General features: G+C 37.6%; 1 pseudogene; it reads right to left on the reverse strand.

Annotated features, from left to right (window-relative positions):
* Positions 1-3,595: 3,595 nt before the first annotated feature.
* LOC127665038 (glucosamine-6-phosphate isomerase 1-like) lies at positions 3,596-4,133 on the reverse strand (annotated as a pseudogene).
* Positions 4,134-144,179: the final 140,046 nt, after the last annotated feature.

Genomic DNA, 144,179 nt, shown 5'->3' on the forward strand with positions numbered 1-144,179 from the left:
AGGTTTACAGAATCATCCATATATTTCCATTTCTTTACCGATTTTACTAATACTAAGTAGATGAAAGGCAAATAGATCCTTTAGGAACAAAAAGAGGTCCCTGTTTCACCTCACAGAAATAACTCCCTGATAACCAGGGATGCTATCTGGGCCTTATAATGAGAAAGAAAGAAGTCTTTACTGCATTACCCCAACTAAAATGTTGGTGCCAATTTATTATAACTTCTAGCATAATCTATAAACTAGTCAGGAGTTGAATTGACAAACAGGAAGCATTCCTCCTCTCAAAAGGAAATGCCCAGTAAAAAGGGTTCACCTGGCTTGACCATCATTGAGGGAAGCCAAAGCAGGAACCCAAGGCAGGAGCTGAAAAAGAAAATGAGGGTGCAAGACATTGTTTCTTGGCTTGATTTCCTGGATTGCTGAGCAGCATTTCTTCCAGGCCCCAGGCACACTTACCTAAGCTTGATAATGGTCACAGTAGCCTACATCCTCCTAACATTAATTAGTGATCAAGAAAATGCCCCACAAACACACCTCAGGCCAATCTGATAGAGGCAGCTTCTTGCCTAAAATACACTCTTCATTGAAATGCTTAGATTTACATCAAGTTACCAGAAACTAACCAGAACTCTGACCTAAAGGAATGCTAATGTGTATGACAGAAACATATGGGCCTATGGAGAGTACATTGGCCCTATCAATGCTTAAGCCCGGCAAAAGAAGAGACCAGGTGAAGGCTGTTTGCAAGTGTCATCTACTCCTGAGCAGGAGCGCCAAGTGATAATCACTTAGGAGGGAGGACACAGAGCATGATAGGTTTTTTCAGAAGTAATCACCATGCATGCTACACAAACTAAAACACATGTACCAGTCTCTGCTCTCTTGAAAATCCACAGCAAGCCCAGTGTCAGTGAGATTAAAGACAAGAGTGAAGAAGTTGTGCAGGTGGGTCACAGTAATTGTATGTCATAGGCAGCCTGTATGTTTAAGGTATAGATATAAATATACAGTGTGATTTGAATTTTGATTTATAGAGGCCAATATTTGCCTGTTTGCCACAGTAGAAGACATGGGGTAGGATGTGAGGAATTAGTGGAGTGTGACTTCAGTATACCATTAAAACTTGAAGTTTTCTAGCATTTAATCTCTATGTTTCTAAGCACTACAGTTCGAGGGTAAGAAAAATCTTGGTATGAAGTGAGTTTTAAGAGATGTTTTCCTTTGTTAAAAGAAGTAAGACAAAAAGAAAGAATAATAGGAGGATGTTGCATGGATCATCTTCCAAGTGTGAGGAGAAGCTGGCAGTGACATCCTTCTTCAGGAGTTCCAAGCAGCACCTTGGTGGATTCAAAACTAAGGGTCAGGGCTCACAAAATAATAGACTTATTACAATTTCTGTGTGTATCATTCTCCGTCTGATATCACAAAGGCTAGGCAAAGGCAGACAGTCAATTGTTTTAGAAACATTAACCGTTAATTGTCTACAGCTTCAGAAAAAGGAAACTTGGGGCGTGTAGCTATCTCTCTCAACTGTACCACTGGAGTAAGCCACGCCAGGCCCCATCCTAGATCTAATCACAGGGAAATATTTCCACTCTGTGGTCATTGCAGCTGCCTGCCCCTCTGGAGGGGAGGAGAGATGGAAACCATAAACCTAAACAGCAGCCACAGAGACACATCAAGGGTCACCTTCCTTTGGTAGTAAACTGCCCAACCATGTGCAAACAGCTCTACGCAAATACAGTACCTGTATTTATAATGACCAAGCCAAGCAAATGACACTGATGGGCCACAAAGGACCCAGCCTTGAACTGGACAAGATGGATGTATTCTTGTCTCCTAGGTGGAAGGAATCGTGGAGACATGGCTCTAAATCAAGCGAAAGGCAGGTTGTAAGATGGATTTGGTCTTTAGCCACAATGCAGACAACTGATCAGTGTGAAGGCCAGGTTTCTTTATTCACCATCCTGTTGTTGGATTTGGGCTCAGGAACTACTTTTCAGGGCATGTTCTAGACACTTTAGGATATTTAGTAGATTTTTCTATCTCGTGGTTACTAGGAAACCCTTAGAATAAACAAACTTATCCAAACAATACTAAGTGTAGTCCCTGTTATGGGTTTCAGGAGGATAAGAACAAAACACAACACAACAAAACAAACAAACAAACAAACAAACAAACAAAAAACACCTTGTTTGATAATAGTTACTATAAAAGATGTCGCTGTGCCAAAGGTGATTACTTCTAACGGGGAATTTCTTTCTTTCTTTTTTTTAAATACTAAATTTAATAGAAAATACCACATTGTTAACAAGTCCATTGATCCATCAGCTTAACCCAGAATGACAGCACAGTCACATATAAAAGCTACAAACAAATGCTGGTACCAAACTCAGGACTTCTGGAGGGGCCTGGGCCAGGATCTGAAAGACTTCTCCTGGAAATGGGCAGCTCTAGCTTCACACAGGCACAAGGGTGGAAAAGGAGGCAGTGACCACTCCACAGAGGCGGAGAATAAAGAGAGGCCAAGCAGAGGAGCCTGGGAGGAGCCTGGGAGGAGCCTGGGAGGAGCCTGGGAGGAGCCTGGGAGGAGCCTGGGAGGAGCCTGGGAGGAGCCTGGGAGGAGCCTGGGAGGAGCCTGGGAGGAGCCTGGGGGACAGGTGGTGAAGGGTTTAGTTCTGATGCTCTAAGAACAGAGGGTACCTTGTAGACCTGAGGGGCGGGGATGGCAGGGCGGTTTAAGAGAGGAGAGCAGTAGTGTGTATAATCTTGGCACTCAGCTGAGGAGACAGGGGAGCACAGCGCATGTGCAGATGCCAGCTCCCCACCTTGGGGAAAAACACTGAAATCACAGCCATGTTCATGTCCCGAGTGGATCTCCTTATAAGGGAGTGTGTAAGAATCTGTTGAGGAAAACAGAGCTCAGACAGGAGGGCTTTTCACCTTTCTTTTGTTGGAATTTTGAGAGAGAACAGGACATGGCTGGCCTTCGAAAGCTTTGAGTTTATCTGAAAGCCATCTTAGCTCCACATTCCCAATCCTACCCAGAAAGCCCATTTACAGAAAGGCTAGCTATTAACAACAGGAAAGTCAATCAACACAGTAGGAACAAGAAACAGGCTTCTCTCCCAGGTACTCGGTTCTGGCAGGAAAGGCTGTTTCCTTGTGCATAATTCAAGTTCTAGAAGTGTATTCTTTAAAATAAAAATTCCCAGTGGGAAGGCTGGCAGAAGAGGGGCTTTCAAGACTCCAGAAAGTCTATGTCCAAAGTGCACAAGACTTAATCCCTGCCCACTCAGGAAAAAGCACATATACAGACGGGACTTTTTGATGGGAGAATGCCACCCATGTGCACAGGAGCAGAGCACCTCCTTGGCATGTGCAAGGTCACAGGTTCAGCCCCCAGTACTGAAAAAGGAGAAAATTATAATAAGCAATGTTCTCCATAGCAAAACTCCTTAACCTGTATGTGCCGAGCCAAGGATCTGCAGCAGCCATATTGGGCTGAAAAGTGATTCTACTCTCCTACAGACACTTTCCGGAAAGACCTGCCTGTCTCTCTGAGGTACTGAATACCACGTCCCAGCACAGGCTAGTCACCGTACGGCTTCTTAGCAGATTGACTTTTCTGAATTTTCTTCTCCTTGCTACTGTACAGGGGGTCTACCAACTTCTTATGAATAAGCATTAAACCTTGGAAATCCTTGACTAGCTTCACTTTTAGTTCCAAGGTAGCATCCTTGTCACACACAAATATGGTGCGGGGATGCTGCTGGAAAGCAGACACCAGAAGAGGTTCATGCCCTCTTTGATGGCTTTGTACAGAAGGAAGACCTTGTGAGCACCTGTGATGAGGATCATCACCTTTCTAGCATCCATGACAGTGCCAACACCCACTGTCAGGGCCATGGTGGGCACCTTGGCAAGATCACCATCCAAGAATCTAGTGTTGGCCAGAATGGTGTCCATGGCCAGCATTTTCACACGGGTCCTGAACACCAGACTGGAGCCTGGCTCGTTGAAGGCAATGTGTCCATCAGGGCCAATGCCTCTAACAAGAAGTTCAGCCTGGATCTTCTCCTGAAAGGCGTCAAACTTGGCTGCAGGTCAACTGCATTCCCATCCAAAATGTGAGTTGGTCACTCACTCACTGGCCTGGGAATAGTGTTCCAGCATAATGAACATCATCTACTGACTCGCAGTCTTCCCACGGCTGCCTAACAGGGCGTTTCTTATGCTTTCTTTTCACTTTTTAGTTGCCTATCAGGCATATCCAAAGAAATAATCCAATGGATCTTTAATGCTATGGAATCTTCCACTTTTTTGCAAAGTGTGTGACGATGAGAAGCCATATATCTAACAAGGAACACTCAGGGGTGTTTTAGCGTCTGTCCACTCAAGTAGCCTTCTAGTTTCCTATGTTCAAATGAAGAACTGGCCCAAATGTACATTGAATCTAGGGAGCAAAATTGCATCAGAATAGTTCAAATAAAAAATACAGACTGCATGATTCACTTGGAAGAGCATTTCAGAAAGTGAGCCCTATTTCATAAATTCACATTTTTTATTTTTTTTTTTGTTCAGAATTCTGATGGCTCCACTGAAGATAAATGACTTCTTCTCAGAGGGGAAATACGAAGCAGTTTAATCTTGGCCTTCAATTGCCTGAAACTATTCCACCTCTGTGAACTCATTTCGTATTTTAAGCTACTAAAAGAGGACTAAAAAATTTAGCAAATTCTCATGTGACCACATGGTGCTAATAGAACAACTTATATTTTAGAGCTTTTCCACTATTCTGAAAAGACATTCAGGATCATCAACCAGAAAATTGATGGTCCCAATTTTGATTTTACTGAAAATCATGCATTCATATTTATTTGACTATTTAAAAAATATTATTGTTTAAAATCTTTTCTTTCCCTAGAATTATCCTATGCAGTGGGAATAATTCTCTGGACACAAAGAATGATGGAGTTCAATAGAGTTTTGCAGAACTGTCCCAAGTTAGCTATGACTGAAATATACTGCATGCCTAGGATGAAAAATATCCATGGTGCTATATGAAGGAAGCCTGCCCAAGGATCAGAACAAGTCATGACTCCCAATGCAAGCATCACTCAGCCAGAGGAGGAGATGTTAACAAAAAAAAGTTGGGGGAGTATGTCCTAGGCAGAGTTCCTGTAGGTATAATTATGGGGTCATTGCTCTTTTCTGGTTTCATAAAGCCTGGCTTATGTAGCTCATAATTTATATTCCTGAGCTTCTTCTGTTCCCAGTGGATTCTGTTCCCAGCCTGTTAATTTCAGACCCATCCTAGGAGAATTTCAGAAGGGCGAAGTCTTCCTGCAGCTAACTCTCCAGACCCAGGCATTGCAAAGAAGGAAGAATTTGGATATTTTGTTTAACATTCTTGTGGATGTAATGATGAAGATAATATGAAGATAGTGAGAAAGTTTGTAAAACAGTTTATACTCGAGATGATTTAAGATTCAGCCACTCTTCTTTTGAATACTACCTCAAGGAAACTAAAGCAGACTGTTTTAGAATGTGTGTTCGTCTTTGCTGTTATTGATTCTAATAATTTAAAAAGAAACCGATATGTGTACTATTTTACACACCATACTCAGATAACTCATTTATTTTCCAGATTTTAATTTAAGATTTTGCTGGAGTTTTGTTGGTTATGGTAGTTGTTTGTGTTTTGTTTTGTTTTGGCTTAGTTGGTTGGTTGATTGATTGGTTGTCTTTTTGTTTTGTGACAGGGTCTCACTCTGGAGTAAAGGCTGGATTCATTACTATAACTGACAGTGATTTTGCCAGGGTCTCACTCTGGAGTAAAGGCTGGATTCATTACTATAACTGACAGTGATTTTGCCAGGTCACGGTAATGTTACTTCCTCATTTTCTCAAATGCTGAAATTACAGACCAGAGTCACAAAGGAATGGCTTATTTTGATGTTTTCTGTTTATTTATTTTTGTAACAATTATGCTAACATATATGAAATAGTCTATCATTTTGTTTTTTAATAGATTTGGGAGTTAAACAACAATTATGCTACAGCATAGAGATGTTTGCATGTTTTAAAATATGTTGATATTTTGGTAAGAGACACATATATGCCACAGGATATATATGAATATCAGAACATAACCTTCTTTACCTTAAGAATGGATTGCAAGGATCAAACTTAAATCATTGAACACATTAAAACATATCCCTTGCCCACAAAGAAGATATCGCAGACCTATTATTAATACAATGAATATGAAAGTAATAGATAATAGATGCCTTGATGCAAGAAAACACAACCATTGAAATGATCTACCATATAATCCACCTAAGGAGACTGTAGGTATATAGGAAGATAGGGATTTTCCACTCTCAAAGGAGTATTTGGGCTATTGGTCTAGATGATCAGAGATTTAGAGGACAATTGAAATGTGTTGCATGACTAGAACAGAATAAAGAAGGTGACTTAGCCTTATGTGACTTCAAAGTAGAAGAAATCCATGTTCCTACATAAAGCTGAAAAGCAGACTGAGAAAGCCAAGTCATGATATAATACAGTGACTAGAGAAATCAATCAGCGTTGGGTGAGACCTGACCAGTAGTGGTAAGTTCTCTTAAGTGGGTAAGTAAGATGGTGGTCAATGCCAAATTAATTGCTGACAGGGAAATTATAGGTGAGTTTAGAGTGGGATTGACTTGTAGAGTTAAGGGAATAGAAAATCATAGAAAAGTGAAATAAAGAATGGGAAGACAGTGAGAAAATGGAAGCATAATTGTATGTAACGTAAGCCAAGTAAGTCTTGGTGAGTCTATGATTTTTATCTGTTGGGGCAGATGAGTGGACAAGTAAGGTTGTAGTTTGTTCTCTGTTGCTGTGATAAAATACTATCACTAAAAAACAACTTAGGGCAGAGAAGGACTTGATTTTTTGGTCCATCATTAAGAGAAGTCAAGGCAGAAACTTGAAACAGAAACCATGGAAGAGTGCTTCTTGCTAGATGATTTTCAGATCCACATTTCTTTACCTTTCTTAAAGAGCTCACCACCGCCTTCTCAGTGAATGGTGCTACCCAGAGTAGACTGTGATCCCCTGTATTAGTTTACAATTCATTCCTCACAGACATGCCCACTGTTATTTGATCTGGGCAATCCCCCAACTGAGATTACATACCCAGGTGACTATAGACTGTGTCAAATTGACAATTAAAGTAACTAGATCGGACGTGGGAGTTATATCTTAGTTTCACAAACAATGTAGTTGAGATATATTTTCCAACATATTATAGATAAAATGTTATCCTGGACATGTTCAACAATTACACCCCGAGGACAGAATGAGAGCAGAAACCATCTGAAGAAGAAAGAAGACATGATATGACAGAGAAGCTGGAGAGAAAGAAATGGACAACTACAAACACAGCTATTTGAACAGAGATGAAGCTGGAAGGAGAAAATTGATGACAGATTTTCTAATTGCCTTTGATGTAAGAATGAATTGGAACATGAGGTTAAAAGGAAAGGGACTTTCACTTGTCTCTTCCTCAGAAGACTAACAGAGTTGCTGCACACTTTTTCTCATAGGTAATGCCATTATAGTAAGCGTTACTTGAGTCAGGCTAATTTTGGGGTAATCTTTCCTGAGATATCCTTGATTCTTCAGTATTGTGATAAGAATATAAAAAAATCTTTGCTTAGTAGGGTTAAAAAAACAAAACAAAACAAGACAAGAACAAGAAACCAAACCAACCAAATAAGCAACAATGATAACAACAACAAAAGAGAATATGGAGCTTGCAAAACCATCAGGTCTACTGAGTTGAGTTGTCAGGCTGAGCATTAAACAGAGTTTGACTTAGGGTGAAACACTGGCAAAAGGGCACTAACAGTGATCAGGAAAACCATTGAGTCAAAAATTCACCAGATTCAAAACAAGTAAATAAACAAAAGGGAATTAGAAATCAAACAAGAAGAAAAAATTGCATAGCATGCAAGGAGCCATGAACCAGTTGGAGGAACTATAGGCCCTGTTCATTGCCTTTTTCTTTGCTAGAGATCCCAGAAAAGATATGAGAGGCTGATTTAATGAATATCACAGTGTTCCCTTAAAAACTTTAACCTTTCCATTACCTGATCTAAATTTAATATTAAAAGGGTGTTGATTGTATTCCCATTATTGTCAAAACCAAACCAAACCAAAGTGAAATGAAACCAGCTTCAAAAGAGAAAAGGTTTATTGTAGTTCAGTTTCCTAAGTGTTGTTCCATGATTTCATAGATCTCTTGCCTTGGCATGAGGATCAGTAGTATGTTATCCTGTGAGTACATGGCAAGGAAACAGCTGAACACCAGAAATTGATCACTTACTACATGAGACTAGAACTACCATGATACATCTCCTAAAGACTGTTTCTGAACACTCTTCATTGAAGACTAAGCCTTCAACACACAAGCACTTGGAAAACATTTACAAATCAAACCATAACATCTCATTGTCTGTATCCTTTCACCATGCCCCATCTCATAATTTCCATCATTTCCCTATAGTGCCAACAATTGGGAACACTTAACTTTGGGAAAAACTATTCATATCCAAACTGAAAGGAAAAGAGTTTAGATAATTCTTAAATTAATTAACAGATTCTATTCCTTGAATATCTGAATATGATGTACTTAACTATACTTACATAATGGCAGATAGACATAAACACATTTAATTCATGTAAATAGCCAAAGAAAATGGAAGCTGACAGACATAGGGAGACACACTCTCAACTAGATGATAAAGATGATGAATACCAAAAATCATAAATGTTTTGGAGACACACTCTTTACTTTAAGGTATCAATTTCTTTATCATCATCATCATCATCATCATCATCATCATCATTATTATTATTCACTTTATATCCTGATTACTGCCCCAACTCCCAGTCATCTCCTACCACAATCCATTCCTCCATCCCCCATTCCTATCTCCTCTGAGATAAGGTGGAGAGCTCCTCTGTGTATCCCACCATTCTGGCCCATCAAGTCTCTGTAGGGTTAGGTGCATCCTCTCTCACTGAGGTCTGACAAAGAGGCCTAGCTTGAAGAACATATCCCACAGACAGGTAACAGTTTGGGGGATAGGCCCCATTCCAGTTGTTCAGGATCAACATGAAGACAAAGCAGCACTTGTGCTGCAGATGTGCAGGAGGCCTAGGTCCAACCCTTGTATGTTCCTTGTTGGTTTAGTCTCTGAGAGCCTTAAGGGCCCAGGTTAGTTCACTCTGATGGTCTTCCTGTGCAGTTCCTATCTCCTTCAGGGCCTGAAATCCTTCCTTCAACTCTTCCATAAAGCATCCCAAGCTCCATCCAGTCTTTGGCTGTGGGTCTCTACATTCCTCTGAGTCTGCTGCTGGGTAGATCCTCTCAGAGTCTTGCTAGACTCCTGTATGCAAGCATAACAGAGTACTATTAAATAGCATTAGGGATTGGTGCTTGATCATGGGATGTGTCTCAAGTTGGGCCAATTATTGGTTGTCCAATCCCTCAGTCTCTGGTCCATCTCCTGGTAGACAGGATAGATTTGGGGTCAAAAGTATTGTGGATAGGTTGGTGTCCCTATTGCTCCACTGGGGTTCCTGCCTGGCTACAGGGGGTGGCTGCTTCATGTTCAATATGAGTCACAGCTAAAGTCAACCCCACTGATTCTTGGGCATCTGCCCTATTCAAACTCTCTGTCTCCTCCTGGAGATGCCCCTGACCTCCTTACCACCACCAGCTGCAGATTTCCATTTATCCCCATGTCCATCTAGCCATCTTTCCTGTCTCTCCCCACACCTGATCCTGAACCTCCTCAATTCTGTTCCCCATCCCCTATCCCACCCTCTTTGTTCCCTACATCTGCCTCTTATGACTGTTTTACTCCCCCTTCTAAGACAGATCCAAATATCCTCACTTGGGCTTTCCTTCTTGTTTAGCTTACTTGAGTCTATGGAATGTAGTGTGGATATTCTGTGTTTTATGGCTAGTATCCACTTAAATGTGAGTCTATGTCATGCATGTCTTTTAGGTCCTCTCAGAGTCTTGCTAGACTCCTGTATGCAAGCATAACAGAGTACTATTAAATAGCATTAGGGATTGGTGCTTGATCATGGGATGTGTCTCAAGTTGGGCCAATTATTGGTTGTCCAATCCCTCAGTCTCTGGTCCATCTCCTGGTAGACAGGATAGATTTGGGGTCAAAAGTATTGTGGATAGGTTGGTGTCCCTATTGCTCCACTGCGGTTCCTGCCTGGCTACAGGAGTGAAGTTAGTTCACTCAGGATAATATTTTCTAGTACCATCAACTGGCCTGCAAAATGCATGATGTCTTTGTTTTTAATAGCTGAATATTATTCCATTCTCTTAGATGTACCACATTTTCTTTACCCATTCTTCAGTTAATGGACATCTAGGTTGGTTCCAGTTCCTGACTATTATGAATAAAGCTGCTATGAAAATAATTGAGCAACTGTCCCTATTGTATAGTAAGGAATCCTTTGAGCATATGCCCAGGAGGAGTATAGCTAGGTCTTGAGTTATAATTATTCCCAATCTTCTTAGAAAATGCCAAAATGATTTCCAAAGTGATTGAACAAGTTTGCACTTCCAACAGCAATGGAGGAGTGTTCCCTTTGCTCCACATCCTAGCCACCATGTGCTATATCACTAGAGTTTTTTTGATCTTAGCCATTCTGACAGGTATAAAATGGAATCTCAGAGTTGTTTTGATTTGCATTTTCCTGATGACTAAGAACTCTGAACATTTCTTTAAGTACTTCTCTGCCATTTGAGATTCCTCTGTTGAGAATTCTGTTTAGCTCTATTGTTGATGTCTAACTTCCTGAGTTGTTTATAAATTGTGGATATTAGTGTTGTGTCAAATGTGGGATGGTGAAGATCCTTTCCCAATCTGTAGGTTTCCAGTTTGCCCTATTGACAGTGTCCTTTGCTTTAGAGAAGGTTTTCAGTTTCATGAGGTCCCCACTTATTGATTGTTGATCTTAGAGCCTGAGCCATTGCTATTCTATTCAGGAAGTTATCTCCTGTACAGAGGAGTTTAAGGTTTTTCTCTGCTTTTTATTCTATTAGATTTATTATATCCAGTTTTGTGCTGAGATGTTCTACTTGATATTTCTTTGTCAAAAATCAAGTGTCCATAGGTCTGTGGTTTATTTTTGGGTATTCAATTCAATTTCATTGATCAACCTGTCTGTTCCTATACCAATACCATATAACATTTATGACTACTGCATTGTGGTACAAGTTCTTCATTGTTCAGAGTTGTTTTAGTGGTTCTGAGTTTTTAGTTATCCCATATGAAATTGAGAATTGCTCTGTCAAAGTCTGGAAGGAATTGTACTGCAATTTTGTGGAAATTGCCTTGAAACTGTTATTTACTTTTGATAAGATAGCCATTTTCACAATGTTAATCCTACTGATCCATGAACATGGGAGATCTTTCCATCTTCTGATATCTTCCTCAAATTTTTTCTTCAGCATTTTGAAGTTCTTGTCATATAAAGATTTCATACCAATATATGTTATATTATTCATAGAGATTATGAAGGATGTTGTTTCCTTAATTCCTTTCTTGGTCTATTTGTTATTTGTATAAGAGAAGGCTACTGATTTATTTATCCAACGTGAGATAATTATTTATCCAACATCTTTGCTGAAGTGGTTTATCAGCTGTGGGAATTCCTCTGTAGAATTTTAGGGGTCACTTATGTATACTATCATATTATGTAGAAACAGCAGCTTATGTATGCTATCATATTATGCAGAAACAGAAATGTTTAATTTAGTCCTTTCCAATTTGTCAGTTGGTGAGAATGGGGTGTTGAACCCCATTATTAATGTGTGGGTTTCTATGTGCAATTTAAGCTTAAGCAATGTTTCTCTTACAAATGTAGGTGCCCTTGTATTTCAGGAATAGATGTTCAGAATTGATATAGCATCTTGGTAGATTTTTCTTTTGATAAATATGAAGTGCCCTTTTCTGTTTCTTTTGATTAATTTCAGTTGAAAGCCTATTTTATTAAATTCTGGAATTGCTACTTCAGCTTTCTTCCTGGGTCTGTTTACTTGAAAAACTTTTATTCTGATGTAATGTGCATCTTTATTGCTAAGTTATGTTAGGTGTATACAGGCAAATAATAGAAACTATTTTTGCATTCATTCTATTAGCCTGTGTCTTATTGGGGAGTTGATTCCATTAATATTGAGAGATATTAATGACCAGAGATTGTTACTTCTGGTTATTTTGATTATTTTTAGTTTGGTGATGTTACTATGTGTGGGTGTGTGTGTTTCTGGCAGTGTGTGTGTGTGTGTGTGTGTGTGTGTGTGTGCTTCCTTTGTTTGTGCCAGTATGTAGTTGTTTATTTCCTGTGTTTTGGATGGAGTTTTCCTCCTTGTGTTTGAGTTTTCCTCCTAATGTTTTCTGTAGGGCTGCATTTCTGGTTAGATATTGCTTAAATTTGGATTTGTCTTGTTTACTCCATCTAAGGTGATTGAGAGTTTTTCTGGGTATAGTAGTCTAGGCTGGCATTTGCTGTTTCTTAGAGGTTACACAGTATCTGTCCAGTCCCTTCTTTTTGGAGCTTTGAGAGTCTCTGTTGAGAATTTGTGTGTAATTATAATAGGTCTGCCTTTTTTATGTTACATGGCCTCTTGCCACTTTTAATATTTTTTCTTCTTCTGTATATTTTGTGCTTTGATTATTATGTGGCAGGAGTATTTTCTTTTTTGTGCTAATCTAATTGGTGTTCAGTAAACTTTGTGTTATGTTTATAGGCATCTCGTTTCTCTGGTTGGAAAAGTTTTCTTCTAAAATTTTGTTGGAAATATTTTCTGGTTCTTAGAGCAGGGACTCTTTACCTTCTCATCCTGTTATTCTTAGGTTAGGTCTTTTCATGGTATCACAGGTTTCTGGATGTTTTGTGTTAGGATTTACCATTTGTAGTTTTATCACTTTCTTTGACTGATGAATCAATTTCTTTTATTATATCTTCTGTACCTGAGAATCTCTCTTCCATCTCTTGAAGAAATCTATTGGTGATGCTCGCATCTGTTGTTCCTGTTCTATTCTCTAGGTTTTCCATCTCCAGGATTCCCTGAGATTGTGTTTTCTCAATTGGATCTATTTCTATTTTCAGGTCTTGAACACTATTATTTGTTTTCTTTGCCTATCTAATTGTATTTTTCTGTATTTCTTTAAGGTATTTGTTTCCTGTTTAAAGACCTCTACCTGTTTGCTTGTATTTTGCTGTATTTCTTTAAGAGGTTTATTCATTTCCTCTTTAAAGACCGCTATCATCTTTATATGATTGGCTTTAAGTCCATTTTCTTATGCTTTGATTATGTTAGGATATCCAGAAATTTCTGCAGTAGGGTAGCTATGCTCTAAAATTGTCATATTGCCCTGGATTTTATTGATTTTACTCTTTTAAGGGTCTTTAGGCAGCTGCAGGGAAGGTAGGTGCAGGGATGGGAGGTGGGGTGTGTGGTTCAGGATCTGCAAGTCTGGTGAAGGCAGGCAGAAAGATGGCAGCAGAGTGGAGGTCTGCTAGGGAAAAACAGACTTGTAATGTATCAGTTTCTTAAAAATTTATTAGAAAAGTGCTCCTGATCTCTCATCTCCCTTCCTCCTGAGTGTGTGTTTGTGTGTGCATGTGTGTGTGTGTGTGTGTGTGTGTGTGTGTGTAGATCAGAGACTAACAAATCATGCTAGTTCTCACAGGTAAGACACTAGTACTTTTGCCAGGCTAGCTGGTCCATACACTCTTGGGGATCCCCCTCTTTCTAGTAGAAGTGTTGGGACTAACGGCATTTGCTACTACATCCAGTTTTATGTGGTTCTGTAGATTCCACCTGTCTTTACACATGTGTGCCAAAGACTTTGCCCATTCAGATATCTCACCATTGCTTGCTGCTGAGGTCTGTTTTCTTTCTTTCTCTCTTTCTTTCTCTCTTTCTTTCTTTCGTTCTTTCTTTCTTGGTTTAGGTTTTTTTTTGTTGTTGTTGTTTTTGTTTTGTTTTTTTGAGAAAGGGTTCCTCTGTGTAGCCCTGGCTGTCCTGGAACTCACTTTGTAGACCAGGCTGGCCTTGAACTCAGAAATCCACCTGCCTCTGCCTCCCAAGTACTAGGATTAAAGGCATGTGCCACCACCACTCGGCTGAGGTCTGTTTTCATTTCACCCTCTTAGCTGCTGGTCTTGCCCTAAGTGAACACATTTAAATCCTTGTGCACTCCTCCAGAGAAGAGATTCTGTATTGTGTCACCACTGTTTACAAAGTTCTCTTTAAAATGAGTCAGCAAGGTCAGTCTGTGCCATGGTCTTCTTAGAAGCATGCCTGGAGATTTTCACCTGTCACCAAATGCCAGCAATTAGAAGCGAGGCCAATGCCACTGTATGTACGTGTATATTATGAATAAACAGCCGTGCAGTATCACAGTATTGAAGTATTGGCAACTTATGAGCTTTCATGGGTCAGAACTTTTGCTCATTCAATCTCAAAGTAAGATCGGCACAATTGAAGAAGACAGTATTTGAGACTATTGTCTGTCTCTTTTTATTAACCCTTTTATTCATTTGCATTTCAAATGATATCTGCCTTTCCAGTTACCCATCCACAACCCTCCAATTCCATCCCCCCTTTTCTTCCTCCCCTTTGCCTCTATGAGGGTGTTTCTCCATCTGCTCACCTACTTCTGACTAATTGCTCTAACAACCCCCTATGCTGGGGCAACAAGCCTCCACAGGACCAAGGGTGTCAGATAAGGCCATCCTCTGCCACATATGTATCTGAAGCCATGGATCCCTCCATGTGTACTCTTTGGTTGGTGGTTTAGTCCCTGGGAGATCTGGGTGGTCCAATTAGTTGATATTGTTTGTCATATGGGGTTGCAATCCCCTTCAGCTCCTTCAGTTCCTCCCCTAGCTCTTCCTTTGTGGTACTCTGGCTCAGTCTAATGGTTGGCTCTGAGTATCTGCATCTGTATTGGCCAGGTGTCGATTTCTTTTTATGGCTTCTTTTCTTGCTCTGGCCTTGACTTCCTCATCCTCAATTTCTATCATGTTTGTCTTTCACAATCCTGAGCCTTGAAGGGCTTGACAAGAAAATGCAAGATACATCCAGTCTATTTATGGAATTTCTTTTACTCTCTTAGGTTATTCTGTATATGGTGAGAACTCACAAAATGAGAACAGAAGATAGTCAAGGATACTCACAGGATGAGAATGACAGTATCATTCAATATAGAGGACTCTTAAGACACTGACCTATGAAACTAATAACAGATTCATGCCACATGTTATACATAAGCTACCTTAAAAATATGCTGTTGACTATGGAGATGTAATAGAAACCATACTGAAAATCCTGTATGAAAAGGCTGCTAAGATTTAATAAAAGTATAGATTTTTGGAGACTATTTCTAGATGCCTTAAAATATCCATTAGGAAGCACTGCTGAAGCAATTAGAAACCCCAGGAGAAACTCCTCAGACATTTAATCAACACTCGACATAGCTGGGCTCTAAAAATAAACAAGAAGAATAACAAGAATCTCCTCTGCATCGAGGTAGCAAAATCTGAAGAACACAAGGAGTGGGAAAATTGAGAAAGACAACAGATAACATGGGGAGAATTCAGATGGGTTCTTGAGGTGTTAGGAGCATGGGGTATGAGCTACATTTCTCACCATTCAAGAATCTTGCAATGATGATGAAATACCACAGAAATATAAAGAGAAATTTTAATGTGACTCTTACTTGACATTTACTTGCTGATGTTGATGTGAGGTATACCCCCAGATGGTGCAGCAGCTCTAGGTTTCTTTTTATTCTTAATCCAGCTGAGTATGAGGAGTGTTAGAATGAGCCCCAAACTCAAAATCCAGGTGTTGAAATCTGGGCAACATATTAAGACCCTGTCTCCACAGAATGAAGCAAAGAGGATGGAGAGCATGGAGAAGGTAGAGAGGATGGAGGGGAAGGGAAGGATGAAAAGGATGGAGATGGTTGAGAGGATGGAAAGGAAGGAGAGGGTGAAGACGATGGACAGTAGTTGAGAGGATGGGAAAAGGGGAGAGGGTGGAGAGAGTGGAGAGGTGGCTCATAAGTTATAAGTTCTTACTCTTCTTGCCCAGGTCCTAATATTAGTTCAGAGCATCCACATTAGGTGGCTCACAACCTCCTGTAACTCCAGCTCCACAGCATAAAATGTATTATCCTGTTCTCTGCAAATATCATTGAAATATATACATACATAGAAATAAATATTTTAAAAGACAAAAGTGTATTTTTTTTCGGATTTGCTACTAGCATCTATTTAGGGTGCAACTATGAGTGACAAAGGATATTTGGAGATGAGCAAATGCTCAGATTTTGTACATAAAGGAGGCTAACGATTAGGTTGTTTGTTCCTTATAATCATGCTGAAGAATTTGAGAATGTGAGTGATGAACTCAGGATGCTAAATTCTTAGGAAATGCTCTATAAAAGGAGCTTACAAATTTTGCTTGGAAAGGCATTCTTATCTCATAGCCAGAGGGTAAATACTTCTGAAAATAAAACTTCAGTTTTGGTAAGACCAATTATAGCCCACATTGAATTCCAGAGTTTAATGAGTCTTTTTAATTAAAATTAGCACAAGGACTAAGAACCAGTTGGGTCCAGGAATTTGGGATTAGAATATATGAGCAAATTTTAGTGAAGATATGGATATAGAGTCCTGCCTTCTGACAGCCTTTCCTACCACCCAATGTAGGCAGTCTGTTCTGTCACAGGACTTCAGTACCACATTCTAACATGAAGCTCCCACCAATAGGAGTTCAATCAAGATTCCTGTTAACCCTAAAAGTCTACTACAGTTATTTTATTTCCATTGAAATCTGTAGTTAGACTCAATTCTCATATTATGGTAGACTGTAATTCACACCCAAGCTGTTGCATGCCTGACCAGTTTTCATCAGCAAAAATAGGGCATTGTATTGAGACTGAAATAAACAAAAGTCAGTACATGTCAAACTGAACATAGGGATAGGGTTTCCTGACTCAGTGTTTTAGCTTTGGGGATGGGAATGGTTTTAATTGGTTGTTTGGTTGATTGCACTGAGCCATGAACCCAGAGGCGACTTACCCAAATTGAAGTTGACATATATTCTATTTCCTGTTGTATAGAGAAAGACACTCAAAAGCAAAAGTAGATTGATAATAAAAAAACACCTCATATAACTGAGCATGTCCTTATTCAAGACTTCATACTTGATCATGAACCCTAAAGTTAGAGTCTGTCATAACTCAGTGTCATTTTACCCATCAAAGTACGTTTTATTCTTTTTAAATTTACACGTTTATTTTTATATAATATTTTAATTTACTCTTTGAGAATTGTATACACATGGAATCACTGCTGTCCCACTCCTCCTGTCAGCCTCCTGGATCCATCCACACATCCTTGCAACTTCATTTACTTGTTACGGTCTTTTAAATATAAATAAGCCACTGAATTGAATTTTGCTTTCCACATGCACATGTATGTGGAGACATGCACAGAAGCATGATCAACCTACCACAAATCACAGCTCTAAAGAAAGCTGCCTTTTCCTCCCCTGGCAGCCCATTGGATAGTTATACTTTTTAATTTAATTTTTTTTTTTTTACTTTTCTAAAATTTTTTTTACATTTACTTCAAAATTCAGAATACAAACAAGATTGACACTGTCAAACTTTCTTATCTAAGACAACTGAAGCTCATTTAGGTTTGTGAATTTTTTTCTGTTGTTAAAAATAACAAATATATGTGTTTAGCCAACCCTGCAGATGGATGAGCTATCCGAATGATAGGAGATCGATGGTAAATGTATTCAGCTGTGAGCAATGCATTTAATAGCAGCTGAGGATAAATATTAATGAAAAATAGTTCACTTCGCAAGCTCGACATATGAAGCCATTAGGGATATATCTATGATAAAAATACACCACAGCCTCACTGCAAGGAAAGTGAGATGTGTGGGAAATGACTTCTACAAAGGGGCAAAGTTCACTGGAAAAAAAAGATAGTTCAATTTCCTCTCTCCAAGCTGTCTTTTTAAAATAACATGACATAGCACACATTTTGACACAACTCCACATGACTCAGGGGCCTTTCTTTAAATAAGACCAGAACAGATTCATGGAGCCTGAGTCACCTCTAACCCTCCGAACTTGGTGAAGATTACTGAATAGGACAAGCCTTCCTTCCTAAGCCAGTATGGGAGAGTTCTGATTCAGGCAGTCAACCTAAGATTCTGTTTTGCACTAAACAAGCTATGGTTTTCTTCTTTCCTTCTTATCTCACCCAAAAAGAAAAAAATTCATGTAATTAAAATGTGTTTTTCTACAATAAACAATAACTCATTTCTTCACACTAAGCGATGTTTATGGAGATGACTTAGAAAAATAGAAGAAAATAAATGACTCATTAACATAGAAAATCTATCCATGATAGGCTCCCCTTTAGGGATACTGAGAATGAGGAAAACCGTTTCCTCTGAGATAATTAATCCAGGAGAGAATATTTGCTCTTCCAAGACCAGGGAGATCCTTTGGGTGAAAGCTAAAGTTAAAGACTGTTCTTAGGATGGAAAGTCAAGAAATGAGATGATACCTCTGTTACACACAGCACTCATCACACATTGGGATGTTGTTGATTTCACAATCCTATCCACATTATTAAAAGTCTGTGTTTTCTGTTTTAAAAAAATAGCTATGATAACAGTGCGATGTGGTAATGAAACTGTTGAATTTTCAGGAGGCCAGATAAGGTATTTCCTTTTCTTCCTAAGCTGTAGTCTTAATTTCCCTTATTTAAAAGGATACAGATAGTGTTTCCTTAACTGTGAACAAAATATCTTATGCATACAGATATGTATCCTTTGGATTTGTGTACATCACAAGAGTAAATAGCAGAAAAATAGGGAGTTGTCATGCCTGATCGAACTCCGAGTGCCTTGGACCTTCACTCACTGGATATTTCCCTAATGATGGGAATCAGTTGACAAAGACTTGTGGTCACTTCCTGTGAATGATGTCTTTCCCTCAGTTGTATACCCGGTACCATTTATAGTATTATATGTCAATCATCTCATATCTCCCTCAGGTATTCAAATCATCAGTCTGAACAGCAATGGCTGTATGGCTGTGATTGTGCTCCTGCTGTCCCATTTCCCCAGTCATCACCAATGTACAGATAAGAGAGAGAAACAGAGAGAGAGAGAGGCCGAGAGACAGAGTAGGGATTCAAGCTTTTAACTTCAGACATGATTCCTTTTTTTTCCCTCACAAACACCCAACTCTTACTGTCATAGAGCAAAAAAATTCTTTCAAGAAATAGTCATGTTCCAGGTGAGGCAACACTCTTCAAGGGTCCAGAACAATACATCCTGGTGGGAAATGACTATGTTTTGTGTTCTTTAGAAAGGCTTATTGACAAAAACAGATGGTGCAGGTGTCTTCCTGCAGTCATAATTGTAGTGACCTTCCTGTAGCTAAAACAAACACCCAGACACCATACCTCATGCCTGGCTCCCATTAAACGGCATACTTTTTCCCTGGAAACAAATGATTTTTATAATTTTAATAGGAAAGAAGGAATCAAGAGCATATAAAAGAAGGAAACATACACTCAGAGAGAAAGAGAAAGAGAAAGAGACAGTGACAGAGAAAGAGACAGAGAGAAAAGCAGAGAGACAGAGTCAGGCAGAGGTAGAGGCTCAACAGCCATCAGATAAATAAACAGCACAAAGGCTTCCGTGGTTGTCAGGCTCAAATGCAGAAGAACAGACTTCAGCAACACATGTCTGGCTGCTGAGACAGAGGGACTGGAATAAATCCAGCGAGGCCACATCTGGGAGTGCCAGTGTGTGGATGCAGTTTAGCTGGCCTCCCACACAACAGGAATTCCACCAGAAGTATGTGCTCTGGGTGGAAGAGAACAAAAATGTGTTCAGAATATCACTAAGGAAACCCAGATGCATTATCTCTGCCAGAGTTCAGCAGACAGTGCAAGCAGTGAGTGCCTTCTAGACTTAAGCAGACAGTGTGCTTTAGTGCTGGGAATAGGAAAGAAGGGAGTAGAAATACCGCAGTGTACTCAGAAGAATGGATGCTTTAAAGCACCAGGACATATTTCCAGAGCTTTCAAAAACAATAATGTTTGTGGCATTTTGCAGGCAAAGAATGATCAAATTAAAGGCATTTTAATCCTCCTGCTCCGGGTTTTGGCTGTCATAAGTTCACCTCTGAAATATCAAGGCAGTTGTTCCTTCTGCTTTTGCTTCTCTCTAACAGATTGTTTTTATAACCAACATACGATTTTCAGAATATGTTTTGGTCCAAGAAATATATTTGATCTTACAATTATAAAAGTGCGTTTTTGGCTTCTGGACTCACCCTGTAAGAAGACACATTTGTGTGCTATCATGTGTGTGTATTTGCAGAGCTTTGATCTTTTAAAATGGGTCTTAGTAGCTTAGTTCTGCTTAAATGCTCCAAAATTTTGACATTATAAATGGACAAGCATTTATACTTGTGTTTTATCATTTTAACACTTCAGTAATATCTTTTAGCAGATTATCCACTATGAAGAGGTGACAGAGGTGACAATTGGCCATGAGAATTTTTCCATTTTATTCTCAAGGTGTGTGGCCTTAGCACTTTGTCTGTTAGAATCAGCCTGACTTGCATCTTTCTATATGCATACAATAGTCTCTCCTATTGTGGTCACACACACAGTGTCACAAACTTAATTGCAACACTACCATCATTAGTAGATGGTAATGGTATCAATACTTTTTAGAAATATCCACCTGGAAGAGCAAGTTGCTTGTTTAGCAACCTAACAGCAAAATGATTGTGGTAGTTTGAATATACTTGACCCTAGGAATAGCACTATTTAGAGGTGTGGCCTTGTTGGAGGAAGTATGTCAGTGTGGGCGTGGGCTTTAAGACCCTCCTCCTGACCACATAGGAGTCATGTGTCTCCAACTGGCCTGTAGATGAAGATGTAGAACTCTCAGCTCCTCCTGCACTATGACTACCTGGATGCAGCTACCATCATGCCTTGATGATAATGAACTGAACCTCTGAACCTGTAAGTCAGTCCCAATTAAATATTGTCCATATAAGACTTGCCTTAGTTATGGTGTCTGTTCATAGTAGTAAAACTCTAACTAAGACAATGACTTACATAGATGCAATGGTGCTTTATGAATGGGGTGTGTATGTGTGCATGCATGAGGGTATGTGTGTGTGTGAGTGTGTGTGTGTGGGAGTGTGTGTGTGTGTGTGTGTGCATGTGCATTTGAGTAGTGTTCTCCAATATTTTAATCAGGGTTTTACTGCTTTGAACAGACACCTTGACCAAGGCACCTCTTATACGGACAATATTTAATTGTGGCTGGCTTACAGGTTCAGAGGTTCATTCCATGATCATCAAGGCAGGAGCACAGAAGTGTCCAGGCTGAGCTGAGAGTTCTACATCTTCATCTGAATGCTGTTAGCATAACGCTGACTTCCAGGCAGCTAGGATAATGGTCTTATAGCCCACACCCTCAGTGACACACCTACTCCAACAAGGCCACACCTACTCGAACAAGGCCACACCTACTCCAACAAGGCCACACCTACTCCAACAAGGCCACACCTACTCCAACAAAGCCACACCTACTCCAACAAGGCCACATCTAATTGTGTCACTCCCAGGGCTAAGCATACACAAATCATCACAACTCATATGCATCCTTTGCTTACCTTCACCTCTCCTTAGACATTGTCTTTTTTGAAGTAGATTCTCTCACTGAAACTGGAGTTTATCCTCTGAGCTAAGCTGTCTTGGCTGTGAGCTCTCTAAGCAGTGGAGGTACAGACGTGCATCCCTGCATTGGTGATGGGAATAGACTTAAGATATGTGCATCAAGTACAGCCCATCCCATTCTCCAAGCTGAGTGAGAGTTTTACTATAGCTGAATAAGTAGGTTAAAATGATAATGGACCATCCTCTTGTTTCTTGAAGCTTGTGGAAAAATTTATGATTCTTAAGGTTAAAAGAATCTCTCAGTAGTTTTTACAGAGGACTCACACTTGGTTCCCAGCACCCATATGGTAGCTTTTAAATGTTTGTAACTCATGCTCCAAAGGATCCGGCACTCTCTTCTGACCTCCTTGGGTTTATACATGTGCATGGTACACATACAGACACACAGGCACAAAAACACATGCACATAAGGTAAATGAAACAAATATTTAAAAAGAAAAATATTAGGGTTTGCTATATGTACGAATTCATTTCTTTAAATATTATACCTCCATTTGACTGGTCTGTCTGTTTGTCTGTCTGTCCATCTGTCCATCCATCCATCTATCTATGTCTGACTGCTTGAAACAGATATATAATAAGAAGATAGTCTCTAGCCCCAATAATTCAAAAACAATTATAGAGCACAGGATTTTAAGGCTTATGTAATGGAATTATTTTCCAGATGTTAGAGAATACTATGGAAATTATTCCATAGGATGAGATTCTATTACTTATTGAATTATTGTAAAAGTAATAATTGTAGAAAAGTTTGTAAGCTTTTGTACTAACAAGAGTAATATTTGTGGGATTTATAAACAAATAATTCAAACAATTTTATAAGAAGTCAAAGATTGAATTAGTAGTTATGGTGTATGTAAGTGTGTGTGTGTGTGTGTGTGTGTGCATGCATGTATGTGTTTATGTGGTATGTATGATTTGACTGAGTGGATACATGGACCAGTGTATTAATATGAAGTGACCAGAGCATAAAGTCAGACACTTTACCAAATAGCTCTTCATTTTACTGACATGAGACATAATCTCTTTGTAGACATAAAGTTGAGTATTTTGACTAGGCTGTCTGAGAAGAGAGTTTTTGGTATATATGTCTCTCCACTCCTCAGTGTTACAAGCACAGCCATGGCTTTTATAAGGATGCTGAGGACTTGGACACAGATGATCATGCCAAGGAACTTCTCTGACCTACTGACTTACCTCCTTAGTAAAAATGTTAATACTTTTTAAGTACAGTAACATAAACTGCATAGACAATAACAATCACAAAGTATGGATTCCAAGATATTCATTTAAGAACAAATATACACAGGTTTTTTTCTTTTAAGAAAAAGAACCCTTTCTAAATTCTTATGCAAAAAAGATGTATTATCATTAGATCATTTATTCTTTAACTAATTATTAGTTATCCTCACTATAGTGTCTACAATACTAATTGAAAAACAAATCTACATGTCTTTCCATGGTAGGAGTTACTGAAAATAATACAAAATATTAATTGAAGTCTGAATCATACCAAGCTATGTGATACATTTAGGCGAAACATGGTAAAATTTTGTTTTTAGTCTTAGTCTATGTTGGAATGTAAAAACAGCTGTCACAATTTATAGAGTGGTGTCTGCAAAATATTCTTAGACAAATAATAAATCTGGGCTGTGTTGGATAAAATCTGATCATAAAGTCTATCAGTTTTTAATAGGTCTTCACGGTACTCAATAATCATTGTCTAAACGCATTTCAAAGGAATTTCAAATAATGAGCTTCAAATTAAAGACCATGCAGACTGAAACATTTCATTATCTGTACATGTGTCTTTATACATCACATAATTACACAAAGGGAAAGATTATCTATTTGTCCCAAACTAATTTATCTAGAAAATTATAAACTGTTCATATATTGAGCTCTTCTATAAAAATTAATTTTATATTCTTATAATATTTATATCATAGCATATAAAATGCTGTGGATTAAAGGCTCTTTATTAAAATACATGACTGTTAAGGACTCTGCTAATATTTTTTTCACAATTAATACATGGGGACCCTAGGCATGTTATAGATAATGAAACATTTTAATCATAAATTAATTCTATTAATCTACTAACTGAAAAAAATGTCTCAAGAAAAATTACTATTTGAGATAATTCAGAGAATCAAATAAGTTATACTTGTTCAATTGAATTCTCCTATCAAAATTCAGCCAATTTTTGAATCTGTAGTTGAATTTTTGTATTTGGGATAATGCAATATTTTCATGAGTACCCAATCTTATTATCAGTAACATAATTTACAAAAGTTAATTTGGCAATCATGATGTAAAACTGCCTGTGAGAACAACTCTAAACAATATGAAAGTATGCGACTTAATTTACATTGGCAATAATGGCAGTTTTCTGTCAATTTGCAGAGCAATGAGTCCATACTCTTGGGATTCATTTTCTAGCCCATTTGCATAAAGCTGAAAGGAAAATGCATATCTGATATTTGGTAATGAAACAAGAATGTAGACTATCAGTGGGGACTTAATCTTCAAAATGCTTTTAAAATACTTGAAGTATATTTATGGAAGGATTATAAAATTAACTTTCACAGAATTGCTTCAAATTCAGGAACATCCTACACTTTCCCCTTCAAACTCTATGATACTCCTTTACCTATAATGCAATTATACTGAAACATACCTAAGATCTCAAAATTTTGATATATATACTGAGGAATGTGTGTAAAGTGATATTTTTGTTGTTGGTGATATCCAGCTTTTTAATCCACTGTGGTCTGACATGATAAGCTGTTATTTGAATTTTCTTGTATCTGCTGAGTCTAGCTTTGTGTCTGAATATGTGGGCAGTTTTGGATATGGTTCCCTAAACTGCTAAGAAGAAGGAGTAATCTTTTATGTTTGATTGAAATGTTAGGTCCATGAATTTATGACATCAGTTAGATTGAACATTTCTCTGTTTAGTTTTGGTTTGGGTGATTTGTTTTTTTGGCAATTGTTGGGTATTGAGGTGTGTACTCTGTGAGTACTGTCAGTGTGTGAGTACAAATATATTTATATTAACACACTTTGCACATGTATGAACATGTAAAATGCATTGTTATAAAATCTATTATTTTAATTTCCTGACAAAATCATTGGCAGCACAGGTGTCAGTGCACAGAGATCTAATTTAAATTGCAGTGGCTGCCTAGGATTCCCTTAACCAGATGCACCATTGTTTATTCTAGCCAATTATCTGTTTGGTTTATAGTCATTGTGTTATAAACATTAAATTAAAATCTTCAGAAACAAAATTCTGTCACTTCTTGAGAGTGGGGGTGTTCTCAGATCATTGAACTAGCCTATCTTAGGTTGAGTTTTTTATATTTATGTTTCTCCTTGAATTCAAATCTCACATATTTTTATATCATAACAAGATAGAAATAGAGATACCCTATGGTGACAGTGATTTTTTTCTCCAGCAACTATCAATAAAGTTTCTAACTTATTAAGAAGAAGACTTCCTAGAGGAACATAAACATGCACTTATTCAAAGATGAAAAATCCTGGCCATACCTTGCTTTGATGACTTTTGGTATTCTATCACCCTCCCATATGTATAGATTCATCAACCTATTGTACAGTTAGATACAGTACAAACTAAGGAAAATAAAGACAATTTCATTTGCACAAAGTAAGACATGAAGATTTAAGAGGTCTTAAAAATTGAATTATCTGGTGATAACTGGATACGGCAATGGTCTAGAAGTATAACTGAATATCATTGAAGAATCATTTTAATGATACTTTTTATAAGCCATTAGTGCTTGATTTTACATGATGCCTCTGCGCTATCTAGTCTCTGGTTTTTGGTTACCCAAATAGTGATGGATATGTGTTTCTTTTCCTGGAGTGAGCCTTAAGTTAAACCAGACATTGGTTGGCTACTGATAGTCTGCTATGCTCATGGAGCAGTGCCTTATCCAGTGATTTTTAGAGAGGCTTTTCCCAGCAGCACATGGGAATAGATACAGAGACACACAGCGAGACATTATGTGGAGTCTAATTTGGAAGTCTCCATGAAAACCCTCTCCTCAGATTTCAAAAAGCCCAGAGGAAAAAAAGACAGAGAGATTATAAGAAGCCAAGGGGGATGGAGGATATCAGAATCAACTAAGCAAGGCACATATGAGCTCACAGAAACTGAAAGAGCAAGCAAAGGTCTTATGTGGGTCTTCACCAGGTCCTCTTGAATATATATACCATAGCTAGTAGTTTAGTATTTTTATAGGACCCTACCTGTGAGAACAAGTGGCCCTCTGAATCTTTGCCTGCTCTTGGGAGTCTTTTCCTACTCTTGGTTTGTCTTGTCTAACTACACTATGATAGTTTTTGCTTCATCATATATTTTATTTTGTCATATTTGGTTGTTGTCTCTTTGAAGTGTGTTCTTTTCTAATGGGAGACAGAAAGGGAGTGAATCTGAAGGGAGGGGATGTGGAAATGAATTGGGAGAAATGGAAGGAGGGGAAATATAATCTTGGTATATTTGAGAAAATAACCTGTTTGCAATAAAGTTGGGGAAAGAATACTGGATTGCCAGTGTCATCAAACAAAAAAATGGGCAATCTGTTAGACCCTAACACCTAGTGCAAATTATATGTGAATTTCAGAAAAATACTAGATGTAATTAGTTAGCAGCTCTATGATGTTTGATTATATTACTGTGTGAATTGCTAACTCAATGGGAATTATGTGATGCTTGAAGCAATAGACTATGTGTCATATGGAACTTAAGGCTCCTGGCTGAATATATAGGTTTAGGAATAACCTAAGTGAGGAGCAAGAATTACAAGATGCATCCACGTTCACTTATAAGCAGTGACTGCTTATAGGTAAAGCACATGGGTGAAAAGGCAGTTTATACAGCCATGGTCACATACTGAACAGGTCACCCTTCACACAGTTATTTTTGATGATGCGTAGATAAATGTCTGTGGGTTTCCTGTTTTGTATTTATGGAATATTTGTTTTAATCTTTTACACTATACATCCTTTGTTAAATATGTTATTATTCTTAGCAAATAACATGAGACAGTTGTGACAGTGGTCAAAGGAGTTTGGGATAAGGAAATATGTGTGCACCATATCCGAAGTCAAAGAGCATAGATTTTCTGTAATATTAAAAGTGTGTGCTCCTCTTGTTCTCTCTTCTCTTCCCCCTTTACCCACCCCCTCTCTCCACACTGCCATGGCCACCTCTACCTCTCCACCTTCTCTTTCTTTCTCTACTTCTTTATAATAAACTCTTTAAAACCAAAACTGAAAAAAAAAATGTGTTTTGGAGTAAAAGTATTTCTCATACTTTTCAGATTGCAATGTAATTTTATCATTTCCATCCTTCAAATCTTCCAATATATCCTTGCTTGCCCTGTTTGAAAATCATGGCCTATTTTGCATTAATTGTTGCATATTACATACATATACGTATATACATATATGTATGTATTTCTGCATATATAATACAGCCACCTCAGTCTGAAACTAAGAAATTTAGTTCCCTAGGAAGTAAGAAACATAACTAATTTCCCTTCTTTTTAACTTGTTTCTTTGCACTGATTGGTTTTGACCCAGTTGTTGGGTGTGGAATCCTCTCTCACCCTATTTCATAGTTTTGACTTAGTTTTCATTTCAACATGAAAACAATTTCTCAAGCTGATTCCAAAAATCATGAGCCTGGGAATCATGAGTCAGTGAGACATGCAAAAATTATAGTTATCAAACAGAGGCACAAGTACAAATAGTACCTCAAGACTCACATAACATATTGTAGAACCAACAATTTATTCATTTTAATGAAATTTGGTAGAATAATATATCATTTGAACTTTCATAGAGTAACCTTGAATTCTAGTGATTAAAATTGTCATAATAGTTTCTGTTGTGACACCTGAGAGTCATCATATTATAATGTACTTTTAAAAAAACAAGCAAACAAGAAAACAGAACTTTTTTCATTTTTTCACTAATTAAATTATTTATTCATTTTACATTTGAATCAGTCACCCTCTTCTCCTAGTACCCCCCTATGCAGGCCTTCCTCCCCTTCCCTCCTCCCATTCTCAGATGAGAAGGAGGAATCTCCCCAGAGTATCACCCTGCCCTGGCCCATCAAGTCACTGCAGGACTAGACTGCATCTTCTCCCACTAAGGCCAGACAAAGTTACCCAGTTAGGAGAACAGAATCCCCAGATAGGCAACAGATTTAGGGAAAGCCCCCGCTCCAGTTCTTGGGGACACACATAAGAACCAAGCTGCACATCTGCTACATATGTGCTATAGGGCTATGTCCAGCCCATGCTTGCTCTTTGGTTAATAGTTTAGTGTCTGGGAGCCCCAAGGGTCCAGGTTAGTTGAGTCTGTGGGACTTCCTGTGTAATCCCTTTCCTCTTTTGGCCACTCAATCCTTCCCCCTACTGTTTCACAAAACTCCCATAGCTCCATCTTAACTGGCTCTGGGACTCTGAATCTGTTTCCATGGGCTGCTAGGTGAAGTCTCTCAGAGGAAAGTTATGCTAGGCTCCTGCCTGCAAACATAACAAAGTATCTTTAGTAGTGTCATGAATTGGCTCTTGTCCATGGAATAGGTCTCTATTTGGGCCAGTTATTGGTTGGCCATTCTGTCAGTCTCTGCTCCATCTTTGTCTCTGCATATCTTGTAGGCAGGACAAATATGGGGTCAGAAGTTTTGTGTGAGGGTTACTGTCTTTACACCTCCACTGGGCATCTTACCTGGCACTAGGAGGAATCCATTTCAAACTCCATATTCCTGACTGCTAGGAGTCTCAGCTAGAGTCATCCCTGTAGACTAGCTGGAGTCTCTTCCCTCTACCAGGACTGAGACATGTCCAAGACATATCCTCTTGCCACCTGCTGATTTCTGTTCTCTCTTCCCTGCTCTCTCTACATGTAATAACCCTGACCCTTTCTCCTGCCTATTCTCTCTCTCTCTCACCCAGTTACCTTCTTCCATCCACTTCTCATAAACATCTATTTTATTTCCCCTTCTGAGAAAGAGTCAAGCATCCTTCCCTGGGCCCTCCTTGCTGTTTGGGTCTTTGGGTCTATTGATTGTAGAATGGTGTCTTAGTCAGCGTTTCTATTCCTGCACAAAACATCATGACCAAGATACAAGTTGGAGAGAAAAGGATTTATTCAGCTTATACTTCCACATTGCTGTATCAGTGCTCAGCTTGCTTTCTTATGGAACCCAGAACTGCCGGCCCAGGGATGGCCCTCCCACCCTTGATCACTAATTGAAAAAGTGCCTTACAGCTGGATCTCATGAAGGCATTTCCTCAAGGAAAGCTTCTTTTTTTCTGTGATAACTCCAGCTTGTGTCAAGTTGACACAAAAAAACAGCCAGTACAACTGACCCCTTGTCAACTTGACACACAAACACATCACTATTAAGCCTCAACCCTTACTTTCTTATTCATCCCCAAGATCTAAGTAACTATAAAAGTTCCACCATCTTGACAAATTCTTACATATTAAAATTTCAGTCCCTTTAAAATATCTAATCTCTTTTAAAATTCAAAGTCTTCTTTACAATTCAAAGTCTCTTAACTGTGGGCTGCACTAAAATACTTTCTTCCTTCAAGAGGGAAAATTATCAGAGCACAGTTACAATCAAACACAAAATTAAATGCTATCTGTACAATGTCTTGGATACACTCATGATCTTCTCTGGTTCTCCAAGGGCTTGGGTCACTTCTCCAGCTCTGCTCTTTGCAGCACACATCTTATCTTCTAGACTCCAGCTGCCTGTTCTCCACTGCTGCCACTGCTATTGGTAACCATCTTATGGCAGTGGTATCTCCAAAACACTGTTGTCTTCTCCTGCAACTAGGCTTCACCAATAGCCTCTCATAAGCTCATGGTGCCAAGCCTCAACTCCTTTGCATGACATTTTCAATCTTGGGCCATCAATTGCAACTGAGGTTGCACCTCCATGAATGGCCTTCCATGGCTTCTCACAGTGCTGAGCCTCAGCTGTTCTTCATGACCCCTTCATGCCTTCAAAACCAATACCACCTGGCTCCTTTCTCTGTAGTAACTCCAGATTGTGTCAAGTGGATACACAAAAGTAGCCAGAACATATGGTTATACTGTACTTGATGTTTAATATGCACTGATAAGTGAGTACATTCCATTTGTGTCCTTTGGGAACTAGGTTACCTCACTCAGAAGGATTTTTTCTAGTTTCATCCATTTGCCTTCAAAATTCATGATGTCCTTGTTTTTAACTACTGAGTAGTATTCTATTGTGTAGAAGCTTATAGAACAGAAAATAGAATGCACCACAAAAAAAAAAAATCCTCTGCCACATAATAATCAAAACACTAAATGTACAGAACAAAGAAAGACTATTAAATGCCACAAGTGATAAAGGCCAAATAACATATAAAGGTCGACCTATCAAATTTACATCAGACTTCTCAACAGAGACTTTAAAAGCCAGAAGGGCCTGGGGCAGATGTCTTGCTGTCTTTAAGAGATCACAGATACCAGCCCAGACTACTATAACCACAAACACTTTCAAATACCACAGATGAAGAACACAAGCTATTCCATGACCAAACCAAATTTAAAAAATATCTATCTATTTATCAAGCCCTACAGAGAATACTAGAAGGAAAACTCCAACACAAGGAGGGTAACTACATCCAAGAAAACATAGGAATAGATAATTCCACAGAAGCAAAATCAAAAGGAAAGAATCACTTGCATACACAGACAGCACACAGACACACACAGACATATAAAGACAATACAGACACACACACACACACACACACATAGTACCACTACCAACATCAAAATAGCAGGAACTAGAGATCATTGATCATTATTATTTCTCAGAATCAATGGCCTAAATTCGCCAATCAAAAGACACGGGCTAACAGTGGATGTATAAGCAGATCTATTATCTGCCACATATAATAAACAAACCTCAGCAAGAAAGGAAGATATTACCTCAGATTAAAGATGTAGAAAAAGATTTTCCAAGCAAATGGACCCAATACATAAGCTGGAGTAGCCATTCTAATAGCTAATAAAATAGACTTTCAACCAATAGTAATCAAAAGAGATGAAAAAGGACGCTGAATACTCATCCAAGACAAAAAAAAAATCCACAAAGATGAGACCTCAGTTCTGAATGTCTATGCTCCAAATGCAAGGGCAACAATGTACATCGACCAGCTTGGCCCTGGTGGAGGCAGAGTGACATGGTTCCTGCCCAGCGCCCGCCCCCACACCCCAGTGTTACCCTCCATGACTCTTGGTAACTGTGGGCATAAGGCTTGTTTGTTTAAAAATGTAGATATTTTGTGAACCCACTAGACACTTTCTTTCAAGAAATGTCGTCCTTAATGACTACATGATTTGTAGAAACAGGAGACCAGGAGTCAAAGGTATAGCTATGTCTCAGAAAAATGGTAAACACTGGCATCTCTGGACAGCCATTAAAGCAATGAGAAAGAGCTCTAAATACATAATTTCAAAAATACATAATTTCTCAACTATGTAAGCAAGTAAGGATGCAACGTCAATTATAAGAGGGGCTTCACAAATCTAAAGGAACAAAGGCAGCCACACAGTGAACCAACCACCTAGTAAGAAAGATAAAGGTAGGCAAATACAAAGGTAGGCAGTTTCCTGAGTTCCAGGTCAGTCTGGGAATGCAAGGTTAGGGCCAGGTGTGTTAGAAATGGCAGTCTTAGGGCAGGGTCCCACCCATCTATCTTATTGTTTCCTTAAGATAAACAGACAGATTTCTGAATTCTTTTGTTCAGAAAACCTGCTAGCTCTCTCCTAAGAACCGCAGGCTTGGATCACAGAATGCTGATTCATAAGATAATCTAAAGGAATCTGGAGAACAAGACGGGATGATACACAAAATAAAATCCTGGACCTGCACTCTGAAGTAGATGGCTATCCTGAGAATTTTTAGGATAAAAAAAGAGAACTGCTTAGGGAACTAACACCAACAAGCAGAGAGATCTCTTACAATAATAGCAAGCAAGAAGAACTTGAACTGAGATTTCTTAGAATTGCAAGTGTAAGACCCCCAAAAACCGAGGGTGCCCCAGCACCCCACACCTCGGAAGGTGACACCCAAATCACTTGCGAGAAATAGTCTCGATGCAAAAGCATGAGGATTTCTTTATTCCAGAATTCTGGGTTCCACAGCCTTACACCACGCAGGGGTAGAGGACTGAGGACCCTGTGCAACTGAAGTCAGGGGTATTTAAAGGGGAAAAATCACAAGACAAGGGTTGGAGGCCACAATTCCCAAGGCAAGGGGTGGAGGACAAAACATGCATGGAATGGGGAAGTACAGAATGAGGAAGTAAGGAAGGTTAGAGATTATCTGGAGCAAACATCCTTGGGGCATTGTATGTTAAACTTTGAAACTAGAACAGAGTGGGCTATCTTTCTCAAGCTGAAAACAGAAAAACAAGTTACTCTGTGCTGGGCTAGTTGTTTAGAGGTCTAAAAACATTGAGTTGGGGGAGGGGTCTCTCACAAGCAAGCAGGATACAGACAGAAAGATTCCAGAGAGAAAGCAGAGCATAGGGAGAAGCAGACTGGAAAAGCTCTATCAAGCAGAACACAGGGTGTCAGCTTGGACACACAATTTGACTTTAAGTCATTCTTTTCGCAGCTCCAACACTTCTCTCAAAATCCCTCTTCAAGCTGAGGCTGGTTTATGGCAACAACAGTAATTAAAGAAACATAACTAAAGCTTAAATCACACATTGAACCCCACATATTAATAGTGGGAAATGTTAATACCCACTCTCACCAATGGACTGGTCATTGAGAAAGAAACTAAAGAAATAATGAAACTAACAGAGGTTATAAATCAAGTGGATCTAACATATCTACAGAACATTTCTCTCAAACACAAGATTACACCTTCCTCTCATCACCTCATGGAACCTTCTCCAAAACTGATGATTTGCTTGGTTACAAAAAAAAAAAAAAAAAAAAGAAAGAAAGAAAGAAAGAAAGAAAGAAAGAAAGAAAGAAAGAAAGAAAGAAAGAAAGAAAGAAAGAAAAAGAAAAGAAAGAACTAACTCCTTATATCCCACCAAACCACCATGGATTAAAGCTGGACTTCAACAACAACAGAAACACCAGAAAGCCTACACTCATCTGGAAACTGAACAACTCTCTACTCAATGATCATGGGATCAGGGAAGATATAAAGAAATTATAGACTGTCTGGAAATCAATGAAAATGAAGACATGACATAGCTAAGTTTATGGGACATAATGTAAATAGTGATAAAAGGAAAGTTTATAGCACTAAGTGTCTTCATAAAGAAATTGGAGATTTCTCATACTAAGAATTTAAAAGTAAACCTGAAAGCTCTAGAACACACACACAAAACAAAAACAAAAACAGAGGAAGAATCAAATACAACCAAGAGGTCTAGACAGCAAGAAATAATCAAACTCATAGCTGAAATTGTAAGACCCCCAAAAAACCGAGGGTGCCCCAGCACCCCACACCCCAGAAGGCAACACCCAAATCACTCTCGAGAAATGGTCTCGATGCAATAACATGAGAATTTCTTTATTCCAGAATTCAGGGTTCCACAGCCATACACCACTCAGGGCTAGAGGACTGTGGACCACGAGTGCCGAATTGCAACAGCTTTTATAAGTTTACGATAAAGACTCACAAACCAATCATTTCTTAGCATGGAGAGCCCACAAAAAGCGAGCCAATTGATTTGTACCACTCCGAGGTTTTAGGTCAATCAGTTTAAATGATCGGAGCCGGCGCTCAGTGGACCAATTGGTTTCCTATTTTCTTGAATGTCTATAGCTGCGTGAACTCCTGCATAGAGGTAAAGGTGTAAGCAGTTTACAGAAGCAAGATAAGCTTAGCCCATTTCCAGATACCTTGTGGGGCCAGGATCACCTATTCAAGGCCTTTCTGCTAGGTCTAAACAAAGGGCAGGTTCTGGAATGTGACCTTTTACCTAGTTTCTAACAAAGTGAGATAACATTTTAAACTTCTGATTTCTTGGGGTCATTAGAGTTAGGCTGTATTATTTTCTATCCCTTCAAAATCAATAAATTAGAAACATAGAGAGCAACACCAAGAATCCAAGAAACTAAGAGCTGGTTCTTTAAACAAAATAGAGAAAATAGATAAACCCTTAGCCAAACTAACTAAAAGTCAGAGCGACAGTATCCAAATTAACAAAATACGACACAGGAAAGCCAAAGAATCATTAGGTCTTACTTCAAAAGCCTATGCTTCACAAAATTGGGAAGTCTAAATGAAGTAGATAATTTTCAAGACAGAAACCACTTACCAAACTTAAATCAAGACCAGGTAACTATCTAAATAGTCCAATAACCCCTAAGGAAATACATGCGGGCTGTCTCCGAACAGCCCCCTGATGCCATGACTATAGTTTTTTTAAACTATTGAGTTTTGCTGATCACACTATACACATTTGCTCTTTCTTCTCTTGACCCTCTTTACCATCCATACTGAGCAGACTGAGGGGTGACTGTCTTTAACTTGCAAAGGACTTGAGTAATTCTATATTTGGAGTGACATAAGAAAGATGCCTATTATATTACCTGAGAGTAATATAATTCTTTTTTCCTTACAACTTGCAAAACTTTCATTTCTATTTTCAGAAAAAAAAAAAGTGAGCCAAGTTGTCCTGTACTTCAGAATTTCTTCCTGTCTAAAGGTAAATCCCCTTTCCATACTTCTAAATCTCATCGCTGTAATTTCTCTAATACTAAGGAAAAGACCCCTGAAAAACTTTGATGAAATCTGTGAAACGGAGAAATTAAAATAAATCATAAGTGATTACCTTTTATTACAGTGTTTATGAAACTTTGGAGATGCACATCTATCCAGATGGCAGAAAACCCCAACATTAAGATCATTAAACTTAGCTGGGTGGTAGTGTTGCATGCCTTTATTCCCAGTATTCAGAGACAGAGGCAGACAGATCTCTGTCCATGCAAGGGGAGTCTGGTCTACAGAGTGAGTTCTAGTATAGTCCAGACTACATAGAGAAACCCATCTCAAACACACACACACACACACACACACACACACACACAGAGAGAGAGAGAGAGAGAGAGAGAGAGAGAGAGAGAGAGAGAGAGAGAGACATTATTAACTTACTAAACTAACTCTGTAAGAATTGTGTTGCGATAGGAACTAATGAATTTATAACCAGAAAGATGGCTTGATGGGATAAAGCTCTTGCCACAGAAATCTAATGACTTGAGTTCAATCCCTGGAATCATGGTGGAAGGAGAGATTCGACTTCTGAAAGTTATCCTCTGACTTTCACACCAGTGCTGTCATTCACGTTTCCATACTCATACATACATAATCCAAACACGCATACAACGTTGACAATAGCATTATGTTTTATTATATGAAACTAATATATTTTTAGAAAATTTGAGCATGGACATAGAATTTCTCTGGGCTTGCTTTGAACAGTAGCATTTCATTTCTCCAGTTCGACTTCAGTTCTTCCAGGTGCAAAAGAACATGGCATGACACTGAAAGAAGACGACTTGATAATTTCATGAGGGGAAAAAAATTGCTGAATATATAACCTAGCCATACTTTCATATAATTATAATAATAATTGCAATGAGTGGCCAGAGAGGCAGCCCAGCAGTTAAAAGCCATATTGAAAGAACAGAGAACTGCATTTCAGTGCTCAGAAACATATAGGATGGCTCACAATCATCTGTAACTCCAGCCCCAGTGGATGGTATGGGTGTATGTGTGTGTGTGTGTCTGTGTGTCTGTGTGTCTGTGTGTGTGTCTGTGTGTGTGTCTGTGTGTGTGTGTGTGTGTGGTTTGTGTGTATATGTGTGTGTGTGTGTGTGTGTGTAGTACATGAATGTACCTATGCAATCTGATATGTGTGGGTTGCATATTTCTGCAGATATACATGAGTATGTTTATAGAGAACTGTAGAGGCCTGAAACTGGTGTTCTGAGCTGTCTGATAAAAGGAATCTAGCTACCAAGCTCACAGTGACAACACTGTGGCTCTGTCTTCTGATAGCTGGCATTACAGATGGCCATACCCACTAGGTTTTCTTGGAATCTGACTTCCATCCCCATGCTTGCAAAGCAAGTATTTTACCAGGTGAAGCCCTTCCTTAGCTCCCTTAGAGTACATTTCTTCTTTCTCACCTAAGGATACACAATTATATTATCTAATACCACAAATTATATTATCTACCATGCTTTAGTTTTCAAATCTGCATGGTATGCTGATTATAAATTTTGGGCACTTTAATTCAGGATAACATTGTCTTTCTTCAGTGTGCTTCCAAAGCAGCATCTCTGTTATTTTTCCTGGCTTTATTTTTCTGCCCATTTTTTTAGGTAGATAATATATTGACATACCTATAAATCAAGCAATAAATTGTCATGACATTTGAATAACATAAAGGAGAACTGGTTCAGGTAAATCCCATTCAGTCTTGGCAGTGAAGAACTGCATGTTGACTCTATATTCAAAGATTTTTCATATACTGTTGCAAGATAAACTTGGCTAGAAGATGAGCACACTGCTTCAGCTACTGGTGATAGCCATAGAAAATGAGACAATCATGCTTATTTCCCTTTTGATATTTTTACTTTTCTTTGAGAATTTCTTGGATTTATTTTAACCATATCTACCCTCACTTCCCACTACAAACCCCTCAGGGTCCCCTCATCACCACACCATGTCCCTTCCCAAAGTAAAGTCCCCTGTCTTTTGTTTTTGATGGCCCACTGAGCCAGTTAGTGCTTTCTGATTGTGAATGAGTTTAGGAAAGGAAAAACATGCACAAATTCAGGGCCAAGAAAATACAGTTCTCATTTCCTGCCTCTGAAAGATTGGTTTAGAAATGAGAAACAAATGAGACTCGAGATACGTTGGACTCAATTAGCATTAAAACTAAAGATATGTGTTGGAAAAAAATCAGGTCACAGTAAACAGGATATTGATTCTATTATGTGTTTCCAAAATTTAGTTGCATCATTTTTCCATAGCATCTTTTAAGTGACATACAATCATAGCATCCCTATATTCAATTCTGAACTTTTTGTTCTGCTGTATATAAACTCTGTATAACATTATATATGATAACCATCATTTACTTCAGTTTTTATAAACACTGTAAACAAATAATACAAAAGTACAATTATGCCATAAAATTATAATTTCATAGTATATGCAAATACTAAAAAGAAGCAAAGGACTGCATTAGATACACACCATAGTGTTAGAATTAACAGTGAGAAGGAAGAAGAGACAGAGAAAAATGGCACAGCAAGGCAAACAGGCATTGAAATATTGAAGCACATTGAGAGTTAGGAAATTGATGGTAGACTATCATATTTTATTTCTAAAATAATAGCAAATTAAGATTTACAAATGAAGATTAGAGGCAGGAGTTTGGAAACAGAAGTCACAGTGAACAATGTACTTTAGTCCAGACTTATAGAGGAAAAAATGTTTAGAATAAATAAATGAAGAATAAACATTTAAAAGGTTCTGTCTTTTGTATGTGTATGTGAGTATGGTGTGCACATGCATTGCTTACATATGTGAGAACATATGTGCAAATCTAGAGTATCAGGCTAGGTGTCTTTCTTCCCTGGTCTCCACCCTCTATGTTGAGGAAGGATCTTTTGCTAAACCCAGATGTTAAAGATTCAACTAGGATAGCTAGTCACCTTGCTTTAGCCATCTCCTGTTGGCTTCCAGACTACCAGACTTCTGGATGGCCAGCATGCCCGCATCAATTGTCATTTACAAGGGTATTGGCGATCTGAAATCTGGCCCGCTGAGCATGTCTCCAGGATACTTTTTGATTTTTGTTAGCAGCATCAGGGCTCCCATATATCTCTTTTCTGGTAAAGAATTATTTTTGTTATTTTTAAATTATGTGTATGTATATGTGCCTGTGTGAGAGTATGCCTATATGCACAGGTGCCTGCAGAGGTCTAAAGCCTTGGATAACCTGAAGCTGAAGTTACAAGTTGTGGTTATCCACCTACTCTGGGTCCTAGAAGAAGTACATACTCTTAAGTTCTAAGATTTCTCTCCAGCACTCCTTCCTTCTTTTTGTTAATGTGTAAATTATGCTAATTTAGAGAACACTAACAAATATGTCTCTGATTATTTTTCTGATAATTTATAGATAATTTCTAAAATTTATATAAAAGTAAACTCTTTTATTTAGCCATTCCAAAGATAATGTGACATCAAACTCTTAATGTGATGGTTGTAAGTGAAATATCATATTTTTAAATTGATAATGTCTGAAGATTTAATGTAATATAGTAAATATGTGGGCTATTGTTCTAAAAGATATTGCTCTACATGCTTTGATTTAAGGTATATAGTAAGGCCATGGAATTGACTGTCTAGTTAGATTTAGGCCATAATAAACACCGTGATCAAGTTTCTTTCTTCTTCCTTCCTGTCTCTATCTGCATCCTGGAGCTAAGGCTAGTCCACAGCCCTGCACACACAGGTCCTGCCAGGAGAGAGCTGGTCCCCCAGGAATGCTCTCACTCCTGTGCTTAGAGGAGAGGTGAGATTGCCACTTTTTCTCCAATAACTGTCCAAAGGAGGCTCACCTAGGAGCGTACAGGGTACAGGAACAGTTGAGCAACTGGGACAGAATCCTTCCAGTCTCCATCTGCACCTGGGAGCTAAGGCTGTTCCATATCCCTCCACACCCAAACCCTGCCCAAGAGAGAGCTTGTCTTACCAAGAATGCTGACACAGGCTTACAGGCCCACATGAGGGACAAGCTCCAGCCAGAGACAGCAAGACCAAGTAACACCAGAGATAAACAGATGGTGAAAGGTAAGCCTAAGGACCTTACCAACAGAAACAAAGGCTACTTGTCATCATTAGAACCTAGTTCTCCCACCACAGCAAGTCCTGGATACCGCAACACACCATAAAAGAAATTTGTGGTTTTAAAATCATATTTCATAATGATGATAGAGGACTTTCAGAAGGACATAAATAACTCTCCTAAAGAAATACAGGAGAACACAGGTAACATGCAGAAGTCCTTAAAGAGGAAACACAAAAATCCCTTAAAAAATTGCAGGAAAATACAACCAAACAGGAAAGGAATTAAACAAAACCATCCAAGATCTAAAAACAGAAGTATAAACAATAAAGAAATCACAAAGGGAGACAACTCTGGAGATAAAAAAGTTAGGAAAGAGATCAGGAGTCATAGATGCAAGTATCACCAACAGAATACAAGAGATGGAGAGAGAATCTCAGGTACAGAAGAGACCATGAAAAAATGGACACAACAGTCAAAGAAAATGCAAAATGCAAAAAGGTCCTAACCCAAAACATCCAGGAAATCCAAGACACAAAGTGAAGAACAAACCTAAGGATAATAGGTAAAGAAGAAAGTGAAGATTCCCAACTTAAAGAACCAGCAAATATCTTCAACAAAATTATAGAAGAAAACTTCCCTAACCTAAAGAAAAAGATGCCCATGAACATACAAGAAGCCTACAGAACTACAAATAAATTGGATCAGAAAAGAAATTCCTCCTGTCACATAATAATCAAAACATCAAATGTACAAAACAAATAAAGAATATTAAAAGCAGTAAGGGGAAACGTTCAAGTAACATATATAAGCAGACCAATCAGAATTACAGCAGACTTTTTACCAGAGACTATAAAAACCAGAAGATCCTGGGCAGATAATATACAAATCCTATGAGAATATAAATGCCAGTCTAGGCTACTATACCTAGAAAAACTCTCAATTACCTTAGATGGAGAAACTAAGGTATTCCATGACAAAAGCAAATTTACACATTATCTTTCCACAAATTCCACCCTTCAAAGGATAATAAATGGAAAACTCTAACTCAAGGAGGGAAATTACATCCTACATAAAGCAAGAAAGTAATCTTCTTTCAACAAACCCAAAAGAAGATAGTTACACAAACATAATTCCACCTCTAACAACAATAAAACAGGAAGCAACAATTGGTCCTTAGTATCTCTTAACATCAATGGACTCAATTCCTCAGTAAAAAGACTTATAATAAGAGACTGGATACATTAACCGGAACCAACATTTTGCTGCATACAGGAAACCCATCTCAGTGACAAAGACAGACACTACCTCAGGGTAAAAGGTTGGAAAACAATTTTCCAAGCAAATGGTCCCAAGAAACAAGCTGGAGTAGCCATTCCAATATCTAATAAAATCTACGTTCAACCTTAATTTATAAAAAAAGATAAGGAAGGATACCTCATACTGGTCAAAGGAAAAATTTACCAAGATGAACTGTCCATTCTGAACATTGGTGCTCCAAATGCAAGGGCACTCTCATTCATAAAAGAAACTTTACTAAAGCTCAAAGCACACATCACACCTCACACAATAATAGTGGGAGACTTCGACATCCCACTTCCAACAATAGACAGATCACAGAAACACAAAATAAACAGAGACACAGTGAAAGTAACAGAAGTTATAAACCAAATAGATTTAACAGATATCTATAGAACATTTTATCCAAAAACAAAAGAATGTACCTTCTCATTACCTCACAGTACCCTCTCCAAGATTTACCATATAAATGGTCACAAAACAGGCCACAACAGATACAAGATGAATAGATGATTGAAATAATCCCATGCATTTTATTAGACTATCATGGACAAAGACTGGTCTCCAATAACAATGAAAACAATAGAAAGCCCACATACATGTGGAAGCTGAATAACACTCTACTCAATGATAACTTGGTCAAGGAAGAAATAAAGAAAGAAATTAAAGACATTTTAATATTCAATAAAAATGAAACCACAACATACCCAAACTTGTGGGACACAATAAAAACAGTGCTAAGAGGAAAAATAATAGCTTTGAGTGCCTCCAAAAAGAAACTGGAGAGAACATACACTAGCAGTTTGACAGCACAGCTGAAAGCTCTAGAACAAAAAGAAGCAAATACACCCAAGAGGAGTAGATGGCAGGAAATAATCAAACTCAGAGCTGAAATCAACCATGAGGAAATAAGAAGATTCCAAGTACCAAAGTTAAATAAGAATCAGATAAACCATCTAAACAGTCCCATAACCCCTAAAGAAGCAGAAACAGTCATTAATGTCTCCCAACCTAAAAAAGTCAGGACCAGATGGGTTTACTGCAGAGTTCTATAAGACCTACAAAGAAGACCTAATACTCTTCAATGTATCCACAAAATCAAAAGGAAGGGACACTACCCAATTCATTCTATGAATCCACAATTATGCTTATCTTATACCTAAACCACAGAAAGACCAAACAAAGGAAGAGAACTTCAGACAAATTTCCCTTACCAATATCGATGCAAAAATACTCATTAAAATTCCTTCAAATAAACCCAAGAACACATCAAAATGATCATCCATCATAATCAAGTAGGCTTCATCTAAGGGATGCAGGGATGATTCAATTTAAGGAAATCCATCAATGTAATCCACTATATAAACAAACTCAAAGAAAAACACCACATGATCATTTCATTAGATGCTGAGAAAGCATTTGACAAACTCCAGCAGCACTTCATGATAAAAGTCTCGTAAAGATCAGAAATTCAAGGCCCATACCCAAACATAGTAAAAGCAATATACACCAAACGAGTAGGCAACATGAAACTAAAGGGAGAGAAACGTAAAGCACTTCCACTAAAACCAGGGACTAGACAAGCTGCCCACTCTCTCCCAACCTATTCAATAAAGTAATCAAAGTCCTAACCAGAACAATTAGACAACAAAAGGAGGTCAAAGGGATATAAATTGGAAAGGAAGAAGTCAAAATATCACTATTTAAAGATGATATGATAGTATACTTAAGTGACTCCAAAATTTTCACCAGAGAACTCCTAAACCTGATAAACAACTTCAGTCATGTGACTGGTTATAAATTTAAAACAAACAAATCATTGACCTTCTTCTACTCAAAGGATAATCAGGCTGAGAAAGAAATTAGGGAAACAACACCATTCACAATAGTCACAAATAATAACAAAATACCTTGGTGTGACTCTAACTAAGCAAGTGAAAACTCTGTATGACAAGAACTTCAAGTCTGTGGAGAAAAAAATTGAAGAAGATCTCAGAAGACAGAAAAATCTCTCATGCTCACTGATTGGCAGGATTAATATAGGAAAAGTGGCCATCTTGCCGAAAGCGATCTATAAATCCCATGAAATCCCCATTAAAATTCCAACTTATTTTTTCATAGAATTAGAAAGAGAGATTTCAAAATTAATCTGGAACAACAAAAACCCCAGGATAGAAAAAACTATTCTCAACAATAAAAGGACTTTTGGGGAAATTACCATCCCTGTACACCTCAAGCTGTACTAAGGAGCAATAATGATAAATACTCCATGGTACTGGTACAGTGAGAGACAGGTAGGTCAATGGAATAGAATTGAAAATGGTGGCCCTCTAAAGCAAAATGGATACTGAAAATATCCCTAGAAATGAACCCACACACCTATGGTCACATACTTTGTCACTTTGACAAAGGAGCTAAAAACAACCAGTGGAAAAACAACAGCATTTTCAACAAATGGTGCTGTTTCAACTGGTGGTTAGCATACAGAAGAATGCAAATAGATCCATCCTTATTTCTTTGTACAAAGCTCAGGTTCAAGTGGATCTAGGACCACCACATTAAAGCAGACACACTGAAACTAACAGAAAAGAAATTAGGAAGAGCCTTGAGCACATGGGCACAGGGGAAAATGTTCTGAACAGAACATCAATAGCTTATTCTCTAAGATCAAGAATTAACAAATGGTCTGTCACAAAATTATAAAGCTTCTGTAAGGTAAAGGAGAGTATCAATAGGACCAAATGGCAACCAACAGATTGGGAAAAGATCTTCACCCACCCTATATCTGATAGAGAGTTAGTATCCAATATATACAAAGAACTGAAGAAGTTAGACTCTAGAGAATCAAATAACCCTTTTAAAAAATGGAGTGCAGAGCTAAACAAAACATTCTCAACGGAAGAATGCCAAATGACTTAGAAGCACCTAAAGAAATGTTCAACATCTTTAGTAATCAGGGAAATGCAAATCAAAACCACCCTGAGATTCTACCTCACACCAGTCAAAATGGCTAAGATCAAAAACTCAGGTGATAGCAGGTGCTGACAAGAATGTGAAGAAAGAGGAACATTTTTCCATTTTTGTTGGAATTGCAAGCTGGTACAAATACTCAGAAAATTGGTTTGGCAGTTCCTCAGAAAACTAGACATAGTACTACCAGAGGACCCAGCTCTACCACTCTTGGGCATATTCCTAGAAGATACTCCAATATGTAATAAGGACATATGTTAATAGCATCCTTATTTATAATAGCCAGATGCTGGAAATAACCCAGATGGCCCTCTAAAGCGAAATGGATACTGAAAATATGGTACATTTACACAATGGAGTACTACTCAACTATCAAAAACAATGAATTCATGAAATTCTTAGGGAAATGGATCGAACTAGAAAATATCATCCTCAGTGAGGTAACCCAATCATAAAAGAACTCACTGATAAGTAGATATTAGCCCAGAAGCTTTGAATAACCAAGATACAATTCACAGACCACATGAAGCTCAAGAAGAAGGAACACCAAAGTGTGGATACGTCAGTCCTTCTTAGAAGGAGGAGATACAGAGACAAAGTGAAGAGCAAAGTCTGAAGGAAATTCCATCCAGAGACTTCCCCATCTGGGGATCCATCCCATATACAGTTACCAAGCCCATCCACATATTGTGGATGCCAACTGAGTGCTTGCTGACAGGAGCTTGATATAGCTGTCTCCTGAGAGGCTCTGACAAATACAGAGGTGGAAGCTCACTGCCAACCATTGGACTGAGCACAGGGTCCCCAATGGAGGATCTAAAAAAAAAAAAAAAAAAAAAAAAAAAAAAAAAAAAAAAGAAAGAAAGAAAGACCGAAGGAGCTGAATGGGTTTGCAGCCCCATAGGAGGAACAATAACATGAACCAACCAGTAACCCAAAGCTCCCAGGGACTAAACCACCAACTGAAGAGTACACATGGAGGGACCCATGGCTCCAGTTGCATAGCAGTGGAGGGCTTTGTTGGACATCAAAGGAAGGGGAGGCCCTTGGTCCTGTGTAGGAGAATGCCATGGCAGGGATGTTGGAGTGGGTGGGTTGGTGAGCAGAGGGAGGAGGAATGGGATAGGACGTTTTCTGAGGGGAAACCAGGAAAGGGATAACATTTGAAATGTAAATAAAGAAAATATCTAATAAAAATTAAAACAATGAGAAACGTTTAACATCACTTCTTTCTCTTCATTTGTTGATTTATTTCTTTTAACGTTAAGATATGTTATTAAGAAGGAGGTCCTATATTGAAATACAATTGTTCTGACATGTTCTATAAGAAGATGCAAGAGAGCATCCTGCAATGTCACATCTGCTCCCTCTAGGCCATTTATCTTTTTACTGCTGAGCAATGGAGATTGATTAAAAAGCAATGCAAACTAATACTTTCAAATTGTAAAATTTAAGTAAAAAGAAAAAAACAGTAAAAAAAAGTTTCCTTTCTCTTTTCTTTAAAATAATATTTTTATTATTTAGTTGAGAATTTCACAAACTGTACTTTGATCATACTTATTCCCCCTCCCCCAACTGCTCCTAGATGAATTTTCATCTTATCACTCACCCAATTTCATGTTCTTTCTCTATATTTTTTAAAATCTATCAGTTTGTGTTGGCCAACTACTCTTGGGTGTGGAGGCTATTGTGGAGAGCGGTCAATGTACTATAGCATTCATGCCAGAAAGGAAATCTTCCTCTGCCATTCCCAGCAGCTGTAAAAGGCCAATGGTTCCTAAACTAAGGGCGGGTCTGCCTTTACTTTGTCCAGGCCTTGTGAATGAGATTTCAATCAGTCTACATGCACCTGAGCTTCCAGATTAGCAGACATATGGATAGCCACCATGCCTGTATCATTTGTCAAGAACATGCTGTTTCCTTGAAGACGTTCAACACCTCTGCCTCTGACACTTTGTCTGTTTCTTTCTTTTTCAGCTCTACAGCCACATACTTTAACTTAGAAGCATACGATTTGAAAGAATTGTTTATGTTTTCATTATGAGTCTTCATTCTCCATTCTGTAGAGAGTGCTGTGACATAAAATATGAAATATCACACCAATCTTTATTGTTAGAACCACAAAAGGTAAAACAACTTCCTTGTTTGAAAGTCCAAAGCCTATTGTGAGTCCCACATTTTACTTCTCCTTTAGGGGAGCAGTTTATATAGCCAACACCTTCTACTACATTCTACTTTTTCTCCTTTATAGCCTTTGACTCATCTATTACTGGTCTTTAAATGCATAAACACTAATGCTCCGCAGGACACAGGCCTTCGCTCTCCTTATATCTTTAATTCTGTCATTGCTCTCTCCTTTGTCATGAAAAGAGCCACAGAGATAGACTAGAAATGGGAAGAGCACTTGAGCCAGATCACTGGGGACTTTCCTTGATAACTCTCGGTTCTGATGTCTTTCTGTTCAGAAGTAGACGTCACAGACAGGCTGGCGAGGGGAGCCGTACACGCCAGTGTAAATATTCCTGGATCCAGTAAGTATGTAAAAAGTGCAAGTTCCTTGATTCACTCAGCAGTACTCCATCTCTGTCAGAAGTGTGCTGCATGTCACAGACAGTATGCATTTACATATCCATCATGAAGGTTAAGACATTATGCACAGTATTAAAAAATGCCTTCATGAATAAAAATTATGATAATCATAAATCCCCCCCCAGCCCTATGCTCTCCAAATACTTCAAAGTCTCTCTCACATTATTGACTTTTTTAAACATTTGGAACAAATAAATTGAACATATCTTAATTGTTAAAATTACAGAGATAGCATTGATCTTTTTAATTTCTAAAAAATAATTGTTTTTAGAGAATCCTGTTGTCTTTCTTTAATGAACAGATAAATACTTCATAATAAGTATGCTATGTGTTTTCTTAAAATGGCTCACTTTACATTAATGGTTCAATTCACCATTTATTTTTGATTGTGATTCTAATGTCTTCAATTCTATTTTTTACTTCTATCAACAATTTAGATATAGCAAACTATAATATGAAATGTATCTACATTTATTGTGATGTATCTTTCCTCTAATGATTAAAAGTCACATATTACAACCCATGAAGATGCAAGCTTAAATACAACATAATTGTCTGCACAGTGACCATTGTGTTGATCTACTCCGTATAAACTTAATTAGTGTGGATTATTGTGTTTTTCCAGAGCTAGGGGTTGAGCCTAGGGCCTAATGCATGTTCATCAAGTACTCTGCTTCTCATATTCCTAGGTTCTCCTCTTCATGTTTTAATTTTGAGACAGGTTTCACTAAGGCCTTGATGTCACTGTGTAGCCCAGACAGGCCTTAAGTAGACTTAGAGGTCTCAAGTGGACTCTCCAGCCCATGCTGGCCTCCAACTGATGATCAGGCTACTTAGTTCCCGAAGTCAATGGCATTAATGGCCATTTGAGTCTTACATGAAAACTTGTAGCACTAGCATTAAGATACTTCTTGCCTCTCTCTCTTCTTCCCTTTCTCCCTCCTCTCTTCTCTTTCTTCTACCTTCCCAACTTCTCCTTTCTTCCTTTCTGGCCTTCTCACCATTCTATTCCCTTCCTTCCTTCCTTCCTTCCTTCCTTCCTTCCTTCCTTCCTTCCTTCCTTCCTTCCTCCATCTTCCCTCTACTTCTCCTTCCTTCCTTTCTTTCTTTCTTTCTTTCTTTCTTTCTTTCTTTCTTTCTTTCTTTCTTTCTTTCTTTCTTTCTTTCTTTCTTTCTTTCTTTCTTTCTTTCTTTCTTTCTCTTTCATTCTTGTTTATTTCCTGGGAACTGCACCCCTGACCTAAAGCATGCTGGGAAAGCCCTCTAAAGACTGAGGCACACTCCATCTCTACCACATCATATGCTTTAAAAAGTGGGAATAAATCTTTCTTTTCTCTCTTAGCAAAAACAAACATTGATGTATTTAATTTTTACACAAATATTCATATCTAAAAGTAACTATAAATATCTTGTAAATTTTAAATAGTAAATTTGTTGTCTATTTATAGGACCATAGTGCATTTTATTTTCTATGGTAAAGCAAAGGGGTTTTAGGACTTTTATTAGAGGATGTAAATGTGATTTGATTTCTTGAAGGAACTTTTTTAAAGATTATTTCAAAATACTGTGCTTTACAAAACGATGTTGTTGCTATATCCCACTATAGTCTGAGGGTAATGCAAGTTTGCTATCACACTAGAATCTACGTTGTATTTATTCATAAACACAAAGGTGCATGGCCCCTTCCCAGCTTAGGCTGCCCTGTGAATTACCAGTGTCAGTCAAAGGTTAAGAAGCAAGCAGAGCAGGAACCCTTTCAGAGAAGCCCATAAATTCTTTCCTCTTGATAGAAGTAAACAGACATCATTGTTGCCACATTCCAAGCATTCAAATGCATCTGACCAGGTTATAACCCATGGCCTGGTACTGTCAACTTTTAAAATGTGAGCTTGTTTTGCAAGCTGACAAGCTCTTAACCTTTATGGCGTATTTACCTCAGTTTGAAAGACTAGACTAAGATCATGGTTGCTTATCATGTGAGAGTATTCAACTCCTAGAAATTAAAAATAAAAATCTGTCCAATGGAAAAGTTTTTCATAGAGAGACTCAGTGAGCTTCAGAATGTTCCCCACAGCCTTCTGGTACCCTCAGCCTTTCAGGTTAGGTTCCCCTATAAACTGATCAGCCTACAAAACTTAGTTTGACATAAACCCCTGCCACTTCATTAGACTGTAAGTCTCGGACTGTTGCTAATTGTGCAAAAGTTTCAAATTCACCTTATGACCAGGATGGTTAGTATCTGTGACAGCTGAGTTCTCACTACTGTCACCTGGGAGAGCTTTGTCACCAAAACCATCCACTTCCAATCCGCCAAAAAAAAGTCTTCGATCGCAGCTAATAGAGACGTGGGTGTTAGTGTGATTGCTCCTGACAGTCCTTACTCCTCCAGATTGCCTCAGTGAACCTGCAACACAACTCACAGCATCTGTTTTCCCTCTCCTGACAGCACATCACATCAAAAACACGACCAGGAACCGTCACGAATCAGGCATCAAAACTTGAGATGTAATAATAAGAAGCAGCATGTATTTAATCCTCCGTTGAGTCATCTGCTTAGAATGGAGGATGGAGACAGGGCTTTTACCAAACTGGAGACAGGGCTAGCGATTCAAATTTGTGTCCATCTTCAATTGAAGGGTTTAGTTTAAAAAACATTTCGCGAATAGAACTCATTTGTTGTTGTAAACAGATGTACTTTCAAAAAGCCTGTCTAAAACCATAATCAAAACTAAGCAACCAATCAGGCAGCATACACCAGCTGATAGGAGCCCCCACCCCCCATACCCCATATCCCCCTCCCCCCACCCCCAACCCCCCACCCCGGCATATATATGGCAGAGGACTGGCTGGTCTGGCCTCAGTGAGGGAAGATGCGCCTAACCCTCTGGAGACCCGAAGCCCCAGGGAGCAGGGAGATGTGGTAGGATGGGGGTTGGGGAGGTGGAGACATCCTCTTGGAGAAATGGGTGAGGGTGGGGGTGGGGGAGTAGGAATGGGATGAGGAACAGAGAACAGAGACCTGGAGGGGAATAAGGAATGGATTGTAAAAAAAAAAGATTAAAGAATAATAATAAAAAGAAAAAAAAAAAGAAAGAAATTGGCTAAGTGAAAAGAAAGGAAAGGTCTTACCAAAACTCTCATGGATAAATTAAAACAACTCATAGAATTTTGAAAAATTTTATAGGATGAAAGAGAATTTTAAAATTTTTCAGTTACCTTTTTTTTTTTTTCCATTTTGACAAATTACAATTCCAGAGAAGGCAATTAGGTTAGTGCGCAGCACTCAGTTGACTGTAACTCAATTGTACATAAAGATCCACACAAAAATACCTTCAAAGGGTTCACTCTAGATAGGTTTGTCATATAGATACTTTGTTTATCAATCACCTGTCATCTGTTTATTCCTATTTCTTTATGTATCATATCTATGCGTCCATCTGCCTATTTGTATACCAAATTAGCCATTGTAGGTTCAAAATATAAAATCTGAAAAGCACACACAATTTTTTCTTACTGGTTTAAAATGTTTCTCCAAGTTTGAACTATGGTTAGATGAGCACCACCATAGTGAAGCCTGCAGTGAGAGCTACCCAAGGAGACAGAGCAGTCGGACCAACCGCTGAAGGCCACTGCAGGCCCAAGAGTCTACTTGACAACTACTGTGCCACATACTGACTTCAAGACCTTAGTGAAACTTGTCTCAAAATTTAAAAGTCAGTAATAAGTGCCTGGATATAATCACAGGTAGGGCACTTGACTCATGTACACAAGGTCACTGGTTCAATCTCTAGCACTGGAAGATAAGTCATCAACATTCTAAGTTTATTGAGACTATACTGAATCCTACTTTTTAATTTTTAAGTATGCTTATGTATGCCTTCACAGGCAATGAGTGTGGACATAGGAGATAGCTTGAAGGATCCAGCTTTTTCACCTTTCATCAAATAGGTTCTAGGATGAACCCTTCATCGGGCTTGGGGCAAATGTTCTTACCAACTAAGTCATTTCTTTCACTTGCCTGTGTTTGATATTTTGATGCTTGGGAAGTAGAGATAATTAAGTGGTCAAGAGCACTTCATACCCAAACTTTCCCCTAATAAACCTGTATCTTCTCACATGAAAAGTGATTAAACTCTTGGCATCGTACCTGAAGATATGCTGCAGTCTCAGGCTTAAATTAGCAAGGAGGAAAAATATTTTTATAGTAGGCAGGTAATTAAAAACAAAACTCACCTGCAATGGAGAAAATAATAATCATAAAAATTATAAAAACTTGTTATCCATTAAGAAAGAGTCTCACCCTTCTAGACCTGAAGACTGTCAGTTTCAGTCTAAAGGAAGCTTTGCAGAGCAATGGGTTATGGGCAGTTTCTCAAATGCAGCAGGGCAGTAGCTAATTGTATAATTAGTTTTGTTCATTATACAACTGCAATTTTATCAAACTTAGGGTAATATGAAACTATGGAATGGCAGGTTTTGTCATACTAAATTGATGAGAAAATTGTTTTTTAAGGAAGCCCAATGACCTACTAATAAATGGGCAGACTTTGTAAGGAATATTAACAAAGCCTGTCTAAACTGGACTGTAAATGTCCAATGAGTTTTTAAATTACATATGCCTTTGGGACACAGAAACACGAATGGCTGGATGATAGCCATGTCACATTTAAAACTACATGGAGTAAAAATAAAACAGTGAGATCAAAGGCAGTGCTTAATTAATTGTGTACTCAGATAAATTCCAGGTTAGGTGCATTTTAATTGTGTCTGCCTAAAGTGTGTGCACCTGTTTATATTGCTAAATAGCTTTGGCTCAACCTCAGAACCTAATGTAATCCTGAGTATGCTCCTAAGAACAGTGTTCTGAGAACAAATACTTCCAGTATTTATTTAATACCTTGATGGCTTATTTTTGCCAGAAGAATAAATTTACATGGATTTTTTATAGCTTAAATTAGAAAAATAGCTTTTTGGTACTTAATTGGTTTTCTAAACACCAGTCATGGCAAACATATTTAGAGGTTTGCTGCCTGTCAGCTACTATCTACATTATCAAGATTCATTAGTCATCCTCCCAAAATTAGAAGACTAAACCGAAAGCAATCAAATTCCTGGGCTAGCAATTGACATATTTGGTCAATATTCCTTGGACCACAGGTTTGAATGCAGACAGAAGATTAACCCATTTTCACCAAGAAAACTAGGCTGGTAGCTACAGACTTTCCTAGTTTCTGGGAAAACCATTCATTGATCAGGAAGCAACTTGAGTAATCTACAGTTATTAATAACAACTTTAGCGAGACATCTGAGATCATCAGAGGGAATGTAGGACACATTTTACATATTTGTCTAGGTTTATTTTCTTTGGTTTACTGAGAAACATACCCGTGTTTTTATTTGTGAATGATACTGGTGAAAAATATGTTGTACTTTCTCCTTTTTCTTGAGGGTAACTGTAGAAAGATAGGTGACTGGAAAATATGTAGAACAGAGCTGACAGCAGTTTCAAGAGCTATTTGGAAGTTGCCTGTGGTCTCTGTGAATACCTTCTTACCAAGGAGGGCAATATTATATGACCTTTCACCTATGTTCTGGCTTGGGTAATAGCCAAATATTTTATGTGACCTCAAAGAGTGTTTCATAAATGTGGTCTTTGAAGAAGAGTGTCTGCAATCTAGCTCTTGTCTGTTAGAGCAAAGCCTTGCATTTCTCCAGGGGAACTCTGCTTGTAGGATTGCTGTAGTGGCGAGAAAAGTTCAGGAATTCAACACAAGCTGCAAACTAGACAGTCGACCCCTGACTTGAAAAGCATTTTTGAAAGCCTCATGAAATCAAGTTCAAAGACACCACTGACATTTCATATGGATTTGTTTAATGTATCAAAAAAAAAATACCAACAAGATGATCTGGTTGGCTCATTCGCTTTAGGGTGCCCTGCTTGGGGAAAGCTTTTATATACTTCTTTGAAAATGTAAGCCACATTTAAGGCCCTTGGTATGAACATGTTTTATTAGGATATGTGAGAAGGGCTCTTAATTTCTCATTTCTATTTTCACTTATACTCCAAATAATGAGACCACTTGATGAAGAAGCAAGATAACTCTACTGTAACAAAACTGTTTGTGCTAGGTATGGTGGCACATATATTTAATCTCAGGAGTGTGAAAGTTGAACTATGGAGTTAAGGTGTGCTCATCCTTCACTGTGTTGTGAGTTCCAGGACTGCCTAGGCAACATGGAAAAATTTCAGCACACACACACACACACACACACACACACACAAGTAAGCACTATGTGCTATGAAAAAATAAAAAAGGGAATTGGATACGGCATTTAAAACAACATTTAAAAATGAACCGACTGCTAGTGCTCCAATTTCAGATTTACATGGGAATAAAAATAAATAGTATAGTTCAATATAGTCTAGAATAAATACTTTATGCTATATTATTTTGAAGGTTGTTTAGAATAATTTGCTTTTGTGACCTTCCCTTTGGATGCATCTTGCAGATATCTTTGTGATAACAGAACACTCATGTTGAATTTGGATCTGGCTTTCATTTTTACAGTATGGGGAGTCTTACCCACAGCAAGCTAACATACCTCCTCTGAGGTACACCCTAATGATTCTACTGATGTTCTTAGTTAATGGTAGTGTTGCTGTAAAAATTGAAATGACTATAATCATTTGAATTCACTACATTTCTATAATTAACTTTTTTTCTAAATTTATCAGGAGTATTTGGGTTTTTATATAAAATATATCCCATAGACACAATTGTTTTCATAGTTTTCCCCACATGGGGGGAAGTTAGAGACATTGTCTCTTGGGCATATACTCTGTTCAAATGAACAAGAATGATATATCTATATAATAATTCATAAAGGATCTTAGTTTTCAGTGAAGCTAATTTCAACATATTTTTATATGTCACTATAATATGCATATTTAGGTGTGCAGACACATATGATGGCACACATGTGGGGAATCTATTAGAAGACATATATCAAACTCAGGTCATCTGGCCTACATGCAAGCAACTGTATCTGCTATGCTATCTCTCTTAGACCTCAATCTCTATTTTGGATACACTAAACAGAAAGTATAAGCTATGCAATACCACTAGCAAAATTTTGATCTGAAGTTGTTCATAGAATTGTTTGTATTTCTTTGGGTAACTCAAGTTTGACTGTAATCTATTATACTGATTCAAAAGCTCCCTTCTCAATACCCCATGCCCGTTTTCTAAATATCTTCCTGGAACTTAGCCTAATTTGGCAGAACTCCTGGTAATGCTGTCTTGAAAATCACTGTCTAATCAAGTTAGTGCTTGTCTCAACTTTGTAACACAATTACACACGCTCTTCTGAGATGCCACTGGACAACTGGACTCTGAAAATAACTATGATCACAGCACTGTGAAGAGACTGATGCTTGCATTTGGCTTGTGATGGAAGATATATGGAAGTTGCAATAAATTATGATGCTTTCTTCATTTAGAATAAACCAATTTACGCTGATGAAGAAAAGAACACACAGGAGCAAATGAATAAGAAAAGAAGGCCTGATGTTTGAGTGAACCTACGTCAGTATTGTCTGTGATTTTCTCAGAAAAGAAGTTAAAATTACAATAACATTTGTCATTTTTCACTTCATTCTTTCTATGCTATTTTTAGTACATAATCATACATGTGGACAGACATTTGATATTTATGTGGCAAATTGTATATTTTGTAAGTAAAAACTTATATTTTACAAATGAAACAATCTTTTACTATAACATGAATTTTCATTGATATAAGAATTTCTTCAGTACTTATTAATATTTTCTGGCATATGTTTTTAACATCAAGTCTCTGTACTTGTATAGAAAATGTTTTTACTGAATTTATATGTTGTATTTATATATTATATGTATTATTCCTGCCATCCTGTATGCATATATACATGTATATGTGTATACTGTGTATATGCATATACATATATGTATATGGAAATGCATACACACATATACACATATATACATACATATGTATGTGTATATATGCACATATATAAACAAATATGTATGTGTATATATGCACATATATAAACATATATCTGTGTATGTATGCACATATATACATATACGCATGTGTATATATGCATATATGTACATATATATGTATGTATATACACACACACACACACACACACACACACATATATATATATATATTTGTTTTAGTATGTCTTCTTGTCCTCTCCAGAAGAGGAAGATTAAAAAATTACAAAGAATTGGATCATAACAATATAGAGACAGACGTTAGCAGCCATACCAACCTTCAGGATGACCCAGAAGGCTGAAGACCATGCCATGATGTAACAATGTTTCATGGCAATGACTATGTTCTCAAGAATCCTCTTCCATCTCCGGAAGGCCATTCTTTGGTCCCACACATGAAGCTGCCTTCATGAGGATCATCCACAGATAAAGCTGAGTTTTACTCAACAGATTAAAAATAATAAACCTATCTGTATTACTTGCTTGTCTCATCACTGTAACTAAATGCCTACAAAAACCAATTTATGGGAGCAAGGCTTTGCATTCCTTCTGGTTTGAAAGGGTTGTATGTACCATGAAGGCAAAAGTAGAATTCATGGTAGCTTGGGTACCTCATACTTTTTTAGAATAGAAAATTGAGAAAGGAAGATGATTATGTTCAAATGGCTTTCTCCTTTTTCTGTCTTTCTCCATTCTGGGTCTTAGCCCATGGTATAGTGACACACACACACACACATTAATGCTGTGTTCTGTTTTCAAATTTCTCAGTAAGTACCTTTACTGACACACCTAAATATTTATTTCATTACTATCCTATCCTGTGCTAGGTATTTTTTATCCATAAAGTTGATAGCGCAAATAGTCAATACACCAACCAAAAGCAAATTCATAAACAGCACCTATAATAATTCTTGATCAAATTTCTGGGCACACTGGCTGGATCAAATAGACTTGAAAAATTGAACAATGTCATTTGTTTTAATCCGCTCTATAAAGTGCTATATTTTATGAGAGCTTTAGAGATCTCTTACAGTGGGGTTAGCATGATATTTAAAGTCTATAGACTCACTGTTTATCATTTAATGACCACAATTTATGATTCCTCCTCTCTGCTTACCTTTACTTTCTCTCGCCTTCCCTTTTATTGCTCATATTTCTTGACTTGTGCCAATTTATTTCTTTAGTGTTGAATTATATTTTTCTTGGCTGTAGTTTATTCTAATAATTTTGTTCTTTGCTTTTAACTTACATGAGTTTTGGATTTTCCGTGTCCAATCATATTAGGGCAGTGGAAGGCCTGTGGTTGGGTAGAAAAAGGGAGGCAGAGCTAGGAGTTGAGGGGACAGAGGTTGCAGGAGGAGAAGAGAAAGGAACTGAGATGGCTTCGGATGTGGACCTGTGTGACATCTATTAGCCAATGTAGCTTAGCTTTTGTAAGGTTAGGAATATTGGGATAAAGCTTTTATCATTATCAGTTGGATCTTAAATTATTGTATTGACATCTTGTAAATTGTGATATTACTGATACATAAATCTGATTGGTTAATTAAGCATTAAGAGTTTTGATTTACTGGAGTGTGGTCTGCCGAAGGGGAAGAGGGAGCACAGCTAAGATGCTGTGGGAGCTGGTTGAGAAAGAAAAGCTCAGGTGAGAACAGGACTGAGCAGGAATCCATGGTGCTGAGATGTGGCAGGGCAGGAGAGTTCGTGGGATCTTTTTTAATATTTCCCACAACACCTATTTTCACTAGATTACCATGTGGGGTTTGAACTCATGATCTCCCTGCTTTTGGCCTCCTATGATGTTAATAATATTCCCAGGTTCTGTTTGAGATACATTAAAAAAAATCAAACTTTTAAGTTTAAATGTTATTTTACATTTTCTTTTAACCAGACATTTTAATTCTACTTTACTATAAACACATCAAGGTACTCATTGTGTGCATTATTAAATTTCATATTCAATATTCCTTTGAATAATTAGCATATAATTTGAATATTTATCTTTTGCTTCTTTATGATCTTTCACAACCTGTCACTATTCTAGTCATTGAATCACTTGTCTCTCTATCTTGATTTTATTTTTTTCTTATTGGGCCTCTGAGTTGGGTCTCAGACAAGGATGAGAAATGTTTTCTATAAAGACAAAACAGTAAATCCACCAGCCTTTGTAGTCTACATGGTTTCTGGTCAAAATTACTCAATTGTAGCTACTGTAGACTGAAAATAATCATAGACAAAGCATAAATAAATGGAAGTGAGTGCATTAAATAAAGCTTTATTTGTAAACGCATGTGTCAATTGGATTGGTAATGTGATATATAGTTTCTGACATCTGGTTGTAATGTGTTGTTCCTTTGATTCTACATCTTTGAGCATAATTCACACAACAGTATTTTACATATATTTTCTTTTACAGCATCTTCATATCTAAGATATTTTATTTACATTAATATGACATATAGATATGGAATTTATATACTATTTCTGGTAGACCTATAATCAATTTATACAAATACTTACACTGGTTATAGATTTTCTTTTGCTCTAAATGGGAGATTGTACTGACACCATAATTTAGTGTATGTGGGGTGGTGTGTGTATGTGTGTGTGTGTGTGCGCGCGCGCGTGCGTGCGTGTCTACTGGAATTTTCAACCGTGGCTGGGAAGTCTAATCAATTTTCATTTGTTCTGATTTATTTTCTGATACAGCCTAATGGTTGCTTAAGGTTTAGTGTCTGTCAAAGCCAAATGCAAGAATGTGGCTGATATTTATACACTTAAAGATGCTAGACACAGTTGCAGCTTGATTCTTTTCAAAAGCAATCAATAGGCTTGGACATTGAAATAAGTAGGAGTCATCCATTTATGTACAATTCAAAATGTGGGGGCAGGCGGAGTCAATATAGTTTTAACCAGTATCAGTTCAACCAATGAAGTTTGCTTTCTGTATGATATACTTCCAACTTGTACCTTCTTAATTTTTGTAATTTTTTTTTTAAATCTCAATTGTCCAATTTACCAATGAAGACTCATGAGCAAGATCCTTAGGGCCCAGAAGAAATTCTGGGTTATCTAAAATTCTGATAATTACATTATGCATGCCCAGTATCCTCTCCTCATCCGAAACCTACCTGAGCTTGTTTGTATGACTAATCTTCACAATAATGATCCCATGTACTAATGCCAAGTCAGAAAGCAGATCCTGGAGAGGATATGAACTATTCAGTCTGGGAATCTATTTTGTTTTGTCCCTTGTATAATACCATTAGCAATGCTAACTATACTTGGCTGAAGCCTAGTCAAATTATGAAATAATCAATAAAAGTTTTGACTAACATAACTCATAGTGAATATATGCATATGCTCAACCAAAAGATCACAGTCAATAAAAATAGTATGACAATATTTGTTTTATCACTCATTGACCATCATTCCTGCCCAAGCTATTTCTTGGGTACCAGGTACATGCTAGACATGGTCCATGGTCTTGGGAAAGATGGGTCAACATAACATGTTTTTCCTGTTTTCCAGAATTTTACAATATCAATGTATTTATTTACTTTTATCACTGAGTCTAAAATAATTACCTATTCTGCATAAGTAGTTACCATGTGGATATTTCAGAAACATTTTATTTTTCCAGGGAAATAATATACATATTAGAAGAAAATGGGTAAGAGGAAAAAGTAATTTTGTTCATCTCAAGCACAGATTAAGGTTATTCAGCCAACTGATATTTTATCACCACATGAGAACATAAAATGGACTCAGTGCTTCCAGAAATTTGAAGAAATACAAAGGCATAATTACATAACAAAGGTATTCAGTCTCAATATTTTAGAATAAATGAATAATATCTGCTTTATATAGCCTCATTTGTGAAAACAGAACAAGCATTACTCTCTGGAAGGAAAATCTTTTCTAAGGAACATGGATAAAATTGTATTCTCTTTCAGTTTCTTAAAGTTCCCTAATTTCCTTTGAAGTATATTTTGAACTCATGATTGAATTTTATATTTTATATAAAAGCAATACTTAGAAAATATCTTTGTACCAATTATTTTTTCTAAATATTACACACATGTGTGCACTCATACACACACGCACACACACACACACATACACACACACACACATACACACACATACACACACACACACACACACACACACAGTATTTGAACCCATTTCCTCCCCAGATATGTTCTTTGAATGTGTGACTACAGATTCTCACATGGTGTGAATTGTTTTCTTCAGGATAATAATGGGTGGAACTGTTTGAACATATAGGGCAAATCCATCATTCCTTAGATCATGGGTGGGACTGTTTGAACATATAGGGCAAATCCATCACTCGTTAGATCATTGGGGGTAGTATTTAAACCTATAGGACAAATTCATCACCTTAGTATTTACTGTTTAAAAAAATAAGAGAAAAGGTGTATGCAAACAACTAAACTCTGCCATTATGGTCTGGCCAGAGAACTTACATAAGTATTAAGTGTTCTGCTAGTACTACGTGTTGGCTTTACATCTACACATCGGCTTTATTGAACACCTACCCATTGTCTCTACTGAACAGGCTTGTATTTGTCATTTCCCCTGTTGCACAAATTTTTGCAGCCTTTTGCCCACAGCTGTCACCTTTATCACTCTAGAAGGATCTACATAGTCCTGTCTTCAGTCGTTTCCATGTGAGGTTTATAACCTTGATCTTTCTCTCACCCTTTAGTTTTAGCACTTTAATATCAACTTCCTGTCTCTACAAGAATGTTCCTCTTTCTCCAGCTCACACATTCAAATCTTGCACAGCAGTTTCTGAATCAAGTTAAAAACAAATTTCACTTCCTTTCTGGCACTTTCCTATACACACATACACACACACACACACACACACACACACACCACACACACATATACACACATATATGTGTTTGTGTGTGTAAATGTGTGTATGTATGTATGTATGTATGTATACACACATTTCAGGAATCCTCTCAATCTAAGGAAGATTCCTTTCTTCTCTCTCTCAATTTCTTTCTTCCATTTATCTTTGAGGTTTTTCTGTGACAAAGTTAGGGTTTGTCAGAAAAAGCAACATGATATGATATAAATGTATGTACGTCTACATAGAGATACACATGCATGTATGTGTGTTGATATATGTGTGTGTGATGTTTGCATGTTATATCTTGGGAAGGCTTGCTATAAAGAATTTTATACTGGGTAGATTTACAGTCTCTGACATCCAAGTTGCCACTGCTGATTCCTATTGCATAGGAAGACTGGTGAGTACATTGTCTACTACTTTTGGAGAGAACAATGTATATAAATGACAAAGGACTATGTTTTAAATTAACTTACTAAACTATGTAGAGAATTAAAAAGTGCATAATCATTTAATTTATTTAGCTTGTCATTTATAATATGTCCATATATGTCATGGAAATCAATATTGTGTACATAGTCTTATACTGCTTGCTTTGCTCATAGCCTCCATTGGGCTGATTACAAAAATATGATTTTATTTATGAGTTCATTAGTTAGTACCAAAAGGGCAGTCATATTTAAGGAAGAATTCTGAATTAATGCAACTTCAAAGATCTTGTTTTACATCTTAACTTTCTTTTGCAATCTGGGAATGCTTACATGTATTCTTGTCCTTCATCTTGTCAATATTACCTGATTATTCTCCAAAGTGTTCCACATGCTATTTTAACTTATTCAACCTGTGGCCCATAGTATAACATCCTCTTGCTATGGATGGATTATAACATCATCCAATATCTGACTGTCATATTTTCTTAAAAATAGCCCCTGCATGCTTTAACATACTTAGAATTGTGGCTGTAAAATATACATGCTCAAATATGTACCCACTATCAAAGGTACTTTTCAGCAACAGTATGCATAAGTTCTTTGAATAAAATGTTCAACATTATTTTGTTCAAGAGAACATTATTTTAAAAAGAACTCTTATATTTCTTTCTTCCTGAAGACAGATAATCAATCTTCATTCACTCTTCTTTCCTGGTCCTAGTGGACTGACTTTGCTATCATCAGGATGTGAACCCAGTGAGTTGCATGTTTCTGAAGTCTCTTCTTGTTATTTTCCATCTATTTGATTTTTAATTTCCTTCAGTTATAATGATACTGATGAGTACTGGGGTATTGCAGAGCAATATATCATTAACAGTTCTTTGCTATATTACAACTTAAGTTTCAATATTTTTATATTAAGTTACTCTATAACAACTTAAGTGCATGGGGTAGTATATGGCTGAGATGAACCAATTTTGATCACTAAGAAGGAACGTTCTATTTCAAAATTCTTCCAAGGACACACGCAGCTTGCATGAGCTTTTCTTTTAAAGTAGTCTAGGCAATAATTTAGTGAAACAAACAGATACAAAATACTATTTTTAATGTATTTAGCAAAAGAGTATTAAATCATTTCCATGCTAATTAAAAGTACCATAGGAGATTTGCCTTAGAATGTAGACTTCTGTAGCTCCAGTAGACCTCTATGAGACATAAATTGGAAGTATATTAAAGACACTAATATATAAATGAGGTGTGCATTTCACTTAAATGGATTAATTTACATTTAATGATCTTTATAAATATTAACTAATTATTTCATATGATATTGGCCATATGTCCAAGTATTCTTCATCTCTGCCTGTTTTAGAAAAGAATCAGTAGAAAGTAGCAAAGGTAGATTTGAATGGTTAAACATATTAACTTATCAGAATGAATACTTCTTAGTTTATCAAGTAAAAGAACTGGTCTCTTTGTATGTGATACAATTCATCCTCTACCTCCACAGAAAATACAAAGAAATAAAGCTCCTTTCATAAGCAGCTGATCAGACAATGCCTCATCCTGAAATTATTCCTTGGATGGAAGTATGATTTCTGCAGAAGGTCCTCACTACCAAAGGTCAGATGCAGGGTCTCACTTTAAATCCTTAGTATCCCCACAAATCATTGTAAATACCAACTATTCTTTCAGGACAAATATTCCGCCAATAGTCTGTACCAAGCTTGGCTGGAATGGAGGAGCGCAAGACTTTTACATAGTTAAATGGAGTCTATGATCAAAAATAGGGAAGGGAAGACTAGCCAGTTGCAGTTCTAGGTGGCATTACATATTATCTTCAATATACCCACCTACATGAAGATCAAAAGTGTATTAAAAGAATCATGAACAATTAAGATATGCTCTATACTTAAATGAATTAACTTAAATTAACTTATGTTTAAAGGTATTTCCAAATATTAACTTCCTAGTTTCCATTTTTTTCTAATGCTTCTTAGAGCTTTTTACATGAAAAACTCATACTTAGATAACACTAGATATAACATCTGTGATATCACAGATGATAGACATATAAGTATCATATTGCTTTTATTCATCTGATTTAACTGATGATCAAGGTCTCCCTGCCTTCTTGCTTAAAGAAGACCTAATGAAAGAAATCTCAGTCCCACTATATGTAATCTTAGTACTGAGGAGGGAAGAGATGAATAAATCTTAGTCATCTAGTGGAGATAAATAAAACAGTCCCAAATTTAATGGCAGATGCTTGTTTCAAAAAATCAAGGTGGAAAGACATAGATGAAGACACCAGATGTCAACCTATGACATCTTTTTTATATGTTCAAAAATGTCTGCGTGCACCAGCAAACATGAGCACTCAGGAACACATGCTCAAGGAGGCTTGAGTTCCTTCACAGCTGAAACCAGCACTTTACCTTTCTAAGGCTGTCAGGTCTTACCATTTATCCTGGTCTTGAATACAATGTTCAGAGAGCATCCAGCACCCACCTCTGTAATCTGACCCTGTGAACCTGAGCACCATGCTCTGAGAGAGAAATAATGTAGCCCTGGGCCTCAAGTCACAAATAAGAGTCATCAGGCAAATTGGATTCTTAAAAATCCAAAGGTTAACAAGGCAATGATCATTTCTCTTTTGACCCAAAGGACAGTGCAAATTCATCACTTGAAGTTGGTAACAGAGTTCCTATCAATCACAATCATATCGAGTCATGGGTCAAGGGGCAGAAAATAATGACAGAGGGAAAGTAGAAATAATAGGATACAGTTGAAAAGGGCGGATCTCTACTGACCAGAGTGCATCAAGTCAATGAGATATGTCTGATATACACATAGCTAATGGCTTAGAGGTTGGTGTATGGTAATGTCTGAAATTTAATTGCTTGTAAGATAAATCCATTATGTACATGAAAACCATTTGTGATAATTATTATGTTATATGTGATGAAAACATCTCAGTATTCCATATATCAAAAACACTTGCATTAGTGGTAGTGAACTCTTAGGTGCCTGCCTGTGATCATAACAGTCTAGTGTCTATCTCTGGAGCATACATGGTGGGCAGAAGGAACCAACCTTCTATGTGACCACATGTATAAGTATTCCTGAACATAAAATATAATAACCTAAACAAGTAAAATGTGCATCTCATCATAAATATCCTCAAAAGTGTTACTTTAAAACACTTGAGTTGGTAAGATAAATTATGAATTGAATGCTGATTTGCTAAGAAGCATTGTCGAATTGCTTGTTCTTCTGAATGCTAGCCACATAGTAAACATGAGTCTCCTCTGCTGAGTTCATGCTTTCCCACAAATGAAACACTAGCAAAATATAAATAAACTTGGTGCAGCTTTTATTTGTGACACTTGGCAAAGTTTGTAACTGTGTAATATTTTTTAAAACTTTACTGTTAGTCATGCTCTGAAGATATTGTGAAATTAACTTTTAAAATTAAAACATAATTACATCATTTCCCTCATCCCTTTCTTCTGCTATCCATCCCTTCATTGTACCTGATCATGTTGCTTTCATCTCAGAAATCATGGATTCTTTGTCTTTTATTGTTCTTGTAACATATGAATGCATATACATGTATCCATATGGTACACAAATATAAAAATACAAACTTATCTACTTAGTGTTTCTTGTAAGTATATAATCTCAGAGCAGATGTCTTATATAAACAATTAAGGTGCTCATCCCTGGGGAAGACTATTTCTTCCTCTCTCAGTGTTCCTTAGTTGTCTGTGGATCTTTGTTTATGGATGAAGGCCCAGAAAACTTTTATTCTTCACATTAGCATGTCTAATGAAATTGTACTTGTAGATAATAGTAGTAAATATACAATGAAATTCAATGCAAATATGTTCTAAACATCTTGCGCCTACTACATGACTATTATTAGTACTATTTATTATTATGTTGGTTAAAATATAAAGATATTTAAAATTAATGTAGTGAGAAAAAGGTACAGGTACTATTATAAATGTTGTCCTTTTGGGATTATTAACGAAGTTAAAATGCATATTTAAAGATTGGATAATTAATTAAATTAACTGATGATAGCTAGTTTCTTTTTACCATTTTCTTCTTCCCATTAATACCATGGAAGTGTGTTCTTAACTATCCAGAAAGGAGCTGTTGGGATTTAAAATAACCTCCCCCACCTCCTACCACTGGGTCATGTATAGACACAAAGATAATATCTTCTGTATTTTGTATGTATTTGTTTATATAAATAGAAGAAAAAGAGCGCTTTGTATAAATTCTTAATTTGTCTTAATAAAAGAGACTTTTAACAATATCTTTCTGGTGAAATAATACTGTATTGTTCTTGGCTATCAAAATATATGGGGGGAGTTTAGTTTTTTGTTATGTTAATCTACATTTATTTACATTTTGTAGGAGAATGTTTGTGAAAATCAGTGACTTTTGGAAATAGATTCTTCTCTTTTACCATTTGGATCCCCCAAAATGGAATTCAAGTCCTCAGGCTTCAAGTCCTCATCCCTGAGCCATCTCTGTAGCCAAAGAACTAGGTTTTTGACTGCCAAGGTGCCAGTCAGCTAAACTATCATATTTTTGCATATCTAAATTAGGGTTCATTAAAGAATGCATGCTAATGAATAATATCATTAGCACTCAATTTGCCATTCTAAGTGATGCTATTTGTGGACTTATAACCCAGCAAAGGACAGAGATGATATATGTCTTATTTGGAGGAAAGAATATTAGATTATGTTGATCCATTCATCTTCAATGATCTGTTCCATTAGGATAAGCATTAAAATGACCATGTTTAACAACTCTTCTTTAAAGACATGAAGTTAGGTGTCTTTTACATTTGGCAAACTCATATTAAAAATTTCAATAATTTTATCACTAAGTATACAAATTATGCTGATAACGTTAATTCTAATTCACATGCATGTGAAGTTCTCATTTTGTCATGTCACTGTAATTGGATCAATAATCAGAATGGGATGGTTACTCTCCTTGCAAAGCTATTATTGTACAGTAGATGAACCACTTTCCTCATATACTTGGGGAAGTTTATGACAGACTTGCTCTCTGAGATTTACTGTGTATAATCAATAAAGACATTTATAGATATGATGAATTTTGCTCAGTAATTTAACTCTATGTGCTCATAAGAAATGATTACGAAAAGTAGAGAGAAGGGTAAGAAAGAAATAGACAGTGTGAATAACTGATACAGATGCTTGGGGTTCGCCAAATGAAAGTCAAGGTAATGAATGAATGCATGTGAGAGCCTAGCCTATCTCTCTAGCTTAGAATCGTGTCTGGAGGAACTGTTAGTATATTTTCAAAGCTCTAAGTCTGATTTGATAAACCAGATTCATGGTCCAAAGAGCAGATTCATTTAAGTCATCATGATGACTGCTTCTGAATCTGAGAATTACACATGGGCTGAACAGTTTAGACAGGAAAGATTTCATTTCTCCTCATGTAGTGAAAAAGATTGACTGAGCAATGCAGAGTTGAGCAAATGCACAAGCTGATATTTGACTCCAGCAATCCTTTTTGTACAGAGGTCAGGAGTCTTTTTGTGCTGGTCTCTGGGAACATCTTACATCTCCTAAAACAACGCTGCCATTTGTCTCTGGCATCTAATAGAGACTCAGCAGGTGGCTCTTAGGGCATGGTCTAAAAATAGAATCTTCTGAGAGAGAGCACATGTGCACAAGAGAGAGAGAGAGAGAGAGAGAGGAGAGAGAGAGAGAGAGAGAGAGAGAGAGAGAGAGAAAGAGAGAGAGAGAGAGAGAGAGAGAGAGAGAGATATGCACTAGGCAGGTATAGCAACAAAGTTTATTTGCAAAACCAAGTCTGTTTATTTCTTTAGGCAAGGCTTCTTTATTTCACAAGTCTAGATCAAAGTGATTATTGTTTATTTAAAATGCAGTTGTATATACCAAGGGCACAAAAAGGTGTCAGCTATGCTGTAAATCACGCCCATAATTAGCAGAAATTTAGCTTTTTTTGACACTGTGGACAAACTTGGGGTCTGAATGATAGTTCAAATAGATGAAAAATAAAGCCAACTGAAAAGAATAGCACCTTCTTGATTTGGAATTAAAGACAGGAAAGCAGGATTTTGATGAATATTTCTATCATTGTTTAAGGGAAGTACAGAACCTGAGTCTGCCCTTCACAATCCTTTTGGAAAAAAAAAATCCCTTGGGTTCCCTTTTGTTTCTTTTTCTGTGCTTACTCCAAGGTGATACAGATGAATTAGTAAAGGAGTTTTGCAAATGTGTTCTTTTATTTATGTGTCAAAGACACACCACTAAAATCCGTTAACTCAGCCTTAACTCCTTCATGTTCAGGTATACACCAAGCAACAGAGAAGGGTGGAAAGGACACAGAGGCAGGACAGAATAAAATTATTATTCATACCATAATTAATTATATGAAAACCCAATCATACTCAAAGCCAAACATGATGTATTAAAGGATCTTAAAGAAGTTACCATAGAGCAGTGTGGGAGGCATTAACATTTTATCAAGTGAGACAAATGTTACATTAAACTAAAAAGCCTTAAAACAATCTCAACTTATTTTCTCAAAATTTGATCTCACGAGATTAAAAATTGAGCTGGGGAAACAACACAGTCAGTAAAATGTTTGCCACACATGCAAGAGGACCTGATTTCACTCTCCAGAAGTCAAGGAGGAGGAGGAGGAGGAGGAGGAGGAGGAGGAGGAGGAGGAGGAGGAGGAGGAGGAGGAGGAAAAGAAGAGGAAGAAGAAGAGGAACAACAAAAAGAACAAGAAGTACAAGAACAAGAAGAACAAGAAGGAGAGGAAGAGAAAAGAGTGGAATAAGAAGGAGAAGGAGACAAAGACAAGGACAAGGACAAAAATGAGGATGAGAAGAAACTGGGATTGAAGCAATCTGCTCACAATCACAGTGTTGGAAAAATGGAGACAGATGAATGTATGCCTGGGGCTGACTAGAACATTCAGTGAAGCCTACAGAGCTAGGTCCTCATACACTGTCCATACTATTCCTTTGTGAACTTCTATAATTTACAAAAATTCTTTGTGCACGTGGAACTACTTCTGTAAACAAATAGTAGACTTGGAAATCACTATGTTCAGTTTAATGTGTTGTATTTTTCAGAATGTGATTGTTTATGAAAACAGGTTCTTACCAAGGCAGATAAATGAGGCAGAGGTCAGTTGTGGGAGAACTAAGCTGGTAGAACTGGTATGTGTACAGCAGTAGGAAGTTTGGACAGGTGAAGAAATTATTAAAATGAAGGCAGCCATCTGAGTGATGCTTCTGTAGCACAGAAACACCAAGGACTGCCAGCATGCCACAAGAAGCAAGCGAGAGGTTGGCAAGAGCCACCCAATAACCATCTATTGATATCCCAACTTTGGACTTCAGCCTCTATAACCATGAAATGATATATCTCTATTGTTTGTGTTCCAGTTACAATAGCCCTAGTTACCTAGTTACTGTGGGGTTTATTGTTCATGATAAATGGAAAATTGTAGATATACTTCAGAAGAAGCTAGATTACTCAGTAACAGTGGGCCAGCATCATGTTTACTATCAGGGCGATGTCTGTTGTCAATTTAAGGTTTAGTGGCATATGTTCTATCTTCAGGTCAACTGGCTTCTCAGGGACTCTTTGGCTGCATGTTTGCTTATTCAGCATAACACTAGACAGGCCTCTGTGGGACAGAGATAGGGAACTTTGATCAAGTTTGTTCTTAGTTTTTCTACCTCTACATTCTCTTTATGATCCATTTTCTTGGGCTTCGCCTGGTTACTTACTTCATAGAAAGGCAGCACTCACATCATTCTTGGACACACAAAATGCAAACACTAGCTCATTCATGAAACTGGCATTGCATTCTCTTTGTTGCTTGGAAATAGATCAAATTGTGCTGTGGTGGGGGTGGTTTAATCTGCCCTCACTCTACAAAGGCCTTGCAATTTCTGTGTTAGAACATGTGATCTGGCTCCATGTTTTTCAAAATGAACTATGTGTCACAAATGTCAAAGCTCGTTGTTCAACTTGCCAAGAGTCGAGAGCGTGCTTGGCAAGACTGTTTCACATGCCAGCAGCCCAGTGGCACACCCTAGTTTAGTTATTGAATATTCTGTTATTTCCAGTCTCCATTAACTGCCTGGGGCTCTCATTATCAGCTGCAGGTCATCATCTCCCTAATGCTTCTTAATGTTCATCTATGCATGTGCCATGTGCCAAAATTCTCCCCCAAGTCTTGAGTCTCCTTGTTGTGCTTTTGAGATTTTTTTTTCTTTTTTCATCTCTCCCATTTTAATGTGTAAAACTGCTGCCTGCCACATGCAGCTGACACATGACAGATGTCTTCCTTAGGAGTGAATAGAAGCTAAATGTTAGCCAGTTCTGCACAGCAAGGAATTCTTATGCCCCCACCCCATCTTCTTATCTTTCCACCCAAACAAATATGACAATGACATTCCTAAAGAGGGTGGGAGAATTCTTTTGGTGGGATATCAAACTTCTGGCAAGAATGTCTATGGAGCCTGGAAAAAAAAAAGGCTAATTAACAAGTTCTGGAAATCTCGTTTTAAAATTCTCAAAGCAATTTTCACGTATGAATCCATCTTTTGGCAAAAGTTCCCTCAGCTTATCCTTAGATGGCTTCATTTAGATTCAGATAACCTGATGGATGGTCCTGGAGGCACTTCTATGAAGATATCCTCATGGTCATCAGTCAATGTGAGGTTCCTTAGGACTGTTGCTAGAAACTGGAGATGTGAAGTTAGTATGACAAGTAGTTGGAATCTCCTCAATTACAGAATGTTCTTGAACTTTTACCAGAACATCTCATTGTCATAGAAGGTTGTACCATCTATGTGGTTTACAAAGAAATTATCATGTAGCTTTTCACTATGGATATCTCTATCAACTATGTTCCAATTCCACATTCTCTCTCTCTCTCTCTCTCTCTCTCTCTCTCTCTCTCTCTCTCTCTCTCTCTCCATGTATTATATTGGAATGCTAAAAAAGCTATTTCAGGATGCTGGTGAGATGACTTAAAGGTTAAGAATATTGTGTGCTCTCCCAGAGGACTAGGGTTCTAGTCTCAGACCCCATATGGTACCTTGTAATTGTATTAATCCTAGTCTGGGTACTAATATACTCTTCTGGCCTCTGTGAGGACCAAGCACACAAGTGGCATATATGTAGGCAAAACATTAATGTAACTAAAATGAAACCAAATAATATGTAATGCAATTTCTAAAATTAAAAGCTGTTTCAAGATATATGTTTCCTTGTCTTTCCTCATTTAAATCTAGAATGCTTCAGCAGACTAAGTAGCCCTTGATTTTCTACAATTTAGAAAGTGTGGAACATACAGTATAATGTTTAGAATGAATGAATGGTCATTAAATTGACAGTTTATTTTAAACTATTTTTAAAGATTTTAACACCATCTATATTTAATGTAAACGGAAGCTGTATACAAAATGAAAAATGAGTCCGTCAGTGACTATATAAATTTTCTCTCTGATGAGAGGTTAGGCGCTTCTTTAACCTAGAGGTTCAAGTTAGTTATAAGTATGTTTCATAGCTGATGAAAATATTAAAGTAACAAAAAAAGATAAATCATTTTGCTTTGTAGGACAGAGTGGAAGACTTTTCAGAGAGAATAGCATCAAAATTGTGTGGGATCACTGTGAAGTGGGAACATGGGTGGTGGTAGGGTTTCCTGGGAAGAGGGGATGCACAGGACACTTTCAGAAAACCAAAAGGACAAGGTTATTCTTGTGTTTGGTTGGTCTAGTGCTGGTGAGTTTTTGCATTTTTCATTCTCATGTGTTAACAACTTATGGCAGGTGGAGGTCCTTCTGTGTACCTTACTTATCTCTCAATATAATTATATTGTATAATTGTGCATATAAATTGCTCAATATAAATCAATGTAATTGCATGAAGAGTCTAGTGCTACTGGCTATGGCAATGACATGCTAGTCAAACTCACTAAACATTTGTTCAGCACAGCTCTGTGCTGAGCTGTGTAGACACAGGCATGAACAAGATCATGCGCCTATTTTTCAGCACGGATGGGTGTTGATATTTGGGGAATGGAATATGAGCATACTGCCTGACTGACATATGAGGAGTTTACTCATAGACGACAAATACATACACTGAGGGTTGAGGAGGTAATTCCATCAGTTATATGTTTTTTGAATTTTGATCCTCAGAATTTGTATAAAATCTGGGTGCAGAAACCTGGTTTTAGTAACCTTTGTCCTGGGCAGAGACAGGAAGATCCAAGGAAGAGCTCCTAAAAGCCTCGCCAAGAGAAGGAGCTTCAGGTTCATTGACAGACCCAGTTTTGCCAACCCTAGGTGGGGGTAACGGAGGAAGGAAAGGAATTTTAGTGGAGGATGTACACATACCCCCCCACACACACACACATGAGAAGCACACAACGCACACATGTGCACACATGCATGCATACACAACTAGTGTCTTAGAAATAAAATAAGACTCTTGACCTTTGACAAGATAGTAGTGGCCAGCAGGAGAGCCCTGCTGGTCTATGTCTCCTGTGGCTCCCTGTTTACACAGTAACCCAACTTCTCATGCAGTCACAACCTTGAAGTTCTAGGATCCAGAAGAGTCCTCTTGGTGCCTGGAAATGGTGCTCTTCAAACTTCCCAGGGTACCAGAGGGCAATGGAAGAATGCTTACAGTCTACGTTAAATACATCAGATCCTTCCTTGTTCTGTTTCTGCTGACACTTTCACTATCTTTTGATATCTCAAGTCATCTTTTACCGAGGAACATATATTTTGTTACACATGAATTTGTGTGTGTGTGTGTGTTTGTGTGTGTAGGAAGGAATGATTTATAAATATATGTGTGTGGTGTATATGATATATATGTTATATAGATTGTATATGTCATATATATCATACAGGGCATCATATATGTTAAGAAGAGAATCACCTTTTTATTATATACTATAGCCAGTGTTAAGCCTTACAGCAAAATCCAATAATATAGTTGTCTGATGCAGAGCTATAGTCAGTTTTTATAACATAACCCCATCCTTTTCTACTCCCCCCAAAACAAGCAAGGCTACTCTAATCTCATGTGGTTAAACTTCTCAGATTGGGCCCCAAATAGGCCAAGAAAATGACAGCACCTGTTTACTATTTTAGCTGTTGTCTGTGAAGACTAGCATCCAGCCTGAGTAGAACTTGGCAAAAATATCTCTGCTTCCGTTTTCCTGTTTAGTTTGAGTTAGTTTCTCCACTTCTGAGCTGCTCAAGACTTAGCAAATATCTCAAGGAGATAAAAGCTTACAGACTGTACCATGTCAACCTTTGTGATTTATTTTTATTTTAATTCTTTTTATTTTGAGATTATTTTTTAGTTACATTTCTCCCTTCTGTTTCCTTCATATATATTCTTCCCTCCTCCCCTTCATGTTCATGGCCTCTTTTGCACTAATAGTTAGTACATGAATTATATCCTCTACAAATCACATACTGGTACTTGTTTATATGTTTTCAGAGTTGACTGGCACAGGACAACCAATCAGTGTGCTCTGCCCTGTTAGATTATTTCTTCCATTCCCAACTTTCCTTAGTTGGCTGTAGATTTTTATGTAGGGTGAAACATCCTGGCCATTCCTCCATCCTGTTTGGCATATCTGTTCGTGTTGTTCGTGTTGTTTGTGTTGATATTTGGTCCATCATGTCTGTGAGACTTTGTGAATGTAGCTTCTAATGCTACTAGGAAACATGATCTCATAGCAAATCCCTGATTCCCTGCTCTTGCATTCTTTCTATTCCCTCTTACATAGTGTTCTCTGGGCCTTGGGTGCAATAGTGCTTTTAACACATGTGGGACTGGATTCTACAACTCTGTATTTTGACTTTGTATCAACATAAAACAAGCTATAGTTCTTTGAGATGGAGAAAGAAAGAAAGAAAGAAAGAAAGAAAGAAAGAAAGAAAGAAAGAAAGAAAGAAAGAAAGAAAGAAAGAGTGAGAAAATGCTTCAACCGAACTGGGCTGTGGTACATTTTAAAACTACCTATTCCTGTGTGACTCCCCAGCTCTTTGTGATTGGTGGCATTCCTGGGTCACCCAAGGGTGGATGAGCAAACAAACTGAGGATAAGCAAGCACAGCTATGAGGATCCAGTGCGCAGCACCTATCCATGGCCTCGGCATCCTCTGGGCATCCAAGTAGCTGTTGTTCTTAAGGCTCAGTTATAGACTGTGACCTGAGAGTGTTAAGCTGCAATAAACCCTTTCCATCTCAAGTTGATTATGGTCTTATGGTTTATCACAGCAATAGGATCCTTAAGAGAGACACAGATTATTTCCATGGACACCTCTCTATCTTCCTTTCTTTCATTTAACTGCCACCTCCACCCTCATTTTACTCCCGTTTTCTCCTCATTTTCTTCACCTTCCCCTCATGGATCTCAGTTTCTCATGTCCTGCCTTCATTCTGTATCTGCAATGCCTTAATCAGGTTACTTGTTGTTTGTCTGTTTGATTGTATCTAGCTCTAGATATTCCAAGTAGATAATAGTGCCAATTTATTGGTAAGTCATTTTTGTTTAATCTCAGGGTATGGCTCCATATGGAAATTTTCTGCCAGATCAAGTGTGATGGGAATTTCAGGTGTCAGGTCAATTTTCTGATTCATCATTTTCTGTCTTGTGTATAGGATTTCACTTTAGTGTCATGAGAATATTTCTTTACGAATGCAGTCATACTTACATGAGCTTGAATTATTTCACTATTTATTCAGATAATGATACGGCCCAATTTATATGAAGTCAGATGAATAGGGATTAAGAGGAAAAGGTACATTTGTTTGTACCAAAATTATATTGACACACAACAAAAGTGTAAGCTGTGTGCTCTTCAGTCTTGTAGAGTTTATTCATTTTAACTGTGCTTGTGTTTCTGCAGCATGGTGCCATGTCCTGTTAATGTTCTTCTGTGAACTATCCATGAGCATAGTAATAATCCCTTGACAATAACTGATTTTGTTATGCCATCACTCTCTGGCATTCCACTACTGGGATAAAAGATGGACACTGTCACTGAAAGAACACACACACACACACACATGCATACATACACACACATACATGCACACATATGTGCACACACGTGTGTGTACTCAGATCCTAAATGTTCTGGAGCAAATACTTTACATGCTGACCTTTCTATCCTGAGTTTCATAATATTTTCAATTTAGAATTTTTAAGAGCTTCATGGGTTAATTATCATGCTGAATTATTTATTATTCCATAATCAGCCAGTGTATTCTAATAGTATCTTGGTTTAATAATGAATGAACTTTGTTAATCTAATCCTGGGTAATTCAGGAAGCAGCTTGTCTCCCCCTTAATGTCTTTTTCTGATAACGAAGGAGATTTATATGGATAAAATTGTTTCCATGGGAGATGAAGTGCTTCTGATGACTCTTTCAATCATTGGAAGGGCCCATAGAAGTCTGTAAAGTTCCTCTTGGTGAATGAGGCAGGGAAGCTGATGCCACTGCTGAATATTCAAACTGAACTCTCATGGAGGTTGGTTGCCAGGGTATCTTTACATGACTATATGGATTACACACAAGAAATGTACAGAGTTTGATTTCTTTTTAAGTTTCAATAAACCAGTTGGTAAATGCCTGTGGAATTCTCTATTAAATAACATATCTAATGACAGGGTCCTCAAGGTACAATATCAGCAGAATAAATCTATATTATGCAAGGAGATGTCATACACTGGTATACTTGTTCAGGGCTGGGGAGGCCAGCAATGGCCTTCTGTACAGTAAAGAGGCTGAGAACCTGCTAACTCAATCAAAGAGGCACAGCATCTCTGTAGTCCCATCTGGTACTCCAGGCCTGAAGGATTTATTTTTAGAAACTTTCTGGCCTTCAGTCAACATTCAAATCCAGAAAAGCTGAAGTCTGATGTTAATAAAGGACTCAGGTGCAGCCAAAGTAGCAAAGGTAGGCACACAAACAGTGTTGCCTTCTCAGTCACCATCCTAACACCTGGACCGCCCCTGCAAGCTGCTCCCATTGTGGGGGAGGGTCTTTTACTTCAGGCAGGGCCACTCAGAGGCATCTACCACTTACCTTATTCTTGTTCCGAATTAAGTCAATGAGCAATATGTTCTATCCTACAGTGTTTCATGGGAAATAGGATAAACAAATTTAAACACCTGGAATTCTGACATTTTTGGAAGTATGTAACATAAATAGAAGAAGCAGAAAGAGAAGAGAGTTTTCCCTGACAATAAGGAACAATCTAGACAAGGAGAGTGAGGCAGGATGCCTAAAAGCAAAGTAATATTTGAACAAACTATTCAACAAGCGAATGCACAGTTAAAAACTTCAATGGAAAGGAAAGAAAACACAAACCAGGCTAGAAGCAAGAAGGAGACATACTGATAGGAAGTGTTCTAAGAGGACACACCCATCCTATGGCCAGGATGTAAATGGAAGAGTTTGTAAATAATTTCTGAGCAGAAAATTGACACCATTGGATAAGGTATGACCATAATATACAGACAATGTTTATTCTTCATGACAGTTAGACAAGGCCCTGACGTCACTTTGGCAATTAAAAAAAAAAAAACAAACAACAACAACAACAACAACAACAGATATCCAGCAGTGTGTGTGTGTATGTGTGTACCTATGTGTGTGCTTGCATGTGTGTTTGTGTGTGTATGTGTAATTAATGAGAGAGAGAGAGAGAGAGAGAGAGAGAGAAATAGAGAGAGAATGTCTCCAACATCAGGTGTGTGAGCAATAGAGGGGTTAGATCAGGGCCTGTTTCAAAAGCCAAAGAGGTGTTAGAGTGCAGGCTCAGTGGAGAAAGTGCTTGCTACTATGCATGAAGATCTGAGTTCAGATCCCCAGACCCACACTAAAGTGTGGCATGAAAGCTCATATTGGTGACTTGAATATGGAGATAGGTGGTCCCTCAGAGCTCAATCAAAGGTAGCCTATCTAAAAAGCTATGAGTTCCAGGTTCAGCAAATGGTCCTGTGTCCAAAAAAAATGCTGTGGTGAAGGAATTAAAACATTTTGAGAACATCCTGATGTCAACCCTTAGTCTTCCAATATGCCCACAAGAGTGAGTGTTGTGAGCGTACGCGCGCGCGCGCGCACACACACACACACACACACACAAATGTGCATGTGGTATATGTATACGTGTGCCACATTTGGATGTGTTGGTGTTATTGCCATTTTAGTATGTGGGCCCACAAAGATGAGCATACCACATGGTGGTACATACACTAAAATAACAATAACAACACCAAATAGTATGTAGCTTGGAATAATAATGTTGTGGTTTAGTGTTTGGGATATGAAGGCAGGACTATCAGGAGCTCAAGGTCATACCATGTTGCATTAGGAAGTATCACATAAAACCCAAACAAAAAGCAATAGTGATTGGGATCCAAAACAATTTTAATTTTCACAGGGATGTTTATAATATAACAGAATTTCAAACACAGAGGACCTGCAAATGTGGTCCTGTTCATTTGCAGGTGAGGCAAATATCAGGAAACTGCAAAGGGATGGTTTGGTAGGCAAGTCTTTCTTTGAGGCAGAGCTAGGAGATAGGGCTGTCCACTGTGGGCCGGCCTGTAAACAGGGCCGCCCTCTTAGGATATCAGTAGGAACTATGAATTGGAATCACTGCAGTCCTGAACTGCACAGGAAGGGCAGTGGGGACATGGTCTTGGCAGTTTAGGACATAGCTTCTCTACCTTATAGTGTGAGAGTCAGTCTACAGAGGGGGGTGTCGTAACAATACCTTTGACCTAGTTGAAAATGGTGTAACAGTGCCATAAATGCATTTTGAGTAGAAAATGTGCTTTTTTAGTCATCAGCTAACAGTAAAAATGTCCCCTACTGAATTCCTGGGAGAATGCATGAAAAAAAAACTGTTCTCAGGCTGAGGAATGGACATAGAGCTATTAGAGGCAGTGCACTGACTTTCAGAAAAGGTTTATTGAAGCTAGCTAGCGCTTTGTCCTTAAGCCTCTCCCTTGCCTCATAAACAAAGCTCAGTGATGGAAATTCCAACACTATACATTTATGAATGAAAAAAAGATGTATGACTTGGAGGAATTCCTTCTGATAGCAAGATGTGTTTTGAGAGGAGTAAACCATTATCTATTTCTCAGCATAAGGTCTATTTGGAATTGGGTAAAAGCTTCCCACTTGCTTATGGTAGGGCTACCAGAAACAGAGAAAATAGTCTTAATGGGCAAGCAGCGGGGCCATGCAACTTGTCTGTTGTACTTTATTTAAACAAAATTGTTTGTACTTATCAGAAAGAGGGCTTAGAACTTTGAAATTTTCAACCTTCTTTGTTTATGTCTTTCTAAAAGTCCACCTGAAGAATCATCTTAAATACTGAATTGATACCTTTGTAGAATATAAATTCTTCCACTAGTAGTTAAATAACTATATAATACACAACGATTGATAGAGAGCATGAAAGTCCCATAAAAATTATTATCTCTCACGTACTTCCAGCCAAACAGATAAAGTATTTCATACCTGAAGAGGGAGCATTCTCTATCTGTGTTCAAAAATATGGCCCTGGTTACCTAAGAATACTGAGGAAAAATATCATTTCTGATTATCTCAGAACTTAACTCACTCACTTCTTCCGCATGTCCCTGAGAACCTTCTCTCTCTTTCTCTCTCTCTTTCTCTCTCTCTGCGTGTGTGTGTGTGTGTGTGTGTGTGTGTGTGGTTATGTGTGTGTGTATGTGTGTTCATGTGTCTGTGTGTCATGTGGTGTAGGGGTCTATCTGTGTGTATGGGGTATAGAGGCTGGAGGTCAACCTGAGATATTGGTGCTTAGAGGAATCTGCATTGTTTTGAGAAATAAGATCATATCTCTTACTGGGGCTTGGAGCTCCCTGAGTAATCTAGATAGGTAGCCAGAAAGCCCCCAGTAATTCCCCTGTTTCAGCTTCCCCAGTGTTAAAATTCCAAGAGATTGCAACCATGCTTAGGTTCTGCATGCTTCCTTTGTTTTTCCTGAGGTTTGCACTGAAGCTCATGTTTGTGTTCCTAGCACTTTATTACTGAGAAACGGGCGAAGTCCCAACCTCTCCTCTTGCTTTTCTTTTTTACTTATTTTTTTAAATTTTTGTATTGTATATTTTCTTTATTTACATTTCAAATGTTATCCCCTTTCCCGGTTTCCCCTCCAGAAACCCCCTATCCCATTTTCCCTTCCCCTGCTACTATGAGGGTGCTTCCCCCCCACACACACACTCACCAACCCACCCACCCACCCACTCCCTCCTGCCTCCCTGCCCTGGCATTCCCCTACACTGGAGCATCAAGCCATCATAGGACCAAAGGCCTCTCCTCACATTGATGCCTGACAAGGCCATCCTCTGCTATATATGAGGCTGGAGCCATGGGTCCCTCCATGTGTACTCTTTGATTAGTGGTTTAGTCTCTGGGAGCTCTGGGAGGTCTGGTTGGTTGATATTGTTGTTCTTCCTATGTGTTTGCACACCCCTTCAGCTCCATCAGTCCTTTTTCTAAATCCTCTATTGGGAACCCTGCACTCAGTCCAGTGGTTGGCTGCGGGCATTTGCCTCTTTGTCAGGCTCTGGTAGAGCCTCTCAGGAGACAGCTATATTTGGCCCCTGTCAACAAACACTTCTTGACATCTACCATAGGGTTTGGGTTTGGTGCCTGCATATGGGAGGGATCCCCGGATTGGGCAGTCTCTAGATGGCCTTTCCTTCAGTTTCTGCTCCACAGTTTATGTCAGTATTTCCTCCCTTGAGTATTTTGTTCCCCATTCTAAGAAGGACTAAAACATCCACACTTCCTTCTTCTTGAGCTTCATGAGGTCTGTGAATTATATCTTGGGTATTCCAAGCTTCTGGATTAATATCCACTTATTAGTAAGTACATACCATGTGTGTTCTTTTGAGACTGGGTTACCTCAATTAAGATTGATATTTTCTAGTTCCATTCATTTGCCTAAGAATTTCATGAAGTCATTGTTTTTAATAGCTAAGAAGTACTTCGTTCTGTAAATGTATCATATTTTCTTTATACATTCCTCTATTGAAGGACATTTCTGTTTTGTCCAGCTTCTAGCTATTATAAATAAGGTTGCTATGAACATAGTGGAGCACAATGTAATCCACTATATAAACCAACTCAAAAAGAAACCCCACATGATTATCTCATTAGATGCTGAGAAAGCATTTGACAAAATTCAATACCACTTCTGGTAAAAGATCAGGAATTCAAGTCCCATACCTAAACGTAATAAAAGCAATATACAACAATACAGTAGCCAACATCAAACTAAATGGATAAAAACTTGAAGCAATCACACTGAAATCAGGGACTAGACAAGGATGTTCACTCTCTCCTATCTATTCAATATAGTTCTCGATATCCTAACCAGAGCAATTACACAACAAAAGAAGGTCAAAGGGATACAACTTGGATAGGAAGAAGTAAAAACATCACTATTTGCAGATGATATGATAGTATACTTAGGTGACCTCAAAATTTCCACCAGAGAACTTCTAAACCTGATAAACAACTTCAGCAAAGTGGCTGGATATAAAATTAACTCAAACAAATCAGTGGCCTTCCTCTACTCAAAGGATAAACAGGCTGAGAAAGAAATTAGGTAAATAACACCCTTCACAATAGTCACAAATAATATAAAATACCTTGGTGAGACTCTAACCAAGCAAGTGAAAGATCTATCTGACAAGGACTTCAAGCCACTGAAGAAAGAAATTGAAGATCTCAGAAGATGGAAAGATCTCCTGTACTCATCGCTTGGCAGGATTAATATAGTAAAAATGGCCATCTTGCCAAAAGCAATCTACAGATTCAATTAGATTTCCACCAAAATTCCAACTCAATTCTTCATAGAGTTAGAAAGAGAAACTTGCAAATTCATTTGGAATAACAAAAAACCCAAGATAGGAAAACTATTTCAACAATAAAAGAACTCTGGCTCTCTAGGCTACTGGTTTCCTATAAGTGGCTCACAGCAGATTTTACAAGGCATGCCATGGTAAATTTCTCCTGAACTTTAGATTCTTCATTTCATCTGAGTGCTATTGTAACCTAGTAAATAATAGCATTAAGCACTTCCTCCATCACCTTGTCACAAAAGTCAAAGTGCACCTTTCTGTTGAGCCGATGTAACCACAGTGGTGGTGTTTTTATTTTATTTTATTTTATTTGCTCAAAGGATCAGTAGTTGCCACTAAATGATTTTGCTAGTGGATAAGTGCTTACTACATTAAGTTTCATTCCTTTTACTAGAAGCTCAGAAAAGCAGAAAGAATGTCTGATGGAAAGTAAAGTGGTTTCATATATATGATCGACTTCCTGCCCTTGTGTGATAACAAGTGCATTCAACTGAAAGAAATCTCACTTCACAACTGGGTGCCTGTATGACCACAAGTGACGGGAGCAACCTTTCTGAACTTCGGTTTCCTCGCCTGGGTAGGATTTGATTTAGAGGAAAGTCCGTAGTTTTCATGCTAATTTCTTCTACAGGCAGGTTTCTTACAAGCTCCACATACATACCAGCATCCTGTTCTCTTAGCACAGTTTTAAAGACACAGCATGAAGTTTACATTTTCTCTAATTCTCGTTTCTAGAATCCACTAGGTAATTCAGTGTCTCCCAAGAAGAGAAAGACTACAGACATCTCTGGCAGGAGACCCTAATAATACACAGTGTCCCCTGGGGATGGCATCCCCTGATTTTGCTGACTCGCCAAGAGTACATATGATGGACATACTTTGGAGGTCTCTTCTCCCTGTAAAACATGGGCATTGCACAGCTATCAGGAGACTATAATGGAGTGGTGTATGTAAAACCATGTGTGTATGAATTAGGAGGAATGGGATAGAAGCAGAGATTTCACTGATGTTTCTCAACCTAATTTATCAATCTTATGTTACTTCATGCTTATTGAAAATAATTTGAAAGGGCTGGTAAAATCCCAGTGTGTAAAAGGACCTTCCATAGGGGGATTAAAAAAGAACCTGAAATACACACAAAGCTAGACACAGAAGCATGTGTCTGTTTATTACCACCCCTTCTAATGAGAGATGGGAGGGGAAGACAAGGGAAGACTATGGAGGCCCATGGAGCCAACTAGACTAGTGAGTGCAGAGTCCCTCTCAAGAAAGATGAAAGATGAGGACATCCAAGGATGATGTTTCATCTTAATCCATGTGCTATGTCAGTAGTATTCCTTCACTCACAGAGACAGACAGACAGACAGATGACAGACAGACACACATACACACACTCACAGAGGGGGGGGTTATAAAAATTATTCCGTGCCTGGATTAACAGTTGCAGTCACCAATTACCAATAAAATAAAACTAGTCATTTTTCTATCACTTTGATATGCTTAAGTGACTTTCTTTGACCAATGTATAAATTAGAAATTGTAGCTATTTGTGAATTAATTTTATATTGCCAGTCAAAGTATTAAAATGTCTTTAAAGGTCATTTAAAGTGTTGTGAGGTCACAACACATATGCAAATTCACCTAAGAGGAGTAGAGGGCAGGAAATCAAATGCATGACAGAAATTAACCAAGTAGAAACAAAGAGAACTGTACAAAGAATCAACAAAACCTAGAGCTGGTTCTTCAAGAAAATCAACAAGATAGATAAACTCTTAGCCAGACCATCCAGAGGGCACAGAGACAGTATCCAAATTAACAAAATCAGAAATTAAAATGGAGATATAACAACAGAAACCAAAGAAATTTAAAAAATTATCAGATCCTACTACAAAAAGTCATACTCAACAAAACTGAAAAATCTGAATGAAAAGGATAATTTTCTAGACAAACACCAGGTACCAAAGTTAAAACAGGATCAGATAAACCATCTAAACAGTCCTATAACCCCTAATGAAACAGAAGCAGTCCCAACCAAAAAAGCCCAGGATCAGATGGATTTAGTGCAGAATTCTATAAGGCCTTCAAAGAAGACCTATTTCCAATACTCTTCAAACTATTCCACAAAATAGAAACAGAAGGAACACTACCTAATTCGTTCTATAAAGCTAGTTACTCTGCTACGAAAACCAGACAAAGACCAAACAAAGAAAGAGAACTTCAGACCAATTTCCCTTATCAACACCAATGCAAAAATACTCAATAAAATTCTCATAAACCTAATCCAAGAACACATCAAAATGATCATTTACCATGATCAAGTAGGCTTCATCCAGGCATGCAGGGATGGTTTAATAAAAGGAAATCCATCAATGTAATCCACCCACTACATAAAAACTACTCAAAGAAAAAACATATATAGTACATGGTTTTGCTATTTTTGTTTGTTTGTTTAGCTGGTGTATTTTTTGGGGGGAAGCCTTTTTTGTTGTTTTTTAAGTGAGATCACAAGAGGGGGGCGGGAAGCTAAGGGTTGAATTTGCGTTTGCAGATTCCAATGAGCAGCTGTTCTTCAAAGAGAGTGTTGCACTCTATACAAAGAAAGTATCAGAGTTCCAAAAAAATAAAGGTTTATTTGGACTTATAATTTCCCTCTGTCTTTCATGGTAGGCAAAGCCATGGCAGTAAGAGCTTGTGGCAACTGGTTGGTCACACAGGATCTGCAGTCAGGAGGCAGAAGGGCATGAATGTCAGAACACAACAAGGATTCTCCTTTTTGATGCAGCACAGGATCCAAGTCCTGGCTTGGATCACTAATTTTAACCCACTTCAGAATTAGCCCTTAAGAACATCACTATAGACTAAGCTAATCTAGACGATCCCTTGGAAGTATATATAGAGGCTTGTCGGGATTATTCTAGATCCTGGCAAGTAGGTACTCAGTGTTAACCAGCAGAGCCTGTTTGGAACAATTCAGTATCTAGCTAAGGTAAAGGAATAGAAACTGGAGTCAGAAACTGGATCAACACCACACCAGAGTTAAGGACCCAAGCTTTTCAAGGTCCAAGTGTCATTTTAAGACAGAGTATTACTCTCTGTTCAGTGTATTATGGAGCTTTTCAAATCCAACTTCCTAGGTAGTACTTACTACCATAAGACAGGTGCCACACTGAGACATCATCTTGGTGAAGTTTTTCACCTTGGCCCCTTTTTAAATAGCTTGGTTTCAGTAGGAAATTTAGTTAGTTTAGCAAGAATCCTTTGACCCTTGGTATGGGATTCCCTAATCATCTTACCAAAAATCACTTTCTAAATACCTGAGCATTTTAACTTGCTTCTCATTACATCTTTTTCTTTTCTTTTTTTTTCTTTTCTTTTCTTTTCTTTTCTTTTCTTTTCTTTTTTTTTTCTTTTCTTTTCTTTCTTTCTTTCTTTCTTTCTTTCTTTCTTTCTTTCTTTCTTTCTTTCTTTCTTACTTTCTTTCTTTCTTTCATTTTTCTTTCTATTTTCTATCTGTTTCCAGTGTTTAATGGATAAACTTTGACGCTTATTCCACAGAAATTCTATCTCTGTCCCCAGAAACCATGAACTCATCTGACTGGTTGCATTCTGTGAACATCTGTAGCTCTTTAAAACCATTGTTACATCAAATCTTTACCAAAAATATAAAATAAATGTGACTTTGGGGAATGCTTTTTAAAATTTCCCTTTACCTGACATGACAGCTGTCCTTAAATCATTCTTTCTCTAAACTCAGAACAAATGAATTCCATGTTGGTTTAAAAATTGTCTAACACACTGCAGTCTGTGCCAAATTTCTATCCCATGAGATCATTGTTTAATGTTTAGGCTCATGTTCCTGCTCCCTACACTGTTCTGGGAATCACCAGGACTGTCACACTAAGAGCAGTAACACTAACAAACAAACCTCCTCAATGTATCCCAAGACATCCCCTGCTCCCCATCAACCAAATCCTGAGTCTCTGCTTTCACTGCCTGGTGCTCGGGGCATCTGTGTGTTGACAATGGGCATCAGTAACTGATGCCATCTGACACAGTCCCTCTGTCTTACCCTGTTTTAATTCAGGAGGAAAATGACTTATCACCCCCCCCAAGAGAATTGTTAATCTTAGCATTTTCAGAAACAGCATTAAGCTAGTATTTGAGAGATATGTCTGTGTGAAATGCTGATCCATTGTAGGACATAGTTGTCTCTTTATAAGACCAGAGTTCAGCCCTGTGATCTCTACATTGGGGAGACAGAGGCAGAGGGATCCAGATTTCAAGTCAAGATCTCACCACATTAAAATTTTAAGGCCAATGTGGGCTATAGGAGTTGCTATCTCAACAACTCCATACCTGAAAAATTAATGAATATATAAAATAAGAGCCAATATCTGAGGCTAGGTGAGAAGTGAAAGAGCTAGCAGTTGGTAGAAGTTTACACCACTGCAACTGTCCTGAATGATTTATACAACACCATATTTAATTTTCACACCACTGTGATCATTTCCTTGTCTCAGAGAAGAAGCCTGGAGCATCAGAAGTAAAAGATCTAAGACCACATTGAATGGACAGCCAGGCATCTGATCACTTAAACTTCTGTAGTCATTTTAGTTCCATTTTCCTTAAAGTAAGAAGTGTGACTGGGCAGTGGTGGAGTACACTTTTAATCCCAGCCCTTGGAAGGTAGAGGTAGGTGAATTTCCGAGTTTGAGGCCAGCCTTGTCTACAGAGTGAGTTCCAGGACAGCCAGGGCTACACAGAAAAACCCGGTTGTGAAAAACAAACAAAACAAACAAACAAAAATTGTGGCTTGAGACATCTTTATAGTCTTCTTAAATTTAAAAGATGGGCCACACCTTCGGCCCTTTAAAGCTTTGATCTCCAACTCTTATAGGCATGGTTGTATCTAAGAGACAGTGCTATCATTTGCTGTTTTCTTGGAAATGTAACTTAGAGAAACAAGGAGATCTGATTCCCTTTTAAGGGCTCATGGTGCAAATCAGTGAGGGAAGAATGGTGAATTCTAACTAGAAAAATTGTTTAATTTGCTTAGCTCAAAAATTACCAAATTATAAATACTAGCTAGAAGTTTGAATGAGAGTTCCTTTGAAAAGTAATTCCTTTGAAAAGAAAGTCCAAAAAATTAGCATCAAACATAAAATTTTGTAATTCAATTAGTAAGTAATTTAGACACATGCTATGAAGAGGCCTAACATCTTTGTATTTAGTCATTTACCTCATTTTTACTATGCAGACTTCAACTGTCAATCACGACAGACTTTATCTTTTGTTCCAGGCCTGTGCCTCATGTCTATCTTACTGCTTAGAATAACACTTCCTGCTGTTGTTTGCTGTGCCAATGTCAACTTTAACTTGTCCAAGAAAACATATCTCTCACCATTTTGCATTTTGCCCTTTGTCATTAAATAATTGTTTTGTGTCACTTTGACTTTTCATATGGACTATAAATTTACACAAATGGCAGGTTTTTGAGATGTTGCATACTTACTGTGCTCAATAAATGTTAAAAGCCAGGTCAGGTAGAAAATTATAATTTACAGTGTCAGTGAATTAAAATCTTGAGACTTTTATTCCAGGTTAACCATCCATCCTTTTGTTCCAGAGAGGTCCTCTTACTCTCTCCATTCCTACTTGGTGACTGTAATGTCAAGCTCTGTATTTTGTCACAGCATACTTGTGAAGAAATGGACAAGACGTTCATCATTGAAAAAACATGCAGGTGAGAATCTTCTAGTTACCTGAGGGCATAATCTCCCAATACATCCAATGGACAAAACAGAGCATTTTAAATAAGGTGGTACAAGTGGCAAGAGTGAGAAAAGACCTTGACAATTACTCAGCAGATGAAGGACAACTCTACCTTCCGAAAGAGGTCTTATCTTGCTCAATATTATTAATGTAACCTCCATTTTGTCATGAAAATATGAAGGGGACATAAAATTTGAAACCTCAAAACATCTCATTCTATTATTCTCTAAGTATCAGAGTTTTAATGTAAAAATGTCCCATATATTCAGTTGTAGAAAACTATCTAAAACTACTTCAATTATTTGTCTCATTTCTGTGAATTTCCCCTCAAATATTAACTTTTCAGGTTTGGTTTTCCCTAAACCTCAGTGTATATGAATACATGTGTAGATATGTATATGATACCTTAACATTTTTGGAATGTTTATTGTGACATAAAGAATAAAAAGGATAAAAATACATTAAAGTAATAATATGATTGATCATACCTATCATCCCTCTATCTATCATCTACCTACCTACCTGTCTATGTATTTATCTATCATCTATCTATATATCTATTGTATTTATTACATTGTAACTGCCTCTCAACTTCTCATCTTTCTGAGTTCTCTAAGCAGAGCTGAAGCCACTTTAGCACTAAACAATGTTTTTTGCATTATTGGAACACAGGGCAAGAATGCAAATCTCTGGATCCGTCCCTTCAATAATGGTGTAGAGTATAGAATATGCATATTCTATGCATAGAGAATGATCGTGATAGATTATTTTTATTCAAATTGTGATCACACTCTTGGCACTTGACTTATTAAGAAAGAAGGGGAAATGGCAGAAATCTGAGGGGTGCTGTCGAAGCTCTGATAGGGAAGATAGCCAGTAGGAAGTGGTAGTGACAGAGCTGATCTTAAATGATGGATCCAACACAATTTGAGCCCTATGTTCACTGTCGCAACCTTCATCATCCATACCACTTGATGGCTGAACATACCATTTTTGCTTTTGATTTCTATGTCTTTAACCACATGGAGAAAGGTGGCATATGTGAGACTCCTCTAACGGGACACATTTGATCCAGTCAATGAGAAAAAGAAAGAATATATTCACATGCCCTACTTCCCATGGGGAGAAAGCGAGGAGCTCACTAGAACTGATCACTGGAAACTGGATAGCAATTCCCAAGATTTTAGCTTACTGACATAAATTGAGAGTATGTTTGAAGGTTTTAAAGAGCCAGAGTCAGAGAGAATGGAGGACCAAACAAACAAGGCCCTCTAAATCAATGTGAGCAAAGCCTCAAATGAACTCAGAGTCTGAAACAGCATGCACAGGGCCTTCCCAGCATGCACAGGGGCTGCAGCAGGTCTCCTGAACTTATATTATGCTTTCCAGTTGAGTCTTTTTTTAATGGGATTCCAAAGTGAGTATCTATTTGTTTTTTGTGTGTTTGTTTTGCTTGTTTGTTTATTTGTTTTGAAATAGGATTTCTCTGTGTAATCCTGGCTGTTTTACCTTCTCCTGGTATCTTTGCTTTCTGTTGGTTTGTCTTACCCAACTTCAAAGTGATAGTTCTTTTTGTTTTATCTTTTTATATTTTGTTTTGTAATATTTTTTAAAAAACACAGATGAATGGATGAATGAATGAATGAATGAATGAATGAAAACCTAGACTAAGGTAAGTGTTAGCAACGTGAACTGTCATTTATACCTTCTGGGAGAAGTCAAATAAGTTTTCTCCAGTGAGACACTGGGTATATCAAGCACTCCAGGCCAGACCCGGTTCAGGCATCATTGACTACACATAGTGAACTCAGTGGTTTTTAGTGTGTTTCTTTTATTTAGTTACAGTTTGGTGAGCTCTTGTTTTTTACTGTTTGGGGATTTGTTATTATTTTGTTTTTCTTTTAGAATGATATTTGGTTTTCTTGGGTTAGGAGGGTTTGCTGCTATATTGGATTATTGGTTTTTGGGTTATTTTCAAGAAAGAACTTAAATCAGAATGGGTGGAGGAGAGAGAATATAAAAGTACTTAGAAGAGAGGCAGACCATGACCAAAGTATATTTAAAGCTAAAAACTGCTTTAAATAATAGAATATATAATGAAAAAGAAAAAAAAACTATTTTCAATAAAAGGAAAAACATTAAAAATATAAAACTTAAGAAAATAAAGATTCTCGAGTCAACAATTTAATAACATCTCTGAAACCACTGAGCACCCTTTCCATGACTGCAAACACTGCTGTTTTCAGTGTTACGTTAGTAGCACTTCTATTTATAGAGTATTATCTTGGCATTCTAAAGATTCTGTATTGATAGATATGTAACAACTACAAATATATTCATCAATGGAATTGTCTGTTTAATTAAGTCACATATATGCATATATATGCATATAGATAGATAGATAGATAGTTAGATAGATAGATAGATAGATAGATATGACCATGAAAGGCAGTCTGTGTGATCTTAAAAGAATACAAATTTGAGTTTAATTTTCTAATAAAAGAAAGTAGCAAAGATGGGGCCAGAAAAGAATACAGAGCTTGGTTCTTAGCACCTAGCCTAGTTCATGTAAAAGCACAACGGGGAGAAAGACCTAAATTATCCCAAAATGTAACTTTAAAGTGCTCTTGTCCTTAGATTTATGTACTTACAAAGGCACAAACTTTTATTTCAAAGTCTAGTAGAGGGGCAGTAATTATTTTTGAAGTGAGTTTGAGTATAATCCACAGTTTTATAAAACCAACAAGAGAAACCACAGGAATGCACTATTAACATTTCATTTTAAGAGCCAGGACTTTCTAGGATCGAGTAGTTACGAAACACAGGCCATGTAAGAGAAAGTTCTGACTTCTAACATAAAGTTGCTAGCTCAGTTCATTCAGTTACATACTGAAAATCATGAGCGTAACATGACAAGGGCAATGTAATTAACCTTAGGTGTGATCATGATTAAGATTTTAGAACATATAGTCTATTGTCACATATGTCAATATTTAGACATTCTTCCTCCTTATTGAATGTCATAGAAGAAATTCTCTTTTACCAAATAATTATCAAGTTTCCAGTATATACATTAATATTGAGAAAGGTTAAGAAAAGGAGAAAGGGGTCATTTACTTATGACCAACACTACAAATTATCAGCTATGTAAATGATAATTTCTTGAACATCAAAAGAAAAGAAAGAGCTGAATATTGTTGAGTATAATATAATTTACAATGTCTCTCTATAAATTTTTATGCAATTGTGGTCTGATAACCACCTTTTTCATCCCCAAATTTCCCGACATTTTGTGCTTTGATAACATTACACTCATTTCTGGTTCTTAGAACTCAACATGTGTTTCATGCAATTCTACATGGCTTGTAGCCTTTGCCTCTGCAAAGTATTTTCTCTCCTTGCCCTCTGACAAATCCACTATCCACGAGACATCATGTTCAGATGCATACTTTTCTGGAAACATGATTCCCAGTCTCTTCTCACCATTGTAGAGTTATTAATTCCACATCCAAAGAAGACATCCTACCACCAGCCCTTGCTTAATAACCTTTATAATCTCTAACAGTACACTCAGTAGCTGTGCACCAGTTTCTCTGATCACTAAGGACTTTGATGGAAGTGTTGCAGGGATATTTGAGAAAGACTGTAGAAATAAGTCAACTTTTTTATTGCAATAGGACTGGTAGGCACATTAATGAAAGGCAGTCATATGGGCATTAGCTGTCAATAATGGTATGGCAGTGGGTCTATTGCGTACAATCTATCTTCAATGGCCTTTGATTGATGGGACACACTGTACCTAATATAATGCATATTGGACATTCCTTTAAGGATTAAAATGATGACACTCTGTGAATGAGAAGCACTTTTGTATTTCAGCAGGGATGAAGCTTCTACTGTGAGTCACTGCAGGTAAAGTACTGCAGCTACGGCCGTGAAAGCCACAGAGAGTACCTTTTTATATAAGGAGCTCTATTACATATATCGCCAGTGTGGAACATCTTATGTAATCATGTCCTAAGCTTTTATTGAAAAATGCAATTATCAGAGTCCTACGACACAGGTAGAAAACAACCACTTTGGAAATATGCCTGTAGGCATTCTTTCTGTAGGAAGAAAAAAAAAAAGTAATTGTAAACTGACCTGGTCTATTCAGAGGGAAAGTGAGATCTGAAGAAATGTATCATGATTAGTGTGAACTTAGTTCAAGGGAAAGATAATAGGTTGAAAATATAAAATAGACCCTGTTGGGCTTAAGTAAATCCTGGGGTGACAGGTCTATTCCAGCAAAATCGCTGGATAAACACTCTGAGCATGGAAATTCTGAGAGGAAGGGCAAGATTCTCTGAAGAAGGCAATGCTGCTGCATTTTCTTAACCCTTTTCAAGTAACTGGAGGCAGTCAATAGTCTGTTTCTGGCTCTCCTAGCTTAATGTGAGTGCGAAAAATTAGGGTATCACAATTAAAATGAAAAAAAAAAGGTAGATAGTCAGGTAGATCTAACCATCATTGGGTTTAAAAGCATAGATTAAATAATTAGAAACTATCCACACTTTACAGGTAAGAAAAATGACAAGAATCAAGTTGCTGATTTAATGTCACACAGCTCTATTTAGACATGGAATGATAATATGGACTTTCTTATAACTACTGCAGTATTCTTTGTATGGCAGGAAGAATCTCTATATAAATAATAATAGAAAGAAACAGGAGAGTAGAAATAGCAAAGCAATACCCATTTTACCAAATATCCATAAGTATAAGAAATTTGAACACTACATCTAAAGAAAAGGTCGATAGCTGTTATCATTATCCGCACATGCTTAGGCCCGTTTCCAGAGGGAAGGTGTCAGAATTTGGCAACTGGCTTTTGCTTGCTCTGCTTTCAATCAGCCTACCCACATTGGCTGAGTTAGTTTTATAGGAAACATGGGGGATCTGAGATGATACTAACACCCTGTCACCCTGAGAATGGCCATTTCAGGATAAGTATAAAGTCCGAGATTCCAGGGAGATACCCCAGTGCACAAAGTATTTGCTAAGCAAGCATGGAGATCCTAGTTCAAATCCTCAGTATGTACATTAAAAGTCAGTGCCGCAGCAGTATCTTTTAACTCCAAGTGCTGAAAGAGGTGGAGGCACAAGTGTCTGCAGAGCTCACTGGCCAGGTGTCTTAGGGTTTCTATTCCTACACAAACATCATGACCAAGAAGCAAGTTGGGGAGGAAAGGGTTTATTGAGCTTACACTTCCACATTGCAGTTCATCACTAAAGGAAGTCAGGACTGGAACTCAAGCAGGTCAGGAAGCAGGAACTGATGTAGAGGCCATGGAGGGATGTTCCTTACTGGCTTGCTTCCCCTGGCTTGCTCAGTCTGCTCTCTTATAGAACCCAGGACTACCAGCCCAGGGATGGTACCACCCACAAGGGGCCCTCCTACCCTTGATCACTAATTGAGAAAATGCCCCACAGCTGGATCTCATGAAGGCACTTCCCCCAACTGAAGCTCCTTTCTCTGTGATAACTCCAGCCTGTGTCAAGTTGACACACAAAACCAGCCAGTATACCAGGGATCCCAGATGAATCAATCACTGCCAGGTTTACACCAATCATGATACATTTCTTCAGATCTCACGTTTCCTTTGAATAAACCAGGTCAGTTTACAATTGCTTATTTTTCCTTCCTACAGAATCCCTACAGGCATATTTCTAAAGTGTTTGTTTTCTACTTGTGTCATTGGACTCTCTGATAATTGTATTTTTCAATAAATGCTCAGCAAAAGACCTCATCTCAAAATGAACTAACTGACAAATCAAACAAAAGGTGGCAAAGCAATTGAGGAAGGAAGACATCAGACATTGACTTTACACACACACACACACACACACACACACACATGCACACACACACATAGACATGGTCACACACAGACAAAAACACATATACAGATACACATACACAGCCACACACACAGACATACCCACACATACAGACACACACAGTCATGTGCACATACATGCACACACACAGAGACACAAACACACACACACACACACACACAGGCACACACACACTCACAACATTATTTGAATACCCCAGAGACTCTCCTCACAAAAAAAATGCACATTTAAATGTAGAAAATTCATACCACTTTCTGAGAAAACCCCCCATACATATGCTAACTTGGAAAAACTCATTCAATTAAAACTTGATTATGATTTACAGAAGAAAGGGGGATACACATTTTTTTCTATATACATCCTGATGCTGCTGTGATTGAATACTGGCATGATAACTACAAATCACCACATTAACATTGGTTTTATGGTTTTTAAGCTCAGAATGACATCAGAAGAGAGGGTAGAAAACCCATCAGCTTCAAGGCTTGCCAAATAGATTCTCTGGCCATTGCTTCTTTTTTTTCTTTCTTTTCCTTTTTGCATGGGCTGCTTGCTGTACAGATAGCTGTAGCTGGAATATTACCTCAGCCCTGTAAGTATGGAAGCAAGACACCCCCAAACCACAGATAAGCAAAGATCTTTCTGAGTATCCATGAATATCCCTCAGAAATTGGTATAATTTACTATAAAAATGCATTCTGGGGGCAGCTTTACCACTGAATACTAAAATATCTGTGTCTTTGGATAATCATTTTCTGCTTACAGCATGGTGTTGCTATGCAACAGTGTCAGACTGACCTGTAATTTCCCCTCCTATTTATTCACCAGTAAATACAGGACAGCTGAGGAAATCTTCTTTGTGCTAAGTGCACTTTAATATCAGCCGTGGCAGTTCTGTGCCCTGGTAGAGTCCATAATGAGCTAGGTGGAGCTATTTGGACTATGCTCAGCCTCACAGTTGACCAAGTGAGATTTTCCACAAAAGTGCCATCATAGCAAATTGTTATGTTTATTAATAAGGATTATTCAGTTAGTTGGCTGCCATGATGGAATCAAAGATACTGCCCTTCAGGAATGGAGAGAAGCTAGACTTGGTAAGTATGAACAGAAAGTGAGATGGAACCATAAAGATCCCAAAAAATCTCTGAAAATTTGGAGTGCTGGGGACTAAAGGGTCAGAAGCCTAAATAATGAGAAAATAAGATTTGCCTTGCTCACAGTCTCCAGGTTCATGTTGATTTTATTCTCCACGTGGCGCCATTCCATTACGCATGACACTCAGCAATGTGGCTTCTTTGGAAGGAACTCAGGGCAGTCTGTCCTGAAGCTGTAACTTGGACTAAATTTGAGGGAGTTAAAATTAAGACACATGGGAAAAAAGGGAATAATATTAGGCAAATCAGAGTAAAATAAAATGAAGTCTTGAATTGCCCAGAGATGGAAGTGGATTTGACATATACTCAAAATATTAAAGAGCAGGCAAAGAAAAGCACATGAAAGGGAGAGGGAGAGGTGGGGGAAACAGATAGCATGGATGGACTGGATTGTGGATTAGTCTTCTGGATTCTTCTCTCATTAATGGATTAAGTTATATAGATTTATTTTATTCTTCTTGCAAGTGCTCTACTACTGAGTAATGGCCCTAGACGAATGGATTCATAACTTGTGGGAGAATACATTTCCCTCCAGAAATGTTAGGTTAATGGAGCAGATGGTTTGCCCCATTAAGGACTCTCCCAGAAGCCATATGTGATGCATGGCAAGGCAACACCTACAGCTACAACCACAATGACCACCCAAGGCCTATCAGTCTCAGGGATTCAGCAAGTACATCTGGTCACATTCCCTCTTGAACCTGGGTAGGGCTGCAAATCCTGAATCAGGTTGAGTGAATTCATCAAAGTCGGAAGAACATAGGGAGGTTACATGGAAGAGCTTCTGTGGAAAAAGAAATGATCCAAATGGATAAAGCTTTTCCATGAAAACATTAGCTGTTGCTTGTGTTTGACTGTACTACATTTTAAGTTGTGAACTTCTGATATCATCAGACACTTGTTCAGAACAGATGACAATGGACTTTTGGAATGCTTACCAAGGTTATCATTGTAAATCCACTCTTTGATGTGGAATGATGGTTTTGGATGTTTCCTTGTCCTGTCCATCCTCTGGAAAATGTTTTGTTATATAGATGACATAACACAAACTTCTGAGTGCTTTCCACACATCTGAAGAGTTGTAGGAGAAACAACCAGATCCAGTGGCACTTCCACACACCTTAAAATCCTACTGGGATTAGATCAATTTAGATGGGAACAAAATTCAAAAGCAACCCTAGGTAGGTATAAAAGGACATTCTCAGAAGCCATACTGATTTTGAATAAAAGCTCCAGTGCCAAGGGTGACCTATGTCCTTATGACTTGTTAGCCATAGAAGCCTCTGAGGCCCCACAAACCAGAAAGGTCATTGCTACTCCTCTTGGTTGTAAGCCAGACCTAAATGTTAAAACCCTGTTGCTGAAGACACCACATCGTTTGACTGCAGGACATAGCGAAATTAAACTAGGACAAAACTGGAAATTCCCACTCTGCTGACTGGCTTTCACAGCACCAGAGGGAATCCTCTAGGCTGCTAGTCAACCATCAACAACATTCCTGCTTGATTATGGGTCCAGCTTACTGAAATCCAACTTGCCAGGCAGGAAGTGGCCGCTTAGGCAATAATGGCTCCCGAATAATGGGTAAGACCAACAAGCTTTGAATTAAAGGCCTGTTTCTCAAAATTCTTGTAGTTCAATTCTTGTAGTGTAAGCTAAGACAAAAACAAACAAAACAAAACAAAAACTGTGACTTGGGAAGCTGTAGGTACCAAGGAGGAAGCAACTTCTATCATTTTATTAGATAGATGTGATGCATCTGTCAAGTGTTCCTCAAAACATTTGCTTAAGAGCATAGATGACTCTTGTCTGCCTCAACTCATAATCACCAGTGAAGCTCCTACGAACCAAGTGACTTGCTATGGCATGGTGGCCTATTTCTTAGACACAGGTGGACATTAACATTAATGCTGTTAAAGTCAGTTATTATTGGGGAAGAGAAGGACAGAAGAATGTAAGAGGGAGAAAAGGCTGGAGTGTTGTGTACCAGTTTCCTCTGAGACTGAGACATTCCATCTTACAGAGACCCTCATTAACCCAGAAGGTTAACAAGTAAAAATAACTTCAGTCAATTCCTGAAACTAAGCAGATTCCCTAGGTCCCTCCCTTCTGAGAGTAAATAACAGAGTACTAAAACTCACTCTGGACAAGCTAAAAAAAAGTAAATAAAAGATTTCAGATGATAATACTTAGAGAATGTACTTTTATTCCAATAGAATAAAATAAATTTGTAGGATAAGGAATTATTTTATTATAAGAAAAATTCAGATATTCTATGCTTGCTTCTGTATAATTTTGCCCATGAATAATATTTGGTAGATGCAGAGAACATTACCCAGATAAATTGAGCTCCACATAGGAACACACACCAGCTAGTGGTAGGTTTGCACAAAAAGCACTTGTGTCTACAGATGTGTCCTCTTGGATACAATATATAGTTAAAATCCCGTAGTCACTAGGGGCAGCCCTGTTTAAACACAATAAAGCACCAGATAAAAAGAAAAAGACATAAATATGAGAAAGAGACTTGTAAGGAGGAGGAGACTTGACAGGGCAAAGCGGGTGGTGGGCTGGTGGTGGTGGGACTACCCAGAGTGCATTCATGTATAAAATTGTCAAAGAACATAATAATAGGTCGGTAGAATCACCCTCTTTAGATACAGGTCCAGTAGAATGACTGGTACCCAAGTTAGATATGCTTGATTCCTAGAAGTGAGGTTAAAAGCTTAAGCCCAGGCATGAGGACATTCCAATGTGGGTACCACAAACTGCAGAAAGGGACTGGAATGGAGCAGACGATGAACAGACAGCTGCTCCATTCCTTGATGTCCTTAAAGTTCCCTGCCCACCTATTTTCTCCATTAACACAATGCAGTGCTCCACGCAGCATCCTCCTTGTCATAAAACATGCTATTCTGAGTTATGAAATGGATGGACGCCAAACAATAAATGTTTCCTGTTCCTGCCTCATAATCTACTCCTCAAGACTCATCAATGGTACTGTCTCCAGTCTCCTTAATAGTGCTGGCCCAGCATGCGTTTTATGGCTGGCTATGAAGCAGGCCCACCTGTGCCCCAAATCCTTAGCAAACAGGCCTAGCTGGCAGCTTTCCTGTTTGGGGCACGTAAATTTAAACATGGGTAAATAATCACACTCCCATCCGTTCACTTGAGGAGGGTTATTGCACTTCACATGCTATTAAAAACGCAGTGTCAAAGCTGTGCTTTATAGTATCACTGCAGGCTAATAAATCATTGTCAGGTCTTACGCTTATAAAGACACCTTATGGGTGATAGATTTTATTTGTGAGTTTATGACAAATACCTAAAACATCAGGCATTCCTGTTGTAATCATCTTTTACGAGCTTTAGCTTTCTCCCATGCTCAGAAGGTGCACGCACACACACACACACACACACACACACACACACACACATGCACACCCACACACATACACACTGATGTGTGGGATAGAAAAAGGCAGAGAGCTGGATAATAATTCACCTAGCAGCCTTGGGCATTTTTCTCAGTGTGTCTCCATGTTGCAGCCTTATAAACCTATCTCTAATAGATGTGCTGCTAATTAATTAGGCATTAATTCTAATGTTCTTTGAAGACTTGAATGAGCGCTGTGTGGCCATCATTTTAGCATGTTTATGGGTATAAGTCCTTTTTATTAGTTTTCACTGATTGCTTTAAAAATTAATACATTAACCCCTAAATAATAATGTTTCTATTGCAGTTATCTGGTTCCAGAGAGCAGCTTTTCAGATTGGCAATGGAAATGATTGGGCTTGTAAGCCAGTGTCTGTCTAATTGAGATATGCTGTTTTCCTTGTTCTCTAATGCTAGGGACTGAATGATCCTCCAGCCACAGACAAGTTTGCACTACAGTGTTGTAATGATTGTTCTAAGATACAGGGTTGGTGATTATCGATTATCATAGTACCACCCGACTATCTGGGCTGTCAAAGTTCCATCTCCACAGAAACAGCTCAGTGACTGTTAACAAAGGTCTACTCGCTCAGGCTGGAGGTATTCATGGTGCAGGCTGCCTGTACACACCTATTTTTTAAGTGGAATTATATCATTTTACTTTTCTTCAATCCCTTGTGTTTGTGTGAGTATACATACTTAGGAATATATCTACATATGTATGTATTATGTATGTATGTATGTGTGTATGTATATATACATTTCCATTGATATATTATAAAACCTACTCGATTCCTTTAATATTAATTGTATATATAATATTTACAGGCTGACTACTTGATATTTGGTAGCCACCTGGGGGCTTTTCTCTCATTTTTCTTTTACTCAGCATTCTTTCGTTGCCTGTGATTTCTTGTATAGGAAACCTCCCTGTGATATTTCTCTGGTCTACTTCACCATGTCTAAGACTCAGTGACATTTCAGTAGAGCAGGCAGAAAGACTGTAAGAGCCAGAGCTACAGAAACTTTGCCATAAGACTGAATCTCCTAGTAAGTCAGGGAGGCTACACCCATGAAGTAGTACATGTTGTTCAAACAAGTCCTGACAATATACGTGCTGCCTTTTAAAAAACAAGCAATGCCTTTATTCAGTTAAGTGTATGGGTATTTTTGCCTTTGTGTGTATCCATGCACCACATGGGTGTAGTAGCTGAAGAGGGCTAGGAGAGGATTTTCGATCTAGAGCTACAGATGGCCTGAGTTGGCATTTGGGTGCTGGAAATTGAACTTGGATCCTTTGTGAGAACAGCCAGTGACCTTAACTGCTGAGCCATCTCTCTGATCTCCAGCTTGCTTTGCTTTGATGGGAGGAAAATCAGCTTCAGAGAGAAGAGACGGACTCATTTCTTGTCCCTGGACAGTAAGGCTAGAGTCAACAGTGTTACTGGGCTCCTCAATTCTGGGTTTCTCAAATGCCAGAATAATGCTTATATATATAATTATGTGTATATATATATACATCGAGCAGAATTGAGATTACATGCAAGCCAAAAAGTTTCTAGTAAATGCTAGAATGGAAATATAGATCTCTAGAGCTTCCTGGGCATCCAGTGTAGCTGAACGGATGAGCTTCTGCCTCAGCAACAGACACTGCCTAAAGCTAAGAATGGGAGAGACCTAGTGGAACACTCCTCACGTTTGATATCAGTCTTCGCACACGCATGAGTGCTTACACCTAAATAGTTATGTACACACCCCACCCCCTTCAGTAAGCACAAAACATATATGTTCATATATGTACACACACATATTGGTAAATATGTAAAGGAAAATCTTACTTTATATATTTTACTAAAACGTATGGCTATACTAATAATAACAACTCACTAATTCATCTAAACTTGTTTCAGTTTCAATGTATTAATAAGTGTGTTTGAAAGGAATTTATTATTCACAAAGAGCTCTACCATGTACTTTAGGAAATAAAAATGAATATCTGCTCAGTCAGTGAGCTAATAGATGTGTTAGCCATTCAGAAATGCAATAAAATAGAGCTACAGTCATGTCGTTGGGTCCCTTGTGATGTAGAAATGCAAGGACTAAACTCCTGAAGGTGGTAAGTTCTGGATGAAGTGAGTGAGAGAAAATCAGATCTTAACAGCTTTGCTATTGAGATGGATATATGTGGTGGGTAGGTGGGGGGGAAGGAGGGAGAAGGAAGTGGATTACAATGATATCTTGAGGACACATTCTATGTAGCAAGGATCCAAGTGTCATCCACTCTGTCCTCTCTGCTGTATTTCAAGACCTCACACATACACCTAAAACATGTTACAACCCAGATTATTACCAAACATGTCACTCTGAAGACAACCTTAGCTAGCCCCTCCCCCAAAGGCTAATTATTGCAATAGTTATTTTCTTGTAAACTAGTGGGGGAAAGGATCAAGAATTAAAGAGGACGAAATCAGGCTGAAGTGGGGACACTTCATCCATCCTGATTATTATGGGATTGTCCTGAACCATGTTTTCCTCAGAAGTCCACTGGGTCCAAGTCTGAGAAATTTATCCTATGGACTCTTTCCTTTCAAGGATAAGCTCCTTCACCTCCATGTCTAGGCCTATGTTCTAGAGCCTCTTCCTTCATGGTATTTAGAAACAACACCTTCACCACAGAACGTGTGACAAAGTCAGTATCTTGGGCACAAATCCAGATCAGAATATACATTCTAGTAAGAATTTTGGGTGACCAATTTGCACATTAAACTTTGCAAGGGTTGACTTAGGATGCTTGGAGCCTTTTGTCCCAATCTACATCCTTATAAGCAAAATTCAGTGTCACCCAGCTTGTGTGAACAGGGGTTCCCTCTCTGTGGTTTGGACACGGTTTGAATGTGTCCTTTCAAAATTATGTCTGGTTCCCTAGGTGTTGGGAGAGTTTGTAGGAAGTGTGGATAATTTAAGAAGTAGGATTCATGGTAGCTACTAAGGTCACTAAGGGTACTATGAAGAGAAAGAAAACCTCAACCCTGAAGTGAGTTTCCTTTTTGCTGAAAGGGTTATAAAATTGCCCCTGAACTATGCTTATGACTCCCTCACGTGCTCTGGCTTTGTTAGCTGGGTGTTCAGTACACAAAATTATGAGATAAAGTACCCTTTTCATATAAGCACCTTGCGGCAGACATTTTCTTAAGGTTTTACAAAGTGATCAGTTCATCTTAAATCCTTGGTCTGTGGCAAGCTCCACAAAAGAGGTAAATGTGTTTGTTTTGGCTTCAAAGTACAGACTGTTCACCCCGAATTGGTGTCTACACGGATAAAAATATTAAGAAGTTTGCTTTGCATTTCCATAGCTATAGAATGCATAGACATAGGCTCAACAACAGAGGCAGATGAGAAGAAGACCTAAAGCAAAAAATCTACCACAGATCAAAAATAATAAATATGCAGTAATAGAGGCAATGATGCTCAGTTTCCCTGCCAAAGGAAAGCCCAAGGCTCCAAAGCGCTGCTACCTTCTCACTACCTGAACAGTAAATTTCATTGCTCATCTCTGTATAAAATTTCCTGGTATAATTCCAAGCTATTTTTAAAATCACTTTCTCTCATTGTACCCTTCATCCCATATAGGGACATTTCAGACAAATTCTTATTGCCTTCCTGCAAAGAGAATGAGCATCGCTCAGCTTCTGCCTGTCTGCTATTTTATTCCTCCTTAAGTAACCTCCCTATTCACCTATGCCTGCCCACTTCCACACTTCTTGCAGATACATTTCTCATCTCTTCCACACAAGGACTCCTATAAGGATCTTGTCAGAATAATGGCCTCCCTCCTATTTTATCACAACCCCTCCATATCATGGAGGTTATGCTTACCACAGTGAACATGATTCTAGAACATTTATTGAATGCAACAGGACCAAATATTGGCCCTTTCCATAAATGTTTGACCCATTTTAAAACTTTCCAGATGTTTCTGTGTGTGCACGTGTTGGTGGACACGTGTTGGTAGACTTACCAAGTGAGTTCAGGAGGACTGGCTGTCCTCCTGAGTGAATCAAGCCAGACACGGGTGTGGCCTCCATGAACATGTGAGATGTTAGCAATTCCAGTAGAGTTTTCACAAGATACAAGAAAAGGAAACAGCGGGCTCTGGTAAGCAAGTTATGTGAAGACATTTCTAAAGCATAGGATAACATAAAAGTCTTGAAACCCCCCAAAATTAAATATAAATACATACTGTATCTCTCTCTCTCTCTCTCTCTCTCTCTCTCTCTCTCCATTCTGATTTCTAATCCATTCAGATATATTTTTCCTCTTTCTTATCTTATTTGCCTATCTAGAGGATGTGTACCCTTTAAGCAATAGAAACTGAATCTACAATCTTATCTCTTCTTATTTGAAGCATTAGGGTATGTCTTTAGTCCATGTCTTATGCAATCCTTAAGATTAGAAACTCGTTATGTTCTTTTTATTTTTTATTTGTGATGTATTTGTTTTCATTTTTATTTTGTATCTGTTTGTTGACCACAGTAAATGATTTTACCATGACTTTCCTTGATATGCATTATATATAAGGATTATAATGACTCCTATATTATACATTCTCACATTTCCTCATTTCCCCATAGTCTCCTGCCCCTCTGTAATCCTGTTCCTACTCATTTAATCCCTTTGCCTATCATTTTCTTTCATAATCCTGCATTTAAAGAAGCCCAAGTGAGAGTGTCCTTATAGGATCAGCTTACTTCACTTAACATGATGACCCTCAGGTGCATTTGTTTTCATGCAAACAAAACAATTCCATTTCCTACGTGACTGAAAGAAACTCTAGTGTGTTTTTCTGAGTTATATTCATCCATTCACTTGTTGGTGAGTCCTCAGCTAGGCTATTTTGACCAATCCTATAGCAAGAAATGTATTAAGTAATCTTCAATACTCAAAGGAGTACTCAAATATTCAAATACTTCAATACTCAAAGTTCAATATCATTGCAGAACAAACCAAACCCAAATCAATCAATTATGACATATCTGTACAGAAAGAGGTGACTTGGAAATATTAACAGCTGCACAAATTAACCTCAAAATATGAGAAAGAAAGGAAGACCTCCACCTTTAAAAGTCACTTTCTGGAGTACCAGAGTAGAGGAAATAAGGAAATGGGTCTTCCTTAGCTATCAATCAAAAGTATTGTTTACAATTATTGTGTAAGTGTAACCCCATAGGTGACATCGTAAACATGTTGAGTCATGAAGCATTACTAAATAAACACAAGCCTCTGCTTTGCATCTTGGGGGTGTTAAACATGAAAGATCAATCCTAATCTTGTTTAGAGCTCCAAGCTGTATCAATGGTTTCCTCAAAGAAATTCACATCTGTCTGAGGGTGTTTTAGTGTTTAAATTGCATTTGATATTTGATATTAATATTCGAAAATCTAACAGGTGGAAGACACTCTCCACCTGGGTTCATTTCTGAAATCCACCAGTCAGAGAGACTGTTACAGTTTGATCTTTTATTATGTTTCTATCACTGTGGCAGCACTGGATGAGAGGCCAGATCACATCTGCTAATGGGTGTTTGCTTAAGTGAAGCATCTTCTACCAAGAGGCAAATGTTGGGGGAAAAAGCCTTTGTAATCAAACCCATTGAGGTTCCTCCTCCATTGCACAGTTGCTGTTTCCTTTGCAGTCACATGCTGTGTCTCTCTCAGGAAGAGAAGCATATGGTGCCAGAGGGCCCAGAGCGCGTGCAGAGAGACCAGGGCCACATGTGGCCACCACAGAAAGATCTTCAAAGTTTATTTGTGCAGCTTTCTATAGTTAGGAGTTCTGTGCTGTCACTATGAGAGAGGAAATTCTATTCTCTACATGAATATAACAAAACAATGGAAGTTCGGAGCCTATTTCAAAAGAAAACGTTGACAACAAAGCTATGTAGACAGGTCAGCATGCTGGATGCCTTGGACTCTGACTAAGCCACTAAGGAAAATATTGAAAAAGCAACACACCATTAAAAAAGTCCTTTTGTTGGCTGAGATATTCAGATACTGGGAGCTAAAATTGTTTCAGGACTTTTTTTTTATTTTCTCAGATTCTAATCAGAATTCACATGAGAAAAACCGAACAAAGAAATTCAATCCTGTTTTTTTTTCTTTATCACAGTTCATACGCTGGGTTTGAAAGCATGATTCTACCTAGGTCATCTTAAAGTGACCTTTGTGGAACAAAGCTGTATATATTTTTGCACTGGCTTTGGACTAAGTAGGTAGCCACAGAGGAAACATTTCTTTATCTATGAGGAAAAAAATGAGCTTACTAAGTAGAGACTTTAGGTGGTAAAATAATGCCTGTTTTTCTGAAATGTTGGATGGAGGAATAAATAACTATTGAAAAGTCTAAATAAGTAACTCTTAATGGGACTCAGTCATTGTGGTATTGGCTTCCTCAACATTTTAGCCACTTTACAAGAAGTAAATGTACTGTTGCTTTTTTTTTTTTTTTTTTTTTTTTTTTTTTTTTTTTTTTTTTTTTTTTTTGCCAGAGGATACCATTCAAGTATAATAAAACACATTATTTATTTTCTAGGCTAGGGCCAAATGTTCCACTTGACTTATTTAAGAGATAACTATAAGAATCACCTATTAATTGTGGTATAAGGTATAACAATGATAGAAATACCTTGCTCACGACATAGACACACTGACAAACAAAGCAAAGGAAATCTGTGTGTCCCTCATTCATTCAGAGGATCATTCTGAGCCAAGAGAAATATGAGCTAGGGTCACGTTGGTGTGGGAATGTGGAAGCATGCGATGAGAATCACTGCTTTGCCCCTGTTTTTCCACGGCTCACTGTGGAAAGCATAAGGAAGATAGAGACAGTTTTATTACAGCTCACCTCCATAAACAGAACCAGACTTGTCATCTCCAAGAGATGCTGTCAGTCACACAGTGTGGTACAATACCTTACGCACCTATAACAAATGGCATCTACTGATGAAGATCTATTTCTAAGAAAGCAACATATTTTTTTTTCTGGATTGAGTTCATAACTTCCCTCTGATAAATAAAATAAAAGTATCTAAAGGATTCACTCAGAAAACAGAAAAGGAATGATTTTATTTGAAAAGCTCCTAGTTTCAAATACAGCTTTCCATCTGTGGCCGCATAACAAGCTTTGAATGGAAACTGTGACAGTATCATCCTGAGTTTATAATCATTCTGTTCCTCCCTAATTGTTTGATGTTAGTGACAATCTATTGTCATCAGCGTGACAGCCAGGGCAGCCATCTTAAATGTCAATCATTTCTCGGCAGCATGGATGTTGCTATGCATGCATACAGAGATGACATATATCAATTTGTTTCTTCACAACAGAGTTATGAAAAGGGATAATCAATGAATCTATCTTATTACTTAACTATCTCTGTGTAAGTGCACTACAATAGAAAGTTTGAGCCTATGTTAGTTTCTTTCTAATTCAATTTATATAATAAAATATCTGAATTATTACCCCGGCTTTGAATTGCGATAGAAAAGAATGTTAGATTGGTGGAACAGACCATTCCAGTCTCAGAGGCAAATTATAAAAGACTCATATTGAAAAAAAATTCTCAAGTGAAATTGTAGAATTTCTAGTCGTGAATCAAAAGCATACTTTTATCCACTGTTACTTAAAACTCATCTTTAACTAAAAAAAAAAAAATTAAGTTCAGCTTTAATATATTCTTATATCCAGAATATACAAAATTCAAGACAAAAGCAGATTACAATGGTTTTCTTAGATGTTTTTGTGATTTGGAAACAAAACATCTTCCAGACTCCTATGTTTTGATATTTGGTCCTGAGTTTGAGTTGTGGATCCTTTAGGGGGCGGTACCTTGTAACAGGAAGTAGATTTCTAGAAAGCTTGGCCTTGGTGTGTAGCTCAGCTCTCCCTCCTGTATTCCTGTGCTTCCCATGTGTCAAAACATGAGTAAGCATTTACCCGGGACCCTACTGCCATGACGGGTTGAACCCCATAACCTCTAAGGTAAATATGTTCCTTGCCCCTCAACTTGCTCCTCATCCGATATTTGGTCCAAACTTGAGTAAAGGTACTGATAGAGAATGTTACTTGAAAATAAAATTAGTTATGTTACTTAGTAGAAAACAGACTCTTACAGTGACTATGATCATAGTATTAGAATCCGATGATGCAATCCCCGTGAAACTGTCTCCTCTCAGGAACTCCCACGATCTGGAATTGTTTTCAGAATAACAGGAAAGGGAAGAAAGTTGAACCGGGAGCCCATCTGCTTCTAATTCAGCATTCCCAAAAAACCGTTGTGCACTAACTCCCAAAACAGAAAGCCACATTAAATTGTTGCTAATTTTAGGCAGCAAAGCAGTAGAAACTCCAAAGGTGGAGCTTCCTCCCTTTCAAAATACTACTCTCCCGTGGTTACTTGACAGCCTGTAGCCATGGTACCTGCAAAAGGTGAGCTGAAGAGAAAGACTTTTAAGTTGATCACTTGGGGTTGTCTAAGAAGTCTCTCCGGCTGAATTGTCCTGGTTAATTTTGTCCAGTCTAGAATAAAGTATTTTCTTAGGCTTCACATTTGGTGGGTATGTGTGTATGGATTTGCCCTTCTGTTGGCCTTTCTGCTTTGTTCCAGGTTTGTGTGCTCACTGACTGCCCACTCTGGGCTTCCCTTCTACCAGACTGAGTCCCTACTTTCCTGTAAATTTGGCATGAGATTACCCATATACTTTGCACAAACCTAAGGTCAGTTTGGTTGCCAGTTCTCTACTTTTATTCTCTTGGGCATCTGACCTTATGTATTCTGGTTTAAAGAGTAAAGACAAATCTATTTTTCTTTTTACTGCTGCTTATAAATTTTGCAGACTAGTCTAACCTAGTATTCAGATGTATTTTATTTTGAAAGATATAATTGATTTCAAAATACCTGTGAAATACTATGAAGATGAGGTTCTAATCACAATTTATATCCATCTACAATAGTTTTGTATGACACAAAGTTGCTCATAAATACTAATTGATCTGTACACATACAGGAAACAATCACGACTTAAGAATTCAAGTTAGCTGGAATATAAGATCAAAATTAGACAAAACAAATCAACAAAAGCCTACAAACTTCTGGCACAATAGGACTAATTCTGGCCCTAAATTGCCAAATAAAAGGATGTGGATGATATGATAGGTCTGAGATTCAGCAATTAAGTGCAGACTCAATTAATTTTTTTTACTTGTAATTGAAAAAAGTAAATATTTAAGCCACACCCCTGAGGATCATAATTGTGTGTGAAGGGTACACAGGATCAGAATAATGCCCTCCTTTCCCCACTCCATACATTTAAATTAAATTAATGCAACTTGAGAATTTATGAAACTCATTTGAAAAAACACCCTCTACACCATGAAGGGCAAAGCATTGAGCCTTCCGAAAGCCCAAGACCTCTGTCAGGTTTCATGTGTGTTGTCTGTTTATACTTCACTTAAAAACAAAATGTCTTGACATTCTCTTAAAAATTGCATTTAAATTCACTCACTATATTGACATCCTCTAATTCAAAACTGATGCCTCTTTTACTTCAGGTGTACAATATAGGATAAACTGTACTTTGTACGCAATGGGAGCTATATTAGTAATTTGATTGTCTCTATAATACAGACTATTTCTTACAAATAAGTACTACCACCACATACAGCAGCTTTTAGCCTGTGATTACTAAAACCAACACTATTTTTAAAGATTTATGGCATTTGTATTATAAGTGTATGACATATTTCTAAATATAATTTCTAAATGTCATGTTTGTTTCTTTTCTTCACAGGTTTAAATATCATAGATACACATTCAAAAATGCTTTTTTCTAATCAGGAAAGCTGTGATCACATTCTAGGAAATCCAACTTTAGTTAACTACAAACAAAAACAAAACTAAAAGCCAAAAAGTTGCATACCCACTTAAGAAAAATTGTATTTTGACTTCAAAACTTGCAGTACATAATATGATCAATTTCTCTTTATTTACTTAAAAGAACTTAAGTCACAGGTTTTAAAATAACACAACTTTTTAGTGGATTTATGGGTTTTAAAGTGACTTTAATATTCTGTAATAAAATGTTCTCTATAACAATAATAAATGGAAGTTAAGGAATTTTGTAGCAGGTGAGTTAGCTGTTCACATTAAGTGGATTGATATTTTACATAGATTCATTCCTAGTATGTTATCTGAGCTGAAAGGATGGTAAGATAATTAATTCCTCCTGTAGGGTTCTCTGATGTAAAATATTGTATCTATTTTATACCATTAAATGGATAGATGAGTTTGGACAGTATTTAAACATAGTGAATGTAGAGAAGACAGTTTTTCGAAAAGAAAATATAGTACTCACTATGATACTTAAAAAAAAAAATCCTATTTCCAGACAGATGAGCTTCACTTGTTAGGGAAGCTGTTTTCACGAGAGATGATGAGCCACTAGGCTGTACATGTGAAAACATGGAGTAATTTGCTGCAGGTCTGAAGCCATTCTTCCAACACCCCATGCGCATGCAGATACAAGCAGGGCCATAGAGCTAACATGTATAAAATTGAATTTTAAGGGATTAACTGTTCTTGGCAAACAGTGCTGAAATGTGCTTCTTACAGCTTGACACTAGGCAACTGGATGAAAACTTTCTTAGTACCTTACAGGATGTTTGGTTCTGTTCTGCCCCTTTTAGGTTGACATTAAACACTAGCTATTTGGCTCATGGAAGATGTCCCCAAAGTTAGCTATTTCCAGGAATGCTCAAAGCTATATTCATACATCTTATGATCATATCAACCACATACGCACACACACAGACACATAAATGCATTCTATATAACAACATATTACCATATTAAGAATATGCATGAGTTTATGTGGACATGACCACAAGCACATAAGCACACATATTCATGTACTCACATGTATGTAAACATAGGCAAAGAGAGACAGGTCTTTATACATCCTTTCCTTCTAGAGAAAAGAATATTCTATTTTATTATATATTATATATTCTTTTTTATTATTATATTCTTTTTTATTATTTTTGGCTTATTTTTAAAGGAATTTTAACAGAAAATTCACAATGGATCTTCTTTTAACTTTATAGTTAATTTCAGTTCACTATTTAATCTTCCAGGTTTTTAGAAACAAATGTATGAGGCACATTGCATTTCTCTTCTGGCCAGTTTTTCTTGGAATCTTTGATCTGTGCACCAAAGAACTGGCATAGCCAACCCTATTCTCTCTCCCTTTGAGAGTAGATACTCTTTGGTCTCCCATCCCTTGTGTGCTATTAAGTGCTTTTATAAACAGACTGGGGAGAGAACAATGAAATGTACAAGATACCCATGTTCTATGGGTGTTCTTTGAATGTGGAGTTAGAGGAGCCCTCCCTGTTGCCTACATATTGGTTTAATTTTCTTCCTGCTTTGAAATTTTTGCTTCTGAATCACCAACCAGTCCTTTTTGTCCTAAGACTCTGCCTTAAATGTTGCCTGTATTTTTCTTGAGCCATATTTCCATCTATCCCACTGAACTAGAATATGACTAGACATCTATTTGATATCCCATTAACAGCATAGGAGAAGCTGAGGACAGCTACAAAGATCGATATATATTCCTTTCCAAAAAAAGACCTCTATGTTTTTGTCCTTTCCTTGGTGAGCTGAATTGGAATGCAAGCTAATAGGAAGTTCTGTGCAACAATCAAAGCTGTCCTTTAAATCAAGACCAATGGTTCTCAATCCAAGCAATAGAGCATAACATGATGTCTAGGTTATGATCAATACAACTATAGAACAAGGACAGTGACACCTTGCCTTTGCTTAAACATGCCAACATGATACAGAACTGGTTTTGATTCTTGTTCTACTTCTGATTAGAACGTGGCTTTGGTAGTGATAAAAATCATTCTCAATGAAAATGGTCCATCTCTCTAGAGCACAGTGACAGATATAATAAGATTAAAAAAAAGTTTCAAAAATATTCAAAATGAAATCTCTCTAAAATGTGAAGATCCCAAAGGATAGGGAAAGAATGAGATGATGTGTTTATATATATATAATAAAAACATATGTGAGAACAGATAACTTCTAAACTTATTCTAAGCATTATCATGCACAATAATGTCCTGTACTATTGAGAATATAATCTAGGATGGAAAGAGAAGGAAAAGATGGAGCTAAGAAGAGTGAATCTTATCTTTTTTAAGTTATTTTATTTATTTTTTGTTTTGTTTTGTTTTTTTCGAGACAGGGTTTCTCTGAATAGCCCTGGCTGTCCTGGAACTCACTCTATAGACCAGGACGGCCTCAAATTGAGAAATCTGCCTGCCTCTGCCTCCCAAGTGCTGGGATTACAGGTAAGTTATTTTATTTTTAACTATGTATATGTACATAGATAAGAGAATCAGGTCATTGCTTGACGCACTTGTGTTTGTGAATATATATGTGTTTGCCACATGCTTTTGAGTGCTGAAGGAAGCAAATCTGCACAGCACATTACAGTGGGTTTTAAGATGCCCTATGAAGGTAAGGTACTAGAAACTGAACTTGGATCATCTACAGAAACAGTGCCTGTCCTTATCTGAGGACCCATCTTTCCATTTTCAAGGTTAAAAATATCTGAGAAGTAGAACTAAAATTTTTATGCCTTTCTTATGCAGTTATTTTTTGTGACAAAGCTTCATGGCAGCATGAGGTAAACAGGGCAAAAATAGTTATCTCCTTGTATTAGAATAATTTTTGTTCTTTTTGACAGTGTTCTTTTTTACAGAAACTTTGTAATTTTATGAGGTCCCATTTGTCAATTCTTGATCTTAGAGCATAAGCTATTGGTGTTCTGTTCAGGAACTTTCCCTCTGTGCCCATGTCCTCAAGGATTTTCCCCGGTTTCTTTTCTATTACTTTCAATGTTTCTGGTTTTACATGGACGTCCTTGATCCACTTGGAGTTGAGCTTAGTACAAGGAGATAAGAATGGATCAATTCACATTCTTCTGCATGCTGACCTCCAGCTGAACCAGCACCATTTGTTGAAAAGGCTATCTTTGCCCCACCGAATGTTTTCTGCTCCTTTGTCGAAGATCAAGTGACCATAGGTGTGTGGATTCATTTCTGGGTCTTCAATTCTATTCCATAAGTCCACTTGCCTGTCACTGTGCTAATACCATACAATTTTTATCCCTATTGCTCTGTAGTATTGCTTGAGGTCTGGGATACTGATTCCCCCAGAAGTTCTTTTACTGTTGAGAATAGTTTTAGCTATCCTGGGTTTTTTGTTATTCCAGATGAATTTGAGAACTGCTTTTTCTAACCAGTCAGAATGGCTAAGGTTAAAAACTCAGGAGACATCAGGTGTTGGCGAGGATGTGGAGAAAGAGGAACACTCTTCCACTGCTGGTGGGATTGCAAGATGGTACAACCATTATGGAAATCAGTCTGGCGGTTCCTCAGAAAACTGGCCATGACACTTCTGGAGTCTGCTATACCTCTCCTGGGCATATACCCAGAGGATTCCCCAGCATGCAATAAGGACACATGCTCCACTATGTTCATAGCAGCCTTATTCATAATAGCCAGAAGCTGGAAAGAACCCAGATGTCCCTCAATGAAGGAATGGATACAGAAAATGTGGTATATTTACACAATGGAATACTACTCAGCAATTAAAAACAATGAATTCATGGAATTTTTAGGCAAATGGTTGGAACTGGAAAATATCATCCTAAGTGAGGTAACTCAATCACAAAAGAATACACATGGAATGCAATCACTGATAAGTGGATATTAATTAGCCCAAAAGCTCTGAATATCCAAGACACAATTAGCATATATGACTCCCATGAAGAAGTAAGAAGAGGGTCTTGATCCTGGAAAGGCTTGATCTAACATTGTAGGAGAGTACCAGGACAGAGAAAAAGGAGGGAGGTGATTGGAGAATGGGTGGAGAGAAGAAGGCTTATGGAACATATGTGGAGGGGGGAACTGGGAAAGGGGGAATCATTTGAATGTAAACAAAGAATATAGAAATTAAAAAAAAAGAAAAAAATTTAGGCCAAAAATAAATAATTTTTGTTACTAATTTATCTCAAGACAATGTTCTCTCTAACAACGTCAAATAATATATTTGTATATATAATGAACACAGAACATTAATGAAGGGCATTGTGTTACAGTATTACTGTAGACTACCCACAAACAATACATAACACCAGAGATTCTTTTTTTTTTTTCCAGAGATTCTTAGTAAAGGGAAAGTATGCCCAAGGCTGGCTGTTTTCTTGATTTCAAAAAGAAATCACAAAGTTCATTCTGGACAAATTCTACTACAAATATAAATGTATAAAACAACTTATTGGAGCTTACTACCCACAAAATGAAACCAAAACACAGTGATTATTGTTTGTGGAGCCATATTGTTCTTTCTAGGCAGTGATTCAGAAGTCTAAGAATATCTGCCTATTAGATCAAATCACTGGGGAGTCCAAGCTTGGAACCTGATATTTCTCTATCTGTGCAATAGTTGGAAAGGTAAGGAAGATATACTCAGCATCATACCAATCTACACATATGAGGTTGGTCTCGATCCTCGATGTGTCCCCTGTCAAGGCAATCAATTTGCTATAGAAATAGGGTGAAGAACTACAGAGAATGAGACAGCTGCTCCTCATCAGATTATCATAAGGGACATTATCTAAAGAACAGTACTTTAGGAAGGTGAGGATGGGAGCGTTCTAAGATGCAGGGAAAGGGAATGTGGTCTGTGGGTGTGGCAAATGAAGATAATTATATTGATAAAATTGGTAGGAAACTCGGCAGGACAATGCATCAGGGATGTGACCATGAACATGAATGAAAGCTGGGTAGGTAATGCTAGCAGAAACAATATAACCTCCTACTCCAGCTAAGAAATCCTAACATCTGTTAAAGACACAGACACATAATTAAAAGGATAACATAAAATAACAACATGGGCAGAGCAGATGTAATGTGACTAACTACTGACCCAGAGGAGTAAAATCCAAGCCTAGTGGTGGGAAAATTACTTAGCCAATTATTTATATAATTAATGCCAAAAACCAAGAAACCACTAGACATATGAGAAGAATCTCTAACAGAAAAATATTTCACACCAAGACAAAAGCATACAAAAACAAATAATAGCAAAGTGAACTTGAAAGAAACAGAAACAAAGCAGCTACAATGAAATCCCCATTTATGTAAACAAAGCATTTTAATATTCTTAGAGACTGAAGCCGAGACTGTATCTGGGAAACAAGAACACATGGTATATGGGAAAATATAAAACATCTAGAGATTAAAAATAGTACTCTAAATCATGTGCAACATATAAGACTGCTCACTAGGAGCATGTCTGGAATTCATATTGAAAAACCTTCTAAGAACAGCTAGCCAAAGGAAAAGACTAGAAAAGAAAAATATTAGGAAAAAAATTAAAAGCTGGAGGAATTATGAGTGTCTAACTTTTAGTTAACAAAGAGACAAGAAAAGGGATATAATTCTGAGCAAGAAACCATCAAAGGACAACTTCAATCACATTTCCTAGTGCCACAGGATTTCTATATGAAAAAAAAAGACCCAATGAGAGTTCACAGCAAGAGATGGAAATAGAATTACAGCAAACAATTCTGCAGCGAAGTTTCGGCATAGTGTGTACAAAGGGAGGGTCTAACAGATTAAAACCAGATCATATTTAGTAGATCAAAGGCCAGGATGGCTTTGGACTTCTTAATAGCAACTGTGAAAGCTTTGAAACAGCAGGCCATCTCTTCATAACTCTAACATAATAATGATTGATTGCCACGAGAGATCCTATATCCAACTATTGTTTGTAAAAGCTAAAATATCCCCAAAAGTTCATTTTCTGAGATTTTGTCTTTAGGTGCTACTTTAAGAATTGAATTTACCCTGAAAGAGGATGAGTTAAAGAAGATGTAGCTATGGAAAGGAGAAATCCTAATCTAATAGAGTAGGATGTAGGGATTCACTTCTGTGGTGGTGGAGGGAGACTGGACAGGGACCAGTGGTTGTATAGGCAATGAATGCAGTGTAACAAGGTCTATTAACTCCAGGACAGATCTACTTCGATGGTACCTGGTGTACACAAAAAAATCACGAGATTCTTGGAGGTTTGTGGATGAAACAGTAAAAGACCTTGGAGAACAAAGTCCAAATATTCTCTCCCAGCAGAGGGAAAAAAACCCACAATTGCTAACTGCAAGAAGAAAATGAAGAAGAGATAGGGAGTTGGGGAAAATTTTTTTAGACAACATTTCAAGGAGCTTGTATGTGAATGAGAAAAAGGGTGGACAGAGTGTTGACGGCTATGAGTCAAAAGAAAGTGTGATGTTTGTTCACTATTTACAAGCTGCTGAAATATGTCCTCTGTGTCCAGGAAAATCTACAGGTAGTTGAGAATGACAATTTGAAAGACCACACCCGGGAAAAGATAAGACATGAAACCCAGAGGCAGAAGGGGAAATGGGCTTTGCTAGTGAAGACAGTCTCACTTCTGTTTAATAAGCAGGCAAGATTGAATACAGGGGCAGGTATCCGTGAAATGAGAGCTTTTCTGGAGCAAAGAAATAGAATATTTTCTTTTAAGATCATTGAAGAGGAACTTGAACCACATTGCTCTTTTTCTTTAATGTGGCTTTTACTTCCTCAAAAAATTAAGAATTATAATAGACTCTGTTTTAGAAACATAGAAAGAGGGCTTAGAGAAGTTATGTGACGTTCCTGAAGTCACAGAAGACAGACTAGAGCCAGAAATCAAGATCACAGTCTACTGGTTTGGAATGCCCTTGACCGTGAGTACTATACTCAATAGCTTCCACATAGTACTGAGAGGTAAACCTCAAGTAGACCACTTGTATCCAAGCCCTGGAGATGAAGTTTCTAAAGTGACTCAAATGTCTACAAGATAAACTAACAAGCACATTAGATGTCACATTTGGAGGAGGGCTTTTTCTCACATTGTCTCTCCTGTTCTCAGAACAAGGACACAGAAAAAAAGTGTTATATTTATCACAGTGAGAAATCTGATCCCTGAGACCCTCTGAAAATATAGTTTCCTCTCAACAAGGTTCGTTCTGTCATTCTAATTGGCAACTTCACCCTAATTCTCAGATTACAATCTGTGATCAGGATACGGTGAAACTCAGAATGATCACAAGACATGAGATGTTCTACCCAGTATATCCAGTGTATCAGGCTACGCCTTGTGGGAAACATCTTGAATCTTCATATACTAGACTCATTTGACTAATGAGATGGACTGAAAAAGTGCTACAATTTCTGGGCAAGAAACAGAAAGCTTTGGCAAAGTCCAGGCTGTTTTCCTAGAAGGCCACTCACGTTAGGGGAACCTCACTTCTCATGAAAAGATATCTCAGAATTGGCTTGTGTTCTGAGCCACAGTACAAGAAAGAGATTATGTTATGGTGAAGACTCAGAGAATTTCAAGAAGTCATGGGCCAATGGACAGTACCTTCAAGCCTTTGGAGTAAGATAAGAGAAGAATGTATTTCTAGAAATTCTACTTCTAGTTAATATTCAAATTGGAATAGAAACATTTTAGCAATAATAATAAGAACAAAACAAAATAAAATAGTCTTATAAGATAATGTAGAATTATAGACAGCTCTGCATTGTTCAGACGTCCTTGTCTAGGCACAGAGGAAAAAGGGTAAAGAAAGCTTCCATTTTGTGTTGGCTTTACTTCAGTTTTCCTGTTTCCCCCAAATGAGGTCATGCTTTCAGTGCTGGTTCCCACAGCATTAGGAATTTGAGAAGGCACTGATTGAAGTTGTTGTTCAGAGAGAGACTCATTGTAAGCAAAGCTTTTACTTCTATCTCAGTGCATGTCGACACCTGTTGAGATTACACTTGGACTTTGTCATTAACACACTCAACTCTGCAACTGGCTGAGTCAACACCACACCCCTATCACAGTTCCAGTTTCTGGAATGAAAAGAAGTAAAAGGTTTCCCTGAATAACTTAAAGCCTTTCCTCTAATAAAAGTCCTGTCACACTTGTAAAAGCTCTGCCTCACCCAAGAAGACACTAAAATCTGGTGTGCCAGCCAGACCCAAATCATTCCTTGCCAAGGACCTTTGGCTGAATTACAGCTATGGGACATTTGTCACTTTGCTGAGATCTTGCTACACACTAGACAGATTCCTATCTTTTTTTTTCTGAGCACACCCAATAAAACTTGAAATTTCTCTCTGTGAATATTCAGAAATGGTATGTATTTAGGAGTCTGCAAAGGAAGTTATAAAGCACATTATGAAGCAAGCTAGACCAGTCTGGACCAAGTCAAGGAACATATAGAAACTTAAAATCAAGCTGTGAAAAATACCACAAAAAAGCACTGGAATTAAAAACAAATTTGTTTATGAGCAAGCTGTTTTGCTGCCTAATGAGTACTTAGAACATTCTTTAGGCAAGACTCTGCTAGTCCTGTAATGAATTACTAAGGTGTGAAACCTCCCTTTCTTTTACTAGACTTCTTTCTTCTAGAGCTGATAGACATACCCATGTGCAAGCCCATGAAAAATTATAGTAACGAACCCCACTGTACAAGCCACCATATTGAGAACCTACCCACTTAGGAAGGTATTTGAAAAATGGCAAAAGTCCCAGGAAACCACATCAGATGTGATGCCCAAGCACTTGTCTCAGAACAAATGCCTGTTCCACAGCTACCATTAGTCCATCTATTTGATAATCATGTAATGACAGTAACTTCTATTTGTTGAAACCTCAACATAATATAGTATCACCTTTATTGCTTCAGTGTTACAACTAACTCTTCAATATGGGGACTTTCAACCTTGTACAGCCTAGATTTCTGAACTTAAATCTTTTAGATCCTCCACTACTGGTCAAGCAGAGCATGGCAAGTGAGGGTGAAAATAGAATTTATTGACAGCAAGAGCCTGGACGTTCAGTGCATGCCTGTCTCCTTCCTGTTGTGTTTGCTTTGTTCTGAAAAGGAAAGACTGGCGTATAAAGATGTGGGGTTGTTAAATAATTCACTGTTTTATTTTTTAATCAAATACTTATCCTACCTGACTTTGGAGTGTGGATTGGAATCCTCACATTTGTTTCCCCGAGGCTTGAAATGATCATGAATGAGGGAATGACACCAGAATTTTAACATGGACCAGTCATTCCCATTGATGCATAGACTCAATTTCTGAAAAGTAGAAACTTAAATAAAGAATTGTGTGATCCTGGTTTGAAAGCTGTTGCAGAATCTGTGACAGAAAAAGCATGATATTGCTTATGTACACCTCTGTGGACTAGAAAGTCGCAAAAGAAATCGGGGTCACAAGCACAACAGGCTCACACATCAAGCAGGTCATCACATTCAAGGCTTGACTCTCAGCAACATATTTATGGCAAGCACTCCTTACCTGTTCAAAACCCAATTGCCTTGGCAAATAATGCCCTCAGTTGTGGACCAAGTGTATACACACAGGGCTGTGAGGGGCCTGTTATACCCAAACCATAGTGCAGATTAACAGAACAACTTTTAGTTTGTTCATGTATCACCATATAGTGTAAGCCAGAGGAGAGCTTGTCCAAGTCCTGTCATTCTAGATGCTTCTCCAGTTCAGCCTCTTACTATCTCTATTGCATCTTTTAGAGCAGAGAGCCTTAAAAATATTGTGGCCCATTAAGAGAAAAAAATGTCACCTCAAAACAGACCCATCGCCATTACTATATTCCCCAAGTAAAACAGGATTTTTTTATAGCCTGTACATTAGCAAGAAATTGTCACAGGTTAACCTAAAGAGAAGAGACTCACAATTATAAGGAAGAACATAGGTATTTTATAGGCAATGACTCAATATTTGCTTATGGTGTGTTAAATACAGCCCCATGCATTTATCATTTCAATCTTTAGGATGTAGGTCAACCTATTGGGCCATATGTAAGTCCATTTATGGCAAAGAGGTACTTTTTTTTCCATATGACAAGAACAGAGAAGAAAACACACATTCTACATACATACAAGCAAACACAAGAACAAATGGATTTTGTTGAAAGCTTAAACTATAGAACAATATAATCTTAAAATGTAACACAAGGGTGTTGACACAGGGACCATGTAGAGAGGTTGAAGCAGTAAAAATAATCTGTGATTTTCCTGTCAGCTGCACATGAAGGGTCCAAGACATGAGGGAGCCATGGGTCTCTGTTCCTTTTCCACCTACATTCTCTCTCTCTCTCTCTCTCTCTCTCTCTCCCCTCTCTCTCATTTCTTTTCTCCCTCCTTCCAACTGTCTTTACTTTCTCTCTCTCTCTGATTTTCATTCTACTTTCTGCTGCTATCCTGTTGTTGCATACACGAAAATCTGGCCACCTCCTCATGTTTCCTGTGATAAGAAATCTCTCTCTCTCTCTCTCTCTCTCTCTCTCTCTTTCTCTGTCAGTGAAACTGACAGCAATCTCAAAGGTTTAATTCTAAATCTGGAGGGATTAAAGTGAGGTATCTCAGTTTGCAGAGAAGGAGCCTTCACTGAAATAATCTGCCATGGGTAAATCAGTGAGAACTATTACACAGATGTATGGGAGATGCTTGTCCTTTAGGTGGGGAAGGGTATTTCTCTGATAAACTTTTTTTAAAAAAAATTATTATATGAAAGAGTACAGTATTTCTGGGAGTCGCACAGTTACTAGACTTGTCCAACCTGTTACAGAAGCAGGTTGTCTGAGCATGCAGCCCTACCCTGGGAAGATTTCTATTTTTTATTTTTTATTTATGAAATTTCATTTTATTTTGCAGTTCATTGACTGTTATTATAATCACAAATGGTGCAGCTCAAAAGAGGGAAGCATACAGAATCATCCAAACATATTTGGCACCGAATCTTTAGTTTACAGATATAATCATGATCTTATGCAACTCTATGAGGAATCTACTCTTAAACTACCTTCCTAAGTATCTAGCTAATCCCGTGGGCATTCTAGAATTGTGGAATAGCAATGTTTCTTAACATCATCAGTTAAAATTCCACTCTTTCCTCAAGGCCAATGTTCTCTGTAACTTTCCTCCCCGTAACCTCCCAATTCCTTGATCCCCATATGCCTACTAAAACATAATCTTAGTAATTTAATCAGCTCAATAAAACTGAAATATTCCAACACACTGAGCAATAAGATGCTATCACTTTTTAAAAATAAACAAAAAATATACTTAAGAACCCTAAATATATGACCATGTTGCAACTTCTCATAATTGAAATCACTGAGTTCGGGCAATTTATTAACATACCCTTGGGCGAGATTCACATATGTAAGTCATGGAAAGATCTCTGTGCCTTCACTATAGTCTCCTCGTGTCTCCTCTCCTCTCTTCTCCATCTCCATTCTGCCCCTTCCCTTTCTCATCTTCTGTATTCCCTACTCTTCTCTTTCAGTCCTTTTGGAAATATATTAAATGACATCATTGGGTGAATCCTTAGTACAGTGTGAATCCTCTATATGGCGGGAGTTTCCCAAGTATTAAATTTCTTCTACCTGTTGATTCCTCTTCCTTTCCTGCTCTATTTTTCTGTACTCTTATATATGAAGTAATATTGTAGATAAACCTTTGGAATCATTGAAGGCCATCTGAAAGAAATAGCAGAGAAACAAAGCAATAGAAGCCATTTGGAAAAGAAAGCACAACTCGCAATGCAAAAAAGCAACAAACTAAGGCCCGTGTTTTAAAATAAAAGTTACTATATATTCATAATAAGTAATCACAGATAACTTTTAATATATGTCAAGGAAATGAACTATCTTTCTTGGACCCATTTTTTTTCTACTATAAAGTAAAGCCTTTCCTGGTAATAGAGGCAAATTGATTAGCAATCCAGACCTCTCCTTGTCTCTAGATTGACCATTTTCTTTCTGACTTCCATTTCTTACAGTTGGAAACCCATAGCGTGGGTCATGGATTCCCTCTCAGTGCTTAGGTTTCTCTGACATATCCTTCACTTTTGGTCCAGGAATGAACTATAGACAAGCTATGAAAGAGATAACCTTGGACTCTTTGCTTCTATGACTTTCAAAGTACCTAGTAACTTCCCAGCCTGCCAGTCATCCTTGGCCATATGTAGATAATCCAAAATATGATTATTTCCTTAAGCTTACAGTCTTGCAGTGTGACCCAAGTTTCACATGCTGTTGCCTTCCAGAGATTTGTGCTGGTTTCCAATCTGTCCTCTAGCATGAACATAAAGACCAAGGGCCACAGCACTTTGCTCTGCAGAACATGTGCCTCGTTTTATGCCTTATTCCTTGCATGACTTTATTAGCATCCTTTGAACAGCATTTTTTTTATTACCAGCTCTAACCTTCTTCCTATTTACAAATAGAATATTTGCAGTATTTTTAAAATAATTTAGTTATTGACTTTGCATCCTGATGGCAGTTTTCCCCCACCTTTTCTTCTCTCAGTCACTCCCTCTCAACTGCTCTCCCCCCACTCCCTTTCCTTGTTCCTTCCTGCCTTTCTTCTTAGAGAGGGGGAGGCATCCACATATAGCAACCTGTCTTGCCATATCAAGTTGGAGTAGGACTAGGTATATCTTCTTCTGTTGAGATTAGATTCCAGTTATGGGTCCAAAGGTAGGCAACAGAGGTTGAGATAACTGCTGCTCCAGTTGTTAGGGGTACCACATGAAGACCAAGTTGAGCATGTTACATTTGTGTAGAAGGCCTAAGTATGTCCCATGCATGCTCATTAATTGGTGGTTCCATCTCTGTGAGACCATATGGGCCCAGATTAGTTAGTTGACTCTATGTGTTTCCTTGATCCCCTTTTGCTCCTTCAATCATGCCTCTGCCTTTCCACAAGATTTCCCAAGATATTTGACTGTGGTTGTCTATATCTATTTCCATCAGCTGCTGGGGAAAGCCTCTCAGAAGACAGTTATACTAGGTTCCTCTCTGCAAGTGTAGGAGAATGTCATCAATAGTGTCAGGAGTAGGGTCTTTATCATGGCATTCATGATTTCTAAGATATAGTTTCAGCCAAGATATCCTTATATATCTATGCTGTTTCTTTTCTTGGTTTAAAATAGCAAACTTTCTTAAGACAATTAAGGGCACATGCAATTTCCTTCCTATTTGAATATAAAAATCTCTGGGAAGTATCTTCACTACTTATGCTTGTATTAAACATCTAACAGCTCAGAAGGAAGTGACAAAAGACAATGAATACTGACTTGGCTAAATATTATGCAAGATAAATTGTAGAGTGAGTGAAAGAATTTGGGAGCCTCCAAGAAGGCATATGTAGTTATGAGTTTGTAGTAAGATATTTTCAGAGCTAAAAGAACTTAAGAAAATGCTCAATATATTGTCATTCTTTGTGTTCTTATGGGTGGGAAGGAAATGGAGGAGAATAAGATCTTAGAGGTAAGAAAGTCTCTTGCCTTAGGTATGTAGTGAGCCTCCCAATCATACTATTGAGATTAAGGGTGACTTCTGCAGGTAGTGTTTCCTAGAATGGGCTAGGCCCTGGAATTGAAAATTTCTTTCTGAGTGGTAAGTATTTTAAAATATATCTTCTTTCACTTAAGCATTCATTTGTGTTCCTTCCTCTCTCTAGCTCTCTGTATGCCTAGTGATGCAGATGAGAAACTTCATAAAAATGCATCATGGTCCCATTTAAGCTATATGATTAACTGCTAATATGTGGCATTAACTTGTAGGATGTTATGGAGATTAACATATATAATTACATTTGATGGTATATGATAATTACCTGTTTGGTTGCATTTAAAAGCACAGTGACTTGAGAATGTTCATCAATCCACATATGGTTCGAAGTCTGATGTGAAATTGCAACTCAATTTTTTTTAAATAATCAAACTGGCATCTCTCCTAATGTAAAGCCTAATAGAGACCACCTAATTTTATGGAGATGAAGTTAATAATATGGTGATTGGAGTACTAATTGAAAAGTAATTTTTAGAAAATGGGATTTTCTGATCAATATTTTCCAAATGAGCTAATTAAGTGTGAATGTAATCCTTCTGAAGTTCTAACAAGACACACAGAACTTCAGCTCGAATTCTGGCTTTCCTAAGAGGCTGAGCTGAAGACACTTCCATGACAAAACTTTGTGAATGCAGCAGGGAAGTGTCTTTTTTAGAGAAAGTCTCAGGGGTGATAATGCACAAGGAACACAGCTCATAGCTCAAATCTCACAGCTTTCCTTAAAGGACCCACCAGTCTTCAGTGTTCATTGTTTCCTGTTCTGGTCACTTAAAGGCTGATTTTCTCTCTCTGCCACAGAGTTAGAAGTTCGATCACAGACATATACCTTCTAGAATTGCCAACAGTCCAGAGCTCCATTTCCATTCTACTCCTGCCTCTGTTTCAGTGCTAATGCTGAGACTGACCTGCTTTGTTATTTAAAGTAATCCCTACCCATAATACTTTATATGCTCCCACCCTAAAGCCTTATCTCATGATTGTAAAGGACAAGCAGATGACCTACAGCTTACCTGGGACTACAGCTTGGAGTTCAAATTCCCTTCAGATTTAAGGTACGTGTATTATACTTAATGCTCACTCATAGTGCTGATGTTAATTAGGCAAGACCAAATCCAAATCCTAGTTTTAAGATAGCCCCACTTTTTGGATGAACTTTGATTTGATCTCTAAATAAGAGAAGGAAGGGTCTGAGCTATGGTTCCTCAACTAAAGGAGCATGTGTCTGACCTTAATGATTTGAGTTCTATCTCTAGGATCCACATAGTAGAAAAAGAGAACCAACTCCAGCAACTTCTCTTCTGACTTTAATATGTCTGCTATGGTGTGTGTGTGTGTGTGTGTGTGTGTGTGTGTACGCACACACATACAAATACACCTCACATTCCAGTTAAATAAATAAATAAATAAATAAATAAATAAATAAATAAATAAATTTAAAAACACAGACAAATAAGCAAAAAACCCCAGAAGATTCCTGTGAGGAAGGATTATGCCATAGTCAAAAGCAATGAAAGAAGAGGATGCTTTTCTGTGGAGTCTATCTCATACCAACTCAAAAGAAAACAGCTGCTCATCATTCAGATTTGGTAAGATAGGAAGAGCCTTTCATTAAGTTAAATGATAAAAGATGGCATGTCAAATTAAAGCAGGATTACTTAATGACAGAAATTTGTTCAGCTAGCAATATTCCAGTTACTTGTTTTGTAATGACTTCATTACTTAAGAATATACATGTATACAGTGAAATATTATCATATCTACTTCCCATTTTCCCCAGCCATCTCCCAATTTCTCGAAAATGTATGTCCCTGTACTTTCATGTCTTCTTATAATATAGAAAACCCACCAAGTCTAATTAGCACTGCCCATGTGTGATTGGATATAAGGCATCCACTGAAGCACAGAAAAGCACTAGCCACACCACCAAACAAGGATGTTTCCTCCCACAACAGATGTCAACTATCTACGGCTCCTCCAGACCTCAGCTGTTTATTGAACCAATGGTATACAGAATCATGCCAGCAATCTACAAATAAAGCAGATTTTGCAGTGCTGTGATAATAGCAGAGACAGTGCCACCATTCTCTACATGTGCTCCAGAAGATTAGAGCTTGACAGGCTTTCCTCAGAAAAGAACAGCAATGAAGAAAGCTATGTGAAAGAATGAGCAATGCATCTGGTAAAATCAGGTGGATGATTTATGCAATAGAAGGAAAGGGGGCAAGATGCTTGATACTCGAACATGTCTGCTGACAGAAGTAGAATAGAAATTAGAACAACATAATGAGGAAAAAAATCATACTGATAATGATAAACAGAAGATAGAAATGAGAAGTAAAGCAGTTAGACAGTTTCTGAAGAACATTGATAAGATCAAGAGTGTGGAGATACTGCCCTAATAACGACTCATGAGTTAGAATGAAAAGGAAAAGATAGTTAACTTTTCCATAGATAAGCAATAAAAGTGAAGCCACATAATGTCTCTATTAAACATATCTCAATAAAATATTTTAAACCTTTTTTAATGTGATGAACTAACAAAAGGATGCGTGATCACAAGAAAACCAAATAGCAATAGTGACCAGTAGTTTGAAGTTGGAAAGGACAGTGCATAATGACAATAACCATGACACTGTACCTATAAGTTCTAGTCAATTCTATACCCAAAAGGAAGGGCCTCCTAAGACAATATTGAAACAGAATCAGGGCTACAAGAATGAGGACGATCTGCTGATAAATTTCCTACATCTAATGTGTATGAGGAACCTTTGCTAGCTCTGAAGGAAGAACGAACCTCTTTCTTGAGATCTGGAGTTTTCCCAGACCTATGTGAAGACCAAGCTGTACATCTTCTATATATTTGGGATGGGTGGGGGCCTAGGCCCAGTCTGTGTGCGTTCTTTGGTTGGTCGTTCAGTCTCTGAGAGCTCCAAGGGTTCAGATTATTTGACTCTGTTTGTCTTCCTATGGAGTTCCTATCCACTTCAGGTCCTTCAATCCTCTCCCCAACACTTCCATGAGAGTCCCCAAGCAGCTTCAGGATAGAGCCTCTCAGAGGAGAGCCATGCTTGACTCCAGTCTGCAAGCATAGCAGAATATTATTAGTAGTGTTAGGGATTGGTGCTTGATCTATCTCTGTTCCAGCCCCTGTCCTTGCATTTCTTGTAGACATTATAAATTTTGAGTTGAAAGTTTTGTGGGTGGGTTGGTGTCCCTATTGCTCCATTGCAGTTTCTGCCTAGCTAAAGGAGATTGTCACTTCAGGTGCCTCATCTCCAATGCTCTGAGTCACATCTTCCTTGACCACCACTGATTCTTGGGAGCCTCCCCTATCCCATGTCTCTGGTATCTCCTCTAGATGCTCTCTGCCTCCAGACCCTATTAAGTTGCAGATTTCTATCTCTGTATATGGCCATCTGGTCATCTCTCCTGTCCCTCCCAACAAAGGATCCTGAGCTCCCCATCTTGTCACCATTCTGTGTTTGCCTAATAGTATTCCATTGTAAAGATGTACCACATTTTCTTTTCCATTCCTCAGTTGAACGACATCTAGGTTTGTTCCATTCTGTATATTAGGAATAAAGCTGCAATGACAGTTGAGCAAGTGTGGTAAATTTTTGGCTATATGTCCAGGAGTGGTACAGCTGGGTCTTGAGGTAGAACAATTTCCAGTTTTATTAAAAAACTACCAAATTGATTTCCAGAGTGGCTATACAAGTTTGCACTCCCACCAGCAATGGATGAGTGTTTCCCCTGCTCCACATCCTTACCAGCATGAGCTATCACTTGAGATGTTGATCTTAGTCATTCTGATTTGTAAGATGGAATCTCAGAGTTATTTAACTTTGCATTTCTGTGATGACTGAGGAATTTTGAACATTTCTTTAAATGTGTCTTGGACATTCAAGATTCTTCTGTTGAGAATTCTCTGTTTAGTTTTGTATCCCATTTTAATTAGGTTACTTTGATTTTAGCTGTCTAACTTCTTGAGGTTTGTTTGTTTGTTTGTTTGATAAATTTGAATATTAGCACGTGTCAGATGTAGGAATGTTGAAGATCCTTTCCACATCTATAGGCTGCCATTTTGTCCTATTGACAGTGTCCTTTGCCTTACAGAAACTTTTCAGTTTCATGAGGTCCCACTTAATTACCTCTTGATCTTAGAACCTGAGCTATTTGTGTTATGTTCAGGAACTTGTCTTGTCTCCCGTACCAATGAATTCAAGTCTAGTCCCTACATTTTGTTCTATTAGATTTAGTGAATCCAGTTTAACATTGAGGTCTTTGATTCTCTTGGACTTGAGTTTTGTGTAGGGTAACAAATATGGATCTATTTGCATTCTTTTACATAAAGACATCCTGTTAGATGAGTACTATTTATTAAAAATGTTTTCTGTGTTCCATTGTATAGTTTTGCCTTCTTTGACAAAAATCAAGTAGTGTCCATAGGTATCTGTGTTTATTTCTGGGTCTTCACATTAATGAGGTTTGATTCCATTGATCAACCTGACTGACCGTATACCAATTCCATTAATTTTTTGTTTCTATTGCTCTTTAGTACAATTTGAGGTCAGGGGAGGTGATACCACCAGAAATTTTTTTATTGTACAGGATTGTTTTGGCTATCTTGAGTTTTTTGTTTGTTTGTTTGTTTGTTTGTTTGTTTGTTTTTCCATATGAGGTTGTAAATTGCTCTTTAAAGAATTGTCTGTAAAGAATTATGTTGGAATTTTATGAGGATTACACTGAATCTGGAAACTGCTTTTTGTAATACTATTAATCCTACCAATTCATGATCATGGAAAATCTTTCCATCTTCTGATGTCTCCCTGAATTTCTTTCTTAGTGACTTCAAGTTCTTCTTATATTTTTCTTTCACTTGCTTGGTAGAATTACACCAAGATATATTATGTTATTTGTGACAATTACAAAGGGTGTTGTTTCCCTAGTTTCTTCTTTGGCCTGTCTGTGATTTGTATAAAGAAGGGCTACTAATTTATTGAGCTAATTTTTATCCAGCTACTTTGCTCCAGGTGTTTATCAGCTATTGGAGTTCTCTGGCAGAATTTTTGAGGTTGCTTATATATACACTAACATATCGTATGTAAATAGCAATACTTTGACTTCTTTCTTTCTGATTTGTATTCTATTGATCTCAGTTTTCTTATTGTTCTGGCTAAAAATTCAAGTACTATATTCAGTGTATTGGGAGAGAGTAGGTAAACTGGTCTTGACCCTGATTTTAGTCGAATTGCTTTAAGTTTCATTCCATTTAGTTTGATGTTTGCTTTTGCTTTACTGTACATTGTTTTAACTATGTTTAGGTGTGTGCTGATCTCTTTTCCTTTATTTCAGATAGGAATCTGCTCATTTCCTCTTTAAACATCTCTATCATCTTTGTAAGGTTGGATTTAAGGTCATTAATTGTGCTTCAGTTGTGTTAGGATATCCAGGGCTTACTGTATTAGTATAGCTGTGCTCTGAAGTTGTCATGGTGCCCTGTCTTTTGTTGACTGTGTCCTTTGGAGAATGTTTAGCCATCTGGATGACTTTGGTCTCTGGATGCTCCTGATGTACTAGGTATTGAGAGGGGTGTTAACTTTGATGATCCTGTGTGGCAGACCTCTAATATGTATGCTTTGTCTGTATGGTTCTGGATTAGAAGGTCTATAGGATTAAGGACCCACAGGTCTGTATGGTTCAGTGTTTGCAGGTCTGATGAAAGTGGATGGAGAGGTGGCAGGAGAGTGAAGGTCTACTGGGGATAGCAGACTGCACAGCACAGCTGGGCATGCCCCAGAGGACTCAAGAAACTACTTTTAATAAATAAAACAAAAGAATATGATGAGAAAATATCAAACAAAAATACAAATTGGAAGACATTATAGCATGTGTATAGAAAGATAGAAGAATATAACATTTCTTAGGGACAGAAAACAATTGCTTAAAAATAACAACAGAGATATGGGTCTAATTAAGAGGTTATGTACTTGCCTAGAGTGCAGGAAGCCCTGAGTTTGGTCCTTAACTCCCTCCCTCATGTTGAAAGGGCATAAATTCATTATAATTTATTCTTCAAAATAAAGAACACTGAAGAAATTTGGTATATTTGTATTGAATAAAGAAATAAAAATGTGTCTTAAAATGAGATGAAATACAAAAAGTTAAAATAGTTGGGAAAAGGGAGGGTAATTATGGACAGATATGGGAAATGAGTAGCAGAAGGTAAGTATAATAGAAATCAAATCAAAACTATAAGAATGCTGCAATGAAACACAATTATTTCTGTATGTGTGCATGCAGATATGCTTGTCAAAGTATTGTTTTATTTTATTCTTCACCACTATGCCAATATAACTGAAAGAAATTATCTGAAAAAGGAAAAAATTGATTGGCTTGGGGGTTCACAGGTGTTAGATTATCATGATGGGAATTGGATTTTGATGTGGAGCAGTTTGCATCATGGTAGACAGGAAACAAAAAGGTGACACAGGAACAAGCCATGGGACATAAGAGAACAGAAGAGCAAAAGAAGATATCAGTGTATAGACAAAAAAAAGAGATGTTGCTAATTAAAGAATAATATAGAGCTGAGAAATGAGTTACTTATATATAAATATATGAGAGCTTGGGAAAAGAAATCATACATGATAGTAAAAGAGCATGTTTTGTAGGTCAGTAAAAGCTGAGTAGAGTTTTCAAAACAGAAAATTAGGTTACTATATCACAGGCATTAAGATACAAATGTCAAAGACACATTTAGAGATTTTAGAAAACGGTATAAAAATAGCTTTGTGTTCTTTATGCTCACAGAATAAGAAGTGATTTTTGTAAGTACATGAAAATTCATAAATCATAAAAGAAATAGACTAAGCTACAACTCCTTGTGCTAAAATAATGATTTGAACTACATTTAAATTAGAATTATAATAGCACCAAAACTGAAATAAATAAGCATAAAGCAAGAGATAGGTGTTTTCAGGATCTTCCAAAAAGATCAGTCTGTTCAGTAATAGAAAATTCAATAATTCAATAGAAAAATGGACAGGACCAAAAAAGAGATACTTGGGAGAAAAGCAAAAATAAGGAGCCAAATAATCTGGGACATATGTGGAAAAATACAAATTATAAAATAAAATGAATTCAGATCCCAACCAAGTGCATTGGCAAACACATAGAAATATCCTAAAATATCTAGTCCTTTTAAGGATCTGCATTAACTGAAGCATTTTGCTAAAGCTAATAAAGGTATAATTTTTTAATGAATATTTTGGAAAATCAGACATACATTATTGAGTAAATTTTTGCTTTTAGTTATAAAGCCGTGTGTGTGTGTGTGTGTGTGTGTGTGTGTGTGTGTGTGTGTACATTTATGCTACAGTTTGCATAAAACTTATCTCTCTTTCTCATTGGCCAGGACTGAATGTGCCTTCTTGATGTATATTCAGAGCAATATAACTAGATAAACCTGAATACTCTAAATGCCCATTACCACAAAATGAAATAAAAGAACTAGATAAGCACATAACCATGTGTTTTAATCATACCTAGAACTATTGAATTTATCTAAATGTCAAAATATGCAGAACTAAATAATATATTCAAGAATAAATGTTCAGAGGTGAGAAGAGGAGAAGGTTAGGGATTTAGCTCAGAGGTAGAGCACGTGCCTAGCAAACACAAGGCCCTGTGTTTGACTCTCAGATCTGAGAAGAAAAAAAAAAGAATATAAAAGGACAAAATAACAAAAATACCAAACAAACAAACAAAAATGCAAAAAAAACACAAAACAAAACAAACAAAAAAATAAAAATAAAACCAAGGTAATAGAGTGAGAGAGATACATCAGTAAGTAAAAGGACTTGCCAGTGTACCTGAAGGCTTGACCTCATATACCACACAGAAGATATATATATATATATTAGAGCAAAGAAATGTTCTAGGCAAGATGTTGGTAAGGACATCAAGAGTAATATTAGATCAACCAGAAAAGAGTCAGCAATTTGTGAAGTTTATATAAAGATAGCTGCATTAAAAAAAAACAAAAACAAAAACAAAAAAAAAAAAACTCAAAGGAAGGCACAGATGTACATTTAGGAAGGCAAAGATTTTGATTCCAACTTTGTAACCTTAGTTAATTTTCTCTAAATATGCTGTCCTTTAGCAAGCACAGACATGCCTGGCAAAAGATCACTATGGCAATAGCCCTATCATAGTCCTCCATAATGGTATAATTACATACAGACTGCATCAGCATGTGGTTTCATACTCGAGTGTCCCATGTTTGTATTGTGAATAAGAGCAAAGCTATCTAGCATATAACATTTGTAATTTAGACTAACCTAGATTGTTAAATTATTTCCCCTTAGATATAAAATGTTTCCTAAGTGACAACAAATGAAAAACGTTATATGTCACTATTCAGTTAATCCAGCCTATTTGACAAGTTCCAGACTGATGAGAGTCTCTGTCTCAAATATGATAGAGTTTCATTAGAAATGGTACCTGAGGTTGTCCTCTGGCCTCAACATATACACATGTACACATAAATACATGAACTTGTACAGACATGCACATCCATAAAAATTGGAAAGTAAATTTGTACTTGATTTGTCTTTTCATTTTAGTCTTCTCTCATCAATAATGAGACAGACCATAAGACTTTACTTCAGTGGACCAACACCTCAAAGGTCTTGCTTGTAAGTTTGCTAGACTTTATAGTCTTTGGAGGTGATATCAGGTGAGTTCTTGTCTGGCTTGGCCAGGGCTGGGAAATTACAAAATCCATTCTCAAGACAATCAAAGAACAGGAAAGGAAATGACAATTCCCAGAGGTGTGACATCACAGGACTGAGTAGTAGCCTCAGTCGGCCAAAAGCAGAGGGTACAGGGAGTGACAGCTTACAGTAAAGAGCTCCAGAGGCGCGGCCATTGAGCAAGCCACTGTGGTTAAAATGTATGGCTCGGTATCAAACTTCGTGGTCATTTACTTTGGAAATTTTTCAATCATTATTACTTGAAGCAAACAATTAAATTTTTTCCCAGTTATGGAATTCTAGCATCATGTTTCCGATATAAATGATGCAATCTACCATTCCACTAGGCTGGAAAGAAAAAAGAAAAGAAAAATGTGTGCGGGAAAACATTAATAAAATACAATGTCCATTCATGATACATACACATAAAATGCAAGGACCTTGAAATAGAGCAGAGATTTCTCAAACAGGCATAAAACTCCAAGGCTTGCATCAGTATTTTTAGTGAGAAATTGGATACTTTCCTGCTAAGACTGGGTTCAAGGTAAGGATGACTATTTGTTACAGTAAGAGTGGATGCAATGTGTTTATTCTGAACGTTTGTAGAACCATCAGCACAAAAGTGGGCTGTGATATATACCAATTGTGGTTTCAATTAATACGAATCAATCAAATTGTGAAATCAACTGTAATAAATATATCACACTAATAAAGATTTTAAAAATCATGAAAACCTATAAAAAACACTATCTAATTTTAAATCTTCACTCTGCTTAGAAAAGATTCAATAATTTTCTTTCTAAATTGGATTGTTTTCAATCTGCTGGACTTCCACCTATTTCTCTGCAAATTTCATGATTTTACTTTACTTTAGAACTGTATGTTGTTGAGAGAGAGAGAGAGAAAGAGAGAGGGAGAGAGAGAGGGAGAGAGAGAGGGAGGGAGGGAGGGAGGGAGGGAGAGAGAGAGAGAGAGAGAGAGAGAGAGAGAGAGAGAGAGAGAGAGAGAGAGAATTCATAGTTTATTTGATTTATTTTATTTCTTGGCTACTGAGATGACATACAGAGATGAGCAAGTATCTCTGTGGCATGTTAATTAGGAGCCTTTTAATATGCACCCAAGAATGGTATAGCTAGGTCATATGGTAGTTCTATTTTCAGATTGTGAGAAGGACCTCCATCCTGATTATCATAGTGAGTGTACAAGTTTGTGATTCCATCAGAAAGAAATAATATCTCACCCCACATTCTAACAGTGGTTTTTGGTTTTTTGTTGTTTAATAAACTTTATGCTTTCTGTTCCACCCGACCTAGAACTTGAAAGCAATTTAAAGTTTCATTTCCTTAATGACTAAGTATATTGAAGGATTTTCAAGTATTTATAGATCATTTTATTTCTTCTTTAAAAATTATGTGTGTGCATTTGTGTGTTTATGTATGTATAAATGTATTGATATGTAGTTCATTAATTTAGAAAAGACAACATGAAAGGGTAGGAATAAATCTTAAGGGTGGAGGGAGAGAAAATAATAGAATAGACATAATAAAAAAGCAAAATAGGCCTGATAGTGGTCAAGGAAGCAGGGCATAGGCTTAGATTTTTCAAAGTATACTTTAATAATGGCTCTTAAACACTTCAATCTCTTTTCTAGCCCAGGAACCAAAGGCTGGAGTTATGATTTGAACATGATTGGCCCAGGGAGTGGCACTATTTGCAGGTATAGCCTTGTTGGAATGAGTGTGTCATTGTGGGCATGGGATATAAGACCCTCACTGATGGTGCTTTTCTCTTAAAACCAGTCTTCTGCTAGCAGCCTTCAGATGAAGATGTAGAACTCTCAGCTCCTCCTGCACCACACCTGCCTGGATGCTGCTATGTTCCTGCCTTGATGAAAATAGACTGAACCTCTGAAGCTGTAAGCCAGCACCAATTAAATGTCCTTATAAGAGTTGCCTTGGTCAGGAGTGTACCTGGAGGGATCAATGCTCCAGATACATATATAGCAGAGGATGGCCTTGCCCGACAGCCATGGGAGGGGGGGTCCTTGGTCCTGGAGAGGTTGGATGCCCCAATGTATAGAGATGCTGGAGGATGTGGAGCAGAAGAGTGTGGGGTGGGGTGGAGGGAGGGGAGAGGGCAGATATGGGATGGGAGTTGGCTGGAGGGGTAACCTAGAAGTAGGATATCATGGGATGAGGGTTTTGGTTGAGGGGGGTAACTGGGAAATGGGATATCATTTAAGATGTAAACAAATAGACTGATTAATAAAAAATAAATAAAGTGTTGCCTTGGTCATGGTGTCTGTTCAAGGGGGTAAAACTCTAACTAAGATAGACAGGGAGAAGAAAACTTGATGCCCCGTACAGGGGAATGCCAGGAAGGGAAGCTGGAGTGGGTGGGTTGGTGAACAGGGGGGAGGAAGGATGGGATAGGGGGATTTTCTGAGGGGAAACCAGTAAAAGGGATAACATTTGAAATGTAAATAAAGGAAATATCTAATCAAAAAGAAAGAAAGCTTAATAGGAATTGGGGCATGTGGACCTGTTTAGAAGTAGTTCTTTGGGACAATTCCAAACACAAATCAGTAGTGGCAGTCCATTCCAATTAGCAAACACTAAACATAAATCAGTAGCAGTGGCATGCCTCAGAAGCAGCAAAAAGCAACTGGACTATCACAAGGTGTTCTTTGGTGCTTTTTTCTCAAAGAAGTCAAAACAAGTGAAGATTAGCAAAGATCAGTGAAACATTGTAAGGTGAACTAATGCAAGAGTGTCTTCAGTGAAGACCATCGAAGCATTGCAAGGCTCATTCCCTGTCTATTGGGTAATACGTATACTCTTTGCAAGCATCACAGTCTCAAGCATCTGCTCCAGCAGCACATCAAATGCCCTTTCACAAGACAACTTCCAGAAAAGCACCATATGCCTGTTCTCAGCACAATATTCTCTCATGTGTCTGTTCCAGCAAAACATCCTCTCAGAAGACACCTTCCAGAAAAACATCACATGACACCATGAGTCTCTAACGAAACCAGGGGCATACCCAAAACAGGACAGAGCAGTGGGACTGTGGGTGTAAAAATGCCATCACAAAAACAATGCACTTTTTGTTACTTTAGAAATTAGATTAGGATGCCCTTGGTTGCTTACATAAAAGTATACATGAGCCTGTTTTGTATTTTCTTCACAACTTTTTTATGAACTAAAACATGCTCTTAAGGTGTAAGTCAGGGAAGAAACTGGTAAGTTTGCTTAGTGGTAAGAGAGCAGGCTGTTCTTGTAGAGGACCTGAGTATGGTTTCCAGCACCAATATAAGGCTCACAACCATCTTTAACACATGCTTCAGGGGATTTGATATCCTCTTCGGCTTCTATAGGCACCAGTTTTATGTGTATATATCCACCTTCACACATACATGCACACCCTAAAATGTATATATGTATATATGTGTGTATCATTTAAATACACTTATACAAACATATGATATAATTATTATATTTATATGTTTAAATTTTTACACACATACATATTTCTATATGGTATTAAATGAAGCACAATCAGTTGTTTATTTCTTACCACATTTTCCAACAATATATCACTTGCATTCAATATAGGGCTTAAAAAGTATATTCAAGTAAAACTTAAAAGAAGGAAACAAGTGTATCCAGTTAATATTTGTTTAAATGACCATGGAAATACTCTCTTTTCTCAACTCCTATTTGAGACAAAGAATTATTTCTAAGTAGCATGTTCAGTATTCCAGTAAATGCGATAACGATGGAGAAGTGAGGACCATGACATTTACTCTTATGGGACTTTGAATGTTATGGTGGTGACTCATCCTAAGTACAAATGCAACTCAATGGCAATAAACAAGGTGCCACAAATTAATATAGCATCAAGTAAGCAGAACTTAAATAGGTGTTTAGAATGGCCAAATATTATAGGGGAGACATATATATACTTGCTAACCTCTGTAGAAAGTTCTAATATTTATTGTTCTAACTACACCAGAGATGTGAAACATTCCATCCACTGATCTGAACTGATCCTAATGCAATGTTATTCTAAGAGATATGAGCAACAACTATCACAAAACCCACTCAATTCCCAAGATAGTAGAGTAGTACCAGCTTTAGATGTCTCAGAGTATTAATAGAAAAATAGTGAAAAGATTTGTGGAGACTCTAATAATAAACAGTAATTATGTTTCTTTGTGATTGTTATATGGGTGATCTGCTCCAGAGGTGTTAAAAATTAGAAAGTCCTGTTATTGTATAGATTTGTGCTCTTCCCAAATTTATACCATTATGATTAACAACATGGTATTGCTGTAGGCACAAGCTTCAAAGAGGATATTAGTGCTGGATGAGTCATAAGGGTGGGACCCGAATCCTAACCAGTTAATGACCGTACAAGGGAAGAGAGACTAAAGATTCACAAAGTCAAGACTTTAAGGACACAAGAGATAAAACCACGTCCAGGCCAAGATGATCTTCAGTAACAGGAGACTCATTCACAACTTGATCTCAGACTTCAGCCACCAGAACTACAAAAAAATAAATATATACTATTTCACTTCTCTGGTCCTTTGTTTTCTTTATAGTGACAGACCTGCTGGATTAATTCTGAGCCAGAACCCATATTATAATTGATAGCCCTTAACTTGTATCTATGGTTAAAATAATCCCAGGGGCTTGACTGTCCATTATAACTGCCAGAGGGAAACCCGATACCTCACAAGCTGAAAGGTTGTAAGTTTCTATGGTTATCTCGAATCCTTAACCTTGAATTAATTTTTGTTATAATAGAGGTTTAATATTGAAGAAGAAATAGCACCCATAGGATCATGTGTTTGAACACTTAGTTCCAAGGTTGGGGAAAGTTATAGAACCTTTAGGAAATGTGACCTTGCTGGAGCACTGGAGCATGTAGAATTTATAGTAGCCGCATGTTGTGGACCTTCACTGTTTATATCCTTCCCTTCTTGTTCTACCCCATGCTCACTTCCTATGTGCCAATGAAATGTGCACCACCCTACTTCTGCTTCCATGTCCTGTCTTCAGTCATCATGGACACATAGGCACCACCTTTGTAAGCATTATTCTATGTAGATAATATGAAACCACAGTAAAGCACCAGTGCTAACAGAATACAAAATGTTATTCATTATTTCTATTTACTTTATTTACTCTGTATTCAATGTTTTCTATTTACTTTAAGAGCAGGATGCAAAAAGGTGTCCTAAAAATAATCAGTCAATCATGTTAATGTGAGCAGTGGAGAATGGCATTTCTTTTTTTTTTTAAATATTTTTATTTTCTATATTCTTTGTTTACATTCCAAATGATTTCCCCTTTCCTGGATTCCCCCCTCCCCATATGTCCCATAAACCTTCTTCTCTCCATCCCTTCTCCAATCACCTCCCTCCTTTTTCTCTGTCCTTATTTATTATCTTTATTCATAAGTATCACTATATGCATGACTCTTGCATTAAAACAATTTTAGCTTTAGAAATGTTTATATCAACCTAAGGATGAATCACACTGATATTTTAGGTGAGGCATTTACAGAATAAAATAAAGGAGAAGGCCGACGCACTCTGTGGGATATCCTTTATTTCCCCCTACTGTGCTATGTGTTGCTTAGTATGCAGGTTTAACCTATCACAGGCCTTGTCAGTGTCCTTTTCATCTAGGAACCTACCAATACAAATGAAAACTTTCTTTTTGTCTGATTTTTAAATTTTTTATTGGATATATTATTTATTTACATTCCAAATGTTATTCCCTTCCCCAGTTTCCCCCCTGGAAAATACCTAGCCTATCTACTCTCCCCTGCTTCTATGAGGGTGCTCCCCCACCCACTTACTCCCACTTCCCTGTCCTAGCATTCCCATACACTGGGGCATCGAGCCTTCACAGAACCAAGGGCTTCTCCTCTCACTGATGTCTGGCAAGGCCATCCTCTGCTACATATGCAGCTGGAGCCATGGGTCCCTCCATGTGTACTCTGGTTGGTGGTTTCATCCCTGGGAGCTCTGGGGGGAGGTCTGGTTGATTGATATTGTGGAACATGAGTTTTTTTCCCTACTAAGGTCAAACTCAGGTAAAGTTAATCTACTACCCCACTCAGTCCTGCTTACGTCAATCATACACAAGATCTGCAGAAGGACTTTACAAGCAAATCTCTTCCTTACTCTCAGTCTCTCTGGTTTCTCACAAGCATCTGGTCTCTACAATATAGACTTTTAAGCGAGATTTCAGAAGTTTTCCATGGAACTCATCTTCTTCCATATTTCAACATGCAATAAATATCCTTTTTCTCAGCTAGTAACCATGTATCATGTCCCTCTTAGATATCTCTTGGAATCTGTTCTAACAGTACTGGGCTCTCATCCAAAAAGCACTAGAGACATCCCTATCATCTCTTCTCAGAATCAGTCCCACTGGCTCTTGTAAAATTGACAAAAAAAAAGAGAAAGAAAATAAATTACAAACAGGCAAAATCTGAACTGACTTCTGTATTTAGATGTGTGCCACTGCAATTCAGTTAAATGTCTAGATAGAAACAGAAACAAGAATCCATAAAAAAAAAAAAAACCAGCCAGTTACGAATTATATTTTTTCCTACAAAGAAGCCTCGTCCAAATATCCATGTTTCCTACATTTTGGGGGTTGGAGTGAAAATAGTGTTCCTTCCTTGCTGTATTATATGGATGATCTACTCCAGAGGTTTCTCACATAGTAGGCCTTTCTCAAAATCTGAACACAGCATTGCTTCTACCAAGGCCAACAAAACATGCTCTTGCATGATGAAAAGAGAGAATTGGAAAATCAGAAGCAGTCTCACAGAGATTTCAAAGGAGGAGGTAGATGTGCCAGTAGCCAGGTAGAAACAGCCATCCATGACAGACACATTTCCTGAGCCTCCCACAAGCCACTCACTTTCAAGATCAAAGCAGCATAGGTTGAAAGCTCAGAACGAAATCCACTTGACATTGACCCCTACAGCCCCCAAATGCATCATTCTTTAGGGGAAAGACTGTCCTTATTTCCTTCTTCAAACTATCTTTAAGCAGTTGAAAATTATATGTCTATATTATACAAACCAGTTTGCATGAGGAAGCCCCCCTGCCCTGAAACCCCACCTGCTTCTCTCAGATTTCACTCCTACTATTTCAGGGACTGTAATCTAGTCAACATGAAGCAATATATATTTTCCATGATAAATTAATTATGAAATTATGAATGCTAAAGCAATTAGTTAATAGTGCTCAGACATAATCATATTAAAGAGACTATTTCTCTACACTGTTATTTTCAATCTTGTTAATTATATCTTAAAACTGGGATAATCAGAGAGTAATGAGCCATAGAGAAGGAAAGGCAAAAAAAACCAAAATAAGGCAAAGTGAAACACCACAGAAAGATCCACGGTCCCTAACGTGGTTAGCTGCCACCTTTGGAAAGTCTTATTATTTCATCTCATGATCCACTGACAAAGTTATTGGATAAAGAGTTAGAACAGTGGTTCTCAACCTGCATGTCACAGCTCCTTTGGAGTTCCATATTAGAAATTCTGCATATCAGATAATTACATTATGATTCATAACAGCAGCAAAATTACAGTTGTGAAATAGCAATAAAAAATTTTTAGGGTTGGGCTCACCACAGCATAGGGAACTGTATTACAGTCACAGCATTAAGAAGGTTGTGAACCACTCAATTAGATGTATAGTATGAAATCTTGACATAACACATATTCAAAGATGGTGTTCGGGGTTTTGCTGGGCCCTTTCTAAGGGTTTGCTAAATCTGAAAGCCAAGCAACCAAACAACCAATCCTAAAAGTGTAGTATAATTGTATTGGAGATAGTGCAGGCAATTAAAGTGAATTATATTATTTATCTAATAATGGAAACATTATTTATATTTTTAAACACTTGTTTTTGTTTGATTTTTTTATTACTTTTAATTTTTACAGTGCAGTTGTTGCTCCCCTCCTGGTATGCCTTCCCACAGTTCCTCACTCCATTCCTCTTCCCCCAGGTATCCGAGAGGATGTCCAACCAGGTCTCCCCACTCCCTGGGGCCTCAATCTCTTGAAGATTAGATGCTTCTTCTCCCACTGGGGTCAGAGCAGCCAGTCCTCTGCTGTATATGTGTCAGGGCCTTAGTATCCTGCCTGGTCAGTGGTTCAGTGTCTTAAGAGATCTCATGGGTCTGGGTTTGTTAAAACCACTAGGGTCATCCTCAGCTTCTTCCAGCCTTCCCCTAATTCAACCACAGGGGTCCCTGACTTCAGTCCAATGGTTGGGTATAAGTATCTACATCAGTCTCAGTGAGATGCTTATTGGGTCTTTCAGAGGAAAACCATGCTAGGCTCCTGTCTATAAGCACAACACAGCATCAGTAATAGTGTCAGTCAGCCCTTGGAGGTTCCCATTGAGATGGATCCCAAGGTGGGCTGGTCACTAGACAACCGTTCCCTCAGTCTCTTCTCCATTTTCTCTCTCTGCAGTTCTTTTAGACAGGAACAATTTTCAGTCAGAGTTTTTGACTGTGGGATGGCAACCCCATTAGACCACTTGATACTTTCTACTGGAGGTGGACTGCATGGATTCCCTCCCTCCTTCCCTCCCCTTTTAAAATTCATAACCAAAATTGGTCTGAAGTTCTCTTTATTTGTTGGGTCTTTGTATGGTTCAGGTATCAGAATAACTGTGGCTTCATAGAATGAATTAGGTAGTGTTCCTTCTGTTTCTATTTTATGAAATAATTTGAGGAGTATTGACATTAGCTCTTCTTTGAAGTTCTGGTAGAATTCCATGCTACATGCTAAAGCTGCTGGCCCTGGGCTGCTTTTTGTATATTTGTATGTTTGGATTTTTTTGTTTTTGTTTTTTGTTTGAGAGGTTTTTAAAGACTTCTTCTATTTCCTGAGGGGATATAGGAATGTTTAGATAGTTTACCTGAATTAACTTTGGTATATGGTATCTGTCTAAAAAAAATCATCCATTTCAATCTAGATTTTCCAGTTTTGTTGAGTATCATCTTTTTTAGAGAGAACTGATGATTTTTTTTTTAATTTCCTCGGTTTCTGTCATTATGAATCCCTTTACATTTCTGATTTTGTTAATTTGGACATTATGTCTGTGCCCTTTAGTGAGTTGGGCTAGGGACAGGTCTATCTTGTTGATTTTCTCAAAGAAGAAGCTTTTGGTTTTGTTGATTCTTTGTATCATTCTCTTCATTTTTATCTCGTTGATTATGGCCCTGAGTTTGACTGCTTCATGCTTTCTACTACTCTTGAGTGTGTTTACTTCTTTTTGTTCTAGGGCTTTTGGGTGGACTGCTAAGTTGCTAGTGTAGGATCTCTCCAATTTCTTAACTAGGGCACTTAATGCTATGAATTTTCCTCTTATCACTGCTTTCATCATGTCCCATATATTTGTGTATGCTATGCCTTCATTTTCATTGAATTATAGAAATTCTTTAATTTCTTTCTTTACTTCTTCCTGGAACAAGTTATCATTGAGTAAATATTTGTCTACTTTCTATGGGTATGTGTGGCAGGGTGTTGTTTATTTGTTTTTTGTTGTTATTGAAGTTTAACCTTAGTCTGTGGTGATCTGATAGGATGCATGGGATTATTTCAATATTCTTGTATCTGTTGAGGTTTGCTTTGTGTCGGATTATATGGTCAGTTTTGGAGAAGGCACCATGTGGTGCTGAGAAGAAGGTATATTCTTTTGTTTTACGGTGAAATGTTTTATATATATATTTGGATCATAATCTCTATTAGTTTCACTGTGTCTGTGTTTAGCTTGTTTCAATGATCTGTCTATTGGTGAAGGTGGAATGTTAAAGTCTCCTACTTTTGTAGGGTTCAATGTGTGTTTTGAGCTTTAGTAAAGTTCTTTTACGAATGTGAATGCCCTTGAATTTGGGGCATAGTTGTTCAGAATTGAGACTTTCTCTTGGTGGATTTTTCCTTTCATGCATATGAAGTGTCCTTCCCATCTTGCTTGATAAATTTTGGTGAAACTCTGTTTTATTGGGTATTAGAGTGGCAACTCCCACTTGTTTTATGAGACCATTTGCTTGCAAGAATTTTTGCCAGCCTTTTACTCTGAGGTAGTGTCTGCCTTTGTCATTGCAGTTTGTTTCTTGTATGCAGCAAAATACTGGGTCCTGCCTTTACATCCAGTCTGGTACCTTTTGTCTTTTTATTTGGGAATTGAATCCATTGATATTGAGAGGTAATAAAGACAGATAATTGTTAGCTCCTGTTATGTTTGTTGTTGTAGGTGGCATTATGTGTATGTATGTGAGTCTCTCCTTTTGGATTTTTTTTTGTGAGATGATAAATTTCTTGTCCTTTCTGTGGTGTAGATACTCCCCTTGTGTTGGACTTTCCCTTCTAGAATCCTCTGCAGTGCTGGATTAGTAGATAGATATTGTTTAAATTTGGTTTTGTCCTAGAATATTTTGGTTTCTCCATCTATGATGATTGAGAGTTTTGCAGGGTATAGAAGTCTGGACTGGCATTTGTGTTTTCTTAGGATCTTCATGACCTCTGTCCAGGCTCTTCTGGCTTTTAGTGTCTCTGTTGAGAAGTCTAGTGTGATTCTGACAGATCTACCTCTATAAAGCCCTGATCCCTTACAGCTCTTAATATTCTTTATTTGTTCTATGCATTTAGTGTTTTGATTATTATGTATCAGGAGGATTATCTTTTCTGGTCCAATCTATTTAGTGTTCTATAGGCTTCTTGTATATTTATGACCAGCTCTTTCTTTAGCTTGGGGAAGTTTTCTTCTATGATTTTGTTGTAGATGTTTTCTGGACCTTTGAGCTGAGAATCTTCACTCTCTTCTATTCCTATTATTCTTAGGTTTGATCTTCGCATTGTGTCCTGAATTTTCTGGATGTTTTGAGTTAGGAGATTTTTTTGTTTTGTTTTGTATTTCATTTGGCCATTATATTAATATTTTTAAGGTATCTTTTATGCCTGAGATTCTCTCTTTTATCTTATCTGTTGTTGATGCGTGCATCTGTACGTCCTAACATCTTTCCTAGGTTTTTCCATTTCCAGGGTTGCCTCCAATTTTTATTTCTTTATTGTTTCTACTTCCATTTTATAAGTATTGGATCCCTTTGTTCAATTCTTTCACGTTTTTGATTGTGTTTCCTATATTTCTTTAAGGAATTTGTTTCTTCTTTATGGGCTTCAACCTGTTTAATCAACCTGTGTTTTCCTATATTTCTTTTTGTGAGTTATTTATATAATCCTTAAAGGACTCTATTATCTTCATGAGATAGAAATTTTAGGTTGGCATTATGGTTTTCAGATGTGTTGGGGCTTCTAGTGTTAACTGTGGTAGGAGAACTGGGTTTTGATGGTGCCAAAGTATATTGGCTTCTGTTGCACTTGCCCCTCTCCTTCTGGCTATTTCTGCTATTAATTGGCCTGGGTGTCTCTGTCTGGAGCCTGTCTCCTAGGATGCTGCAAGTCTCCTGGGAGACCTATGTCCCTGCCTACAGCATATCTCCTGGAAGAGTCTCAGACTGTCGGGTCTTCAGAGGGGCAACCAGGCCAATGACCTGTTGTCCTGACTGCAGCAGATCTCCTGGGAGTCATTCAGATTGTAGGGTCTGTTGCCCTGGGCATACCAAATCTCCTGGGAGGCCTTCAGACTGTGGGGTCTATTGCCCTGGGTATAACAGATGTCTTGAGAGGCCTTCAGACTGTGGGGTCTTCAAAGGGGCAAGCATGCTGATGATCTGCCCTGGCAAAAGGAGCAGGCTGAAAGGGAGCTCAAGAAATACATTTGTAAATCTGATGTTAAAACCATCAAAATTTTAAGGCAGAAAATGCAAATTGCAGCATGGGTATTTCATGAATCATAAATTTTGTAGGAAAATAAAATTCAATGTAGGTAAAATGGAAGTTATTAAGAAGCACTTGAAAAAGATAAAAATAAAATAAAGTAAGAAGCACTTGAGTCAGATGGTGAAATTATTTTATTCTAAATTGCATATATTGAGACAGTTGTGGTAACACACATCTGTTTGAGAGATGCTGTGGATCATAAGAGAAGACTAGACTATATACTTATTGAACAGTATGGTCATATTAAATCTCAAAATTAAAAAGATTTTTTATATTCTGTTTTTCAATAACACGTAAATGTTTATTGAAAAGCTCTTACCTGAAGTAAAATAAACAAGGCAATTTCAATAAAATAGACTCATCCTGAGTTAGAACAAAATAATTAATCTTCCTTTTGTATTGTACTGATGGTTGTAGGGAAATATCAGAGGCTGTATCTGGTTGACTGGAAAAAGGTTTTTTCTTTTAGTTTCTACTGCTAAGAAATCAAAGTACAAATCAAAGACTGGATTGAATCCACTTAGTATTTTGTTCAATGTTTACACAGAAACTCTGTTATATTTATCATTTTCAGTACTCTGAATAGTTTTCCAAATATGACTTCAATAACTAATTGCTCTGAGAGTTCTTTGCAGCCTGCACAAATTCATTGCCCCAGACCACATTGAAATGATCCTAAAAAGCAAATGGGTACTTAATCAAACATTTATTGTGCCCAAAGGTCAGCAATAATTGTCATTTGAGTTGGGAAGTCTGTGTCACTAATGAAGATAAACAGTGTATGTTGAAGTGAACATCAGCAGAGGAACTTTTACATACGCAATAAGAATATCTGAAGGGGAAAAGATTGGAGTCCTTGGTCTGAAAATTTGTTCAAAAAATAACAGTCTAAATACATTTCTGTCTAAATATAATAATTGATATTCTGAGGTATATATTAGAAATTATAAAATGGAGATTATTTTTACATACTAAGAAATTTGATGATTACCTTGCAGCAGTAGTTTGAATCTATGAATTTTATGTAACCATTAAAAGTCTATTTCCATTGAGCAGGAAAGATAGGCAATTTTAATCATCATTCAGGAAATAGAGAAGAAGCTGTGCAGAGGACTCTGAGGAGGTTTCTTCCTACATACACTTCCCTAACTCTACAGTCTTACATACCTTCATCAGATTCCTTTCTTCTTAAATGCCAGTGGTGTCTTAGCCACTGAATCAAGTAGGGGAACCATCTTTTCTGCAGGTATTCTTTCTCAGCATAAAAGCAACATGAATCTCAGGGCAGAATTTATAGGCTATGATAATAAAGTAAACACAAGGGGGGAAGAACAACAAGAGAAAGATAAATTTCAAAAGGAGAAGGGAAAAGCATACTTCTGAAAAAGTATCTAAATATACTTCATTGAGAGAAGAAATTTTGATTTGAGAAATATACATGCAGGTGGAGAAATGGCATAAGACACACTAACACCCCAGGTCTCTAGGGTGAAGGAAGCCCTATGGAAACTACAATAGCTTTCTTGGACAATATATGAAACTGGTTGAACACCCTTTGAAAGCAAAAACTGTGTTAGCAGTTCACAATCACTCAGAAAATAGTAACAAAATCTGTTCCTAAAACACACATGCAGAAAAAATAAGTTCACACAAATAAAGTGGTCAGGGTAGATAGTAAGTATTTATGAATACAAGTAAAAATAAGTAAATAGCAACTTTAACATAAAAAGCACATGAGGTAAAGAAGAGAGACATTCTATTGTTGTGTGTGCCAAACTATGCAGATGCAAATAAATAAATCAAAAATGAAATAGAGTTTTATAAACAGTGTGCAGCAAACCTTGAACCTACATGATTCTTAAAAACTTGGGAGCTAACACTTCAGTCATCAGCTAGTGGCATTGTGTAGAAGTCACTGGATGAGCGTGCTGGTAGATGAGGATATAAGGAGTGAATTAGAAGGAGGTGGGATGTAATTCCTGAGGATGTGCTTCTGAAGGGATAAAGTATGTATCTCCTTCATTCTTCTAGCTGTGCCCATCCTGGAATCTCTTACTTATTCGTACCTTTCTACATCCTTTTATCTCTATCTCTTCTTAACTTTCTCAGTATCTTCCTTTCCCGTCTCCTCCTCTCTCTTGTCTGTTGTTCTTCCATCACACTCTTCCCTCCCTCCCCTTCTCTTTTCCTCTTCCACAGAATCATGATGAGCAGCTCTTTTCCTTTTCATTCATCTTTCCAGGATTCTCAGTCTCATCACTGAACTAACTTGCCATGGTCAAAAATCCGGAAATATTGAAAAATTGAATTGTCCCTGGTGTTTTCTCACAAGCATGTATCTGACTAAAACAATAGAGTACTTTAATTTACCTATTTGAGAAGTGGCCTGGTTTAAAAGACAACACAAATATTTCACAAAGGCCTTAAATGTTGAAGTAAACAAATGTATAAAATAAAACTATAATAATAATAATAATAATAACAACACTACATATATGATACAATTGGGAGTTTCCAAAAATTCTATTTCTTTTCTTGAGGTATTTTCATTCAAATTCATGTGGAATGTTTACAAAATTACTTTTACTTTTCTTGATCACAAAATAAGATGTCCATTTTCACTGTGTTATTTCTGCATATTCATGATCATGATCTCTATTGCATCTGCAGATATCTTCTTCAATTTCTTTCTTTGGGGACGTGAAGTTTTGTCATACAAATCTTGTACTTACTTGGCTACAGTTATCCCAAGATACTTTATAATATTCATGGCTATTATAAAGGGTGTTCTTGCCATAATATATTTCTAGACTTGTTTATCATTTGTATAAATGAGTGCTACTGATTTCTTTGAGTTAATTTTGTAACCAGCCACTTTGCTGAAGGTGTTTTTCAGCTGTAGGAATTCTCTGGTAGAGTATTGGAGTTGCTTATGTATACTATCATATCATCTGCAAATAGTCATGGTTGACTTCTTCCTCCACAATTCATATTCCCATAATCTCCACTACTTGTGTTATTACTCTGGTTGGAACTTCAAGTCCTATATTGAACAGATAGGAACAGAGAGGAAAACCTTTTCCTGTCCTAATTTTTATTCAAATTGCTTTAAGTTTCACTCCATTTAGTTTTATATTGGATATTGTCTTGCTATATATTGCTTTGATTATTTTTACATATGTTCCCTGTATCCTTGATTCCTTTAATTCCTTTAACACCTTGAAGTGGTGTTGGATTTTATCTAAGAATTTTTCAACATCAAAATGAGATAATCCTGTGATATTTTTTCTTTAAGTTTGTTTATATGTTGGGTTGCATTAATGGATTTTCATATATAGAAACATCCCTATATCCCTGGGATGAAGCCTACTTGATCTTGGTGGATGAAATCATTGATGTGTTCCTGAATTCAGTTTGCAAGTATGTTACTGAGTAATTTTACATGTGTTCATAAGAGAAAAAAATAGTCAAAGTCCTTAGACATCAGGAAAATGCAAATCAAAACAACTCTGAGGTTTCATCTTACAACTATCATAATGACTAACATAAAAAACTCAAGAGCTATCACATGCTACGGAAGATGTGGTCCAAAGGGAACACTTTATTTCTGGTGGAATTGCAAACATTTACAACCACTTTGGAAATCATTTTGGTGGTTTCTCGGAAAACTGGGAATAGTCCTACCCCAGTACCCAGCTATAACACTCCTGGAAATATACTCAAGAGATGCTCCAACATTTCACAAAGACACTTGCTCAATTATGTTCATAACATCTTTATTTGTAATAGCCAAAACCCAGAAACAACCTAGATTTCCTTCAACTGAAGAACTGGATGAAGAAAATGTGATACATCCACACAATTGATTCAGGAATTAAAAACAAAGACATCATTTATTTTCCTGGCAAATATATGGAACTTTTCTTTATGTGATATATTTTTATTTACATTTCAAATGATTTCCCCTTTCCTGACTCCCCACTCCCCGAAAGTCCCATAAGCCCTCTTCCCTCCCCCTTTTCCGCCACCCACCCATTACCACTTCCCTGTTTTGGTATTGCCTTATACTGCTGAACTGAGCCTTTCCAGAACCAGGGGTCACTCCTCTGTTTTTCTTGGACATCATTTGACATGTGGATTATGTCTTGGGTATTCCAAGTTTCTAGACTAATATCTGCTTATCAGTGAATGCATACCATGATTGATCTTTTGAGACTGGGTTACCTCACTTAGTATGATGTTCTCCAGGTCCATCCATTTGTCTAAGAATTTCATGAATTCATTGTTTCTAATAGCTGAATAGTACTCCATTGTGTATATAAACCACATTTTTTGTATCCATTCCTCTGTTGAGGGACACCTGGGTTCTTTACAGTTTCAGGCTAATATAAATAGGGCTGCTATGAACATAGTGGAGCATGTATCCTTATTACATGCTGGGGAATCCTCTGGGTATATGCCCAGGAGTAGTATAGCAGGGTCCTGCAGAAGTGGCATGCCTAGTTTTTTGAGGAATGACCAGACTGATTTCCAGAGTGGTTGTACCAATTTGCAACCCTGCCATCAGTGGAGGAGTGTTCCTCTTTCTTCACATCCTTGCCAGAACCTGTTTTCTCCTGAGTTTTTGATCTTAGCCATTCTGACTGGTGTGAGCTGAAATCTCGGGGTTGTTTTGATTTGCATTTCCCTAATGCCTAATGATCTTGAACATTTTTTAAGATGCTTCTCAGCCATCTGAAGTTTTTCAGGTGAAAATACTTTGTTTAGCTCTGTACCCCATTTTTAATAGGGTTATTTGGTTTTCAGGGGTCTAACTTATTGAGTTCTTTGTATATATTGTATATTAGCCCTCTGTCAGATGTAGGGTTGGTGAAGATCTTTTCCCAATTTGTTGATTGCTGATTTGTCCTTTTGATGGTGTCCTTTGCCTGACAGAAACTTTGTAATTTTACGAGGTCCCATTTGTCAATTCTTGATCTTAGAGCATACATTATTGGTGTTCTGTTCAGGAACCTTCCCCCTGTACCCATGTCCTCAAGGGTCTTTACCAGTTTCTTTTCTATTAGCTTCAGAGTATCTGGTTTTATGTGGAGGTCCTTGATCCACTTGGAGTTGAGCTTAGTACAAGGAGATAAGAATGGATCAATTCGCATTCTTCTGCATGCTGACCTCCAGTTGAACCAGCACCATTTGTTGAAAAGGCTATCTTTTTTTTCTACTGGATGTTTTCAGCTCCTTTGTTGAAGATCAAGTGACCATAGGTGTGTGGGTTCATTTCTGGATCTTCAATCCTATTCCATTGATCTGCTTGCCTGCCAGTGTAACAATACCAGAACTTGAGAATATTATTCTGAATGAAGTAACCCAGTCCCAAAAGGGTATTCATCGTATGTAGTCATTTATAAGGGAATATTGGCCATAAAATACAGGTGCCATGCTACACTCCATGACCAAAATAAGCTAAAAAAAAAAAAGAAGGAATGCACAAGCGAGGTTGCTTGAATCTCACTTAGAAAGGGGAATAAAATAGTCATAAGAGGCATATGGATGGAGGGAACTGAGAGAGGGGGGATCAGAAGGAGAATGGGGAGTTCAGCATTAGGTGTGGGGAAGGACATGAGAGATGACCAT

This window comes from Apodemus sylvaticus, chromosome 14 (assembly GCF_947179515.1).
Source record: "Apodemus sylvaticus chromosome 14, mApoSyl1.1, whole genome shotgun sequence".
Taxonomy (NCBI): Eukaryota; Metazoa; Chordata; class Mammalia; order Rodentia; family Muridae; genus Apodemus; species Apodemus sylvaticus.